General features: G+C 41.2%; 5 protein-coding genes and 1 long non-coding RNA gene across 6 annotated transcripts; all 6 read right to left on the bottom strand.

The window, feature by feature from the left end:
• Positions 1-591: 591 nt before the first annotated feature.
• LOC116219920 (NACHT, LRR and PYD domains-containing protein 1 homolog) lies at positions 592-4,676 on the bottom strand. The gene is made up of 4 exons (XM_031564090.2): positions 4,595-4,676; positions 3,771-3,920; positions 3,189-3,230; positions 592-2,314 (listed from the first exon to the last, which is right to left on the bottom strand). Exons 1-4 carry the CDS (start codon positions 4,614-4,616, stop codon positions 636-638), a joined length of 1,893 nt encoding a protein of 630 aa, XP_031419950.1. The 5' UTR covers positions 4,617-4,676; the 3' UTR covers positions 592-635.
• Positions 4,677-25,359: 20,683 nt separating this feature from the next.
• On the bottom strand, positions 25,360-59,035 carry LOC116219866 (NACHT, LRR and PYD domains-containing protein 3-like). Its single transcript, XM_042703928.1, has 10 exons — positions 59,016-59,035; positions 58,792-58,928; positions 53,488-55,330; positions 47,683-47,853; positions 41,685-41,855; positions 39,448-39,618; positions 31,423-31,593; positions 28,842-29,015; positions 28,154-28,200; positions 25,360-26,126 (listed from the first exon to the last, which is right to left on the bottom strand). The coding sequence occupies exons 1-10, from the start codon at positions 59,033-59,035 to the stop codon at positions 25,594-25,596; spliced, it is 3,438 nt and encodes a 1,145-aa protein (XP_042559862.1). The 3' UTR covers positions 25,360-25,593.
• A 1,169-nt stretch (positions 59,036-60,204) lies between these two features.
• LOC116219867 lies at positions 60,205-61,512 on the bottom strand. The gene is made up of 2 exons (XR_004163332.1): positions 61,362-61,512; positions 60,205-60,389 (listed from the first exon to the last, which is right to left on the bottom strand). It is a non-coding gene; the product is annotated as an uncharacterized LOC116219867 (long non-coding RNA).
• A 9,237-nt stretch (positions 61,513-70,749) lies between these two features.
• On the bottom strand, positions 70,750-91,859 carry LOC105889542 (NACHT, LRR and PYD domains-containing protein 3-like; the record flags this gene model as incomplete). The annotated part of the gene is made up of 9 exons (XM_042703927.1): positions 91,714-91,859; positions 89,431-89,544; positions 88,893-89,006; positions 87,461-87,717; positions 81,520-83,290; positions 75,800-75,970; positions 74,803-74,976; positions 73,457-73,503; positions 70,750-71,279 (listed from the first exon to the last, which is right to left on the bottom strand). Coding segments are annotated over exons 1-9 (3,324 nt in total), but the record flags the coding sequence as incomplete, so codon positions are not given.
• Positions 91,860-100,674: 8,815 nt separating this feature from the next.
• LOC105908730 (ribonuclease inhibitor-like) lies at positions 100,675-124,491 on the bottom strand. The gene is made up of 6 exons (XM_031563938.2): positions 124,238-124,491; positions 123,337-123,510; positions 122,238-122,408; positions 107,767-107,940; positions 107,109-107,155; positions 100,675-102,103 (listed from the first exon to the last, which is right to left on the bottom strand). The coding sequence occupies exons 1-6, from the start codon at positions 124,417-124,419 to the stop codon at positions 101,574-101,576; spliced, it is 1,278 nt and encodes a 425-aa protein (XP_031419798.1). The 5' UTR covers positions 124,420-124,491; the 3' UTR covers positions 100,675-101,573.
• A 1,193-nt stretch (positions 124,492-125,684) lies between these two features.
• Positions 125,685-139,562, bottom strand: LOC105895281 (NLR family CARD domain-containing protein 3-like). The gene is made up of 4 exons (XM_031563936.2): positions 139,386-139,562; positions 137,191-137,304; positions 135,778-135,878; positions 125,685-127,531 (listed from the first exon to the last, which is right to left on the bottom strand). Exons 1-4 carry the CDS (start codon positions 139,451-139,453, stop codon positions 125,685-125,687), a joined length of 2,130 nt encoding a protein of 709 aa, XP_031419796.1. The 5' UTR covers positions 139,454-139,562.
• Between the last annotated feature and the right edge of the window lie 4,617 nt (positions 139,563-144,179).

Here is a 144,179-nt window from a genome sequence, read left to right as displayed (position 1 = left end):
AAGGCTCAGGAAAAGAGCAGAACGGTTTTGATACAGAGCATGAAAGGAAAATGTTGAGACTGTGAATTCTTCAATGTTTGATAAAACAGTATACTTGTGCCTGATACTTGTGCCTGAGTGTAAAATCTCAAGACTCTAATACTTCCTTTCAGAATTACTTATAGGTAGCAGACTCACTAAAATGATGCTACTGCATGCTGTCAAAAACTGACAGGATCAAGGGTGGCGTTCCTACTAACACTCGCCCACAACCTGACAAAACCACAGAGGACCTTTGGTGTTTTGTGTTTGAATGTGTTACGTTGAAGTTTGAATGAAATAAGTTTGGTTTACTTAGGAGACATACAGTATGTATATGCATTCTTTGGTGAAAGTTAAAACAATACTCAAAGTTTTATAAAAGGTCTATCTGGCACTTGATTCTGATGACAGAATTAGGTTTTTGTTCACTTCAATCCCCTCTTGTATTGTTGCAAGTCACAATAAAAGCTTTACTTGTGGTGAAATGATTGCAAGGTGTTTTAGTGCTATTTAAAAATATCCAGCTATTTCTAGAGTATTGTGTTAATCTTGGTCGCCCAATATCACCATATATTATGCAATCTGAAGACACATTTCTCTCTTCAGAGACACACTCACCCCAGTTCCTCACACCTGCTCAGTGCAGGCTGCAGCATCCTCAGCTTCTCTGCTGTTATGTTGCACCACATGAGCTTCAGGCTTCTGATGGTCGGGCAACACTGCAGGCAGTACAGCAGCACCCAGCAGTCTGTCCTCGTCAGGGGAATGAAGTCAAACTTCATCTCTCCCCAGACTCCCATGGCCTCCCTTACAAACTCCTCCTCATGGAGCTCATAGAGACAATGAAGTATATGCAGCATACCCTCTTGATGCATGCTGTGCTTTTCCAAAACGCTTAGAAGCCACTCCTGCAGATAAACTTGAATGGATGCCCAGGACTGCTTTTTCAGGTGTGGGTAAATGTCTCTGTTTGAAAGACCAAAAAGGAATTGAACGACAGGTTTAAAACATTTAACGTTTCTAAACAACTCCCGTAGTTTTTTAAGTGCCTCTTCCTCATTCTCCAACATCAGGTACTGGAGAGCAGTGAAGAACTCCTGGAAGCTCAGATGCATGAAACTGTACATTCTTTCCTGTTTGACTTTCCTCCTTAGCAAGAATTTGCAGAGGAAAGGATTGTATTTGGTTTCTTGGGATGTATCAGGGAAAGCATCAGACAAACTCTTCTCATCAAACAGGACCTGCTGTTCCTGTAACCCTTTCTCTGCCAGTTGGCCAAGGCTCCTCAGCAGTGTTTCAGGCTGACTCAAACCCTGGCAATGATGCTTCAGCAGAATGGACACAAAGTGCATAAATATAGAGGTGGTTGTTTCTAGATCCTTAATGATGTCCATGCCTCCTTTTTCTTGCTCCCTGAATACTGTGCAGGTGATCCAGCAGATGACGGGGATGAAGCAGGCAGTGTACAAAGTCTCGTTGGTCCTCACACAGTTGAATGCTTCTTCTTCTTTGAAAAACCTCTGGAAGTACTCCTTCACCCCCTCCTCAGTGAAGCCTAGGATGTCAGTGAAACGCTGAGAATCACTGAGCAGATCGCTCAGTTTGTCTGAAGCAGTGGACCTGGTGGTGACCAGCAGGAAGCACTTAGGCAGGACCAGCCCCTTCAGCAGAGCATTCAGAGTGGCCTCAACAGGAGCTTTTGTGAAAGGGTCTTTAGGTGGTACTGTGCTAGTTTTCTCAAATGAGAACTTGAGCTCATCAAAGCCATCAATGAGGAAGAGCACTTTCATGTTTGAGTCTTTCAGCACCTCTGCTGTCTCACTGGTGAAGCTTGGAGAGTAACTCAGGAGATCCACCAGACTGTGTGCCTCAGAGATTTCATTAAGCTCTTTGCATTTAAGGTGAAAAACAAGATGATGGTTTTTGAATACTTTTCCTGAGGACCAGTCGTACATGATCTTCTGAGCAGTGAAGGATTTGCCATGTCCAGAGTGGCCCTGGAGAATGACTGCCTTTGGAACATCTCCACCGTCATCGGGTTTGAACAACTGGTCAACAGTGATTCTGCTGTACGCTTCACTGTCTCTGGTTTTTAAGACCTGCTGGTGATGTTCTCCTCTAGAACGGATCTCCTCCTCTCTTTCTCTCTGCTTTCTGTGTGTCTCAACGATCAGCAGCTCAGTGTAGCGGTCAGCCAGCAGCACATTCTCACCAGGTCCAGAGTTATACTCCTTCACTTTTTTATATGTGGAGCAGACAGATGTTTTGTATTCATTTATTTTTGAGGTATGATCTACAAAAGAACAATTTTATTGACTTTTATTGACATTGACTATTATTTTTCGGTTTTAATTTAATATAATGATGAAATACCAATTTACCGTAAATCCTCAAATAGTAGCCGGGGCTTTTATTTACTTAGGCTGCACAGCGCTTGTATTTGGGGCAGGCTTGTATTAGGGGCAGGCCTTTATTTCTTACGGCTCTTCAGAATGTTCAAAAAAGTTCCGTTGATTTGAATGGGGCACCCCAACGTTAGCAGGTCTGTCATTTCTTGATATTCACCACCTCGAAAAGTTAATGACCACTGTCATTGGCAACGGGTTTCTAATTTACATCTTTCATATCATTCCGCAAGAAGTCCATCATTTAACGTAGCGGAAAGTCATTGTAACTTGAAGTCAGCAAGTAATGGGTTGATACGCAACACCTGGGACGTTAAAGTTCTATTAGCCTGAAGAACATTTTGTTCTTCGCGGAAATCACGAAACGGCAACAAAATAATTAAAAAGAGGTATTTTAGAGGAATGTCTTCTATCGTTTAGGCAAGTAACTGTATAATAACAAATTTGCCTTGTAGGCTGAAACATTTTTTTTTATTGCAAACAGCCATGAAATTAGCCAACAACATTAAACATGAGGAGAACATGTATTTATGAAATGCATTCAATTAAATTCTGCTTTGTGCTGGACTGATGCTGGTAGGCTACAGTAAAATAGGCTACTGGTACCTTTTTTTTTACCCCCGGCTTGTATACGGGGCCCGGCCTTTATTTGTCCGTATCGACCACGCCCCCGGCTACTATCTGAAGCCCGGCCTCTAATTGAATCCCGATCTTTATTTGAGGATTTACGGTAAGCCTACTCAGTATAAAATCTGAATTTACCAGGGTCCTGTGGTGGTGTTGCCGGAGCAGAAACCCCAAGACCTTCAGGGAATAAAGAGGATGAATTCGGATGAACAGTTTTCCCAAAAGGACATTTCTGGTCTTGACCAGAGACACTACTGGGTTGGAAAGGATGGTCTCTCCTACTCCTACTGCCTATTGTCTAGAACAATTTCTATGATTCTACACAACTGGGCTTCACTGAATGGAGTTATACTGTGTCCAGGGTTTATTTTGACCTCTACCCGACACACCAGTGTGCCCTGCTCAGCAGCACCCCAGGACTAGCATTACCTGGACCTAAATACACATCTGATGTTCACACTCCCCTGTGTGTGTGTGTGTGTGTGTGTGACTAGCATTACCTGGAGCTAACGCTATAATACACATCTGTTGTTCACACTCCCCTGTGTGTGTGTGTGTGTGTGTGTGTGTGTGTGTGTGTGTGTGTGTGTGTGTGTGTGTGTGTGAGAGTGTCTGTTTGTTTGTCAGCAGTGCAGATGAAACATGTGTTCTATACTTCACGGCCAAACCAGGGCATCAATAGATCATTTACTGTTGAATTAAATGTGTTCTTCTTACCATGGTAATGATTGTGTGAGTTGTTGATGTTTCCATGAACTGTATTGCCTGTCACAGTTGGCATTGAGACATGGCTTCCATCCGGAGCTTTCGCATACTTAGCTTCAGGAGAGAAGCCACTTGAAGCTTCTGTGTCCTCTCCTGTCAAGGCTTCAAACAGAAAGCAGACCTGATAAACAGCAGCACTAGACACAGTCACATCCCTTACTAAAAAACGTGTATGAGCTACTCTCTGTAAGATACAGTCTGGCAGTGAAACACGACCCCTTCGGTTTTCATCCAATCTTCTCATTTATAGTTACAGGAGCATTGTTTTAGTCTTTGGAATGCTGCATAAACCATTCAGGGTATCTTTAAGTATAGGGGAAGGGGTCGGAGTCGGAACTGAATCGAAATTAAAGTAGGCCTAATGGGTCAGCCTTACGGCAAACTGATTGAAACCGTTTAGAAATAGGTTCTTAATTACATGATTAATCATGGTTAAGTTCCACAAAGCTAGAGAAACAAAATCCAGCTATGTTAATGACTTACAAGACAACAAACACAAATTAATTTAAAGATGTAATGATACAACATTCATTGTACCACTGTCCAGTGCTGTGCCCGTGTGGCCTATCCACTACTTTTACAATCATAGTCGGATAACTTGATGGTGGTCTGTGTTGTGTGTCTAAGATCCCTGCTTGCTTGCCATTGCCATATGTCTCAGTTGTCCTTTTGTTTAAATAAAATAAACGAAAACGCCGACATTAGCCATGTCTCTGCTCCTCACTCAGTATTAGCCTATTGTCAAGCTGAAAATCAAGGTAAGGCTGGGTACCTACCCCTCTTTAAGGATGACTCCATGAGTGTAACTGCTGTTGAACTAGGTCGCCATTAAGTCAAACCCTCGGGAGCTAGAACATCTGCAATAAAAATAAACAAATGCCAACAAATATAAAGTAACACTATGGAGTTTCTGGAGCCACCAGGTAGGGGGCTTCTTTCTGCTGTCTTGTTTGTCTTGTGTAGCACTTGCTTGATGTTTGACTGTGTTAGGAAAATTGTTGGCAAGCTAGCCAACATAGCTATCACAATAACATTACAAAAAAGCCGACGTGAGAGCACTTATACTACTTGCATACGAGATGTCTTGCTAGCGGCTAAACTTAGCAAAACCTGTTGAAATTTGCTTACTTTGTTTATGACAAACTAGTGTTGAGAATCATGGTTATAAAACAGTGGTGGGCCGTGTGCAGGAGTGAGTGTTTTGTTGGTTCAAACAGAATGGCCCGTGTGCACAGACCAAGGTCAGGCCAGTCGGAGAGGCCTACGTGCAGGAGGGGGGCCTGTGTGCCAGGCACAGAGGCAGGTGTGTAGGTATGAAGGTCAGGCCAAACAGAGATGCCTATTTTCTCCAAATAAAATCACAGTTTCCACAGGTGCAGGCTTACAGAGACCGCTCTTATATTAATTAAAACGTTTATGCATAAGGGGATGCAGAATTCATCAAAGAGCAGGTAGAAGTTTCCCACAAAAAGAGCCTTGCCATCACAACCGGGAGGGGTAAAACTACTGATAAGAAAACAGCTGCTCGACATCTTGAAAGATGCAGAATATTCTGATTGGTTCAGTTTAGATAAGTTTTAGGTTTGTGATTTGCATAAGTGACGAAGTTTGACTTTAAAAGGTTAATGCACTGGGGTTTTGATTCAGAGCTGCTCCATGGACCACCACTCTCGATTGGAATGAAATGTCTGCAGGATTGAATAAAACTTCAGTTTATCGCACTCAATTCAATTCAATTAAATTCAATTCAATTTTATTTATATAGCGCCATAACAATACAATTGTCTCAAGGCGCTTTACAGAGCCCAGAGCCTGAACCCCCTTAGTGCAAGCACAATGGCAACAGGGGCAAGAAAAAACTCCCTGTTAGTCAGGAAGGAATCTTAAGCAGAACCACGGCACATAAGGGGGGACCCATCTGCTTGCATGCGTGCATGCGTAGATGAGGAGTAGTGGGGGTGAGGAGCAATGTTTCCACTTCCATCAACAATTGGAACATGCTATAAGGGAGCGAGACCATTTTTGTTAGTAGACATTCATTTCAGAAACAGATAAGGAGATACCTTTGGGTAGTAGATTTAACAGTAGGCAATATGACCATTTTATCAGTATTATTATAAGCATTAGCAATGTGATATGAAAGGAGAGGGAGAGAGAGAGGGGGAGAGAGAGAGAGGCTGCCTGGCTAGGTGTATGGGAATATTATTTAGTATATTATTTAGATTTTAGTCATAAGCTTTGTAAGGGTGCACGACAGTGCCCAATTTTCTGGTGACAGTAGCAAGACTGTACCCGGGATCTGTCGCACTCCTTCACGGTACAACATACACTGTCTGTAGCCCAGTTTGGTTGATTAGGGGGGTATTGCATGTGTTTAGATTTGTTTAGTTTATGTAATAGGGTAAAATATTTAGTTGCATATGTTTTTTGAGTCTGCTAGCGGTTGCTATTTCGGGCGAAATTCGGTTTTCGGTTCGATTTGTCTTTCCTAACAGTTTGGTGAACTGTTTTACCTTGTAATTTACCTTGTATTTACCTTCCCGTTGACTTGGTGGCCCATGGAAAAGCATCACAGGAGTGAGAGACGAGAGGCGCGCCACCAGAATGGGCAGGGCAACCTCAATGCCGGGATTGGCCTTGTTGTCTCTCCCCCCCCCCCCCCCGGTCAGCCCCTAGGACTCGGAGTTCTGACTCTGGTTGAGTATTTACTCTAAGATTTGAAGAGGTTGTTTTTCGCTACAACACTAGCTAGTCAACAACTTTCATAACACAGTCAAACATCAAGCAAGTGCAACACAAGACAAAAGCAAGACAGCAAATAAGTTACTGAATAGTCCAGCAGAAAGAAGCAGCTCCAGAAACTCCAGTGTTATTAATATATTTCGATTCGAACAATCTGTTGCTGACAGACACAGGGGCGGCGCCAGGGGGGGGGGGGGGGGGGCTAGGGGGTGCTCTAGCTCCCCCTGGATTAGCCATAGCACCCCCAAGAAAAGAATGGTTTATTTATTATTGTTATTTAATTTAATTCTGCGTTCTTAATTTAATGTATTGTGTGATAATAATATTTCAATCACAAAAGCAAATGACAACAGATTGAAATGAACAGATTGTTCACGTAGCACGACACAGACCCGTCACATGCGTGAACGTTGGCGTTTCCTGACGATTGAAGGAGAAAGAGAGCTAGTGCACTGTCAAAGTCAAGCGGTAGTATCAACAAATTCACAATAATGGATCGGTTTTTGATACCCCAAATTCCACGAGTAGAAGAATCATGTGACGTTGAAGAAGAAGAAGAAATGCAAGGGGTATCTGAATCTGATTTAGAAGAAGAGGAACGTCGTGGTCAAAGAGATCAACCCTACACCTCTACTGAGGGTGCTAGCCATGCTGGTCTGCTGGCTTGCCCGGATTTTGGTTTTGCTTATGGCTTTTCCAGCATAGTTTTGTTTGCATTTTTTCCTGTTCTTTAAGAGTTTTATTGTACAATGATACAATGATCTAGCTCTGATTATTGTGGTTTTGAGTGCCTACTGTTTTGTTTCATTCACTTTTAAAAGGGGCCTGCATCTTTACACCGTTTAAGATTTAAGGTGGAACGGTCTTGTTAGATGTGTAACATTAATGAATGCGGTCTCTTTTGGGGATTTTCTGGATCCGCCTTAAAAAATCAGAGATTCTAGCCTAGGACGAGCAGTCTGTTTGTGATAGACAGGTATACATAAGCTTCTATGTTTTTATTGATTGTGACCTGAAATAATATATACTTTTTGAAAGCATTTCTGACCCTTTGACTGTTCATTCTATCTGCTATTTTAATTTGCCCTCTTTAGTTTAGAATGTATTGAACTATTTATGTTTAGTTTAATTTGTCAGACATGGTAGTGGTGACCTGGTGGTCATCTGGCGCCAACTTTAACCCCCACTGAAGTAAGTGAAGTATTTGGGATTGCGGAATCTATAACATGCTGCATGCATTTTGTAAGTGATCGTCGCAGAGGAACACAGCTATGTACGCGTCCGTCGGAAGCAGCCTAAGGGCCGAAACACACCAAACGCGTTTTTAAAACGGCAGACGCTTCAAAAACGCCTTGGAAAAGTGCGGCGGGCAAAACATTCGCAGGATCACCAGGCTGTTTTGCCCGGCGCCTAGGAAGCGGAGCTGCGTGCGCAACCTGCCTGGGCCGAGTGTGACATTGATGAGCGGTGCGCCTCCGCGCCTTGCGCTGGAAAGTTGAGAATAGTTCAACTTTTAAGCGCATCTAAAAAACGCCAGAAAGACGAAACGCGTGGCGGAGAAAAGGCGCACACGCAAGGCGCGCCGTACCATAGGAAACAATGCATTTGCTAGCGTCCCGTTTTAAAAAATGCGTTTGGTGTGTTTCGGCCCTAATGATAATAATAATATGATCGATTAGTATGGCGCTTTTCATGGACCACAAAGACGCTTCAGAGAGCAACCATGTAAACAGATATGACGATATGGTGGGGAGGTGTTGTAGTAGAGAACCATGTGACACATATGCTATCACCCTAATTTCATAGCACCCTCGGTAAAACGCCGACCACCCCCATAGCACCTGCAGAAAAAAATCTCTGGCGCCGCCACTGGCATAAGTCTCTAATTTAGCTGCCGTAGAGACGCACCTGTAGTAAGACGTTTGTAGGCTATTCCGCGTTCTTCTCAGGCATGACATTAACCCGCCACTAGACCGAATACATGTCTTGACAAACTGCCTATTCAACACGACTGAATAGGCTTACGAAGGCTTGTCGTAACATATTGTCAGCTGTTCGAACATTTATGCATCGCAAGTTTTAAAAACTCTCCATTGCGATAACTCTCACCTGAGAACATCGGATAGCCTAGACCTCCATTCAAAACATGTCCCGTTCTGTTCCTCTTCAGTATTCAAACCAGGAAGTTGCACTCCCGCCAAAGAATGTGCATGCTTCTATACTGTATGCTAGCGTCTGGACTAATAATATTTGGGCAGCAAAAAGCGTCAACTTTCACCCATGGTCAGTGGCAGTGCAAGTCGATTTTTTTTTTAAATAAAATGTCATCTTGTTACAATGTTAGCAAAGTGTAAGCAAAGTGATGCCACTTGGCGAGTGTGTGTTATTTGATTGAGTAACTTAACGTTAAATAAACTCTGCACCAAACCACTAGTCATCTTGCCCAGATCAGACTAGACTATTTGCATTTTCCATAACGTCCCAACTTTTTCTGATTTGGGGTTGTATACACCAGCTGATTTGAAGAAGGTTCTTGCCAGTTTTCCATCAGTGGTTGTGTCTTTGATTTCTTTAATCATATCAACTTTGCCTTCTCAAACACTTTAACTTGGCTAGCTGCTAACTTTAGTACATATCTGGGCAACACAATATATGGGCACCTCTTAACTGTACATCAAAACAGTTATTTCTTCACATTCTGTTGCTATTTTACAAGTAGCACTTTTCATTTAAAGTAATCTTCTATTATGTGTATGTTATGAACTTGAACAACCAGCCCACCCACAAACACACACACACCTTTTGCAGTATTTAAATTCTTTAGGAAAAAACAAGCAGATGTTTATGTATATGAAGAATTTTTTTTTCGTAAAATTAGTTTTCATGCAGAAGTCAACTAATACAATTTGAGACCTGTGAGAAATAAGTTAATCTCATTCTCTTGGAACAACCTGGGGGAAGAGAAAGAAGCAAACAAAGTGTGTTAAGTTCTGGTATAATTGCAGATGAATATGATATATATCAACACAAAAGGCACAAATTCTTTACCAGCCTAAAGGTTGTTGGAAGCAGACCTACTCCCTCTTCCTTTTCCCAAAACAGCTGAAGCAGCTGAACCAGGATTTCTGTAACCAAATACATGTTAGTTCAGAGAGATCACACAAACACTTGAGATACAAGCATAAAATCCCCTATCAGAGATATTGTCACAAATACAAACCTTCTTGGATTTCTGTTTTGTCTCCTTAGATCTATTGTTGTTATTCCCTTCAAGCTCTGACTGGCCTTCGGGTATCAATGCTTTAGACACATTGGTGGAGGGTATCTGGCCAAACTCCCCTGCATCAACTGGAAGGACACAGAGTTTTTCTTCAGCAGTCTCCATCTCTGAATCAGATGGGAGTACCACAGGGTCCTGTGCTGAGGCCCGTGCTGTATCAGCTGCCTCAGGGTAAAGCCCCCAATACAGCTTGCCCAGATTCGCAAACCACTCTCTTGCAAAACGGTTTAGAGAAATTGTGTTCAGGTGCTCAGGCTCCAACTGCTGCACCATTCCACAAAAGTGGGCCGCTTGGACCAGTCCTTTTGATGCTGCGAGATGGGGGAAGGCAGTGGAATATCATATAGGTTATTGAAATTATATACTTGCTTATATATTTTCTAGACCAGGGGTTTTCAACCAGGTGGTCCGCGACGGCATTGCAGGGGGTCCGCGACATGAGCTTATGTTGATCAGTTCACTATTGACTTTTTTTTTTTTTATAAATATACCTGGGCCCGTCGACATATTTATGTCTGAATAGCCAAGTCGCATTGCCCAAAATACTGATGTAGAGCCATATTCACCAAAGAAATTACACTGACAAGTATTATAGGCAGAATATGTGTGCGGGGGGAGGGGGCGTGGCGGCGGCGGTTACAAACATGAAAAAGAAGGGTAGGGGACTGTAAAATGTTTTGGGAATCACTGGCACATCAGTGGGCCGCGGATTACTTTCTGGTCAGAATGGTGGTCCCTGGGACAAAACCAGTTGAAAACCCCTGTTCTAGACTAATGCTGAAGACATAATTTGCAAAGTATGTTCTTACCCAAGGTTTCTTTCATCTTCAAAACAGTCTCTTGGCAATGAGAGAAGCAGGACGAGTTCACTAGAACAGCAGCAAGATGGAGATGCCACTCTCCCCAGCTCTCATTGTCATTTGCCTACATGTATCCATACACAAAAACCTCGTTAAAGTGAGCACTTCACCAAAGTATGAATCACATTACATGCATGAAAAGCGTGAAAATAGACACTCACAGAGGCAACTGAAGGGATTTCACCCATCCGGACCTGATAGTAAGTCTTCAGCGGATCGTTGTTGAGACTACTAACGAATCTTAAGGAAGAATCATAAATGACACATTACCTCGCTTGTCATATCAACAAAATAACAGAATGACAGTCAACAGTGTGGCCACAAATAAGGTAGGCCTACAGTAACTTTGTGGATAGCTTTTTTATTGTTTTTATCCGGTTGTGGAAGTGTCTTACTTTTTCATTACCCAGGTAGGTGCTACTTTCCTACTGAAGGTCTCCAAGAGGAGGGCATGGTGCCATAGACCCTGGCTCACAGCCAGATCTAGAGCCTCCTGCAAAACAGGTGAAGATTTACTGTAACTAGGAATGGGTTCAATAACATAGGCAATATGTATGCTGCTGTTGTATGGTCAGGCATAATACAGTGTTTCTTTTAATACTCATTAATATGCCTGAGCTTGATTTGCGTAAGGTCTGTACAATATAACATGTGTACCTTAGTCTTGCCAACTTAGAGCAGCGTAACGAGGCTGGTGTTTCCTGCCCCTGTACTGGAAGTGTCTGCCTTCTCACAAGTTTGCAGCAGCAACAACCTGGTGACCAACTAGAAGAACAGTCTGACGTCTGTGCTTGCCAACAAGGGTTACTCCACCAAGTACTAAGTCATGTTTTGCTAGGGGTTCAAATACTTATTTGCCGCAATCAAATGCAAATAAATTCAAAACTGTTATAACATGCAGTTTTCTGGATGTTTTTGTTGATATTCTGTCTCTCACTGTTAAAATAGACCAACCATCGCAATTATAGATCACGCATTTCTTTGCAAGTGGCCAAACTTGCGAAATCGGCAGGGGGTCAAATACTTATTTTCCCCACTGTAGCTAAGTAAGGCATTACAGGTACCTGCATTTTGTGTATGATTCATTGGTGAAAAGATGCTGGTTATTCCAACACTACATGTTATATATATATTTCAGGAGACTAACAGGGAAAGAGAGACAGAGCCAAGCAGAGGAGGCAGTGGTTTAGATCAGCGTAAGGAGGAGCTTGGTACCTGCCCACACCCGCCCAATACCCGCTTCATTGAAACTCAGTCCCTGAAAAAAAACTCTCAAATTTCAGGACAGTTGGTTTAGGCAGTTCAAATGGATTCATTACAGTCCCTCACTTAAGGTGTGCTTTGTTTTCACTGTGCCAAATGTTTTGGAGATCAGAAATCCTCTTTAGCTATGCCCCCAGCCTTTGGAACACTCTGCCGGAATACCTAAGAATGGCTGAAACGGTTGAAACCTTTAAACATGCACTTAAGACATACCTCTTTGATCTCGCTTATCACTCACTGTAAAATGTATTTATTTAACATTTATGGAACATTTATTTATTTACTTATCTCTGTCTTATTTCAAGTGTTTGTACCCCCCCCACAGCAGCTGTGTTTTAGTTTGACGATAACTGTGCTGAGCAGTTATTTACGGTGCCAGTGCGGTTAGTACGTCATTTCCTGTTTATTTATCTCTGGCAAAATCTGTGTCTCTTTATAAGTGTTTTGTAACCCCACCCCACCCCATCCCCCCCTGAACCCAGCAGCTGTCTCTTAGTTTGACGATAACCGTGCTGAGCAGTCCTTTATGGTGCCAGTATGGTTAGTACGTCATTGCCTATTTATTTATCTCTGGAAAATCTGTGTGTTTTTTACAAGTGTTTGTAACCCCCCCCCCCTTTCTTTCCTACTGTGAGGCGCATTGTGTTACCTCCTTGTATGAAATGCGCCGTACAAATAAAGTTTGATTTGATTTGATTTGATTTGTGTTTGTCTGACTCGCCTTTACAGTGACATCATACTGAGCTCTGAGAAAATAACCAGTAGGACAGGTACATGTCTGATGACAACTGCATTATGATTCTCTTCAGTGACAGATAGTCATTGATATAGGCAGCTACATCAATTCGATTTATATCCATGACCATCAAATTATTATGAATGACATGAAACCAAATGAAAGCGTGTTTATTCCACGTGATTTACTGTGTAGTGATCCTGTGTAGTCTCTGATGTTCAACGGTGACTGCAACAAATAACAGAAATTCAGACCAAGGTTCAGACCTGACCTTTCACCTCGCATCATCAGACATCACAACATGTGTGAAAGAAATAACGATGTGTATGATTTAACATTACAGCCACAGGAATCTCTCTCTCACACTTTCTGTGTGTGTGTGTGTGTGTTTGCTTTACAGCCACAGGAATCTTTCTCTCTCCCTCTCTCTCTCTATATATATTGTATATATATATATATATATATATATATATATATATATATATATATATAAATATGACTGTCTGTCTATCTGTGAATCATGGCCATAAGTATATGAATAAGATGAAATACCAAATATGAGAAAAGACGATGGCATTGTAATGGTTTAATAGTGACGTTTATTTGTTCTGTTCCCAAAAAGCTCAAGGATAGATCCTTAAACATATCCACCTGATTTATATTGTAATGTGCTTGTGGCAACAGTGCAGAAATACCAACAGGGAAAACATAGAAAAGCAGTTATGAATCATTCAGCACTTATTTCAGTTGATACTCAACATAGAATAGTCAGGAAATTAAACATGAATTAAATCTAAATGCGTGACATGCTGGCGCACATATGTCATGAGATTCAGTGTAGTCATTAGTGATTTATGATTGGCACCCCCTCCGTCTCCATCTCTTTCTGACTGTCAGTCCTGGTCCAGACAGAGACATCATCAGCTCTATCAGTGCTGCTCTACTGTTACTGAAACCTTCACTGGTAAGATCCTCAGGGATTTTACAACAAACATTGGAAACATTTTCTCAGTGAAAGTGTGTGTGAGAGTGTGTAGGTGTGTGTTATTATCAGGGTCAGAGAACGACACCTCTCCTCTGTCCCAGTCCAGCTGCACTCTGATCCTTTGGAGTTTCTGCTTCACTGTGAGGAGAGTGAGGGCCTCTGGATCAGACCCTGCTGTATAATCACCATCTTCTAACCCCAAAACCCACATTCCACTCATGGTGTCATCGTCTCCTTCCCTTTTGTAAGACTCTGCCACCACACCCACAATCCAGAATGTGTTCTCTCCAATCTCCACATCCCAGCAGTGTTGCCCTGAGTTAAAGCCCTCAGAGCCCAGGACACCGGTATCACTTCCCTCTGGATTATCAGGAAGCTGCTGCCTCTCATCACTGAGTCTCACACTGGTCAGATCCTCAGACAGGATGAGACGTGGGTGTGCAGTGTTGGGATCCAGAGTCACGGGAGCTGCAGAGAGAAAGAACACACACATGAGCTGAACACTGAGTGATGTGTTATAAGGATGTGAATGATGGTCATTATTAATAGTGGTGTTGCCAAGTGTAAAGGCAGGAGAAGTAGTAACAGTGAAATGCTCTTCAGTCATCAGTATGAAGGAATCACAGCTGTGCAGGAGTTTACTCACGGGGGGATGTTAGTGGAAGGGAGTATTATCACTGACCACTCATGCATTTTATGTCTCTCTTTCTCTTTTCATCAATTTGTCATCCCCTCCATCCATCCATCTGGCTTTTCTTGAAGCTTATCAATGCTTCTACAGGGGGGTGTCTTTGTATTCTGAATGCATTCACACATACTTATATGTATTATGTTGATGTGTATATTCAAATGTACGATTGCTTGTGTGTGTGCGCGCATGCATGTATGTGTGTGTGTGTGTGTGTATTTCCTCATCGTACTACATAATAATAATTCTCCTAGACTGTTGTTTTCGGTTTGATCGTTTAGATAGGTTAGGTCACATAGTTAGTTAGCGATAGCACTAACTGACAGGTGGGTCTACTGTGATGTCACTACCTGTGGCTTATTGTAGTTTCCAGCTGTGATGGAGTGCTGTCACTACGGATGAGTATGTGCTCTGACAGCCATGCCATCTACCTGGGCTCTTTGGCGTTGCGATAAAGGTGCAGGTTTGGTACCTTGTAGACCTAGTTCAAGTCCGGGTGGGGTGACTGCACCTACACTACACCTACACTACACTACTATTTGTGTTTGCCAGTTGTGAGTTAGGATTTGGATGATTGGATTCTCTTTTTGTGGATAACCACCAGCAAAGGAGCAAACTAACACAAATGAACAAACTCAGTGAAGACAAAGCTCTCTGAGGCTCTGTCAAGCTCACACACACACACACCCACACACACACAGACACACACAGACACACAAAGACACACTCACACACACACAAAGACACACACACACAGACACGCACACACCACACACACACATCCCCATACAGTAAGTCCCATTTCGAAGTGTGGGTATGTATTTAAAACAGCAGGCTACTCACTGTGTGTGTGTGTGTGTGTGTGTGTGTGTGTGTGTGTGTGTGTGTGTGTGTGTGTGTCTGTGTCTGTGTGTCTGTGTGTGTGTGTGTGTGTGTGCGTGTGTGTGTGTGTGTGTGTGAACTCACTGTATTGAACAATCTCTTGCATCTTCTCCCAGACTTTGAATTTCAGGTTGCCCAGGTGTTTTGCCACACTGATTTCTTGATCAGAAATCATCTCTGGATCCTGCAGTGTGCACTGGGCTCTGGAATAACATTCAGGAGTCAGTGATACTGTGGGTTTGGGTTCAGAACCACAGAGAAGAGAGAGACAGGAGGCAGATCACTCACCTTTCCACTGTGCTCTTGTAGTTCTGTGAAATGACAAAGGAGGAAATATAATCAAAGTTATTTCTCTTTTGATAAATGAATATTAAGTAATGAAAGAATTAAATTAATTAATAAATAAATGTATTGACAGTTCTTCACACACACATCTCTCTGTGCTCCTGTCCTAGCTGAAAGACTCTTCAGGTATCACCCTTCCCACCTCACCCTGCCCATAATCAACATTTCTCTGCTGGAAGCTCCTCAATATATCCTCAATATAGAACACTCATTATTAGCCCAGTATTCTGCTGAATGGAGGCTAAGAACTCAAGATGGTGGATGAGGAAGAGGAGAGTGCAGCTCTTTCACTCCCCACACCCAGATTTCCCATGCCTCACAAATACAAATTGATGGAGATAATTTCCAAACACTGTTAATGACTTAAGCAATATAGTACGAGTGCGAGTGGGGTAGGTAAGGGATATTCCCACGGGCGGTGTTCGGCCGTAGCCACGAGGCCGGAGGCCGAGTGGCGCAGGCAACAACACCCGCGGGAATATCCCTTACCTACCCCACTCGCACGAGTACTATATTGCTTTTATAAAACAATTTTATAGTCAACCAATTAACATTTAAACACGAAGTTATTGATTCAAAAATGTTTATTTCGCCATTGTTTCTCCGCAACAAAAAAATAGTTCCATTGTCAACGTCTTTTGGAATTATAAGAACTTTGAATTAACGGTTATCGCTTAATTGTATCAACGTGCTATAGAATGTTTCATCGCGGAGTGATTTATTATTATCTGTGAAAAGTCCGAGTTGGGATGTCCTGGGATATTCCAACTCATGGAACGTCTCTCGTCCAATCAGAAACAGCTAAATAATTCAATAGAACCCAATTGTTTTATAATTAAGAATATAATAATCAAGTGCCTTGTATTATTAATTACCTTATATGAATCATGTACTTATGTAAGCAGGAACATGGCTTTTCTGTGTTTCTGCGTGTGTGTAACTAAGATTATTAGGTGCCACTTAGTCTGCATATGTACAAGAGCATGTTTAGACCAGAAGTGATAAGAAGGGACGAACTGTGCTTATTCCAATCTTGTGCAAAACTTCCATCCTTGCCTCGAACGTCAGAAATCCACCACGTGGTTATCTCTGCTGAACGCTAAACTTCTGTCTATATAAACCTTGTGCGATGTGTTTATCATTGCTTCACTTTCAGCCTTGTGCTGGGAGTGAGCCCGATTGCAATTGTTATATGCAGCTCCGGAGTCCTGAGGTAAGATACATTGGTTAGAACAACAGGAAATGCGTGGGGACCTGCTTACCCCACTTCTATTCACTCTTACAAAAATAGGGTGAATTTTTACCTATCACAAATGAGATTATTTTGTTGTATGTGAGTGTGTGTGTGTGTGTGTGTGTATGTGTGTGTGTGAGTATGTTTGGCATTTCTCTACAGAGGGTGGTGAATATTTGTAGTGCATCACAGGGATGAGTGAGTGGCTGTTCTCACAAATTCTAATTTCTCAAGAAAGAAAATGGTGAGTTCCAACTCAGCTTTTACCTCCTTGGTCCAAGACTCTTCAGGTGAAACTAACCCAGCTCTCCCCTACCTCAATCCCACTGACACCTGCACCCTGAACTCTTCCATCAGATGTCAGTGTGCACATCAGTGTGCTCATTCTATATGTAATTCATTTCATTATTTTTGTAAGAGTGAATAGAAGTAGGGTAAGCAGGTCCCCACACACTTCCTGTTGTTCTAACCAATGTATCTTAACAGCCAGATATTTTATCATAAAAACTATGAATAGGATCTTAAGAGTCATTATACAGACCTGCAGGAATGTGATGTCATCAGCTCCCATCTCCTCTTCTATGGCTTTAACTGTGTCTGAAAGAGATGAGATCTCTCTGCTCATCTTCTCAATCTTCTCCTTCATCATCTGACTCTTCTGCTTTTCTTCCTCCCTCAGTGCAGCTAACCTGACTGCCTCTTCATCTCGTAGAAACAGGTGAAGCTTCTCAAACTCCTCCTTGATCTGCTTCTCTGTGTGTTGGACCTGAGTCTAAATAAAACACGACAAAAGTTTAGTTATGAGCAGATGTGCCAGTTACATTTGAAATGATCCATAACACATGATTTGCTGTCTCATGATGACATATTAAAAAATATTACTTATATGATCCATGATTCACCTTAATATGAGCTGCTGTTTCATCACAGGTGAGTTTATCCTCCTCAAAGGTCTTCAGTTTCTCCTGTAAGGGCTGCAGTTTGACCTTGAGCTCCTCCTGGAATGAATGAACACTTTACTGTAGACTGGAGTCTACACTACTCTATAATACTGGCATGAGGAAACCAAGTAGCTTCATTTTTAGGGAGTCTGTGAGGGATATATGAGTGAATATCTTGATATTTTGTGCATGGAGTCAGGGGTGATAAGGGGATAACATAGGGGTTACCCCAAAGTGTAGACATGAGCGTTTCCAAATGAACCCAATAATACACATCAAGAGACATTAGACATGTCTAGAGATAAGGTTTCAGAATAAATCATAATGAATATGGAAACATATATATTAACGATTTAAAGGCAATTTGGGTGCATAATTACACCACATCTCATCGTCAGTAATGACTATGACCGCAAGAGTTTTGGAAACGATAGTGATGTGAAGTTTGACTCTTTATTGAGAGTCGAGGGCTTCCTTAAGTTTGCTCCTGTACACTCTGGGAGTCCTTGGTATGGCAGAGTGGGAGTGAGGAAGAAAAGGCTCAGAGTATTTCAGGTCAGAGGTTTGCATGATGTGCAACAGTCATCAGTTATAACAACAGGGTGTAGACACCGCCATCTACTGTTACATTTAAGATACTACAGTACCTTTACAGTTTTTCTTGATTGCTTACACACATTTAGCGAATCATGGGTCAACTTAATCTAATGCTCACACCTTCTTTGCACAGCAAGAGTCTTCTCTGGCAAATGGGTTAACTATTTCTCATTGCTTTCACACAATTTGATTTGAGTTACCACACTTTTCAAAACAGTTAACACACTTCTCAAAGAGAGACACAAAACGAATTGAATAACCATGTCAACACATTGCAGACACTTAGAAGCAGCCTACTGAAACTGCTCTCTATTTTCTTAATATCGTCAGCACCTGCGTGAACTCTCTGTGCACAACTAATCAATTCGTTCTCAACCTCTAAAAGAGGTCAATAGATTGAAGTTGATACCAATTAATTCCATTAATTTCCAAAGATGACCCAACTGTGTTTTGATCACAGTATATTCCCTAAATTAGAGTGCTCAGTACAAAACCCAAATTGTAGTATGTTGTCAGTGGTAAAACAGTCAATACTGTGAGGGTGCTGCACGAAGTGATGGTTGCAAAGGTTGATATTGATAGCTGTAGTTTCAATTTTGTTATCCATTGTTAAATAAATGAGAAAACATACATTTTCAATTGAGCACAAACTGCAGGTTTTGATGGAAATGTTTGGTTTTGATGGGTGTGTGACAAGTTTTGAGAAGGTAGTGTCATTCTGTGTCATCATAAAGTGTTTTGGTCATTTCATCTTCTGCTAAGGGCTGTGTGTGAGCTGTTTTGAAAAAGTAAACTGTGAATGGAAAAATGTGCCAAAGGAATCGAGAAAAACTGTCATTTTGCCTCTTAAACAGAAACTTTCCGCCCAACAATCCCTTAGCTCTCTCCATCTTCAACTACCGTCTCAGTCTCTCCTATCTAACTGACTGCAGGCACGCGGCGGTTTCGTGTCAGGGGTCAACTCACGCCAGAAGTAAACAAAGTTGCGTTAACTGTGCTAAAATATTTTATCGCATTAATCTCGGCCACAATAATCTCATAGATTAACACGTTCACTTTGACAGCCCTATTTTTTTTAGAGCCCATCGCCAGTATTACCAGAGTAGATTCTTACCTTACAGTCCAGTGCTGCTTCATCTATGGGACAGAAGCTGTGATTTTTATGTTTTTTTGAGGTCTGACACACAAAACACACAGGCTGTTTATCCTCCAGACAGAAGAGCTTGAGTTTCTCATTGTGCAGACTGCAGAGCACCTCAGACCCTGCTGAAGCTCTCTGATTTCTCTCCTGTAAGAAGGTCTCACACAGGTTCCTTAACGCGATGTTAGTAGGGTAGACGTCTTTTGAGCACTTTCTCCTGCAGTATGGACACTCTCTGGATCCTTTGGTGTCCCAGAACTGCTGCACACAGGCTTTACACACACTGTGAGCACAGGTCAAAATGACAGGATCCTTGAAGAAGTCACAGCACACAGGACAGCAGAGATCCTCTTCAAGTTTAGAAGCCATTTTGTCTTTACACTACACTGCCCTTTCGGAAGGCTGTTTGGTCAGCTTTGCTTTCACTTTCAGCAGTCTGAGATATCGACTCGTTCGCTAACTCTGAGTTTTCTCTGTTTCAAAATTGAATCCACAAGAACTTCACCCTCACCAGCTTCACTTTAAGCCCAAACTGTCTTCCTCTTTAGTCTAAACAGTTTTAAAAAAAGCTTGTAATAAAAGTGTCTCACATGAACATGACAGCGTCTAGTGGAAGACGGAGAATCAACCTGCAGTCATCTTCATTTCCCCCTCTGGTGTCAGTCAGAGGGCGGGACTATGGTTGAAGGAATTTAAGGATCAGCTGTAGTTGCCAGACCAGTTCCCCTATCACTGCTGCCACTGAGTTCAGTTCAGTTCAAAGTTCCAGGTGTGGGTGTGGACTGTACCTGCCAGAGACACAGAGACTGACCCCAGATCAGTGGGTTACACATGGACTTTGATCCTGAAATTCAGTTCAAAGTCCCAGTTGTGGGTGTGGTCTGTACCTGCCAGAGACACAGAGACTGACCCTGGATCAGTGGATTACACATGGACTTTGATCCTGAAGTTCAGGTTACAAGTAGACAGGCCAGACGTTCCATGCGTGGTCTGCGTAATAATTTGCCTTCATAATGAAAGAAATAAGCTATTTTGGAATATATGTACACATATTACAATTTAATATTAATGTGGAGAAAAACTAATTTGAGTGAGGTGTCTATAATTCACACTGATATCATGTGTTGTATTGTGTTCATTATTAAACTGCAGTTAAAAAAATACATGCACTAGACACACTAGACTAGACTGTGCTGTTGTATCTTTTTTGTTTTTAATTCACGAACATGTCATTTGAATGGATTATTGATCTGGTCTAATCTTAACTGTAACAGTATACACAGTATACACAGAGTGACATGTCTGCGTTGTCATCCGCTCCAGCCACGCCTCCTTCAGCATACTCACTCTCACAGCTGCACATTTCATCAGTCTCGTTCACAGTCCCAGCTGCACTGCATTCACGTCTCCTAATCACACAATCACACACACCTGTCACACCCTACATATACTCTTCACTCCCCTCACTCCGTGTCTGGTCTCGTCTATACATGGACTAAAGCCTAAAGTAACTTTAAAAAAAAAAAAAAATAATAATAAAAAAAAATGTTATTGGTTTAAATTGGAATTACGATATTTGATACATTCTTATTAAAGTGGCATTATGTAGTAATTGTACTTCAAGGTTAGGGTTAGGATAAGCAGTTTTACCTTAAAATAACAGCTTAAAAAAATTGGGGCGCTACAATGACTTTTAATATGGAGAATCGCCTCCGTGCCATTGCCATACCAGGGTCCGTTTGCCTGAAGCCGCCCGGTTTCTACTGTCTGCCAAACTAGTAAGTAGCTTATTTGCCGTCTTGCTTTGTCTTGTGTTGTACTTGCTTGATATTTGACTGTGTTAGGACAGTTGTTGACTAACTAGTTTGTCATAGTGTCAAAGTAAGCACATTTCAAGAGGTTTCGCTAGTTTTAGCCACTAGCATCTCGTTAGCAATTAGCAATTACTCCATTACGCTGCTTTAAGCATATATGCCATAACATATCCCAAACATGCCATAACCCCCCCAACCCCCAACTCACATGAGATATATTCATATAACAAATCATATCAACAAAGCACACTGATGTCAACAGGTCTAACATTCAAATTAGTTCCTTTTCATTATAATGTCCTTCACTTTCGAGATGCCATTGTTCCAGGTTCTAAGTGTTCGTGGGGTTGCACAATTTACTTTGGCAGAGGAAAGTTCAAGAAAAAGAATGTCCAATGAACCAATGTTCGAATGATGGATTGTGGGGTGGCACCCAGACTTGTACAATAACCTTCTTGGCTGCTGTTTAACCGGCAAGCCAGATTTTCCTAGATCTTTCATTCATACAAACTAGAGAGTCATCAATGAGAAGGTGTAGCGCAGGGTCTATGGGAAGTTGTATACCAATCAGATCAGACAAACAATCTAGTACTCTAATCCAGAAATCATATATTTTAGGACAGTCACACATTACATGCATGGATGTCTCTAACGTATTCTGTGAACAAAAAGTACAAAATGGATGTGGTGCTACTCCTATTAAGTGTCTGACTCTAGGGGTAAAATATGCTCTAGGGCCAATCTTGATGTGAATTAATTGATTATTAGGATTATGGGAGCTTCTACATATATTATGCCAGCTTGTTTCCCAATGTATAGTTCTTCCTCTAAGCCCCATTGATCGATCCCATTCCCCGGTATTAGGTTTAGGAGACAAAAGTGAAAGAAGTTTTGTGTACAGGAAGGAGAGGAGGCAACTACAGGGTGTTCTTTCAGCCCTGAGCCCCATGTAACATTGTGTGTTTTCAGGGTTGAAATAAAAGAATAAAGAATGTTTAGGAATGTTGTAAAGTGTAAAGTACTTTACAACTTTACACTTTACTCCTAAAGTAACTTTAAAAAGAAATCTAAGCAAAAAAAATAAAAAGTCAAACAAAGAGTTGCTGCACCAGTTCCAGCTTTACCAGGATTCCGTCTCCTGGACTACGTCAGTTATCGCCTTGTCCCCTGTATTCTGACTACCGCCAGTTCTTGGTCTACGGCAGGGGTCTCAAACTCAAATTACCGGGGGCGATGAGCGTCCAGTCTGGTCAGTGGGGGGCCAGATTTTTTTTATCTGATGGCTTGCCTATCACAATACTATAGATACCACTTTTGAGTGTGGCAAATACATCCTTAGCTGTGGTACAGTCTTGCATTGTTTTTACACAAAGTAATTTCTCTGCTACTTCATACTGGTTGTTAACACCGCGGACAAAAATCGCTAGCTGAGCATTATCATTTATGTCAGGTTTTACCTGCAAAACTGCTCCAGGGGTGCTAATATAGAGGGTTCATCTTTAGAGAAACGACCAAACCTGGAAGACATGGTGAGTGTCAGTGTCACGTATCCACTCACTCACACTGGCAAAGCACAGAACTGACCATTATAATCACACTCACGCTCGTCCATTGTCTAAATGTATGAGGAAGGTGTCATTCCCAAACTTCTCAAATTTTCTGTAGCAATGCCTGTCCAGGTTACCTGGCAAGAGACCAGTTAAGATGAAATGTTCAATCTTGAAAAGCTTGACATGACATTTCCTTACAGCTCTTGTAAATAAACAGCATTTACATCAGTCATGTTTGCCATGCATCTAAAAAGCTGTTGGTAAACCTTGACTAACTCATGAGGATGTCCAGTATGGCCATGTCGACGACATCTACTAGCCGCGTGCTCTTCGTCGTATGGTCTTTTTCACAGTATCACAGTGTGGCACCGCCACAGATTAATTAGGATTTAGACACTCTCACACATACACCCCAGTAAGTAACAAAGTTTACATTAAACTGTTGAGGTAGTGGTGAGGGAGTCTACAGGAACTCCTAAAAGGGAATCCACTGTTTTACATTTATACAAAGCTCAAAAGTGTCAACATTTAGAAAATGCAAAATAAAGTCATATATCATAACTTCAATTCAATATCAAAACCTTAAGTTAACTCAAGCTCTTTGTTTAAATTCCTGTTTGTTTCTTATTTAATTCTATTTTAGAATCTATTTGCTTCTTATTTAGTTGTTTTATTTCTTTACAAACTAAATGTAGTTATCTTTAATTTCCTATTTTAGAAAATGATCTAAATGATTAAGTCTTACTAAATTCTCTGATAAAGTTGTATTCTTATTTAAAGTATCTTGGAATTATTTTAATCTAAATTCCCAAGTACTTGAAATCATTCACTCAGAAACTATATTTTTCTAAATCACTCGCTTTAACATGCATCCAGTCTCTTTCTCCCCCCTCTACTCATATCAAAACAAAACCAAATCATTTAATTGGCTGTCAGCGCCACCTCCCTGACTGGCAGAAACCCACACACAAAAATGAACATATTCACAGGCATTTTCACAATGAAAACACTATTTTCACAGTAATATGTTCTCTAAACTTACTATAAAGGTATTTTAAGCAATACAGGCCTATGCAGTTGGAGACAACAGTAAGGCATTGCAGCAAAGCCTAATGATTCTATGGCAACATTAGACAAACATTAAAACTGAAACCGTTACTTGCAAGGGTCTTTGAAAGATATTTGAGTGTTTGCTACATGACATGAACTGATTTGAAGATTTGAAGATCAGTGCTCATTCATTCCACTGCCTGCTCACTCAGCATAATACTGGGGGGAAGGGAGAGGGTTCTGTTGTAGGTGGAGGGGAGATGGGTTCTGTTGTGTTGTAGGTGGAGGGGAGATGGGTTCTGTTGGAGGTGGAGGGGAGATGGGTTCTGTTGTGATGAGGTGGAGGGGAGATGGGTTCTGTTGTAGGTGGAGGGGAGATGGGTTCTGTTGTAGGTGGAGGGGAGATGGGTTGTGTTGTAGGTGGAGGGGAGATGGGTTCTGTGACATGTGACGTCAGGACTGGTAGATGAGGGCGGCAGAGCCATATATACTCCAGAGAACGAAGCATTTCAGAAAGTTAATTGTCATTCAGGAGACTGATCAAAAGAGTTTATTTTGCTTACATTCTCTGGGAAGATAAACAAAAAACTTGTTTTTTCTTTGTAAAGTTTGGAGAGAGAATTGGTGAAGTATAACAATGATGATTATGATAATGACTGCGTTTAAGATTGTAAAACGAACACTGTTTTCTTTGTTGTTTGTGTAAAACTTTATTTGTAAATGTACCCAAACACAGTCATACTGCTGGATAATCACCTGCAGCATCTCTATAATCATCATGTTTTTCTTTTTCTCTATTTGAAAATGAATGTCATGCCCTCATGTAGTTTGTGTCTGAAGACATTTGTGTTGTTTATTTAGATTGTTGTGTCATTCATTTTAATTGCTCCTCACACTACACTTTATCTAATAGAGAGAGTAAAGAGAATGTTGATTTCACAAAGAGCTAATCAAAATGACTGCCAACACATTCTTTGCTGCATACAAGGACAAAATACATACAATCAGTCTTTCATAATAAAACAGAAATGATAACAGCTTGTATGAGAGATGTATTTTCTCCAAGGTCATGTCTGAAGAGAAACATGTCTGACATCACTCTGAAGAGATGAAGATGATATGTGAGAAGCCACAGAGCACAGGCGCAGCTTTCCATCTAAACGTGAAATGAACACATTTCATTCCAACACCTGCCTGAAGAGTCACTCTGGAGACAAACTCACATCTGCCCTCACTCATCTACCTGCATGCTACAGTGATTCATTGTGTGGAAATGTAACCTTTTTTATTATACTACTGCAATGCATGTGATGGCCAAGTCAGTTATGTGTTTCAAATTGACACATGGAAAAATCATTCACTTTTGTTTTGGCTTAAATGACAGAATAACTATGCCTATCACTCATACACAGAGACCCCAGACCATCTTGTCCAAAAATGCAGCAAATAACTAAAGCTTAAGGAGACAAGAATACATCATATTGTTGCTGAACAATTCTTATAACCCACATCTTCAATTCAGAAAATGCACAAAATATACAACATATATACATAGTATCATCAAAGCAGTGGTGTATAAACAGAATACACATATCACTATTCCCATAGCATCACAGCATCACACATGTGTGTGAATAGGAGTGGGTGACTCCTGTAGCATTGGGAGGTCATGTGATCTGGCACAGGGACACTGAGGATTTAGAATAAACCCCAAACCCTGGATAGAGGGGCTCAGTGAATGTGTAGTGGAACGTGTGCAGGTGGGTGAGTGTGTCAGAGGAGACGCTGTAGAAGGACAGAGTGCCGGCCGGCCAGTCCAGGTACACTCCTACTGTGCTGGAGCGGGAGGAGGGAGCAGGTATGTCAGTGCTTACATTATTGTGCCAGGCACAGTAAGTGTGAGGAGAGTACTCCAGACTCCAGGACTTGTCATTGAGTCCCAGTGAACTGTCATCACCCCCTTCCCTCTTGATGCTTTTATACGCCACAGCTATACAAGCCCCACTCCCACTCCACTCAACCTCCCAGTAGCAGCGTCCAGACAGACCCTCTCTACACAACACCTGAGGCCTCTTATCAAATCTCTCTGAGTGGTGAGGATACTGCTGTTTCCTACATGTACTTGTCACCTTTCTGTTTCTCTCAGAGAGAGAGATATATCTGCTTGCTGTGTTTGAGTCCAGTGTGAGCTCACAGGCATCTGCAGACAAGAGAAGAGGAGAGAGGAGAGAACATCATCATCAGAATATGGGGAGGGACAGCTGCTGCTGACTAACACACACACACACACACACACAGTACACTCCAAACACAGCACACCAATACACGCACCCACACAAACACACACACACACCCACACAAACACACACACACAATACTACATATTATAAAGCAGTACAACAATACACACAGACACACTACATTCCAAACACACCACACATATACACACACAAGGGGTAGCCAGTGAGAAGGGTGTTAAAACATCAGCAAGGGCAGGGGTTGGAGACTTAGTTTAAGGCCACGTCCACACAGAACCTGGAGTGCCAGAATCCGGAAACATTTTTGGATCCGGTACTGTTTTTTATCGCGTCCACACAGAGCCGTGTCAAGAAAAATCTGCGTCCACATGGAAAGTGGTTGAATCCGCTGTAAAGATGTCATGGAGCATGCGCATAAAGTGACAGTAGACAGAAGTTGTGTCTTCCGATTGCTGAACGACTTCTCTACCACCTGAAATCAATGTTACCACAGCACTCAAACAGGACTAGTTAGAATCGCACACTTTGCCATAACCCTCATTTAAGTTAAGTTACCGTTTTTAAACTTCCGTCTATAATAAAAAATCTTTTCACGTCAGATTTGCTCATATAGGCTATTGCTGACACTTTTAAAAACCGGTTTTGAACAATGGTCAGATGAAAATAGAATTAACAGTGATAGATTAAAGTGTGGCTTGTATGTCATCCCTTTCCTAACCAGCTTCTTAACAACATCGATTTAGTTAATGTTGTTGCTGTTATGAAGTGAAGGGCTGAACACTGAGGTTGCGAGGCGGGGCGTTCACATGGGGCAATCACGTCATCGGGTTAGAAAATGTGCAGATCGGGGCGTCCACACGAACACGGATCCGCTGGCGGGTTGGAATCTTTCCACTCTGGAGACCGGATTCAAAAGGTTGTGGATTCCGCCGGGTTCATGTGGACGGAAGGCAGATCCAACAACATTTCTTTCCGGATTCAGGCAATCCCGGTTCCGTGTGGACGGGCCCTTAGCCATGAGCTCTTGCACTGGATGTCTTGTCAAACACAAAATATATGTATTCACTATATGGGAAAAGTATAAACTTCAAAACAAGCAATCTTTCTCTCCCCTGTTCTAATGGGAAGGCATGCCATGGCCATGCCATGTATGTATAGAGGTGTCAGCAGATGATTTGTGAGAAGTGACCAAGGGGAGTTGTAGAAATAAGAAGGAACGATCTGAAAAATGTCTTAACTAATTATCTTCATTAAAGTTTAAATCATTCTTTATTCAGAGAAGAGAGGTATTAACTGTGTAACTGTTAGTTTGACAAATACTGTATAAAAGTCCATTGGGCCTCATTCTCGAACGCAGTTAAGAAGAATTTAAGAAGGAATTTCTTCTGAACTCCACCTCCGGTGTTTTAGGAACAAATTTGGCATTCATGAAAGTTTTCTCATCTGGGATTTGTTCTGAACTTTTTTCTTAAATGCAATTCCTCAAAAAAACACAAGATGCCCCACGGGCCGCTCTGTGTTAGAAGGGTTAAGGGCTGAATTTGTGAGAAATCGTTGGTGATTGCGTTGACTTGCAACTTGCTTTCGCTTTCGACTTGCTTTCTCGTGGATTCGGTCGATTCTGACTGCACACGTTATTACGGCTTTTTTCCTGGATTCCCTGGACTAACAACAGAACCTTCTAGCAATCTAACCATCTACCAACCTAACTTAAATAAAAAAACACTAAGGAATGTGCTATCTGAGTTGTGCCATACACCCCGTGGTTGGCCAAGACCTTTTTCAAGTTTGGGCAGAAGCTGACACAAATGTCACCAGATAACTTGACAGTAGAGATGGCATTGTGGCAAATGAAGCGAAGTAAAAGCAAAAAGTAAAAGTAGAGTTCTGAAAAGTGTCCAAATGTGCAAGGTGCAATTTACCAGCTGAGCTGTCTAATACAGTTACTGAATTAACCATTAAGACTTACATCTCAGCAGACGGGGTCGTGCTCTGCTGACAGAAGCTGGGTCAGTTCTGGAACAGAAACACACAGTCACACATATAATATTCTAAAACAGAAAAGATCTGCAAATGTTTTCATTTGAATAGTTTATAGTGACTAGATGCAGGATCCATTTTTGAGTTCTTGAACTAAATGATAATTTAAGGACAGATGAATATGTATTACTGTAAGAGGAATGTTATATCTGATAAATCAGTAATTAAAATGGGTGGCTATAGGAGCACTGGTGAATATTTTGTTGCATTTTTTGCTGTTGTATTTTGCACTGGTGCTCTTAGTTTAATTATGTATTTCTTGCCTAATTTGGACTAGTTTTTATCCTTACCAACTGCCTATTAATTGACTAATCACTTTGCTACCATATAATTGCTTTGGACTTCTGGATTCCTGCCTGCCACCTTCCCTGTCTGCCATCTTCCCTGCCTGACTTCTAATCCTCACATCATTCCTCTGGACCACTTTGCAAAGGAACAATTTAAATTCATATTTGCAATATTGGACGCGGTATCAAAGAAGTGACCTACATCTAAGTTGATAAAGTAACTATTTAAAGACATCACTACACTAGGTATGAAGAAACTCACACGATGTGATTTGATCTCACACGAATAATGCAGACAAGTACAACATTGGGATTTCTTTCTACGCTTACCTAAGCTTCTCCAGCTTACAGACAGGATCCTCCAGTCTAACAGATAACAACTTCAGTCCTGATTCTCCGGGATGATTGTAGCTCAGATCCAGCTCTTTTAAGTGGGAGGGGTTTGAAGACAGAGCTGAAGCCAGACAAATACAACCTTTCTCTGAGATGAGACAATCAGAGAGCCTGAAAGAGAGAGAGAGAGATTTTTGTAAAAATATGATCTAAAAACTATTCAGGGACAGGTGTAAAATGGACACAGAGATGGAGATATCCAGTAAAATAGTACACACTACTTCATTCTCTGAAACCTTAAACTGAAAAAAGCTCCCTATCAGTATAATATTTTTTTCAGTATGTGAAGGTCATGAAATTGCACAGTGCATGGAAAATTCAACCCAGGAAAATTGGATATTGCTTTACCAAGATCTCCGACTCTTCACCTGATGAAATATTAACCTTCAACTAACAGCAGGGGCGGACTCGCCATCGGGTATACCGATGGGCCTACGGGGTTGGGATGGTCCAAAATACCACCAACCAGCCCTCCCTCTGATATCGCCTGCACCACCTACTATATTCTATACTTCACAGAACACGTAATTAGTATTCATAAATCACTGACTGAGATGTATACTACTCCTCGCGATCTGTATGCACACTCATGGTGCTTATTTTTCGAACATTTTCTGAAGTGTCTTCTGAAATGTGTTCTTACGGACTTCAGAAGACCAACGTAAGAAAAGATCTCCACCTCATTCATGAACGCCTGAAAATGGGTTCTTCTTACACAGCCGAAGTGTAATAATGAATAGCCTACTAATAGGCCTACTATTACTAATAATAATAATAACAATATTAATAATAATAATAATAATAATAATAATAATAATAATAATAATAATAATAATAAATAGTTATAATAATTGTCTGTATGGGCCTAACAATAACAATAGCCTAACCTTGACATGTCAGGCCTATCAATAACAATACGCTATCTATCTATCTATATATGGTGGTGTAGTTGAGGGCGGTGGCGGCGGGCCGCAGGCGGATGGGGGGGCCCCAACTACCCCTAACCAGCTTTGGGGGGGCCCAGCTTGCAAAAGTTTGAGAACCCCTGTTATATGCTAATATTCATTGTCAATGCAAATGTTGTGCTTTCAAAACATCAACTTCAATTCATATTGGCATATAACTAATTATGAATCATATATCTCATACTGCTTTTCATCTTTCTCTCTGATCCCCCCACCGCCTTCTAACTGGTGAACATAGAATCATAAGAAACAACAAAAAAAGTTTGTCGTTCAACCATGAACAACTTAAGTCAGAATCCCATTCCATTCCATTCTATTCCAGAACTCCATTATGGCTAATGGCTACATACAGCAAATAATAGTTGTTTCAAACGCATTATTTTTCATTTCCTCAATAACGTATTCAGATATATCCCTTCTTCTCACACACACACACACACACACACGCACACAAATATATATATATCAATGCAAGAAGCCCTATGTTTTCTTCGCTGATAGTTACCATGGCATAACACTATTCACCACATAGATACACTTCACCAGATATTTACACCTACATACTTTTTTACTATAGGCCTCACCGAGAGACAGTTCTCTTTGTAGTTCAGGTGAGATAAAATCAATAGAAACCAAACACCTATCAAGAGTTAGTGCTATTTTTACATTAACTTCTGATTAATAACAACATTCTTATTGGCTGACGGCCCTAATGAACCCATTCATTCCCTTTCTGCAGTGGAAATAAAAATAAGGGTCCAACATTCTGCTTAAATCTTGTTGATAATTTAGATAAACTTCCGATCATATTACACACCTCCCTTCCATGCTCCTGAAGCAATGTGTTGATTGGCTGTAAAAGTGCCTGGTTCGGTCAGATCCACTACGTTTGTTTCACATTTACTGAGTCGGGACTGCTCACAAACACAGGTGCATATTTTAAGCGCACACAAGAAACAGGCCGCTAAAGGACATTGAGGAACAATTCACTGAATTTGAAAAAAAAATGTCTGGCGTCAGTTAGAAGGATTAGTTATTCATGTGGCATGGATTTGACCACTCTATAGAACATTTTATTTCACACCCCAGTACAGTGATGTAGGCAGTGTAAGATGTTCACTGGTACATTTACAAGAAAATGTGATGTTAAACAGTTACTCCACTGTTATGTTGTCATGCTTAACTGTAGTACTTAATAATGAGTTCATTTTTTATACATTTTTCCTAACATTTTTGTAATGTTTTTGAAATATAATTTTATCTGAATTTAAAATCCATGATTTCCCATATATCCATCACCCTCTATTTGAGGTGTTGGAGGAATGGAAAAAAAACTGTGGAAACTCTAAGAGGGATGAGAGACACAAAATGAACATGTGGAAATTGAATTAGAATCCTATGTGAAGGGAATCAGACAAAAACATATACTGTTATAGTCTGCAACATTAGCGAAGTCTGGTTATCACTACGCTTATAGAACAATATAAATCATAGTTAAGGGCTACATGAATAATCAGAAAATGCATGACAATAAGGACATGTATAACACCAACCTTAATGCCTGCAGTTTGCAGTGGGGACTAGACAGTCCGTTGGAGAGAAGCTGAACTCCAGAATCGCCCAGGTCATTGTTCCACAGGTCTAGCTCTGTCAGGGAGTTTGGTGACTGTAGAAGAGTAGCCACAATTCCACAGGACTTATCTGTGAGTGTGCATTCAGCAAGTCTGCAAAACAGCATAACAAAAGACAAAATATTACTCTTAAATGATAAATAAGCGATGCCTTTCTGAAGGTGTCTTGAGAAATCAATGTAATGAAAGGTTAGAGGAAAAATATTCCAGTTGAAGTGGGGATTGGGAATTTTCCCTTAGATTTCTAAATTCACTGCTACATTTTACATGACAGTAATGGCATACTAAAACACAAACAGGGTCTACCCCTATATTGCCACAGTCCTCACAGTTGCCCCATATTAATGTCCACAGCAGCCAGTCAAAGGAAATAACACACACAACCCACATTGTCTACAGTTCTTAGTTAATTCATTAATGTGTACACTACTTTAGTTTTTCTCCACTAAATTCCTTAGGTTTTAAAATGAACTTCAAAATTTAACATGACATTCATTACATATACTGTTCCATGAAGAGCTTCAACGCCTATCATACATAGTTCATTCATGTGCACACTATACCTACACACTAGGGGTGTACAGAGACATCATTATCTGTATCTGTTTAACCAGCAACATTATCTATCATTCAGATAGAAGGGCATGGTTGATAACTGAAGTTATGTAGAATCGAGCAAATATTGTATGTTCTATGCTAATATTCATTGTCAATGCAAATGTTGTGCTTTCAAAACATCAACTTCAATTCATATTGGCATATAACTAATTATGAATCATATATCTCATACTGCTTTTCATCTTTCTCTCTGATCCCCCCACCGCCTTCTAACTGGTGAACATAGAATCATAAGAAACAACAAAAAAAGTTTGTCGTTCAACCATGAACAACTTAAGTCAGAATCCCATTCCATTCCATTCTATTCCAGAACTCCATTATGGCTAATGGCTACATACAGCAAATAATAGTTGTTTCAAACGCATTATTTTTCATTTCCTCAATAACGTATTCAGATATATCCCTTCTTCTCACACACACACACACACACACACACACACACACACACACACGCACACAAATATATATATATAAATGCAAGAAGCCCTATGTTTTCTTCGCTGATAGTTACCATGGCATAACACTATTCACCACATAGATACACTTCACCAGATATTTACACCTACATACTTTTTTACAATCGGCCTCACCGAGAGACAGTTCTCTTTGTAGTTCAGGTGAGATAAAATCAATAGAAACCAAACACCTATCAAGAGTTAGTGCTATTTTTACATTAACTTCTGATTAATAACAACATTCTTATTGGCTGACGGCCCTAATAAACCCATTCATTCCCTTTCTGCAGTGGGAATTAAAATAAGGGTCCAACATTCTGCTTAAATCTTGTTGATAATTTAGATAAACTTCCGATCATATTACACTTCTCCCTTCCATGCTCCTGAAGCAATGTGTTGATTGACTGGAAAAGTGCCTGGTTCGGTCAGATCCACTATGTTTGTTTCACATTTACTGAGTCGGGACTGCTCACAAACACAGGTGCATATTTTAAGCGCTCACAAGAAACAGGCCGCTAAAGGACATTGAGGAACAATTTACTGAATTTGAAAAAAAAATGTCTGGCGTCAGTTAGAAGGATTAGTTATTCATGTGGCATGGATTTGACTACTCTATAGAACATTTTATTTCACACCCCAGTACAGTGATGTAGGCAGTGTAAGATGTTCACTGGTACATTTACAAGAAAATGTGATGTTAAACAGTTCCTTATCGCAGTTCACTGCGATATAACAGTATGGTACATGACACTAGTCATGGGCCTAAATTGAAGCATTCATCCATTCACACCTGAAAGGCCGCGAGATCTGTCAGTGCGCACTCCTGAGCCCGCCCCCTCAGGAGTCTATATCTTAGATTGCGCACCAGGTCTCTGTCCCTTTGAAAACTTTGCAAGAAACAAAGTGCCAGCTCCGAGTATATCCTCTACGCTACCATAAGTCAAAGAGTTTTGTGTGCTTTTGCTCTCCACGGGTTGGTGAGTTATCCGGGTTCTTTAACCCTCACTAGCTCAGGGCGCTGCAAAATTTGTTGGCTACTGGAAGTAGTAGCTGCTATCCTAGCTGCCTAGCTGGCAAAGTTTCTGACTAGCCTGCTAGCTTGCTAACAACGTGTTCGTTGCTGATAGTGTGCTTGTGTATTAATACTTTTTTCTACTTTCAGATTAAAAAGATGTCCAGACACTACCCCGACTGCGGGCACACCCGTGTTAGGGTGACCGCCACCGTCGGTGCGTGACCTGCCTCGGCAGGAACCACGCAGAGGTCGCGCTCTCGGGCGCTGACCCTGTCTGTGCCATCTGTGCTAGCCTCACGCTAGCTAAGGCTACCAGGCGCCTTGCGCTATGGAAGTGCAAGGACGCCGAGGGGGCTGCACCGGCTCCATCCGGGGCTAACGCCCCTGTAGGACAGAGTGCGCCTCCAGCCGTGGGCTCTGTGAGTGTGAGCAGCCGCTTTGCAGCCGCAGCTCCACTCTTTGGCCTCTCCCTGTCACCGCCACCTGCTAGCCCAAGGGCCGCGGGCAGCGAGGCGGAGGAGCTACCACTGGGCGGTGTCCTGCCCGAACTGGAGCTGGACATCGGCCTGGATGATGATAGTCTGCTGGACTACTCCGATGAGTACAGCTCAATAGCCAGGACGTTAGGCCGCGGGTGGATACACCCCCTACTTCGTCACGGCTTCTGGGCCAGCAACTCCACGAGGTTGCGCCGAGAGCAGCCAGCTGCCTCGGGCTCCCTCTCCCTCCCCTTCCCAGTGTGCGGTCCTCGCTGCTGGACGGGGAGTTTTATGCTGGCTCCGCCGCGCCAGTTCCCAGCTGCATCCCCTATTTCGAGGAGGTGCACGAGGAACTCTAGGCTGTCTCTGTCCAGGGCGTCTTCGGCGAAGCCGTGGTCAAGATGGCTGCCAGGTTCGAGGAGCAGCAGAAGAGCAGGGAGGTATTCCAGGCTTGGATGCCTCGCTCTAGCGGCCCGGGTGAGACGTCCTCCTCAGGACACACCACACCCACACAGGGCCAGAAACGAAGCGGGTTCCGCTCGCCAGCTCCTCCAGCGAAGGTGCCCTCCAGCTCAGCCTGCAGCACAGCAGCAGCCAGCTGCGCGCCCTGCCCAGGGTGCAGCCCAGGTCCCGCGACAGCACTCCGCTCGCCGCGGGCGGGGCAGAGGTAAGCCTCAGGCTTCCTGATGGTGACAGTCAGCCAGTGGCCACACAGGGGGGAGCGGTGGAGCCCACACCGCCTCCACAGAAATCAGCCCGTCGCTCACATGTGAAAATCATGTCCAGGCACGGTAAGCAGGTTCTCACAAGCACCACACTCATATGTCCTAACTCCTGTCCCCGATGGCGCAGTGCCCGGACATGCTTGTGTGACTCCCCCCGCGATGCACACAGTGCAATTGCATCCCCCCAATTTTTTCAAAACCATGAGGGGGCAACCCCAGATCTCGTCCCCCTCCCTAGGCGGAGTGGGTGTAGATCTAGGTTTAGACTCATTGACCATGAGCGGGTTTGTTCCCGACAAATTCAACTCAAAGCACAACCTGGCTGGTTGTGCGGCGAGTTGGCGCACATGCGCAGTCTTACCATGGGTGCTAAGAACGATCACAAAGGGTTATGTGCTGCAATTCGCCCGTCCCCCTCCGCCATTCAGCGGAGTGATCCAATCTGTGGTGCAGCGAGAGCAGTCTCACTTCCTACGGGAAGAGATAGTCTCCCTGCTCAGAAAAGAAGCGATAAGCATAGTTCCTCCCGAGGAGGAGGCTTCAGGCTTCTACAGCCGTTACTTCCTGGTCCCAAAAAAAGACGGGAATTATCGGCCAATATTAGATCTACGTGTGTTAACCAGAGCACTCATGCCGCTACGGTTCAGAATGCTGACCCCACGCCGGCTTGTGCAGTTTATAAGGCCAAACGATTGGTTTATCACGATAGACTTAAAGGATGCATATTTCCACGTTCCGATCCACCACAGACATCGGAGATATCTGAGGTTTGCATTCGGAGGAATAGCGTACCAATTCAACGCACTTCCATTCGGCCTAGCTCTAGCGCCGTGGGTATTCACAAAGTGCGTAGAAGCAGCCATCGCCCCATTGCGTCTACGCGGCTTACGCGTATACAATTATTTGGACGACTGGTTAATAGCTGCTCATTCAGAGGCTGCAGCGGTGCAGGACGGCCATCTAGTGGTGGCGCACCTGTATCAACTGGGCTTTGTGATAAACAGGGAAAAAAGCGTTCTGTGCCCAAAGCAAATTACGCATTTTCTAGGCATGGTTCTAGACTCCACCTCCATGGAGGTCAGGCTGTCTCAAGAACGAATAAATGCCATCAAAACATGCGTGCGCCAGTTCCGACTGGGAGAGTCAATCTCGTCGCTGTGCTGCCAACGCCTGTTAGGAATGATGGCTTCAGCCGCCATCGCACTTCCGCTTGGGATGTTGCGTATGCGGCCATTCCAAATATGGTACCTGTCTATGAGGCTCAACGCAGTCACAGACAGGCACCGCAGAGTAGTGGTGTCCTCCAGATGCAGGAAAGCCCTGGCGATCTGGAGAACCCCCTGGTTTCTCGCCGCGTCGGGCACTATGGGCATAGTGTCGCATCGCGTAGTGGTGACCACAGACGCCTCCACCATGGGGTGGGGGGCAGTCTGCGAAGGAAGAGGCGTGAACGGTCTCTGGTCTGTGACAGAGGCCGCGTCTCATATAAATGTGTTAGAGCTGCGGACAGTAGTCCTGGCTCTACGACACTTTCTGCCCAGACTGAGTGGTCAGCATGTGTTAGTGAGGACGGACAACACTGCGGCCTTGGCGTATATAAACCGTCAAGGCGGAGTGCACTCCCAGTCACTACACCATTGGGCGACTCGCCTGCTCCTGAGGGCAGCGAGGCACGTCCTGTCCCTCAGGGCAGTTCATATACCAGGTCACCTCAACTACGGTGCGGACCTGTTATCGAGGGGCGATCCTCGAGCAGCAGACTGGTGCCTTCACCCACAAGTGATGGGTCAGATCTGGGTGCGTTTTTTCAAGGCGCAGGTGGACCTGTTCGCGAACAGGCAGAACACCTGCTGCCCGCTCTGGTTCTCGCTAGGGGGCAACGATCCCCCACTAGGCATAGACGCGCTGGGCCACCAGTGGCCAGCTCTACCCCTATATGCGTTTCCCCCGATCCCGCTCCTCCAGCAGGTGCTGTGCAGGATTGCGGACGATGGCAGGGAATTGATATTGATAGCCCCCCACTGGCCCAATCAGCCGTGGGCGGCAGATCTGGTCAATATGTCAGTGCAGCAGCCTTGGGAGCTGCCTCTGCGGAGAGACCTCCTGACGCAGGCGCACAGGACAGTGTGGCACCCCCATCCGGAGTGGTGGCGTCTCAGAGCCTGGCACCTGAGAGGTGCAGGCTCATAGCGTCAGGCTTGTCGGATGCAGTGGTGGCTACAATACAGAGTGCCCGAGCTGTGTCGACACGGGCTCTGTATACGCAGAAGTCGCGCAGTTTTGAGCGGTGGTGTGCTGCGCGTCAGCATGACCCCATTAACTGCCCGCTGGGCGTTATTCTAGAATTCCTACAGCAGTTATTTGATGAGGGGAAGGCAGCTTCCACTCTCAAAGTGTACATGGCTGCCATTTCAGCCTGCCACGCAGGCATTAATGGCAGTTCTCCTGGCAGTCACCCGCTAGCGTCACGCTTTATGGCGGGGGTGAGACGGCTCAGGGTGCCAGAGAAGCACCTCATACCCTCTTGGGATCTGCTAGTGGTGTTACGTTCTCTCACAGGGCCTCCGTTCGAGCCCCTGGAGACAGTGGACATAAAGTTTGTCTCTTTAAAGACTGCGCTGCTACTGGCGTTAACGTCAGCAAAGCGCGTTGGTGACATGCAAGCCCTGTCAGTCAGCCCATCGTGCCTTCAGTTCTCGATCGCTGGTGACAGAGTGGTTATGCGACCTAATGCTGCTTACACACCTAAAGTGGTGGTAACCCCATTCCGCAATCAGGTGATTGAATTAGCAGTTTTCTCGCCTCCTTCTTTTGCTTCAGCAGAGGAGGAACGTTTGAATAAGCTCTGTCCAGTGCACGCTCTCCGCTGTTACGAAGAGCGCACTAGAGCTTTCAGACAGTCAGATCAGCTATTTGTGTTTTTTGGTGCACGTGCAAAAGGCAGACCTCTATCAAAACCGAGCCTCTCCCGTTGGATAGTAGAGGCTATTAGAGGCGCTAAGAGTGTTGTCTTATAAGAGCTTGTCTTTAGATCTCCTGGAGAAGTTGCATGCGCACTCTACGCGGGTGGTCTCGTCTTCCTGGGCCTTACTAAAGGGCGTTTCAGTGGACGATATTTGCAAAGCTGCAAGCTGGAGTTCTCGCCACACTTTCATTAGATTCTATATGTTAGATGTGGCTGAACCTAGTTTTCTACATGGCGTTCTGCAGGCGAGCGATCTCTGAATCCCCTGGCCTGAGAACGATATATATGATAAGTGTGTTCATTGGTGTCTACATGTTATGTTGCACATGAAACATTCCAGGGTGTTTTCCTACAGGCGCAGGATCACGATCCTTGCCGCATATGATAAAGGTTGCCCTGTTAATATGTTCACCGCCAGCAGCTGTATGAACCTCTATGAGGCAAAGGCTTCAATAAAGCTGGTGTGTGTGATTGGCTGCCACTGTATTATCACACGGGAATATATAGGGTCCCATACTGTTATATCGCAGTAAACTGCGAAAAGGAACGTCTCGGTTACTTACGTAACCTCGGTTCCTTAAGCAGGAACCAGATATAACAAAGTTGGCGTGTACAGTGTTACCTTGGTTTGATATTCTTGCTCAGTTTTCTTTCCAAGACTGAGATCTGGTGCGCGATTCAAGATATAGACTCCTGAGGGGGCGGGCTCAGGAGTGCGCACTGACAGATCTCGCGGCCTTTCAGGCGTGAATGGATAAATGCTTCGATTTAGGCCCATGACTAGTGTCATGTACCATACTGTTATATCTGGTTCCTGCTTAAGGAACCGAGGTTACGTAAGTAACCGAGACGTTTTTTAATACAATATACAGACCATACATAGGAAGGTCTGTGTATAATATCAAGTCTCTAGCTTTAACATTGAGCTTTCCACAGTCCTTCAAATATGCTGCGACAGAGCATAGTGTAAAATCTTCGAGCAAATTCAAGCACCCCGAATACTATGATATACCCAAGCCACACCCTTGGAAGTCCATATTTTTCAAGTAAGGGTATCATATTTTAAGCCTAGGAAGTTTGAAGGAGCTAGCTTAAACACTTTTCTAGTAATAGCTCTTCAGAAAGCTCAAAAAGCGTCTTAAGTATTGGCACCCCCTCCTCCCTAAAACATCCTATGTGACAAAACTATTGGGAGTAGAGAGCTAATATTTGGGACTATTCATATTAAGAAGTGTATGAACAACCTTGAATTTTTTCAGCCAAATCTGAGATGGTCGAGTGGGAAATTTTCGTTAAATTGTGACGTTTGGCGTGGAATGACCCAGTACTTAATAATGAGTTCATTTTTTATACATTTTTCCTAACATTTTTGTAATGTTTTTGAAATATAATTTCATCTGAATTTAAAATCCATGATTTCCCATATATCCATCATCCTCTATTTGAGGTGTTGGAGGAATGGAAAAAAGAACTGTGGAGACTCTAAGAGGGATGAGAGACACAAAATGAACATGTGGAAATTGAATTAGAATCCTATGTGAAGGGAAGCAGACAAAAACATATACTGTTATAGTCTGCAACATTAGCGAAGTCTGGTTATCACTACGCTTATAGAACAATATAAATCATAGTTAAGGGCTACATGAATAATCAGGAAATGCATGACAATAAGGACATGTATAACACCAACCTTAATGTCTGCAGTTTGCAGTGGGGACTAGACAGTCCGTTGGAGAGAAGCTGAACTCCAGAATCGCCCAGGTCATTGTTCCACAGGTCTAGCTCTGTCAGGGAGTTTGGTGACTGTAGAAGAGTAGCCACAATTCCACAGGACTTATCTGTGAGTGTACATTTAGCAAGTCTGCAAAACAGCATAACAAAAGACAAAATATAACTCTTAAATAATAAAAAAGCGATGCCTTTCTGAAGGTGTCTTGAGAAATCAATATAATGAAAGGTTAGAGGAAATATGTTCCAGTTGAAGTGGGGATTGGGAGTTTTCCCTTAGATTTCTAAATTCACTGCTACAATTTACATGACAGTAATGTCATACTAAAACACAAACAGGGTCTACCCTATATTGCCAGAGTCCTCACAGTTGCCTCATATTAATGTCCACAGCAGCCAGTCAAAAGAAATAACACACACAACCCACATTGTCTACAGTTCTTAGTTAATTCATTAATGTGTACACTACTTTAGTTTTTCTCCACTAAATTCCTTAGGTTTTAAAAATGAACTTAAAAATTTAACATGACATTCATTACATATACTGTTCCATGAAGAGCTTCAACGCCTAGCATACATAGTTCATTCATGTGCACACTATACCTACACACTAGTGGTGTACAGAGACATCATTATCTGTATCTGTTTAACCAACAACATTATCTATCATTCAGATAGAAGGGCGTGGTTGATAACTGAAGTTATGTAGAATCGAGCAAATATTGTATGTTCTATGCTAATATTCATTGTCAATGCAAATGTTTTGCTTTCAAAACATCTACTTCAATTCATATTGGCATATAACTAATTATGAATCATATATCTCATACTACTCTTTTCATCTCTCTCTCTCTGATCCCCCCACCGCCTTCTAACTGGTGAACATAGAATAATAAGAAACAACAAAAAAAGTTTGTCGTTCAACCATGAACAACTTAAGTCAGAATCCCATTCCATTCCATTCTATTCCAGAACTCCATTATGGCTAATGGCTACATACAGCAAATAATAGTTGTTTCAAGCGCATTATTTTTCATTTCCTCAATAACGTATTCAGATATATCCCTTCTTCTCACACACACACACACACACACACACACACACACACGCACACAAATATATATATCAATGCAAGAAGCCCTATGTTTCTTTCGCTGATAGTTACCATGGCATAACACTATTCACCACATAGATACACTTCACCAGATATTTACACCTACATACTTTTTTACAATAGGCTTCACCGAAAGACAGTTCTCTTTGTAGATCAGGTGAGATAAAATCAATAGAAGCCAAACACCTATCAAGAGTTAGTGCTATTTTTACATTAACTTCTGATTAATAACAACATTCTTATTGGCTGACGGCCTTAATAAACCCATTAAACCCTTAAAATAAGGGTCCAAAATTCTGCTTAAATCTTGTTGATAATTTAGATAAACTTCCGATCATATTACACACCTCCCTTCCATGCTCCTGAAGCAATGTGTTGATTGGCTGTAAAAGTGCCTGGTTCGGTCAGATCCACTATGCTTGTTTCACATTTACTGAGTCGGGACTGCTCACAAACACAGGTGCATATTTTAAGCGCTCACAAGAAACAGGACGCTAAAGGACATTGAGGAACAATTTACTGAATTTGAAAAAAAAATGTCTGGCGTCAGTTAGAAGGATTAGTTATTCATGTGGCATGGATTTGACCACTCTATAGAACATTTTATTTCACACCCCAGTACAGTGATGTAGGCAGTGTAAGATGTTCACTGGTACATTTACAAGAAAATGTGATGTTAAACAGTTAGTCCACTGTTATGTTGTCAAGCTTAACTGTAGTACTTAATAATGAGTTCATTTTTTATACATTTTTCCTAACATTTTTGTAATGTTTTTGAAATATAATTTTATCTGAATTTAAAATCCATGATTTCCCATATATCCATCATCCTCTATTTGAGGTGTTGGAGGAATGGAAAAAAAAAACTGTGGAAACTCTAAGAGGGATGAGAGACACAAAATCAACAGGTGGAAATTGAATTAGAATCCTATGTGAAGGGAAGCAGACAAAAACATATACTGTTATAGTCTGCAACATTAGCGAAGTCTGGTTATCACTACGCTTATAGAACAATATAAATCATAGTTAAGGGCTACATGAATAATCAGGAAATGCATGAAAATAAGGACATGTATAACACCAACTTTAATGTCTGCAGTTTGCAGTGGGGACTAGACAGTCCGTTGGAGAGAAGCTGAACTCCAGAATCGCCCAGGTCATTGTTCCACAGGTCTAGCTCTGTCAGGGAGTTTGGTGACTGTAGAAGAGTAGCCACATTTCCACAGGACTTATCTGTGAGTGTGCATTCAGCAAGTCTGCAAAACAGCATAACAAAAGACAAAATATTACTCTTAAATGATAAATAAGCGATGCCTTTCTGAAGGTGTCTTGAGAAATCAATATAATGAAAGGTTAGAGGAAAAATATTCCAGTTGAAGTGGGGATTGGGAGTTTTCCCTTAGATTTCTAAATTCACTGCTACATTTTACATGACAGTAATGTCATACTAAAACACAAACAGGGTCTACCCCTATATTGCCACAGTCCTCACAGTTGCCTCATATTAATGTCCACAGCAGCCAGTCAAAAGAAATAACACACACAACCCACATTGTCTACAGTTCTTAGTTAATTCATTAATGTGTACACTACTTTAGTTTTTCTCCACTAAATTCCTTAGGTTTTAAAAATGAACTTCAAAATTTAACATGACATTCATTACATATACTGTTCCATGAAGAGCTTCAACGCCTATCATACATAGTTCATTCATGTGCACACTATACCTACACACTAGGGGTGTACAGAGACATCATTATCTGTATCTGTTTAACCAGCAACATTATCTATCATTCAGATAGAAGGGCGTGGTTGATAACTGAAGTTATGTAGAATCGAGCAAATATTGTATGTTCTATGCTAATATTCATTGTCAATGCAAATGTTGTGCTTTCAAAACATCAACTTCAATTCATATTGGCATATAACTAATTATGAATCATATATCTCATACTGCTTTTCATCTTTCTCTCTGATCCCCCCACCGCCTTCTAACTGGTGAACATAGAATCATAAGAAACAACAAAAAAAAGTTTGTCGTTCAACCATGAACAACTTAAGTCAGAATCCCATTCCATTCCATTCTATTCCAGAACTCCATTATGGCTAATGGCTACATACAGCAAATAATAGTTGTTTCAAACGCATTATTTTTTCATTTCCTCAATAACGTATTCAGATATATCCCTTCTTCTCACACACACACACACACACACACACACACACACACACACACGCACACAAATATATATATATCAATGCAAGAAGCCCTATGTTTTCTTCGCTGATAGTTACCATGGCATAACACTTTTCACCACATAGATACACTTCACCAGATATTTACACCTACATACTTTTTTACTATAGGCCTCACCGAGAGACAGTTCTCTTTGTAGTTCAGGTGAGATAAAATCAATAGAAACCAAACACCTATCAAGAGTTAGTGCTATTTTTACATTAACTTCTGATTAATAACAACATTCTTATTGGCTGACGGCCCTAATAAACCCATTCATGCCCTTTCTGCAGTGGGAATTAAAATAAGGGTCCAACATTCTGCTTAAATCTTGTTGATAATTTAGATAAACTTCAGATCATATTACACACCTCCCTTCCATGCTCCTGAAGCAATGTGTTGATTGGCTGTAAAAGTGCCTGGTTCGGCCAGATCCACTATGTTTGTTTCACATTTACTGAGTCGGGACTGCTCACAAACACAGGTGCATATTTTAAGCGCTCACAAGAAACAGGCCGCTAAAGGACATTGAGGAACAATTCACTGAATTTGAAAAAAAAATGTCTGGCGTCAGTTAGAAGGATTAGTTATTCATGTGGCATGGATTCGACCACTCTATAGAACATTTTATTTCACACCCCAGTACAGTGATGTAGGCAGTGTAAGATGTTCACTGGTACATTTACAAGAAAATGTGATGTTAAACAGTTACTCCACTGTTATGTTGTCATGCTTAACTGTAGTACTTAATAATGAGTTCATTTTTTATACATTTTTCCCACATTTTTGTAATATTTTTGAAATATAATTTTATCTGAATTTAAAATCCATGATTTCCCATATATCCATCATCCTCTATTTGAGGTGTTGGAGGAATGGAAAAAAAACTGTGGAAACTCTAAGCGGGATGAGAGACACAAAATCAACAGGTGGAAATTGAATTAGAATCCTATGTGAAGGGAAGCAGACAAAAACATATACTGTTATAGTCTGCAACATTAGCGAAGTCTGGTTATCACTACGCTTATAGAACAATATAAATCATAGTTAACACTTCCAGCACCAAGGCTGTTTTTTTACTCTGTTAGGTAATCTGCCATGCCTGATACTTTTGTATATTTCACCTAACTAAAAACCATGAGGCAAAAGTGTCATTTAATATTATATTCTAGAACACCCCAGCAATAGTCAAATGAGAGTAAAAGGAATGTAGTAAAAAAAGTTTTTTATTAAAATTGAATCTAAAGACACTAAAATTAAATCTAGTTTTAGAGGTGGTTCAGACTCAGTACAAAAACACATTGTAAATATTTTGGAAGTTTTCTTTTTTACTCTGAACCTTGTAAACGTAGGTGTTTTCTCCACAAAGGTGAGTTTAGCATTCAGAAAATGTGTGTGGTTTGAATAGTAATTATAAGTAAATTAAGAAGTGACACTTTTCTTCACCTTGACTACAATGCATATTGATGAGAGAGGTGTGAACCGCCCTGTTAGTGCCCCTCCCCATTATGGCCCACCTGTCAATGGTCCAGCTGTCAATGGCCCTGGAATGTCATTGTAGCTCTCTCCCCCACAACCATCAGTTTTGAAAGTGCATACAAGAAAGTGCAAACAAGCCAGGTGCATAGAAGTAGGTGCATTTAATTAGGTGCATAAAAGTAGGTGCATATTAAATAATGAGTAGAAAAAAGTATAAAAAATAGTATAAAAAAGTATAGTATGAAAAAGGCCACTATAAGTACTACACATAACATAAAAACACACATGAGAGAAGTACTTCAGATAAAACACAGTATATAGGATACAATATATATAAAAAAATGTATATAAGAAGTATGTCAGAGGTAAAATGCAAAAAGCAGGGCAGGAGTGCAAAAGTGAATGTGCAATGTGCATTGTGCAATGTTATGAAATGGGTGCAGGGTACAAAAATATGGCCTATGGATGCCAAGCATCATAACAATTTCTCTCAGGGAGAACGCAAAGGTAGACATCGCATACTTTGCACATCCACGGGGTTTTGACCTTCTTTCCCTGAGTCTTGCAATATACACATACCTTGCGGTAAGCACGAGGCCCACAAAATGGCTTGTGAATGGGAACATTGCTAACATTTTTACAGGAGTCTTTTCTGTTTTCACTGTCACAGAACACAGCTGAGCAGTGAGCTCCTCAAGGAAAGTCTTGTGGGTCATGCTGTCCTTCTGCATGTTCTGCATGAGTTCTCTGTGCAGAAGGTAGGCATTTGTGGCAGCAATGTCCAGGAAGTGAAGAAAGAGTTTCCTGTACCACTTCACAGTTCTGTGCTGTGTGGTGTAGTACTGGATTAACTGGTCTGATAAATCCACACCTCCCATGAACTTGTTGTACTCTACAACAGGTGTGGGGCATGGAAAGGATTGTGAGGACCAGACACCCTGTTTGGATTTCACCCTTCTCTTGGCTGTATCCCCAGTGTGGGCTGGATGGATGGTGGAACAGACAGACACCTCTCGTGAATCCATCCATTTCACAAACACAAGATAGCCATCCCTGATCCAGCGGAACGTTCCCCTAGGGGACTTCTTGCTCAGTGCATTGACTGCGGTGCGTGGGCACTCCTTTCGGAAGTCTCTGTATGTCCCACAAGCACCAAACTTATCAGCATACAAGTCATTGAAAAGCTTTGGGCTTGTGTAAAAATTGTCCATGTACACGTGGTATCCAGACCCCAAATAAGCTCTGTCAATCAGTGACATGACAGAGTTATAAGAGAGGCCTTGTCCTGTGGAGAAGTGGTTCTTTCCAGTGTATATAGAAAAGCCCAAAGTGTACCCATTGCTGGAGTCTGCAAGCACAAACAACTTGAACCCCCACTTGGTTGGTTTGTCCTTCATGTACTGCCTCATAGTATGTCCTTTAGAAGCCACCATACGCTCATCCACCGCAATGGCCCTGCGGGGATGATAGAATGCCTTGCAGGCATTCTGTATGGTGTACATGAGGGGTTTGAGTCTGAACAGTTTGTCATGTGCTGAGGTTCCCCTCTTGGCATCATTCACCCTGTCCTCGCTTGGGTCACTCATGTGCACATTCCATGATATTGTTTGGTATCTGTTTCTTGCCATCACCTCTGCCACGAAAGGGATGGAGAAGATGGTGTTTCTCCTCCAGTAGTCAGATATATGATCCAGCTTGATCATGCACATGTAGAATACCAGTCCAATGTATCGGTAGAATTCATCCACTCCAACATCCACCCATCTGTACTTTGCACCTCTGGCTATGTTCCTAGCAGCTTGCTTGTTAGTGTTCTGGCAGAGGGTTTTCACAGCATCCTCTGAAAAGAAGAGTTTGAAGAGGTCCAGAGGAGTGTGGTTGTCTGCTGCATTCAGCTGCACACCAGGCTCCCTTGCAGGAAAAAACCTCAGTGTTGACGGCGTGGCATCATTGTCACCCTCTGACTTCCATGACAACAGATCTGGTTTAGGCTGACACCGTGCTCTTTTCCTTGGCGGTGTAGGTGCAATGTTCTCCAAGTTTCTGTAATAGAGTAAATTAAAATTAACAGTTGCTCTTTCATTTTATGTTCAGGCATTGTAACACATATGATTTTAGCTCTGTAATTACACCAGTTTCGATCACTAACACCTGCCTAGTTTCGATTCACACCTACCATAAGCGTCATAATAACACTAACGACTAACGACAACAATCGTTGATATGTGTAGCCTAATATCATTAACGCAACTCTGAGAATTAAATATGTATTCTACTATACAATAGTTTTAGCGGCATAAAGTTATTGAATCGCTATGCAAACAGTATAGCACTAATAACACATAATAACACTAACGACTAACGACAACAATCGTTGATATGTGTAGCCTAATATCAGTAACGCAACTCTGAGAATTAAATATGTATTCTACTACACAATAGTTTTAGCGGCATAAAGTTATTGAATCGCTATGCAAACAGTATAGCACTAATAACACATAATAACACTAACGACTAACGACAACAATCGTTGATATGTGTAGCCTAATATCAGTAACGCAACTCTGAGAATTAAATATGTATTCTACTATACAATAGTTTTAGCGGCATAAAGTTATTGAATCGCTATGCAAACAGTAGCACACTAAAATATTCCATTCAACTCAGAGCATAATGACATGCGTTTTACTCCTATAAGTTAATCAACAGCATTCTTTACAAGAGCTAGTCAAACGAATACAACTTACTCAACACGAATATCCTCAGCGGGGTCAAGACGAAGCTCAAAGTGCATGTGTTCATCTTCCATATCGTCACCACTTTCATCCGAGGACGTGGTTTCCTCCTCACTGACCAGGTCCTCCTGGATTTGGCGCAGAGCTTCGGTAGCAGAGATCCGTTTCGCCATGGTGTATCTCCTCAGTCCGTATGTAAACAATCTTACATGCTGCCTTGTTTATACGGAAAAACGGGGCGTTTTCTCACGTTTTCCTGCTTCGTCATTACCCTATAGCGATCGGCGATTTACCATGATCTTATCATATGAATAGCCCTAATTTGCTAATGGGAGGGCCATCACCGGTTGCTTTCACACTCAGAGAGAGAAATATGCAAGGCTTTAGCTCCATTCTCTTTACAAAGTGCTCATTTATTTATTTGTTCCAAACTGCATATATTTGAAAACTAGAAGATTCAGGGTTTCTCAGGGTGTTGGTTTTATGTTTGTAGGACAAAAACTCGCGGAGATTTTTAATTATATTTATAAAAAAACCAAAAAGTTCCCCACGGGGCACCTTGGGGCTTGAAGAGTTAAGGGCTACATGAATAATCAGGAAATGCATGACAATAAGGACATGTATAACACCAACCTTAATGTCTGCAGTTTGCAGTGGGGACTAGACAGTCCGTTGGAGAGAAGCTGAACTCCAGAATCTCCCAGGTCATTGTTCCACAGGTCCAGCTCTGTCAGGGAGTTTGGTGACTGTAGAACAGTAGCCACAATTCCACAGGACTTATCTGTGAGTGTGCATTCAGCAAGTCTGCAAAACAGCATAACAAAAGACAAAATATTACTCTTAAATGATAAATAAGCGATGCCTTTCTGAATGTGTCTTGAGAAATCAATATAATGAAAGGTTAGAGGAAAAATATTCCAGTTGAAGTGGGGATTGGGAGTTTTCCTTAGATATCTAAATTCACTGCTACATTTTACATGACAGTAATGTCATACTAAAACACAAACAGGGTCTACCCCTATATTGCCACAGTCCTTACAGTTGCCTCATATTAATGTCCACAGCAGCCAGTCAAAAGAAATAACACACACAACCGTCATTGTCTACAGTTCTTAGTTAATTCATTAATGTGTACACTACTTTAGTTTTTCTCCACTAAATTCCTTAGGTTTTAAAAATGAACTTCAAAATGTAACATGACATTCATTACATATACTTTTCCATGAAGAGCTTCAACGCCTAGCATACATAGTTCATTCATGTGCACACTATACCTACACACTAGTGGTAAACAGAGACATCATTATCTGTATCTGTTTAACCAACAACATTATCTATCATTCCGATAAAAGGGCGTGGTTGATAACTGAAGTTATGTAGAATCGAGCAAATATTGTATGTTCTATGCTAATATTCATTGTCAATGCAAATGTTGTGCTTTCAAAACATCAACTTCAATTCATATTGGCATATAACTAATTATGAATCATATATCTCATACTGCTCTTTTCATCTCTCTCTTTGATCCCCCCCACCGCCTTCTAACTGGTGAACATAGAATCATAAAGAAACAACAAAAAAAGTTTGGCATTCAACCATGAACAACTTAAGTCAGAATCCCATTCCATTCTATTCCAGAATTCCATTATGGCTAATGGCTACATACAGCAAATAATAGTTGTTTCAAACGCATTATTTTTCATTTCCTCAATAACGTATTCAGATATATCCCTTCTTCTCACACACACACACACACACACACACAAACGCATACAAATATATATATAAATGCAAGAAGCCCTATGTTTTCTTCGCTGATAGTTACCATGGCATAACACTATTCACCACATAGATACACTTCACCAGATATTTACACCTACATACTTTTTTACAATAGGCCTCACTGAGAGACAGTTCTCTTTGTAGATCAGGTGAGATAAAATCAATAGAAACTAGTGCTGTCAGTTTAACGCGTTATTAACGGCGTTAACGCAAACCCATTTTAACGGCGTTAATTTTTTTATCGCGAGATTAAGGCTTTTTCTTTTTTTTTTTTAGATTTACATTATTTTTGGCCTCGCAAACTGTGTAGTAGGCTAACGTTACGGTTTGAGTGAATGGTCAGCGCGATACGGCGAAATGGATGATAAAAAGCTTCTGAATGGAAAGTTTACTTTTAAAAGTTGTGTTGTGCAAAAGAAGCGAGCTTCACTGTTGTCTGAAAATGTCAACAGGCAGCTGGCTGAAAGCAAAGAAGTAGTAGGCTTACCTTTTATTGGTAACCTTACTGTTACGGTTCATTGTTTCTGAAATAAGAGGCCTGACTGCTATGTTCCCAGCAAACTTGAAACAAATTAAATATTAAGCCATGGTTTAACTGCACTACAGGCTGAGCCCTTGTTTACCTGAAATGTGCACTTTATAATTTTATTTTGTACCGCCCTGTTTGGCAATGTTGGTTTTCAATCAAATAAAACATTTGCATAACGCAAGCCAATCCACTGTTCCATGTTGATAAGGGCATTAAAATAAAAATAAAAAGATGGAAAAAATAAATAAACGAAGGGACATTTAGAATAAATACAAATTTGCGATTAATCGCGATTAAATTTGAGTAAACTATGACATAAATTTGATTAATCGCGATTAAATATTTGAATCGTTTGACAGCACTAATAGAAACCAAACACCTATCAAGAGCTAGTGCTATTTTTACATTAACTTCTGATTAATAACAACATTCTTATTGGCTGACGGCCCTAATAAACCCATTCATACCCTTTCTGCAGTGGGAATTAAAATAAGGGTCCAACATTCTGCTTAAATCCTGTTGATAATTTAGATAAACTTCCGATCATATTACACACCTCCCTTCCATGCTCCTGAAGCAATGTGTTGATTGGCTGTAAAAGTGCCTGGTTCGGCCAGATCCACTATGTTTGTTTCACATTTACTGAGTCGGGACTGCTCACAAACACAGGTGCATATTTTAAGCGCTCACAAGAAACAGGCCGCTAACGGACATTGAGGAACAATTTACTGAATTTGAAAAAAAAATGTCTGGCGTCAGTTAGAAGGATTAGTTATTCATGTGGCATGGATTTGACCACTCTATAGAACATTTTATTTCACACCCCAGTACAGTGATGTAGGCAGTGTAAGATGTTCACTGGTACATTTACAAGAAACTGTGATGTTAAACAGTTACTCCACTGTTGTCATGTTGTCATGCTTAACTGTAGTACTTAATAATGAGTTCATTTTTTATATATTTTTCCTAACATTTTTGTAATGTTTTTGAAATATAATTTCATCTGAATTTAAAATCCATGATTTCCCATATATCCATCATCCTCTATTTGAGGTGTTGGAGGAATGGAAAAAAAAACTGTGGAAACTCTAAGAGGGATGAGAGACACAAAATCAACAGGTGGAAATTGAATTAGAATCCTATGTGAAGGGAAGCAGACAAAATTATATACTGTTATAGTCTGCAACATTAGCGAAGTCTGGTTATCACTACGCTTATAGAACAATATAAATCATAGTTAAGGGCTACATGAATAATCAGGAAATGCATGACAATAAGGACATGTATAACACCAACCTTAATGCCTGCAGTTTGCAGTGGGGACTAGACAGTCCGTTGGAGAGAAGCTGAACTCCAGAATTGCCCAGGTCATTGTTCCACAGGTCTAGTTCTGTCAGGGAGTTTGGTGACTGTAGAACAGTAGCCACAATTCCACAGGACTTATCTGTGAGTGTGCATTCAGCAAGTCTGCAAAACAGCATAACAAAATTCAAAATATTACTCTGAAATGATAAATAAGCAATGCCTTTTAGAAGGTGTCCTGAGAAATCAATATAATTAAAGGTTAGAGGAAATAGAGTTTCCCCTTAGATTTCTGAATGCACTGCTACATTTTCATGACAGTAATGGCATACTAATACACAAACAGGGTCTACCCCTATATTTCCACAGTTTCCTCATATTAATGTCCACGGCAGCCTGTAAAAAGGAGTAACACACAAAAGTCACATTCCTCTAGAGGTGTCATGAGACATCAGAACTCAGATTAAGGTTTTGGGTTGAGCACATTTTATTAATGAGTACAGCCGGGGCAATAGGGGAATCAACACAAACAGGGCGGACTAACAGACAAATGGGAAACACTCAGAAGTCTGACGACAGATTTGAAGACAAGACCAGTGGCGGTTCTACACAGAGGCCTGGGGTGGCCGTGCCCCTGTAGCCACCCCGTGCTGACCAAATAAAAAAATGCTGAATTTATTATGATTTTTACACCCGAGTGCCAAAAGCGGAACTAATGCGACGCGACGTTCTACACGGGTAAATTAAAGCGGCGCACCCAAACACTGTAGTCTGCCAGGTGTGGTGCTCGTCGGTGAATGTGAATGAGAGCTCAGCAACTACTATTCATGGATACCATGTGACGTGTGTCTAAGCGACGCCATATTTGTGTCCAAGATGGACACAGTAGTCTAGCTGTGCGTCGGTCACAACCCACAGAAAGTTCAAATACCCGGAATATGTTGTGCTGTTGGATGTCACCAAAGAAACCCAAATATACAATTTCGTTCTATTCCAAAAGATTTAGGGAATGACTGACCTGTTAAGTGAACTATAGCACGTTGATGCAATCGTGAATAATTACTGTGTCTTATTAAAGCTAAACTCTCCTGAGCAAGCTAGAGTGCTAATAGCTAGCAAGCTGTTTTGCCCGTTACTAAAGGCTTTAGCTACAACTCGTCAGCCCATATTGACACTCTTAACCACCACTAAAATAACACGCTTGATAATCGCTGTTTGAATTACTTACATGACCTGTGATCACATACATATTTTTTGTCTCCAGATGCCATATCTTGGTGTCGTTCACCCATCCTGCAACTGCATATTGATATGCATTTGTACTCTTGAAATCTCCGGTGTATGGGGATGGATTATGTTATGTACAAGATAAATGTAAATGTCGGGAAAAGAAAGTTGGGGCAGACGCTTTGCAGACTTTAAGGGACAAAATAAAGTTGAAGTTTAATAAATTATGGATCGCAGCCAATAATCAATGCCTTCCAAATATCGCTGCCCTTCCGTCTCATTTAGATGTGCTATCAGCTACAGCTCGCTAGCTTGCTCAGGAGAGTTTAGATTTGATAAGACACAGTAATTGTTCACGATTGTATCAAGGCCAAAAACAAATCCTAAAGGAGACATCACATAAAAAAGCACATACTTAGATTTTAGTATGAATAGCAGTGGCGGTTTTAGCCTGAAATTTCTGGTGGGGCAATTTTGTATGACTATGTCATGACTGTGTTGTCATGACTGTGTTCGCCAGCTAACCAACCACTAGAATTAGAAAATACTACATTTAAAAAGTCTAAATTTGAAGAAACTATAAACAGAAAACAATACTATTATAATATTATTATTATAATTATTATATTATTACTATATATTATTATATATGACTACCTTGCTACTATTGGTTACAAAAATCTTTAATTTTTATGTGCCCCTCTGGTTAAACCTTGGCCCCCCTAGTAAAATTTTTCTAGAACCGCCACTGACAGAGACTGAATCAAACTCTACAGTGTCACACTCTGGAGCACGAAAACAAGATACTACAAAGAACTAGGATAACAAGACCGAACTCAGGAATGTCACTACAGTAACTGATAACTTAACAGGCAAAATTAAACGAAACCAAGATACACAGTGTTTAACACCGGAAAAGACTAATTGAGGGTTACGAACAAAACTGAGATCTCAAACAGGGACTATAAACTATAAAAATAACAGGGGATACTAAACAAACTAACAGACTATAACTAAGGACACAAACTTAAGATCAAACAAACAAACAACAGTCTAACTCTGGCTAATAAGCTTGAGGGTGCGGAACTTAAACACATGGCACGAAGCCAGACAAGAAAGTCAAGGAAGACCTGGGGTCGTGAGCACGGAGCCTAAAGTAAGCCTCACTGAATCAATTGGACATCAATAGATTAGTAGATCAATCCAAGAAAACCACATATCAGTCCAGACCAGTAACCACTCTATGTGTGAAATCTTTGACTGTACTGTTATCAAAGGGCAGACTTAATTGCTAAAGGTCACACTTAAATGTAAGTGATGTGATAATGTCAAGTGTAATTTTATGCCAAGTTATCAACCAAAATGCTGCAGTGAAAATGGACTATTATCATCTCATGACCCTGACACATTTATGCATCTGCTGGTATCTTTAGATGTTTCATATTGTACGTCAGCAGTAGGTATCAGTGACATCAAAACTATTAATCAGTCATGCACAATCACATAGTGGAATGGACATAATCTTATCAACAAAAGATCACATATTGTCAATAATAACAATGAAAAAATATGTTTATCCATCTCCATCAGAAACTCACCGTGCCTTTCTGTAGCATCTCACAGCAGGGAGCAGTCTCCTGCGTCCCTCAACTGATGTGTTGTATTTCTTCAGTTCAAACTCATCCAGCACCTCCCCAGACATCAGAAGCATGTGGGCCAGTGCTGAACAGTGAGCAGGAGACAATTTCTGTTTGATGTTCTTTGGTGACTCCAGATATTTTTGTATTTCTTTGTGCATGGAATGATCATTCATTTCAAATAAGCAATGGAAAAGATTGATGCATCGTTCAGGAGAGAGATCTTCCCTGTTAAGCTTCTTAATGTATTGACATGTTTCCTTGACACTTTTTGAGCTGCTATGTTTGTGGTTCAGTAGACCTTTCAAAAGTCTCTGATTTCTCTCCAGAGAGATGCCCATAAGGAATCGAAGGAAAAGATCCAGGTGTCCATTCCTGCTCTTCAAAGCCTCATCCACTGCACTCTTAAGTAGCACATGTAGATGATCTTGAGATTGTAAGCCCACCGCCGATTGAAGAGATGATATAAAAGATTGACTGGGATCAACTCTACGTTCTTCACTGACGAGGGATTTCAGTGCCTCAAGGTTCTTAGTCACATAAGAGTGAAACACAAACACAGCTGCCAGAAACTCCTGGATGCTTAGATGCACAAAGCAGTAGACCTTCCTCTGGTGAAACACAGATTCTTCCTTGAAGATTTCAGTGCACATGCCAGAGTACACTGAGGCTTCACTGACATCAATGCCACAATCTTTCAGGTCTTCCTCATTAAACATCAGATTGCCATTCTCTAGATTCTTGAAAGCCAGTTCTCCAAGCTTCAGTAAAATCTCTTTCTGAGATTTTAGAAGTTTCTCTTGATCTTTCTCAGTTCCACTCTGATACTTCTGATCCTTCCTTCTGGTGTGGACGAGCAAGAAGTGTATGAACATCTCAGTCAGAGTTTTGGGAATGTCTTGATTGTTGTCCAGCATCTGCTGAAGTACAGTGGCTGCAATCCAACAGAAGACTGGAATGTAGCACATGATGTGGAGACTCCTGGATGCCTTAATGTGTGAGATGATTCTGTTGGCCTGACTGTCATCACTGATTCTCTTCCTGAAGTACTCTTCCTTCTGTGGGTCATTGAACCCTCGTACTTCTGTCACCTGATCGATGCACTGAGCAGGAATTTGACTGACTGCTGCTGGTCGTGAGGTTATCCAGATGTGTGCAGAGTGAAGCAGACTTCCCTGAATGAGGCTTGTCATCAGAACATCCACTGATGATGTTTGTTTTAAATCAGATATCATGTTCTGTTGGAAATTCAGAGGTAATCGACTCTCATCCAAACCATCAAAGATGAACACAACCTGACAGTCTTTGTATTCTTCACCATCCTTCAGCTCCTTCAGCTCAGGATGAAAGTCAAGCAGGAGCTTGTGAAGACTATACTGATCACCCCTGACTAAATTCAGCTCACGAAAAGGATGGGGAAATATAAAGTCTACATTCTGATTGGCTACCCCATCTATCCAATCAAGAATGAACTTCTGCACTGAGACTGTTTTTCCAATGCCAGCAATACCGTTGGTCATCACGGTTCTGATGTGCTTCTCCTGTCCAGGTAAAGGCTTGAAGATGTCATTGCAGTTGATTGGTGTGTCTTCTGTGGTTTGTGCTCTGGATGCTGACTCTACCTGCAACACCTCATGTTCCTTATTCACCCCTTCACTCTCTCCCTCTGTGATGTAGAGCTCTGTGTAGATCTTACTGAGGGGTGTCTCAGCTCCTGGTTTGATGATGCCTTCAGATATGTTCTCAAACTTCCTCTTCAGACTGGCTTTATGCTTCTCTATAACTCTCCTCAGGACATCACCAGCTGTTTATCATGAACAAAAATAAACAAAAAACCTATTAGTATCATGTGTATGATAAATCACAATATTGGTTTTCATTTGTGCTTGCTTTATCAAAATGTATCATTGACATTCCAGACACAAATATCCCGTTGATTTTCACTACTGTTGCTCCTTACACATTAAAATGGTAATTTTATTCTGATAATCTAGAGCAGGGATGGGGAATCTTTCTCCTACCAACAGCCATATGAGTATTTACAACGTTATTTGTGGTCCTACATGACTAACAGTACCCTAATTTAAAACCTAAGTTTTAGTAAAACGTTGTAGTGACTCAAAATATTTCGTTGGCTAAATTATAATATTTTTTTACGAATTCTCCCACTGAATGACAAACAGAATAAAGTCAACGTTTAAATCTATGTACATTGCAGTGAAAAAGTATTTGTCCCCTTCCCAATTTCGTCTATTTTTGCATATTTGTCACACTTAAATGTTTCAGATCATATAACTAATTTTAATATTAGACAAAGATTACCCAAGTAAACACAAAATACAGTTTTTTAAAGTAATTTATTGAAGGAAAAAATCCAACCCCACCTGGCCCTATGTAAAATAGTAATTGCCCCCTTAGTTACTAAATCAACCAATTAACCATTGATACTTTGGTGAACTTGTATTGCCCCTTTATTAAACTTGGTTTAGTTGGCATCTCTCCTTTTAGTCTTCAGTCTGAAGTTGCTGATCTGAAGACAGGTATGCTTGTCAAAGAAACTAAACATATATTTACAAATGATAAACCCTCAAAGATATGGTATAATGATGACATAACAGTGTATATACTAAAAGATTGTGAACTGCAACATGTGATACATATGATGTGATATTTAATGCATTTATCTTGTTTTGTCTTATGCCATAAGGTTTCTAGCACACGTTTTCCCTCTGCTAACAGGCTAATATCCAGTGTGTTTGACGACTGCATGTTGCAGACTGTCTCGTTGTATGTTAATGTGAACAGTGTACGGAGCTCCACTTCGCTGGAACAAAGCATCAGAACTTCAGGGCGTGGCCATTTCTTGCCCAGCAAACAGACCCACACAGAACACCGTGATCCAGATAAATTGATTGACTTTTTGGCTCTGGTCACCCTGATGGGCCATTTGGACGGTTGTTCAAGGATATACGAAAAGCCTTTCCAGTCTGAATCTCATTATTTCTTTCCAAGTGTTTTATTGATGTCTGCGTAAAGCTTTTATGTCTAAATATAAGTATCACTTGTATTCAACAGTTTCATTATTTTGAGTGTTGATTTTCAACACGTGTGAATGAATTATTTTTGCTTGTATCTGTTGCATTTAACTTTCCATTCCATGTGAAAAACTTATATTAGGTAAATGTGAATGTTAGTTACTCATTTATGAATGGTGATGTGTTACACACTTTACAATAAGGCTCCCTTTTGCCAGTTATAAATGTTAGTAACTCATTAATATATGATGATGTGTTTCACACTTTACAATAAGGCTCCCTTTTGCCAGTTATAAATGTTAGTAACTCATTAATATATGGTGATATGTTTCACACTTTACAATAAGGCTCCCTTTTGCCAGTTATAAACGTTAGTAACTCATTAGTAAGATTAATGAGTAGTAAACAGTAACTTGATCTTGGATGGATGGATGGATGGATGGATGGATACTTTATTAATCCCGGGGGAAATTTTAGGACATCCAGACACAACATACACAAATCACATACACATAGGGAGAACACGTTCAAAAGGAGTGGGGTAGTAACCAGTACCGTAACGGAAACACATGAGCCCCCCCCCCCCGCAGAATAAAAGATCCCCCCCCCCACCATATAGGCAAGATATCAAAACTCAAGCTCCCTATTTGCGCACCGGTCTGTGACCTTCTGACCTAGGCCGTCATGTCACTAACCTAGCTAACAAAGAAAGCACAAATAAATATATTTTTCTTTATTTCTATATCAACTCTGGAAACACAGACAAGACAATAAGACCATAGTGTGTATCCCATGTAATTCAAATTGAAAAAAGGGGGGTGGGGGGTGGGGGCCACGCGGGGGCTGCGGGGGTAATCTCGACGGGTCTGGTACAGAATGGGCTAGTATAGCCAGTTAAGGGATAGACAGTGGGTTGCCAAGATGGGGATCTTGCCAAATAGTGAGCCCTCATCGATGTAAAACTGTGTTATAATTAGTTTATAATGGCTTATTAATGACCTATAAAGTGTTTACAACCTAATCAATAACCTAATTATAAACCATTTATAAACCTTTATAAGGGGAGCCTTATTGTAATGTGGTACCCACATTTTCCATAAAACAGCTTAATCACCCCCAATACCTTTTGGATGAGATTCTATGGACTAGTGAGTCAAAAGTGGAACGTTTTGGAAGACATGGATCCTGTTACATCTGACGTAAGGCTAACACAGCATTCCACAATAAGAACATCATACCAACAGTCAAACACTGTGGTGGTAGTGTGATAGTCTGGGGCTGCTTTGCTGCTTCAGGACCTGGACGACTTGCCATAATTGATGGAACCACAAGTCTTGAACATTCATTTTAAAGGCCTGGTCATTTTTGACAAATGTATCGAAGCTACATAAAATATATTAATTTTACTATAATTTAGTTTATTTAATTGAAGTGACTTGTCATGAGTAATAAGTGACCTACATACTTCAATCTCCATTCTTATCAGGGGTGTAGTGAGCACTCATGCAATTTGTGTGCACACACTGAAGTGTGTTTGAGACCATTTAGATTGAACTATTTCTCCCAGTCTAAAAACAATCTCACCTCAGCACAAATCTTAGTATAGGCCGATCTACATCTCTTTTAACCAAACATTATTCAAACACTCATGTTCACATGGAATGTAATTTCTGTGTATAAAAGCACATTAATGTGTTCTTCATTATCAGTGAAAGTCTTTTGGTAACCTATAGCGACGACTGTCCTCTGTCAGTGTGACTGATGTATCTTCACACACTTTGCTCATACTGGAGGTGGGGAGTGCTACGCTCTCACCACACCACTGATTCTAAATAAATGTGTGTGTGTGTGTGTGTGTATGTGTGTGTGTGGGTGTGTGTGTGAAAAGGTTCCCGACCCCTGTCTTATCAGCTACTGAGACGGGGCATGTGTGGATAATCGTCTTGAGGTTTACACTCATAATGGAGGCCACAACTATAATAACAATTATATATACATATATCACTATTTCTGTATGGCTCTGCCAGCTGAAAAGGTTCCCGTCCCCTGTCTTTTAAGCTACTCCTTTACCAGATCTCATAAAAGTATAAACATCTGGAAACCCTCACCTAGTTTGCTCCTTCTGTCTGGTGTGTGTTCAGTGTGCAGGTGTCTGCTGCATTCTACCATGTCTGTGTGTTCATCCAGAAGAGGCTGTAGAGGAGGTTGAGTTCTGCATGTCTTTCCACACTGGGGACAGGTTTGGTGTCCTGGCGGTCCAGGCTGCTCCCAGTAGCTGCTGATGCACTGCCTGCAGAAACTGTGTCCACAGGTGGTGATGACTGGGTCCCTCGGTACCCTCTCACACACTCCACACCTGGACTGATCCTGGGTCAGATCAGCACTCAATTCACTGCAGAGACATAACATGAAGCAGACTTAATATATGACTGATTTAGAAATTTAGATTTTTACCCATTGTGGAGGAAATTCATTATTACCCTCACAAGGATGCCAACATAAGAGCTGACTGGGATACATTTCACTACTTTGATAAATACATAGACAGTGAATTGTTTCATAATATGTCAGTTTACACCAATTAGTGTGACCTCCAGGCACCAGGACAGTCACGGAACCCCACCCCTGAAGAACTGAAGACTTTCTTTGGAATGTCTATCTCCATGGCTTGCCTTAGGTACATACAAATTCAGATGAGCTGGGACAACAAGACAAGAGTAGTGATCAGCTGACTCAATGTGAATATAGTTACACTTCAAGTCTATCAAAATCATCACCGATGTGGATGTGACATCAGAGGAAAAGAGGAATCTCCTGTAGTGAATCAGACCACTTCTAGAAAGAGTCAGAAATGGTTGCGTTCATCAAGGGAGACCAGTAACGGTGTGTATTGATGATCAAATGATGACCAAATTCCCCCGTCTTTTTTGTTAGTTCTTTACAGAAAAATAGTATTAGCCAAAAGGTATTTGGTCTTGCCACAACAAATAGCATTGATGTGTGTGTGTGTGTGTGTGAGAGAGAGAGAGTGAAAGAGATAAATAACCATGCAGTCTTCTCAAACCTAAAGTAGTAGGATATATATATGTATCTATCTATATAATCTATACAATGTATCTGTATATATATATATTCTTACATGAAGGAGAGGTTTGAATCTTGAATTGCATGTGAAAACACTGACATTTCTGAATAACTTATATGAAATCTACTAACTTTAGACTTGATGGAACTGGTTGACTGTTGAAGTTAAGAGGCTGATGCCTGGACCGGTCACTTTTCATAGACACACTGCTGGGCGCTGGAGATGGAGGTCTGTGTGTGTGTCAAACACAAGGAGACACAAGAAACCAGTCAACATAGACTAGTTTATCTGTGGAATTAATTAATGTGTTCAGGCTTAATGTTATATAACAATATCTGCAATATCAGAATGAATCTCTCTCTCTCACACACTCACACTCAAACACACACACTCACACACACACGTGCGCACGCACACACACACACACCATCTCTATAACAGATACACCTCTACATGTTTTCCATTATGGAATTGAGGTTATACCTTTGCCTTGTTACGTATGGGAAGCTTTTTTTATCTTATCTTACCAATCGTCTTTCATAACAGTGTGTGTGTATGTGTGTGTTTGTCTGTAGAATTGCATGTGTCAACACTGACATTTCTGAATAACTTATATGAAATCTACTCACTTTAGACTTGATGGAACTGGTTGACTGCTGAAGTTAAGAGGCTGATGCCTGGACCGGTCACTCTTCATAGACACACAGCTGGGCGCTGGAGATGGAGGTCTGTGTGTGTGTCGTCTACAAACACAAGGAGACACAAGAAACCAATCAACATAGACTCATTTCTCTGTGAGTTAAGAAGCGTCAGCCTTCTTCTTTTTTAACTCATCTTAAGAATCCTCTTTCATAACAGTGTGTGTTTTTGTGTGTGTGTGTGTGTGTGTATGGTAGGAATGGGAATACCAGGTAAGAACTCACAGTCCAATATTTTTCCTTTCCTACAACATATTATAACATAAGTAAATAAGAAGAAATAGATTGAATGGATTTTTTTTTTGTGCAATAAAATGTCAGCGGAAGTCATGTCAGCGGATCGCTTGCTATAGGCATCTCAGACCCACGGCCAGCTACCAAGCCAAATATGCTTACTATCAGCTTTTTATACTTTATTGAGTTAAAGATGCCCTTTGAATATGCGATTCAGGAAGTATTTGAAAGGATGAGGTTAATGTATGCATAACTGCAGATGTGAAGGAGCGAGGTTGGCAAGCACACACAACACCAGTGGAGATAGGTGTTAGAGGCTTTGTAGCTAAATCAACCACAACACTTCTGCTCGATTTTAGTTTCCAAGGACAGTCACTGAAAAAGTGAGCCAGTGGTTGTGGCTGAGGCGCTCGCAGACTACTTCTGGGTACAGAATCTATGTTTGGGCAGTTGTTATATTGTTTAAGTAAGATTGTTGGGTATGGGTACTTGCATGTGACAGAGAGAGTATTGGATGCTGAAGTGCACTCTAATCCCAGCCAGTAATTGTAAAAGGTTTATTTGATGGAAATTCTTCTTCACTGCTAGTTATAACTGCATTTTATCTCAAAATAGTTTTGTTTTTTTGGTGTTTTTCTGGTTGTGTGTGTGTGTGTGTGTGTGTGTGTGTGTCTGTGTGTGTGTGTGTGTGTGTGTGTGTGTGTGTTTCCATGGTTGAGTAGGTGAGTGTGTCTTTGAGCAGGTTTGTGTTTGAGTGAGTGAATTCATGCTTTCTGTACTCACCCTGCATTGGTCTGTGTTGATGTGCTGCTCATGTTTACAGGATCATCCATGTCCTGGTCATTCTTCATGGTCACACAGCTGTGTAGTGCAGACTCTGGTCTGAGTGTCTTACTGTGACCTGCAGCCTCCTCTACGTCTTGATTCATTTCAGTTGTCTTACTAAGCCAGAACAGCAGAATAAAATGAATACAAAATTATTTCAATAACTGAAATGATATTACAACCCTGTATAATCCACAAATATATTTTGTTAATTTATGAGAGGGCTCGATTAAAACATATAGATCAAAAGACTGAAAAAGTCTAAATATGACTTCATACTCGGAGCAACAGATAAGTATCCCCATACTTGGATTGGTTTATCTCTTGATAATAGACACATAAAGTTACACTGGCATAAAATAAGCTTGGCATGACAGACTATGATGACCTTATTCTGCACAGCCCAGCTTGGGCATGGCAACAGAGAGATAGACTGCTTTTTGACTTGGGCAGATCTGTTGGTGAATTCATATTCAGTTTCCATATCTGAATTAGACTTAAACAGTTCACAAAGCACAAATACCTAAACAGTGGATGCACTTGTATATATAGAGAAATAGCCCATGCATTAAACCCTTCGCATTATGGAAGGGAAAAAAGGGAAAATCACAGGGAATACCGGTAATTTATTAATCTATTAGCATTTGCATAATCTAGGGTTAACCCGGCCTAGACCCTAACCCTGCATGGTAAAATTTTCATTTTTTCAGTTTTATAAGCTTATTCAGACATGCAGCAATGTATAACAATATCTTAGGTATCAACATTTCTTCAGTAGGCTATACTGACAAGATGTTGTTTCATAGTCTGCTTCTTGTGACATTGAACATTAATGCAAAACGGCCAGGAGGTGTCGCTGTTGTATTGGTTTCCAACGCAATTACTTTAAATGTTTCAGTGTTCAGAGTTCAGCCTCGCTTTGCATGTTATGCCCAGCTCAGGGAAAGATTATTAACTTCTATTTAATAAAATAACATACAGTTTGTTTTTAGTTTTACTTGCTCGTTTTTTCTTAAATCCATTTTCTTGAAGTTCAGACACTCCCTTTAGAGAACTGGCTGGACTTGTTTGCAGTTTGTAAAACAACTGATCTCGTGAATATGTAATTCTTTCCTCCCCACTTATCTCTCTCCACGGTACAGACAAATTAAATAGAATCAAGGAAGATAAAACTGATTTGGTATTTATTCCCCTCTTTATTTTCTTCTATGCAGTTGTGTTTATTTTGCATGTGTGTGCACATTTATTTGTGTGTGTTTTTATTGAAAGATGTTAAGATGTTAGTACAAATATATACGTATATGTGCAAGTTTCAGTCTTTAATCAATCTACTAGACCCTGAGTGTGTTAGTGTGACCTCCAGCCTCCTCTCTCTCCTGAGACACACTCATCCTAGCAGCAGTGGGAGAGTCACTTTAGGACAAAGGAAAAGGACAAATGTGCAGCTGAAGAAAACTCCTGCATTCCATTGCCCATAACTCTGGGCACCCCCTTGCCTAACTGCCTGGACAAGTTTGACTTGAGAAGAAGCTAATCTGAATATGTCATAGAAAATATTCTTCCTGTTATGAAAGATTAACTCATGCTACCGATCCAAGTACAATCACTGTATGTCCCTTACACAGGTGTAATAAGACCATTAATACATTGATGTATGTATTGGACAGCAGTATAAACAAAATTGTGTGTGCATGTTTATATAGATATGTGTGTTTTTGTGTGTTTGTGTGTGTGTGTGTGTGTGTGTGTGTGTGTGTGTGTGTGTGTGTGTGTGTGCCATATTTATGATCATAATGTGGGACAAGTCATCTAGTTGGCTATTCTATGCTGTATACAAATTACACATTACCTATTAATCAGATCTGTCCATAATTTTTTCATCTTATGGAAGGACACAACAAAAATGCTGAATTTAAATTAACATTTGAATAATATTGATATACAGGGTGGCCCCTAACAACCCCCCTCTCCAGTCCCCTCTCTGTCTTTCTCTTCTGTTCACAACACAAATAAACACACCATAGGAGGAGATAAACACAACAGACTCACACACAGGATGAGATAAACACAACAGACACACACACACTATAGGAGGAGATAAACACAACAAACCCACACACACCATAGGAGGAGGTAAACAAAGTTCATCAGCACAAAGTGGCAGAATGACCAAATGTGTCACAGAAAGAGACCAATTAATCACCTACATCATACCAATGTCAAGTAAAGGTTTGAGTGAACAAGATATCAAAATATCAGTGTGTCCTTTTAAATGAAGCACTTAAAGATGGATATTAGCCTTGGTAAGGCTGTTGATACCATGCCAGTGCTTTCCTTGTTGTTTTTGGTGGACAATTAAATACAAATATAGCATTACCATAGATATATATATTACTCTCCTCAAAATAAAATGTATGTTGCACATTTGTAAATCATATTCATATTTAGTAAAATGACTTACAGTGTGTTTTGAGATTTTAGTTTGTCCTGGAATGCATTTCCTTGAAGCTTAGGCGCTCTGTGAAGAGAACTTGCCTGACTTGTTCAGTCACACCTGTTAAATATGTGTTCATTTAGCTGAGGGCAAAAACAACTCATGAATATTTAACTCTTTCTTCACATCTTTACTATAGCCAGTTTCAAATCTAGATTGAAGCCCCAACCATTCTCAGATACTTTTTGTTAACTGATCAAATGTGCACTACTTTATAATGTACTTTGTCTGTTTGTGTAATTGTGCTCTTTTAAATATATTTGTATCCCTCCACTTATCTTTATATCTACATTGGATGTTCCTTTGGCGTTTATTCATGACAAGCACACTGATTTGCCTCTGTGTATGAAATGTGCTATAGAAATAAACTCGCCTTGCCAGACAGATATGCATTCTGTACACACTCTGGAGGCAGGCATTGAGCTCTCAGGATTTGAGTTAAATCCTGAATATGCGAATATGTAATTCATTTCCCAAACAGGAATTTCAGTATAATAAGATGAGGTGTGATGCCAGCCTTAATGCCTGTGATTTGCAGTGGGGACTAGACTTGAGAGAAGCTGAATCTCCAGTATCATTGTGACCCGGGTCCAGGTCTGTTAGAGAGTTTACTGACTGCCGAACACAGGCCACAATCTCACAGCGTTCATTAGTGAATTTACACTGTGACACAATTTAAACTAATACACATAATGATATGATATTAAAAAGATACATCTACAAAAAGAGTGAAGTAAACTGAGTGTCTCTGTCTTTCACTTTTCAGACTTCTAGAATGTTCTGAACATAAGACACACTCACACACACCACAGGAAGAGATGAACAAAACAGACACACACACCATAGGAGGGGTTAAAAACAACAGACATACACACGCTAGCAATCTAGCTTCTTTGCTATTTCAAGAAGAAAACTCAAGGTGAATCATTGAGTGAGGGTATGTAGCCTTCATGGGGTATGAACCGAAATATCAAATGTTGGTGGATGCCAGAAAAAACATTAACTGACGTGACTATATAGCAACCCAAGCTAGATAGCCCTTACACCCATAATTAACCTACAGTGAATTGATATCCAAGTTTGTCATGTTTCTCTCTCTCACTCTGTCTCAGTTCAATTAAGTTCAAATAGACTCGCTTTATTGACATGACCATGAAAACAGTATTGGCAGGAACAAAACACAAACAAGGCAATATAGGTATAAAAAAAAGTAAATACAAATGTTTTCTCTTTTGTCACAAATGTAATCTTAATCTCTAGGTAGATATACCTCCCCAACCTACCAATGCCAATCTCCCTTCAAAAACTTGACTTAGCCCCTGATCTGGCCACAAGCTCCCCTGATTCAAGATATCAAAATGTGTTTTCCTCAAGCTCTATAATCTGATTTCACCCCAAATAAAAGAGAGGTGAAGGTGTAGCCCCATCAAACCATTACTTTCTTTGTTTTCAGTTCAAGTAAACACGAAAACCAAGGATAAAAATACACACACTCAATATATACACATGGGCAGTAATACACAAATTTGATAAAAGTACTTACAGTGTGTTTTAAATTTCACCCGTCTGTTCTAGTCTAGTGGACTCCATTTCCTCAAATCTCAGACACTTCCAGTTGTATTTCGTGAAGTAAGAGTATGTTTGAGGTGTCATTCGTTTGTTTTACTGGAATCTATTTCCTTGAATCTCAGACGCTGCTTGAAGAGAACTGGCTGGACTTGTTCAGTCATAGCAGTTTAAGGTGTGTTGATACTATCGAGGGCAAAACTATGATCTTGTCACGAATGTTTAACTCTTTCTTTCCCACTCATCTCTATACAGTAACACGAAAAATCAAATACTAAATAAGTATTTCCTCCCTTCTTTCTTTTTCTTCCATATGCATTCGTGTTTAATATACATTTATTTGTATGTGATTTTATTGAGAAACAGTTGTGAAAACTACTCCAATGTACTTCTGTGTTGCAGGCTCCTGGTCCAATCTTTGTAGAGTCTGGCCTACTGACCAGTCTGCTAGCTTCCCCGTGTCTTGTCCAGGCCGTTAGGCACGACTTACGGTCCTGTAGGTAATGTAGGGGCTATTTGGCCCATCGTCGGGGTAAAAGTGTGAGGTATATTGTAGCTGCAGGAACTGATTTTGCACTGTAGCTGTGCTTGTTAGCTCTTTCTCACCCCACCTATTCTCTGAGTGGATACCTGGCACCCCATTAGGTTGTCAAGTCTATGAATGGGAGATGCCATCTGGGCATCTTGGCGTTGACTCTCTGTGTGTGTCTGTGAGGGGCTCCCTGCGTACCTGTCAGCCGCCACTCCAGCTCCACCTGCTCGCTTGTCTGTGCCTTTGGAGCAAGGTTATTATAGTTTTGCGTTTTTCACTAGTTTTTATTTTTATTTCGTTTTGACTTTTTGTTTTCAATTTCAGTTTAGTTTTAATTAGTTTTTAAAGCGGGTTTGCTAGTTTAGTTTAGTTTCTATTTTTTGAAAATGCTTAGTTTGAGTTTAGTTTTTATTAGTTTCAGTATTAGTTTTAGTCTTTACTGCGGAATGCAAGAAACCAAGGGGGGGGGGGGGGGGGGGGGGGGGGGGGGGGGGGCAGTCAAAACAAAATGCTCAAAATGAATAGAAGATACAAGCTATAATAAATAATATGTAATAAAAACAGAATTTGCGCATGTCCTGTTCAAACAGACAGGAGACAGCGAGACGGTGAGGCAGCGACGAGCTGTGCCTCATCTCAGATTGCGCAATCCCTCACAAACTAGGTTGAGCGCATGCGTAGAACCTATTTAGTTTCGCTGATCTGACGTAAAGCCGCAGTGAAAAAGCACGGAGAGGAGGCAAATAGTACCTCTGCTTCAATAAAGGGAGCATGCGAGAGCCTACCGGTCGGGTTTATTCTTGTTCTGCCGTTACTCTTCTTATATTTGACATTGACTACGAAAATGGAAGATTCTATAGCTAAGCTAAAACATTTCTCATAACTGGACTTTCAATCAAAACGTGAATTGATCAATAATGGGAGACCAATGCCGTAGCTAAAATGAATGCTTGAAACGACGGGACAGAAGATAACTCGATCGACTTCTCACATCCAAAGCCAAAATGTTTTGAAAATATTTTGAACCTCAAGAATAGATTTGGTTTTGGACGTACAGCGGAGACTAAATATTAGCAGGGGGTATCTCACCCCTCATTCGCTAACATTACATTGATATCAGAGAAAGCCCTTGCTCCGTTAATTTCCCGTTCTCTTAGGATTGTTTAATGTCTATGTAAAGCCATTTAACATCAAACAAGTGGTTGTGATCACTTTGGTGAGCTGATTTTGAGAAATTAAACTTAAATTGCAGCTAAAGTTGTACATAATCACACATATTAACACGAGTTCATCACAAGCTAGCAGCTGCCAACTGTATGTAGCCACCTTACCTATGTTAGAATGCTGATATGAAAAACAACCAGTAGTCAATGTGCAAGCTGCCAATTGAATGGTGATTTAAGCTACTGTATTGGGTTTATATATTTGTAAATCTGACTCTGAAAGAGTCAGTGCCTCACCAGCCACGAACCTCACCGCACGTTACTGTTCCAGGTAATCCCAAATAGGACTCTGTCGCTTTCTCCCGACTTTTGCCGCCATAATACCAGGTGAGGGGCGTGTAGTAAAAGTGGTACGGCGGAAGATAGACGCTATGTATGAAATCAATTGACATCTATGAAATACATTGACAAAGACGAAAACTAAGGACATTTTCTCTATAATTCTATTTTATTTTAGTTAGTTTTGTAAAGACACAATACAGTTTCAGTTAGTTATCGTTTTTTTATAAAGCCTCGTTTTTATTTTTATTTCAGTTAACGAAAAGAAAAATCACACCTCGTTTTCGTTTTTTCGTTAGTTTTCGTTAACTATAATAACCTTGCTTTGGAGACGACTCGTCATTGGTCTCAGCTGTCTAAGACTGCTGTACCATTTCCACATTTAACCTCCCTGTGTGTCGCGGATCGTCGTGTATCCATCAAGGACTGCTCACGGGGTTTTTTTCAGCCCCTCTCCTCCCCATGCATGATCACCTGTTGCTCGTTAACGCAGGCTGGTCACACTATTCTTGTGTTGCTTCTAGCGACTCGATGGCCTACGTAGTGGCTGCTCCTTACGTCGCTCTGCATTCCATGTCAGCTGAAGCTCGGTAGGTGCCCTTTAACTCACTTCTTTGATGCTCAGTAGGTTCCCCTTTAACTCACTTCTTTGATGCTCAGTAGGTTCCCCTTTAACTCACTTCTTTGATGCTCAGTAGGTTCCCCTTTAACTCACTTCTTTGATGCTCAGTAGGTTCCCCTTTAACTGGCTTATTTCATAGGGACTTGAGTGTGATGTTGAGGTGACTGTGCTCTGCACTCTCTGGCGTCCCACAGCGCTGCTGCTGTTGTGCTTCTTGTTTCTCTTCTCTCTCCTCTGTTGCAGCACCTTCTCTGCTTGCCACGCTGCTGTACAGCGACTGGGTTTGGCAGCAAACTCTCACCCTTCGCTACTGTCCTGTCCCGTGCTTCTGCTTGTGTGTGTTTTGGGTGCATGTGTGCCTTTAGGCTAGTGTGACACTAACGGCCTACTTTGGTGGTGGATTTGACATGTAATGTAATGTTTCATTTGTTGTCATTTTTCTTTGCTGGTTTTTCGTTGGTATGTTTTGTTTGTCATTTGCTGTCACCATATTGTTAGTAGATTTGTGTTTGTTCCCTAGTGTAATTATTATTTATTTGCTTTTGTTGAGTCACCACTGACCCTCTCTGTCTTTTGCTAGTGTGTGCTTCCAGGCTGAACTAAGCCCCCTGTGCTCATGGGAGTTGATGGCAGTTGTGTGGTGGTGTTTCACTACTTTGAGTTGTGTTCTTTTTCTGTGCCCATGGTCAGGTAGTAAACTCATTCAGTTCCAGATTGTTTTCCCCTCCTGTGTCTCCTGTGTTATTTACACAGAAATGTAACCTTAGTTATTATATTACTGCAGTGCACTCATCTGGTGTACAGTACACTGAATGGAAATATGACCTTAGTGACTGGTCAATGCATGTCATGGCCAACTCATTTATATGTTTCAAGTTGGCAGGTGAATCAATGAACAAATTCATTCATTCATTCATACAGCATGTTTTTATTGCCCAGTGTGCAGATCATCATCTGATTTACTCGACCCTTCAGTGTGTTCAAAACAACACTCTTCACTAGTGCTGTCAGTTTAACGCGTTATAAACGGCGTTAACGCAAACCCACTTTAACGCCGTTCATTTTTTTATCGTGAGATTAACGCAATTTTTTTTTTTTTAGATTTACATTCTTTTTGGCCTCGCAAACTGTGTAGTAGGCTAACGTTACGGTTTCAGTGAATGGTGAGCGCGATACGGCGAAATGGATGATAAAAAGCTTCTGAATGGAAAGTTTACTTTTAAAAGTTGTGTTGTGCAAAAGAAGCGAGCTTCACTGTTGTCTGAAAATGTCAACAGGCAGCTGGCTGAAAGCAAAGAAGTAGTAGGCTTACCTTTTATTGGTAACCTAACTGTTACGGTTCAATGTTTCTGAAATAAGAGGCCTGACTGCTATGTTCCTAGCAAACTTGAAAAAAAGATAATATTAAGCCATGGTTTAACTGCACTATAGGCTGAGTCCTTGTTTACCTGAAATATGCACTTTATAATTTTATTTTGTACCGCCCTGTTTGGCAATATTGGTTTTCAATAAAATAAAACATTTGCATTAAGCAAGCCAATCAACTTTTCCATGTTGATAAGGGCATTCAAATAAAACTAAAATGATGGAAAAAATAAATAAACGAAGGGACATTTAGAATAGATACAAATTTGCGATTAATCGCGATTCATTTTGAGTTAACTATGACATAAATGTGATTAATCGCGATTAAATATTTTAATCGTTTGACAGCACTACTCTTCACTGCTGTGAGGTTCTGTCTTATTTTTCTTCATTTTCACCACACACACACACACACACACACACACACACACACACTGTAGGAAAAGTTAAATTAAATGGCTTGCAATTTATTGACCCACAAGGAAGTTCAGAGTATCCATGAGAAAAAACAAAGAGATAGAAAAGAAACAAAGAGACTGATAATATAACTTGGGGAAAAAAATATATTTACAAAACAGATGAATATACACAGTCACTGCAATAGCTTGGGACAGATGTCCCTAAATACAGGCAGCACAAATATAACAGGCCTCACACATCTGAGGATGCTTGAGAAGAGCACAGACAAAGTCTCCTTCTCACCAAAGAAGCCTCTCAATAACTACCACACTAACACTTTTAGCAGGTAGCTGAGGCAACCCCTAATTGGCACATCCCATTACAGGCCCACAACACAGGGGTTGCACAACACAACGGCAAATGAATGAGCATGAGTGAAATGTTTGAGGCGGTTTCCGCAATATATGTTCACCCATCTGCTTCTACACACGCCGGCCAAGTTAAACCAGTTCAGAATGTTATTTGGTGATGTACAATAATGAATGTAGTCACTGGTGGTGGTTAAAAGTAAAAAAAACTCTGTTGTTTCCATCATTAGGACCCGGTGAAGACCCAACAAAGGCAACAAATAATAACTAAACCTTAAGGAGAGCAAAATATATTGTTGCTGAACAATACTTTTAACCCACATATTCAATTCAGAAAATGGACAAACTAATACAAAAATTCAACACCACCATTTTCATAATATCATCAAAGCAGTGGTATATAAACAGAATACACATATCACTATTTCCATAGCATCACAGCATCACACATGTCGGTGTCGGTGATTCCTGTGTTCCTGCAGCATGGGGAGGTCGTGTGATCTGGCACAGGGACACTGAGGAGTCATCATGAACCCCAAACCCTGGATAGAGGGGCTCAGTGAATGTGGAGTGGAACGCGTGCAGGTGGGTGAGTGTGTCAGCGGAGACGCTGTAGAAGGACAGAGTGCCGGCCGGCCAGTCCAGGTACACTCCTACTGTGCTGGAGCGGGAGGAGGGGTCAGGTATGTCAGTGCGTACATTATTGTGCCAGACATAGTAACTGTCAGGAGAGCAGTACAGACTCCAGGACTTGTCATTATATCCAAGACAGCAGTCATCACTCTTTCCTTTCCTCTTAATGCTTTTATACGCCACAGCTATATGAGCCGCACCCCCACTCCACTCAGCTTCCCAGTAGCAGCGTCCAGTCAGACCCTCTTTACACAACACCTGAGGCCAGCTGTCAAATCTCTCTGGGTGGTCAGGATGCCGCTGGTCTTCATTCCCACATGTCACCTTTCTGTTCCCCTCAGAGAGAGAGAGTCGTATGTATGCTGTGTTCGGGTCCAGTGTGAGCTCACAAGGATCTGCAGACCAGAGGAGAGGAAAGAAGAGAGAACATCCTCATCAGAATATGGGGAACGGCAGCTGCTGACTGACCTTTCTACACATACACACACACACTACACTACAGAAGTGAGACACTCAGATACACGACAAACCTGAAACACACACAGTCCTGAAAAAAATCTCAGGGGGGCGGATTTTTTTGATAATGATTAAGGCGACCCATTCAGTAGGTACATTAAGTTAGCTGATTAACTCATACAGCAATACCTTTTTGTCCACTATTGGCAGCACACAACAGTAATATGTCCCCTCTTGCTACATAGCTAGAGTAGCAAGTTACAGGTGGAAAGCTATGGAAGAAAGGTGCATCCAGGAGCCTTCATAAGCAAACATGATGTGGCTCCACATTAAATTATCCCACTTTTTCATTATCCACGTGTCTCAAATGTTGTATGATGTAACATAGAATCAGAATAGAATAGTATTTATTGCCAAGTAGGTTTACACCTACCTGGAATTTGTTCTGATGTATAGGTGCATACAGTAAACATAAAAACATACAAACACAGTAAGTACTACACATAACATAAAACATAAAAACACAGTAAGTACTACACAAACACAATAAGTGCTACAATACAAAAAGCAGGGCAGGAGTGCAAAAGTGGATGTGCAATGTGCAGTGTGCAATGTAGTGAGTGTTAACATAACACAGGCTTGAGGTGTGGGGGCGGGATGAGAGTCCACATCAGGTGGCCTTGTTACTAAGGCCAACGGCAGCCGGGAAGAAGCTGGTTTTGTGGCGTGAGGTTTTGGTCCTGATGGACCGCAGCCTCCTGCCGGAGGGAAGGACCTCGAAAAGTTTGTGACCCGGGTGTGAGGGATCGGCCACAATCTTACCTGCCCGCCTCAGGGTCCTAGAGGCAAACAGGTCCTGTAGAGAGGGCAGATTGCAGCCAATCACCTTCTCGGCGGAACGGATGATACGCTGCAGTCTGCCTTTGTCATTGGCAGTGGCAGCAGCGTATCAGACGGTGATGGAGGAGGTGAGGATGGACTCGATGATGCAGGTGTAGAAGTGCACCATCATTGTCTAGCTTAACAGGACACATGATATGTCCAGTAACACATAATGAAGGGGTAACATAAGTCAAAACCAACAATATTTATTGACTGATCTTGAAAGTATTGGCTTACAAAAGCAAAATAAGTCATCACATAAAAAATAATTCAGTGTTAGTGCAAGAAGCGAAGTGTGAAACACACTGTGAAACCTATGAAAAGTGACAGTGGTATATAGAAATACAGACCACGTTAGCCACTTCACAACCGCAATTTTCTTTCCTTCCAATTCTTGGATGTAGGATTTCCTTTGTAGAAAGCTGTTGAATGGATACATTTGGTCTAGGAAGTCCTAATTGTTTTGTTGTCAATTTATCTTCATTAGTACGCCAACTAAAAAGGAGTTTCTGTCAAAGAGCGAATCGAGTTGTTGCAGTGAACAGGAACACTCTTGACAGAATATGCCTCTGTCGAAGCTGTATGACGTTCGTATAGGCTTTTAAGTCCATTACTTATGGCACGACATGGAGGGGCGAGCCCTCCCGGAAGCCATAGAGAATGCATTGAGAGCTCTGTTTTGTGAAAAAAATGGATTTAACATGGGAGTCAATGGGAGAGGTCTGGGGCGATTTTCATTTCGCCCCAAATCGCCCCAGAAGGGGCGGGGCCATTTGAAGCACGACTTTAGGCTGACTGAATGACTGTTACCTGATTCGACAATGACATACAGAGGAAGATCAGATGATCTAGTGGTAGAATCCGACAGAAAAAAAATATTTCTATTAAATGTACATGTCGTCATTTACGCGACTTACGAGGATATTGCGTTGCGATATTGCGATTTTTTTTTTCCCTAGGCAGTGCGTCGCTCCAATCGCCCTTATGGACAAACCGCCCCTGGTATGTAGCATATATGTGTATAGAGTATACATTCTCTCTACATTTTCTGTAAGTTTTGTAAAAGACGAGAACCAACATCATAACATGGCTTCATACCTTTCTCTACTTCTTCATACAGTTGCTTGTCCGTGTCTTAACTTTGATATACTGTATTCATTTGGTAAATAACTACTTCAAGTGCAGGTTGAAGGCATCTTATTAACTACATTTGGAGAAACACCTGAGGACTTACATTTCTGCACACCTGGTCTGAGTCTGATTTCTGCGCAGTGGTCCACACTGTGAAAACACACACACACACACACACACACACACACACACACACACACACACACACACACACACACACACACACACACACAGAGAGAGAGAGATACATTTGAAATTCTAAGGACTAGAGTAGATTGTGTTAGGCCTCTTCACCAGGTTGGCTCTGACAGGGCTTTACTTTCTAAATCTTCAAATTAAAGTAGACTATGAAACAGAGATACAAATCTAGATTATTCTGATGGAAAGGGTAATAATTAGGGGTGTAAATCTCTCATGACAAAGACGATCCGATTCGTATCTCGATACATGGGCACGATACGATGAAAAGATGCATGCTGATAAAAACGATTCAGTACGATTCGATTCGATGCAGTTCAATAATTGAAAACACTGAGTTGTGAGGAAACAATGGACCTCATTCTCGAACATTTTCCAAAGTGTCTTATTAAATATCTTCGTACCAACCTCAGAAAAGATCTCCGCTGGATTCATGAACGCCTGGAAATGTGTTCTTAATTGAAAAGCGCTTTCTCATGCACCTGAACTTGCATACAGAAACCCCCGCCAGCTCCTTATAAGGGCATGCTATTGCAATGTGTGTGTGTAACTTCAGAGACTGGTCAAAATCATTTCAAAGCAAGCACCGTTAAACCCAGACCTAATTTTGACCAGGGAAGAGGTGGAGGTACTGTTGCAGAATGTAGATGTGTCCATTCTATTCCACTATGTCTATATCCAAGCGATTGAGTTTAGTGCTTATTTATTTATTCACTGCCATTTGCAGTGTTCATATAGTGCTTTTATTTATGTTAGGACATCACGATGGCTCGGTCTAGGAATCATGACTATAAATGTTAAACATAATTATTAATGATACAAATATTCTCCTATTTATTATTATTATTATTATAATTGTTTAAATCCGAGGATGTCTGTAGAAACATATAGCTAGCATAGCATAGGCCATTGAAATGAATAGGGTAGCTAGCATAGCATTGGCCATTGAATGTTTATGCTATGCGGGCTTTGGCCAATGACAGGCTGTCATTGTTCTGACTGAAATCAAATGCAACAGGTCAAGTGTTTCGTGTTTTGCGTAGCAAAAAAACGGAGAGACAAACGCTTGTGAGCCGATTCATAAATTTTGGACAAAGACCGGTTCATGTCATTTTAATACCGATACGGGACTTCACGCATCGATGTAATCGTATCTTACATGCTAAAAATGGATACGTATCGGTTATTTTTTACACCCCTAGTAATAATGCAACTACATGCATCCTGTATGTGCAGTTTCTCTGTACATACTTAAGTATCTCCAGTTTACAGTGAGGATCCTCCAGTCTAGCAGAAAACAGCTTAAATCCAGATTCTCCAGGATGGTTATAGCTCAGATCCAGCTCTTTTAGATGAGAGGGGTTTGAAGTCAGAGCTGAAGCCAGAAATCCACAGCCTCCCTCTGAGATTAGAGAACAAGACAGCCTGAGAACGAGAGAGAGAGAGAGAGAGAAAAAGAGAGAGATAAAGAGAAAGATATAAAGAGTAAGAGAGAGACAGAAAGAGTTATTCCCAGAGTGACAGTCATCTTCAAACACGGTAGAGATACAGGGAGGAAGTGATTAAAAACAGCTAAAGGGACAGTCTAGTGTGGAATACAATGACATCAGGATCGTAGGCAATATTCATAACATGATTTTTTGGATTGTTTGTTTTTGTACATTTCTGGATTTATCAACTTTACGAGAGTCCTCCAGGGCTCGGCTGTTGAGCTCAAAAGGAAGAAAATGAAATGATGAATAACTGCCTTTGTCAGACATTGTGCATGGAAGAAACTGTCACTCTATCACTGCCATTACAAAACCACTCTCGAGAAAACTGTCGTCCATTTTACAAGACTACCTCCACGCAAACTAAATGTCCATTTGAAAGATATTTTGGAATGTATTTTTGAATTGCTTGGAATGTTAAGCTGAAGATTATATGAAGCCTTGTGAATAAAAACCCATGCTAAAATGACATTACCGATCATAGACAACGATGAGAGATTTAAATTTAAATAAAATTCAATATTATTGAAAACAAAAACAATGTAAAGCAAACAAATACAACTGACTACACCATTTGCACTAAAATCACAAAGGACATTGGTTTCTGTCCATACAGATGAGTACCAATGAGTGCAATAAGTCTGATTTATACTTATGTTAATAATGTGATACAATGCCAATGCCCTTCAAAAAGGCCTGAATTTATGAAGATTATCAAACAAGACTTTTCTTAATGTAAGATGAAGTTTAACACCAACCTTAATATCTGCAGATGACAGTGAGGACTGGCCAGTCCCTCACACAGAAGCTGGACTCCAGAATCTCCAAGATCATTGTGACTCAGGTCCAGCTCTATTAGGGAGTTTACTGAATGCAGAACACAGGCCACAATCTTGCAGGATTCACCACTGAGTTTACAGTCACCAAGTCTGTAACACAATATATCAGAAATGAGACCATTGTGTTCTACAACTTACATCATACACGGTATTAACAGAATGCAGGCAATAGGTGTATAATAGGCAAAGTGTGAAAGAGCCACTCAAGAATAATTAAGAACAATTACAATTATACTTGTTTCCCATTTACAGAGCCAGGACTGTGGATGTACACTTGGGTTTTTTGGACAGACAACTAATGGACCTACATTCAGCAATTTACTGAGTTTGAAAACAACTGTAAGGGATTAGAATCGTGGACTCTACCTCAGGAGTACAAATATATTCCAAAAATGAATGATCAGACACTTAAGAAAAATAGTGGGGGTAGTGTAGAGCAGTGGTTCTCAACCCTTGGGTCACGACCCAAATTTGGGTCGCGGGAGTTTCTGAAAGGGTCGCGAGACGAATTCTAAATGTAAAACTTTTTTTTCAAGCCATGCTCCCTCTGTCCGATAGGGAATCCCTGCCCCTAGTTCTGACATTAAACTACATGAGCCGGCACTGGTTCTGCATGTAGGCCTATCTAACAGTAACATGTTCGAACATTCAGCCAATCAAATTTGCATATCAGATATTTCAAATGTATCAACATGTATGAATATGAATGAATGTTGGTGGTGGTCGGAGGGGCCGTTGGCGCTGATTGGCAGCCACGCTTCTGTCAGTCTGCCCCAGGGCAGCTGTGGCTACTGAGGTAGCTTACCACCACCGCTATGACTTCGGGTATATAGAGAAGCGCTATATAAGATTGAATTGATTGATTGATTGGATTCTTCTTAAGAAGTTAATAATTTCCTATTAAAAAGTTGAAAATGTATGGCTTAAGTCCATGATTTCTCAAAGAAGTTGAACATATAGGCCTAAGTCCATGATTGCATAACTGATCCTGCCTGTTAAACAGTTGCATGTGTTTTCAATGGTAAAACAGTGGTATAGTATTAAGCCTAGTAGTAGTAATGATGATAATAATAATACAATTATGATTCATGCTGATTATGAATTGTTGGGTTGCGACTGCACTGGTATCTTAAAATTTGGGTCATGGAGCAAAAAAGGTTGAGAACCACTGGTGTAGAGGGTAGCATGCTTGCATTGATTCTGAGCTTTACCAGCATGTGAAATGTGATGAACTGTTGATGTAACTCAGGATTGCCCACAATGATCTGATGCTCAGATAATACATGATGTTAATATAATGAAGTCTACAAACCTCAAGGTTTGCAGTTTACAGTGGGGACTAGTTAGTCCTGCAGAAAGAATCTGAACTCCAGAATCTCCTAGGGCATTGCAACTCAGATCCAGATGTGTCAAGGAGATAGCAGACTGCAGAGATCTCTTCACTGTTATACAGGTCATCTCATTAAGTTTACACCCATCAAGTCTGGAAGACAGCATGGCAAAACACACTTTTTACAATACACTACCTTAAAGACATTTTAATATTTTAAAGTTTCTGTCGAGGAACAATCTCCTCGATCCAAACCAGTCTGGATTCAAAAGCGGTCACTCCACCGAAACTGCCCTGTTGTCTGTGACGGAGGCCTTAAAAACAGCTAGAGCAGCAGCTCAATCCTAGGCTCTCGTCCTGCTTGACTTATCAGCTGCGTTTGATACAGTCAACCACCGCATCCTTCTGTCCATACTGTCAAGTATGGGCATTTCTGGCAAGGCGCACTCCTGGTTTGAATCGTACCTCACTGGGCGCTCGTTCAACGTGTCATGGCAAGGTCAGCTGTCTGTACCTCACCGCCTCACCACCGGGGTGCCCCAAGGGTCGGTGATGGGACCACTTCTCTTTGCCATTTACACCACCTCGTTGGGCCCTATCATCCGCATGGTTTCTCCTATCACTGTTATGCCGATGATACTCAACTGTTTCTGTCTTTCCCTCCTGAGGACACCACTATCTCAGCACGGATCTCGGACTGTCTTGCTGATATATCCACATGGATGAAAAATCACCACCTTCAGCTGAACCTGGCCAAAACGGAACTGATGGTCTTCCCAGCCAAACAGGTCATCCACCACAACATCAATATCAATATTGACTCTTTATCTCTTGTTCAATCCAAAACAGCAAGAAACCTCAGGGTCATTATTGATGACCAACTGACGTTCATGGCCCACATCGCCTGTCTCCAGGTCGTGCCGCTTTGCGCTATACAACATCCGCAAAATCAGGCCGTACCTAACCCAGTATGCCACCCAGCTGCTGGTGCAAACCTTGGTGAGTTCCCGCCTTGACTACTGAAACGCCCTCCTAACCTGCCTGCCTGCTTGCGTGGTGAAACCACTACAGATGATCCAGAATGCGGCAGCGCGTCTGGTGTTCAACCAACCGAAGAGGGCACACGTCACCCCGCTACTCATTGAGCTCCACTGGCTGCCGGTAGCTGCTCGCATTTAGTTTAAGTCACTTATGCTTGCCTACAGAGTGCTTGCTGGTTCTGCTCCCACCTACCTAAATGCTCTTGTAGGGGCAAATGTTACACCCAGGACGCTGCGCTCGTCTAGTGAGCGTCGTTTGGCACTGCCGTCTGTGCAAGCACGCCAATCCAGACTATTCTCATTTGTAGTTCCACGTTGGTGGAACAAACTGCCTAGTACTACCAGAGCAGGGGCGTCCCTCTCTACCTTCAAGAAGCTTTTGAAGACCCAACTCTTCAGAGCACCTCCCTTCCTAAACTGGCACCTTGACTAGTGCTTAACGAAATGCACAGAGATAACACACTTTCAAGGATATCTAGTAACAAAACAAAACATTCAGAGGTTACGTAATGGGTAGCCTTTGTGAACTTAACAGTGTGCAGTAATCACGTGTGGTGTGGATGTAAACAGTGTTGTAGTGGCATGATATAAGAGTGCTGTGATTGTGTGTACAAACGTAACCAATGAGCTGTAGTGTTACCGTAGTTCACAGGTGTTTGAAGTGACGTGTACTAGGACTGCCCCATTGCCTTGTTTTCTTTCTCTCTCGGTCTGCTGTCCACTGATTGCTGTCCTCTCCCTCCATTTTATCTCCACCAATCCGTGAACCTCGGACGCGATTGAACGCAGTATTTAATGCATACGGGAACTTATCCATGGAGAGGGGTTTTGTGAAGGCAGCACCGGAATCCACGAGCGGCCTGGTTGCATTTGAGTGGCTACGTCTTTTGATGTTGGTATAAAGGAGTTTTTCTCCGTGGCGATTGCGCCTCCCAAGCCAGCTCTGCTACAGGCTTGTTTTCCGCCTGGAGAGTTTCTCCATCAGGCACGGAAAGTTCCTGTGCTTCCTCGCCTGTTTCAGGCTTCGACCTCCGGAGGTACTTTGTATGTGTAACTGAGCATCGGAACCGGCCTAGCTATTGTTATTCGGGCGTCATTGACGCTGCCGGTTTCCGTGAGTAGCTTGTGTGGTTGCCAGTTTTGTGACCGATCCTCGTTAGTCACATTGGCAGTTTACCAATGGTTGCCAGACATTGGGCCTCATTCTCGAACGCAGTTAAGAAGAATTTAAGAGGAATTTAAGAGGAATTTAAGAGGAATTGGATTTAGGACAACATTCGGCATTCATGAAAGTTCTCTCATCTGGGATTTGCTCTGAACTTCAGAAGACTTTCCGAACTCGAAATAGCAGTCGTAACTCGGCCAGATTTTTCTCAAATGCGATTCCTTAAAAAACCACAAGATGGCCCCGTGGGCCATCTTGTGGTTTTTTGAGGAATCGCATTTAAGAAAACTCTCCGTGTTAATTAATTTGTGAGAAATCGTTGGTGATTGCATTCACATCAACTCTACAGATCCTCGGATTAAAGTATCATTAACAATTACGTTTCACATGTAGGCCTATAGTCATGATTCTACGAGGCACCGTGATGTCATAAAATAAATAAAATGACTACACCGGAATGCTGCGCTCGTCTAGTGAGCGTCGTTTGGCACTGCCGTCTGTGCAAGTACGGCAATCCAGAATTTTCAAGTAGTTCCACGTTGGTGGAACGAACTGCCTAGCACTACCAGAGCAGGCGCGTCCCTCTCTACCTTTAAGAAGCTTTTGAAGACCCAACTCTTCAGAGAGCACCTCCCTTCCTAACTGGCACTTCGACTAGTGCTTAACTTGCACTTATAGCAGTTACATTCCTGCACTTCGTTTTTATTTCCTATTTCGTTTTTCTATTTCTTATGTAAAGTAGTATTTATTGTTACACTAGGTCTCTATTGCTCGTAGCTTGACTGTTCTATCCCTTGTATGTCATTTTGGACAAAAGTGTCTGCTAAATGACTAAATGTAATGTACACGAAACCGCTTTGACATGACTCGTTTACGAGTTGCTTTCGTGTAGATTCGGTCGATTCCGACTGCACAGGTCACTACGGTTGCGTGCCCTTATAAGGAGCTGGCAGGGCGTGTATATATGCAAATTCAGGAGCACGAGAACGCGCTTTCAATTTAAGAAAACTCTTCCGGGGGAGCACAGCCCAGAAAACTTCTGCTGCGTAGGACCGCATTTTCAAGCGTGCATGAATTTGGCGGATGTCTTTTGCTTACGTTGTTTTTCCGAAGCCCGTAAGAAACATTTCAGAAGAAACTTCAGAAAATGTTCGAGAATGAGGGCCATTGTGTTTTAGCTGCTATTTAGAACACCTGTTGTTATTTATACTATTTATTGCCTGTATCTATTTATTGGGGATTAGTGGACTGCCTTAGTATTTCTGTATCTGTTTTTACTATTGTGAAATTAAATTTCAATGTATTGTACTCTTGCCTATTGTGGGTGTGTTTTAACCAGCCACAAGCTTGAACGAACCTGTGCTAACTTCATTCAGTTTAATAACTGCCCTTCTGGGCTGGCGTAGTCGGCTACTTCACTATTCCCTAGTGGTAATTCTTAGTATTTCCCTTTCCGGCCCCTTACAGTTAAACTCTGGAAAAACGTTAACTAAGGATATAGACTAAGCACAGGGAAACTGGAGCGCAGGGGCTCAGAGATACACAGAAGACCTGGTAGTCCAAGCAAAGAACTTGGAGGGAATTGCTGGAGTAGTCATCGGGAACGGGTTGCAAGGACTGGAAAAATGGAGCACAGGGGCTCGGAGATAAACTGGAGATACGCAGAAGACCTTGAGTCGAAATCAAGGGATATAGGGAGATTGCTGGAGTAGTCGACGGGGACAGGTTGCTAACATGGGCGGTTGGTCCTAGTTTTGATGAGGCCAGACAGGGAGTGAGGAGTTTATATGGAGATTGTGACAGGAGCAGGCAATCAGGGGGATTGAGGCAGGTGTGTTAAATTAGGAGGGGGCGTGGCAGGAGCAGGGCTCAGCGCTGACGTGACACAGATATCTTTTGTGAACACAGACATTAAATATTGCTGCTAAATACAGAAAAACTGTTTTTTTCATTTCTCTTTGGACAACTGTAGGTGTATTTCATTGTACAAACTCACATTACCTGGAATAAACATCCAAACCTATCTGATTTGAATTGTTGCCTTATTTGTGACATTAAAATAGAATTTAAGAGCATGAAATTTTAAATGGAGTAACAAACTCACTTTGCTGTTCTGAAGCACCTCAGGGCTGGGATCATTCTCCTGCGTCCTTCATCTGATGTGTTGTATGTCTTCAGGTCAAACTCTTCCCGCACCTCTTCAGACATCAGAAGCATGTGGGCCAGTGTTGAACAGTGAGCAGGAGACAATTTCTGTCTGAAGCCCTTTGGTAATTTCAGGTACTCTTGAATTTCTTCATGCATGGCATGATCATTCATTTCAGATAAGCACTGCAAAAGACTGATGCATCTTTCAGGGGAAAGATCCTCTTTGTTGAGCTCTTTAATGTACTGACACATTTTCCTAATGCTCTCTGAGCTGTTGTGTGTGTGGTTCAGTAGACCTTCCAAAAGTCTCTGATTTCTCTCCAGAGAGATGCCCATAAGGAATCGAAGGAAAAGATCCAGGTGTCCATTCCTGCTTTCCAAAACTTTGGTTACTGCCAACTTTAGCGACTCTTCCAAGCAGAAAAAATTCCCTATGGTCTGCATCTGCTGGACGTAAGAGACAAAAACATGAAGTGCAGCCAGAAACTCCTGGATGCTTAGATGCACAAAGCAGTAGACCTTCCTCTGGTGAAACACAGATTCTTCCTTGAAGATTTCAGTGCACATGCCAGAATACACTGAGGCTTCACTGACATCAATGCCACACTCTCTCAGGTCTTCTTCGTAAAACATGACATTGCCATTCACTAGATTCTCGAAAGCCAGTTTTGCCAGCTTCAGTATAATTTCTTCCTGTGATTCCAGGAGCTGCTCTTTATTTGTCTGTTTTCCAGTTTGATACTTCTGATTCTTTCTGGTGATTTGGATGAGCAGAAATTGTATGAACATTTCAGTCAGACTTTGGGGGACTTCCTGGGTGTTGTCCTGTTCCAGCATCTGCTGAAGTACTGTGGCTGCAATCCAACAGAAGACTGGAATGTGGCACATGATGTGGAGACTCCTGGAAGCCTTAATGTGTGAGATGATTCTGGTGGCCTGACTCTCATCACTGATTCTCTTCCTGAAGTACTCTTCCTTCTGAGGGTCATTGAACCCTCGTACTTCTGTCACCTGATCAATGCACTGAGCAGGAATTTGACTGGTTGCTGCTGGTCGTGAGGTTATCCAGATGAGTGCAGCGGGAAGCAGACTCCCCTGAATGAGGCTTGTCATCAGAACATCCACTGATGATATTTGTTCAACATCAGACACCAACATCTTCGGCTGGAAATGTAGTAAACTTCGACTCTCATCCAAACCATCAAAGATGAACACAATCTGACAGTCTCTGTATTCTTTACCATTCTTCAGCTCCTTCAGCTCAGGGTGGAAGTCAAGCAGGAGCTTGTGAAGACTATACTGATCATCCCTCACTAAATTCAGCTCACGAAAAGGAAGAGGAAACATAAAGTCTACATTCTGATTGGCTACCCCATTTATCCAATCAAGGATGAACTTCTGCACTGAGACGGTTTTTCCAATGCCAGCAACACCTTTGGTCATCACAGTTCTGATGTGCTTCTCTTGTCCAGGTAAGGGCTGGAAGATGTCATTGCAGTTGATTGGTGTGTCTTCTGTGGTTTGTGCTCTGGATGCTGACTCTACCTGCCACACCTCATGTTCCTTATTCACCCCTTCACTCTCTCCCTCTGTGATGTAGAGATCTGTGTAGATCTTATTGAGGGGTGTCTCAGCTCCTGGTTTGATGATGCCTTCAGATATGTTTTCAAACCTCCTCTTCAGACTGGCTTTATGCTTCTCTATAACTCTCCACGGGACTTCATCAGCTGTTTATCATGAACAAAAATGAACAAAGAAACCTATTAGTATCATGTGTATGATGAATACAAATATTGGTTTTCATTTGGGCTTGCTTTAGGCAAATTATCATTGACATTCCAGACACAAATATCCCTTTGATTTTCACTACTTGTTGCTCCTTACACATTAAAATGGTAATTTTACGATCTGCTGTAGAGCTACACTATAAGACTCTGTCTGATAATCTAGAGCAGGGATGGGGAATCTTTCTCCTTCCAAGAGCCATGTTAGTATTTACAACGTTATTTGTGGTCCTACATGACTAAAACTACCCTAATTTAAAACATTAGTTTTAGTAAAATGTTGTAGTGATTCATAATATTGCGTCAGCTAAATTATAATATTGCATTTACGAATTCTCCCACTGAATGACAAACAGAATAAAGTCAACGTATAAATCTGTGTACAGTGCTGTGAAAAAGTATTTGCCCCCTTCCGAATTTCTTCTATTTTTGCATATTTGTCACCCTTAAATGTTTCAGATCTAATTTTAATATTAGACAAAGATTACCCGACTAAACACAAAATACAGTTTTTAAATGATGATGTCATTTATTGAAGGAAAAAAGCTATCCAATCCCACCTGGCCCTATGTGAAATAGTAATTGCCCTTAGTTACTAAATCAACCAATTAACCAAATTAAATTGATACTTTGGTTCAATTTCACTAAACACACCCAGACATGAGTACTGCCAGCCCTGTTGAATCTAAACATCACTTAAATAGAACCTGTCTGGCAATGTGAAGTAGGCTAAAAAGCAGTACATGATGCCGTGATCTAAAGAAATTCCATCACAGATGAGACAACACAATCATTGACATCTATCAGTCTTGAAAGGGTTACATTTCTAAGGCTTTTGGGACTCCAGTGAACCATGGTGAGAGCCATTATCTACAAATTAATACAATTTGGAACAGTAGTGAACCTTCCCAGGAGTGTCCGGCCAACCAAAATTGCTCCAAGAGTGCATCAACGACTCATCCAGGAGGTCACAAAAGAGCCCAGACTAACATCTAAAGAACTGCAGGCCTCACTTGCCCCAGTTAAGGTCAGTGTTCCCGATTCCACAATAAGAAAGACTGGTCAGAAATTGCATCCATGGGAGAGTTGCAAGGCAAAAACCACTGCTGACCAGAAGAACACAAAGGCTCGTCTCACATTTGCCAAAAAACAGCTTGATCACCCCCAAGACCGTTGGGATGAGATTCTACGGACTAGTGAGTCAAAAGTGGAACGTTTTGGAAGACATGGATCCTGTTACATCTGGCGTAAAGCCAACACAGCATTCCACAATAAGAACATCATACCAACAGTCAAACACGGTGGTGGTAGTGTGATAGTCTGGGGCTGCTTTGCTGCTTCAGGGCCTGGGCGACTTGCCATATGTGATGGAACCATGAGACTTGAACATTCATTTTAAAGGCCCGGTCATTTTTTACAAATGTATCGATGCTACATTAAACATTTGAAAAAGTCTTTATTAATTTTACTATAATTAAGTTTATCCATTCAAGAAGGTAGGGTGAAGGATGTCATGAACCCTCATGAGTTTTAAGATAAGATTTTGATTATAGATTGAAGCAAATAGTAATTTTTGACCAGAACACAGCATTGATGGATAAATAAATATTCAATTCCATCTAATAGCCATCAAATTGTTATATAAAGGCCAACGGTGTTTACTATGTTATGTCTTATATCAGGGCTTTTTCCAAAATCTTATATTGCTTGGGGACAGATGCGAAAAATAAAATAGTTTGTTATCCGCCAAAAATGCTTCTATTTCATTTTAGTGGCGTGTCATGATAAATAAGTAACCTACATACTTCAATCTCCATTCTTATCAGGGGTGTAGTGGCTGTAGGATGTAGGAATGGCGTTTCCCTCTTCATTAGCTTACCACAGTGTTAATTTCGTTGACGAAAACTATGACGAAAAATATTCGTTAACGACCTTTTTCCTGTGACTAAGACGAGACTAAGACGTGACGAAAATGGATCTTTATAAATAAAAACTATGACTAAATCTATTTTAACTTTCGTTGACGAGACGAGACGAGACGAAAATGTTGGTGGTTGACTAAGTCACAATTGTTTTTTTTTTTCTAAACTTGTATGCACATCATTGGTTGAATGTTGCCCGGTCCTGTATCTATCCCTCCTCCACTCCCTGAGATGGCCAGACATGCAAGTGACGCCCTATGGCTTAACGTTATGATGGCTGAAGTTCAAGCACTCGGTACTGGAAGACAAATAAGAATAAATATCCGGACAGTCTTAAATTATAACTTGACAGAAAATAAAACACAATGCACCGCAATAACCGGAGAGAAACCGTGTGGCTTCAAAATAGATGGGAAGAACACAACAAGAGGCACCTGAAAGCGCACAAGACAACCCTGCCATTTATGCCAAGGTAAATTAGCTAGTAACTGTCAATGATAATTAGCTAATGTTAACTAGTTATTCGAATATATTAGCCAACGTTAAGTTAACTTCAAAGGGGCAGTCGAGTGTATAGGTTGTGTCAGCTTGGATAACTAGCTAGTCATTTTCGATTAAAACCTCCCGTTTGGCTTGGCAAATGAGTTCCAAAACTTTTAGCTAGCTAACGTTGGCTAACTATGAGGTAGCATAGCTAAATTATACTAGCTATCGATAACTAGCTAGTAAACACATTGCAGAATGGACTATAGGACAGGCCACGCATGACATTAATCAAGAAAAAATAAATGAATATGTGATTGGTTTACATATCCTTGTCTATTTATGCAATTATTATTAGCACTACTTTCAACTCTCAAACTATCCGTCTAGCTAAATACTGTATGTTGGTTATCAGATTGCACAGCAATTCATATGGAGGATATGTGGTTGATTTAACTAAGGCCATGTAGGCATAGTAGCTGTATTGTGTTATCAGATCATTTGAATCTTCAAAATCTAGACTTGATATTCTCTTATATTTTAATGATAATACTGTTAATTAAGTATTGCCTTAAAATTATTATTTACATTGAATTCATTGGAATTCAGCTGTAGGCATAGGAGATCTGTATCTTAGAGACTAATTGCATCCACAGTTTATGTACTGCAAGCTTGACTATTATGCAGTTGTAGACACAACACAAGGGGTCCCCGGGCCTGAGAAGGGATGGAAAGGAGTTTAATGTGACTATGAGATGGACTTAATTTTTAGTTTAATGTGACTAAAACTAGACTAAAATGTAATGAGACTTCGTCGACTAAAACTAGACTAAAATGTTCTGAGTTTTCGTCGACGAAAACTAGACTAAAACTAAGCAGGATAAAAATGACTAAAAGTGACTAAAACTAATATGCATTTTCGTCTAAAGACTAAGACTAAGACTAAATCTAAAATAGCTGCCAAAATTAACACTGGCTTACCATGAGCACTCATGCAATTTGTCTGCACACACTGAAGTGTGTTTGAGACCATTTAGATTCAACAATTTCTCCCAGTCTAAAAACAAATCTCAACTCAGCACAAATCTTAGTATAGGCCGTTCTACATCTCTTTTAATTAAACATTATTCAAACACTTTCATGTCAACATTGAATGTAATTTCTGTTTATAAAAGCACATTAATGTGTTCTTCATTATCAGTGCAAGTCTTTGGGTAACCTATAGCGACGACTTTTCCTGTGTCAGTGTGACTGATGTATCTTCACACACTTTGCTCATACTGGAGATGGGGAGTGCTACGCTCCCACCACACCACTGATTCTACATGAATTCCACCTTCTTTCATTCTGTTGTGGTAAAGGGATGATGTTTAGGTCATATCCAAGTCAAATTCACTAATCAAAGCTCAACTGAAAATGTTGTTAGCGTCCTCTTTTGACTGTTTGAGAAGTTAAAATGGCTGACAGACAAGAAGTACAGATCTTTCCAGCCCCAATGGCCTGATGAACATGCATATGAGGAGAGAGCTGCACACTCGTGAATAATCGTCTTAAGGTTTACACTTATAATGGAGGCCACAACAATAACAATAATTATATATACATATATCACTATTTTTGTATGGCTCTGAAAAGGTTCCCGTCCCCTGTCCTTTGAGCTACTCCTTTATTAGATCTCATAAAAGTATAAACATCAGGAAACCCTCACCTAGTTTACTTCTTTTGCCTGGTCTGTGTTCAGTGTGCAGGTGTCTGCTGCTTTCTACCATGTCTGCGTGTTCATCCAGAAGAGGCTGTAGAGGAGGATGAGTTCTGTATTTCTTTACACACTGGGGACAGGTTTGGTGTCCTGGCAGTGCAGGCTGCTCCCAGTAGTGTCCACAGGTGGTGATGACTGGGTCACTCGGTACCCTCTCACATTCTCCACACCTGGACTGATCCTGGGTCAGATCAGCACTCAATTCACTGCAGAGACATAACATGAAGCAGACTTAATATGTGACTGATGAGGAAATCAAGAATTTTACCCATGGTGGAGGAAATTCATAAGAGCCGACTGGAATACATTTCACTACTTTGATAAATACATAAACAGTGAATTGTTTCATAATATGTCAGTTTACACCAATTAGTGTGACCTCCAGGCACCAGGACAGTCACGGAACCCCACCCCTGAAGAACTGAAGACTTTCTTTGGAATCTATCTCCATGGCTTGCCTTAGGTACATACAAATTAAGATGAGCTGGGACAACAAGACAAGAGTAGTGATCAGCTGACTCAATGTGAATATAGTTACACTACAAGTTGCCAAACTCTATCAAAATCATCACCGATGTGGATGTGACAGCAGAGGAAAAGAGGAATCTCCTGTAGTGAATCCGACCACTTCTAGAAAGAGTCAGAAATGGTTGCGTTCATCAAGGAAGACCAGTAAAGGTGTGTATGATGCTCAAATGATGAGCAAATTCCCCCGTCTTTTTTTATAGTTCTTTACAGAAAAATAGTGTTAGCCAAAAGGTATTTGGCCAAAAGTACTGTATTGCTTTTATAAAACAATTTTATAGTCAACCAATTAACCATTTAAACACGAAGTTATTGATTAAAAAATGTTTATTTCGCCATTGTTTCTCCGCAACAAAAAAATAGTTCAATTGTCAACGTCTTTTGGAATTATAAGAATTTTGAATGAGCGGTTATCGCTTAATTGTATCAACGCGCTATAGAATGTTTCATCGCGGAGTGATTTATTATTCGCTGTGAAAAGTCCGAGTTGGGATGTCCTGGGGTAATGTCTCTCGTCCAATCAGAAAGCTAAATAATTCGATAGAACCCAATTGTTTTTATAATTAATGTTATGTAACAATATCAGCACCAATGCAGAATTAATCTCTCTCTCTCTCTCTCACTCACTCACTCACACACACACACTCTCTATAACAGATACACCACTACATGTTTTCCATTATGTAGTTGCGGTTGTACCTTTGCTTTGTTACGTATGGGAAGCTTCAGTCTTCAGCTTTTTTATCTTATCTTACCAATCGTCTTCATAACAGTGTGTGTGTATATGTGTGCTTGTGTGTAGAATTGCATGTGTCAACACTGTCATGTCTGAATAACTTATATGAAATCTACTCACTTCAGAATTGATGGAACTGGTTGACTGCTGAAGTTAAGAGGCTGAGGCATGGACTGGTCACTCTTCATAGACACACAGCTGGGCGCTGGAGATTTAGGCCTGGGTGTGTGTTGTCTACAAACACAAGAAGACACAAGAAACCAATCAATATACACTAATTTATCTGTGAAATGAATGAATGTGTTCAAGCTTAATGTTATATAACAATATCTGGAATATCAGAAAAAATCTGTCTCTCTTTACCTCTCTCTCTCTCTCTCTCTCTCTCTACCTCTCCCCTCCCTCTCACACACACACACACACACATTCACACACAACACCCTCTCTATAACAGACAAACCTCGACATGTTTTCCATTACGGTGTTTAGGTTTTACCTTTGCTTCGTTACGGATGGAAAGCTTCAGCCTATTGCTTTTTTATCTTCTTATCTTTCCTCTTTTATAACTGTGTGTGTGTTTGTGTGTGTGTGTGTGTGTCTGTAGAATTGCATGTGACAACACTGTCATGTCTGAATAACTTATATGAAATCTACTCACTTTAGACCAGATGGAACTGGTTGACTGCTGAAGTTAAGAGGCTGAGGCATGGACTGGTCACTCTTCATAGACACACAGCTGGGCGCTGGAGATTGAGGTCTGTGTGTGTGTCGTCTACAAACACAAGGAGACACAAGAAACCAATCAATATAGACTAATCTAGACTAACTTCTCTGTGGAGTGAGTGAATGTGTTCACACTTAATGTTATATAACAATATCAGCAATATCAGAATTAATCTCTCTCTCTCTCTCTCTCTCTCTCGCTCAAATACACACACACACACACACACACACACACACACACACATACACAGAGACACACAAAGCTGTAGGTGAAATTGGTATCAGCCTCACATGGGAGTACCAGACTATGTAGGTACCTTACCCTGTGAGCAGGCGCCGGGTAAATTAATGTTATATAACAATATCAGCGCCTAGAGACAATTGTATTGTTATGGCGCTATATAAATAAAATTGAATTGAATTGAATTGATACCGTCTTCGCGAGGGCCACCAAGACACACTGGTGCTGTCCTTGCAACAGCAACAATATGTTGGCAATCTCACCCGATTGGACAGGCATCAACCATTCAACACAAAGGCAGATAAATTAAGTTGAACACCTAGGGGGCGCCACACAAAGTGTAGTGTCCTCCACGGCGGTCAAACTAATGATAATCCACAAATCAGTCTCGATAAATATATGTCTCATAAAATATATTATACTATCAATTTGGAACTCTGATTAACAATTAAATGAATAACTACAACCAAAGTTACCTTATTAACAGTATGGTTGAAGGTCATTAGAAATCTGAATAGAAGAGGTTGGCAACGTCCATTCTTGTGTAACATTAAATAGACCAGCGTATATAATCAAAGTATTTATTTACACAATGATAAGAAATAACACACAGTATGTAATCTAGCTAAATATAACTAAATAATGAATTGAAGGAGTGTGGGGATGTGTAAGAGGGAGGGAGTGTGACTGTGTGTGAGCTTTTGTGCTCGGGATTGCGCTGTTAGAAGCGCGCCAGAAGGAATGTGTGTGTGTTCCTTTGTCCGATCACAGCAGTTCCGCTTGCATGTGTGTGCACGTTCGTGAACATACATGTGATGGGGACAATGACTAGCCTGTGTGCTGCGCGATCCTTTTAATAGTCAACCAATTAACATTTAAACACGAAGTTGTTGATTAAAATTTTTTTATTTCGCCATTGTTTCTCCGCAACAAAAAAATTGTTCCATTGTCAACGTCTTTTGGAATTATAAGAACTTTCAATTAACGGTTATCGCTTAATTGTATCATTGTGCTATAGAATGTTTCATCGCGGAGTGATTTATTATTAGCTGTGAAAAGTCCAAGTTGGGATGTTCTGGGATATTCCAACGCATGGAACGTCTCTCGTCCAATCAGAAACAGCGAAATAATTCGAGAACCCATTTGTTTTATAATGTAATATAACATTAAGTGTGAACCCATCCAATCATTCCACAGAGAAATTAGTCTATGTTGATTGATGTTTGGTGATGGTGTGTGTGTGTGTGTGTGTGTGTGTGTGTGTGTGTTTGTGCGTGGGTGTGTGTGTGTGTGTATGGTATGGGTGGGAATAACAGGTTACAATCCAATACTTTCACTCTAATGTGGCATAACATAAGTGAAGAAGAAGAGAAGGTTCACATTTTTTTTGCAAAAACTAATAAATGTCAGCGGTCATCACTCTCATGTCATCTCTGCTATAGGCATCTCAGACCCACAGCCAGCTACCAAGCCAAATATGCTTACTATCAGCTCTCTAAATCAAGCATTCTGATGGGTGGACTAGTGAAATAAGAGTAAGAGTAAGCGGAACAGAAAAGTGGACAACAGGCATGTCCAAACAGTACAGGCAAATTGGGCAGAGCATGAGACTGATGTTGGCTGATGTTGGAGGACAACTTCAAGTTCCAGTGTATTGTACTGAGACTAGTAGATTAGCAGTAGACTAGAATTTACATTTCAGTTAAGATTATGGCTTCCAATGATTATGAAAACAACATTTCGCATTTTCACAAAATTATCAAAAGGAGCTTTAAAGTAGTTGTCTGAGGCTGCTGAAAAAGCGAGCCAGTGGTTGTGGATTAGGCGCTTGCAGACCACTTCTGGGTTGTGAATTCACCTGAACTAAAGCTATAGAATCTATGGTTGTGTGTGTGTGTGTTTCCATGGGTGAGTAGGTGAGTGTGTCTTTGAGCAAGTTTGTGTTTGAGTGAGTGAATTCATGCTTTCTGTACTCACCCTGCATTGGGCTGTGTTGATGTGCTACTCATGTTTCCAGGATCATCCATGTCCTGGTCATTCTTCATGGTCACACAGCTGTGTAGTGCAGACTCTGGTCTGAGTGTCTTACTGTGACCTGCAGCCTCCTCTACGTCTTGATTCATTTCAGTTGTCTCACTAAGCCAGAACAGCAGAAAAAAATACATAATTATTTCAAAAACTGAAATGACAGTACAACCCTGTATAATTCACAAATATATTTTGTTAATTTAAGAGTGGGCTCGTTTAAAACATATAGATCAAAACACTGAAAAAGTCTAAATATTACTTCATATTCGGAGCAACAGATAAGTATCCCCATACTTGGATTGGCTTATCTCTTGATAATAGGCACATAAAGTTACACTGGCATAAAACAAGCTTCGCATGACAGACTATGTTGACCTTATTCTGCACAGCCCAGCTTGGGCATGGCAACACAGAGGTAGACTGCTTTGTGACTTGGGCAGATCTGTTGGTGAATTCATATTCAAGTTTCCATATCTGAATAAAGGTGACTTCACCAACAGACTTAAACAGTTCACAAAGCACAAATACCTGAACAGTGGATGCATTCGTTAAACTACTGTTACTAAGGGGGAGCTGTGGCGCCAGCACTTGACCATGAATGGGTCTGAACGCCCACGCTCAGGCGACCCGGGTTCGAATCCAACTCGCGGTCATATCCCAATCCCACTCCCAATCTCTCCTTTCTTGTCTATCTTCACCGTCCTATCTGATTAAAGGCAAAAAAGCCCAAAAATAAATAAAATAATAATTTAAAAAAAACTACTGATACTAAATAGACTAGATGGAGAAAACAAAGTTGACCTGTATAATTTGGATAGCTGATATTTTGTCATTGCATTGCTACTGCAATGATGGACAGATTACAAACAATTCAATAAAATATGATTAAATTAAACCACTGTGTGTAGGCTATAGTTGAGTATCGTTGTCCATGTTGTGTAAGGGTAACCCAGGATTCAAACGCGGGTCTCCCGTGTAGCAGGCAGGAAGCCTACCGCTATATGAAGTGGAGATGTTAGACTGAGATGCAGAGACAAGGAGAGGTCTCCTTTATATTTGTTCAAACAAAAAGTCTTTACTTAAGTCAGGCAGAAGTATCCAAAACTTCAGGGCAAAGAACTCAATATACATCCAGAAAAGGAAAACACAGTCCAGGCAGTTAAATAGTAAAAAAAAAAAAAGGTACCCAGAACAGGTAATCCTGACATGTTGTCTGTAAACACCCAGAGCTGTTCATATTATTCAAAATGCTGAATTGAAAAGTTTCTGAGAAGTTGTAAATAGACAACTAAATAGTAATATCTATAGGGAAATAGCCCATGCATTAAACCCTTTGCATTATGGAATCAAAAGGGAAAATCACAGGGAATACCAGTAATTTATTAATCTATTACCATTTGCATGGTCTGCCTGGACACATTTTCATTTTCATTTTTTTTATTTTTATAAGCTAATTCAGACATGCAGCAATGTCTTAGGTATCAACATTTCTTCAGTAGGCTATACTGACAAGTTGTTGTTTCATAGTCTGCTTCTTGTTTATTAATGCAAAACGGCCAGAAGGTGGCGCTGTTGCATTGGTTTCCAACGCAATTACTTAAAATGTTTCAGTGTTAAGTGTTCAGCCTCGCCTTGCATGTAATGCCCAGCTCAGGGAAAGATTATTAACTTCTATTTAATAAAATAACTTAAAGTTTGTTTTTAGTTTTACTTGCTTGTTTTTTTCTGAAATCCATTTTCTTGAAGTTCAGACGCTCCCTTTAGAGAACTGTCTGGACTTTGTAGTTTGTAAAACAACTGATCTCGTGAATATGTAACTCTTTTTTTACTCCCCACTTATCTCTCTCCACTGTACAGACACATTCTACAGAATCGAGGAAGATAAAACTGATTTGGTATTTATTCCCCTCTTTATTTTCTTCTATGCAGTTGTGTTTATTTTGCATATGTGTGCACATTTATTTGTATATGTGTTTTTATTGAAAGATGTTAGTGAAAATATATATACGTGCACATTTCAGTCTTTTATCAAACTACTAGACCCTGAGTGTGTTAGTGTGACCTCCAGCCTCCTCTCTCTCCTGAGACACACTCATCCTAGCAGCAGTGGGAGAGTCACTTTAGGACAAAGGAAAAGGACAAATGTGCAGCTTTAATGCTTAAGAAATGTCCTGAATTCCATTGCCCATAACATTGGGCACTCCCTTGCAAGTTTCACTTGAAGCTATTCTGAATGTGTCATAGAAAAAATATTCTTCCTGTTATGAAAAATTTGCTGATTCTCTCCCTCTCTACCAATTCAAGTAAAATCGCTTTAGGTTCCCGACGTTTCATCCAATAAAAATACCATGGACTGGGACAATTTATGAACATGTATATGTTCATCTTTCAATAAAAACACATATATAAAATAAATGTGAACACACATGCAAAATAAACACAACTGCATTGGAGAAAATAAAGAAGGGAATAAATACCAAATCAGTTATATCTTCTTTGATTATGTAGAGTTTGTCTGTACAATGGAGAGAAAATAGTGGGGAGGAAAGAGTTACATTTTCACAACAAGATCAGTTATTTTGCCTTGAAACTACGCAGTTCTCTACTTGCCTTAGCCCCTGATCTTTTCAACAGCTAGAAACTCTCCTGATTCAACATATCAAAATGTGTTTTCCTAAAGCTCTAGAATCTGATCCCCCCCCCCCCCAAATGAAAGAGTGGTAAAGGTGTAGCCCCATCAGACCATAATTTTCTTTGTTTTCAGTTCAAGTAAACACGAAAAACCAAGGATGGAAATACACATACTGAATATATACATGGGCAATTATACACATATTTAATCAAAGTACTTACAGTGTGTTTTAAATTTCACCCGTCTGTTTTAATGTAGTGGACTCCTTTTCCTTGCAGCTCAAACTGGCTGGACTAGTTCAACGTTTGTTTAACGTTTGTTGATACTAGCGAGGGCAAAACAGTGATCTTGTCATGAATGTTTAACTCTTTCTTTCCCACTCATCTCTCTAGTCTACAGTAACAAAAAATGTCAAATACTAAATAAGTATTTCCCCTCCTCTTTCTATTTCTTCCATATGCATTTGTGTTTAATATACGTACATGTATGTGTACATTTATTTGGCTGTGTGATTTTATTGAAGGACGTTTGAGAAATGTGTTTGATATCTACCTCTGCCTTTCCTAGAATAGCCATCTTACACAAATACAGCCTTGTTAAAGGTGTGTCCACGATCTACTCCAATATACTTTCTGTCAAGGATGAAAACCGTTTAGACTCAACATGAATGTCTCCCAATTTTAAAATTGCAAGCTGTTGCATTGGTTTGGTGATGAGGGATAATGTTTCCACAGCCATCAGCATTTGCGAGCAAAGTTCATAAGAGAGAGAAAATGTGGTTAGTAGACATCAATTTCATAAACAGATGAGGAGGTAACTTTAGGTAAACAATTAACATTAAGTAATATGACCACTTTATCAGCATCAGTATTGGCATTAGCAATAGGATATAGAAGGAGAGAGGAGAGAGGAGAGAGGAGAGGGAGAGGGAGAGGGAGAGGGAGAGGCTACCCGACAAGGTGTATGAAAATGTTGTCTATGTTTATGGTGAGTTATGTTTAGTTATAGTTGGCTGACATGGTACATGTGGCAGGATACACAACAGTGCCCAACTGGTGTCACTGCCCTGACTATTTCAAGCAGAAAAAACAAGGTAAATCATTGAGCGTGGGTATGTAGCCTTCATAGATAGCCCATAGACTAATGATTATCCTACGGTGCCTAATGTGTTTTCCTCAAACTCTATAATCTGATTTCCCCCCAATGAAAGAGAGGTGAAGATGTAGCCCCATCAAACCATTATTTTCTTTATTTTTAGTTCATGTAAACACAAAAAGCAAGGCACACAATAAACATACTGAATGTATATATGGGCAATTATACCAAATGTAAGTACTTACAGTATGTTTTAAATTTCACCTGTCTTCACCAGCTTCCAGTTGTATTTTGGGAAATAACGTACAGTATGTTTGGGGTGTCAATTGTTTGTTTTACTGGAATCCATTTCCTGGGATCTCAGACGGTGCTTGTAGAGAACTGGCTGGACTTCAGTCAAATGAGTTAAACGTGTGTTGATAATAGCAAGGGCAAAACAGTGATCTTGTCATGAATGTTTAACTCTTTTGTTACGATCTGTTCTCTATCCATGTTGATACTTCAGTATGTTTCCGTCAGTCATGTAAAAACATCACTCAAACTATAAATGTACATTAACAGTTGTTTATTATCTTACTACACTTAATCTCACAGTACTGTCTGGACATCAGTGTCTGTGGCATGGCTCAGTAACCGAATGAGGTACACAGGAAACGAACAGGGGTTCTTATAGATTTTTCAGGTGTCAAATTAATAGTCCCATTAGTTAATTTCCCCTTAACTTACATAACACATACTATCAGTACAATTGACAAAAATAGGAATACAAATAACAACAGATGAGAACACATAACTCAACATCTTTCTTTCCCACTCATCACTCTAGTCTACAGTAACAAGAAATGTCAAATACTAAATAGGTATTTCCTCCCCTCTTTCTTTTTCTTCCATATGGATATGTGTTTAATATACTGTACGTACATGTATGTGTACATTTATTTGGCTGTGTGATTTTATTGAAGGACGTTTGTGAAAGTATATACATGTGCATGTTTCAGTCTTTTATCAATCTACTACACCCTGTCTCTCTCACAATAGTAATCCATTCACAGATACAGCCATGATCTCTTTGTTTACCTGTTGGTAGCTTTGGTCTCTCCCAAGTAAAGTTAGTTATTTTCTCTCAGACTTCATGTTGAGATTAGACTTGGACACATCAGTGGTTGCTGCTAATAATGCTGGCCTGTTTTTTAAACCCAAACACTGTGTTGAGGCTGTTGGGTCATTTAGTTGAGTTATTTTTACTAGAATCACATACCACTCCTTCAGCTATTTGTTTAGCTGTTGGTAGCTGCTGTCATTCCGAAAGTGAAGCAGATTATTTTCTATCAGACTTCAGGGTGAGATTTGATTGGGACAAATCAGTGGTTGCTGTGATCTGCAGTGATCTGTTCACATCAGTGGTTGCTGACCCCCTTACTTAAGACGAAGCAGGGTACGTTTATTTATATATTTCCCTTTTCCACAGATACGCCTAATTAACTCTTAACCTGCTTGTGGCTGCTGTCAGAAGCCACTATCAGTAGGCACTACATCCAAGCTGAATGTGATTGTTGTCATTCCATGTTGCATGTTTTGGAAACAGCACAGAATAAGAAGATACTGCCTCAATCAAGTGTGTATAGTAGGTGTTGTGGAGATGGTAACATTTACAGATACAATAACATCACCAGTCAACTGACCAACACACTCAATGATGAAAATAAGCAGCTGTAAAATTGTCAGATTAAATTAGCTCCTGTCTACACAAGCAGGGCCGGAGTGGGGCCACTTTTCAGGCCGGGAATTTCAGGCCCAAGACCGGCCCACTTTTTCCATGGTAGTGGAAATTGGATAAATGAAGCAACAGTTCAGCTCTTACTATCCTGTAGTTTTGTCTTTATTAATACCATGGTTCAACAAATAATGTAAAGGTTAAATAATAATCCACTTAAGCTGAGAAGTTAACAAAAAATATTCCACTATTCCACAAGGATAGGTTGATAAATTAACAAAAGCAGAAATAAATAAATAAAGCATTTGAAACGTATCCCACTCTTCAACAAAGAGGCATATTGAACTAATGTTTACAGTTCAACTCACAGTACAGTACACAGTTACATTGCGAATAGCACCAACAGCATCAGTAACCGCCTAAGCAGTGCACTGGTTTCAGCCACTTTATCTAGACTATAACTGTGTCGTTGCTTATAGACATGAGGATTTCCTTCTCTGTGCACATTAACATGAAAGCCTCCAAGTTGTCCTGACTCAATGAGCTTCGTAGCCTATTCTTCACAAATGTTAAGGTTGAGAAGCTTCTCTCACATGCAACCTGTGTGATGGACAAAGTCAACCAAAACTTATATGACATGATAAGCATCTGTGAGGAGGTTGTACTGTGAGAGTATTAAATGGACACAAATGGCACAGTTTTTGCAGGAGGAACAGGTCCCGCTTTCAAGCTCCATCTCTGGTAATATTTTGCTTGCGAATAGGTTGACAACGCTACAACGATATTAACCAACGCTACAACGTTAGCCTAATAGTTACGTTGCTAATCATTAGGCCTATGTCTCTCTTTACCAGTTGCCACTTGTGTTTGTCCTCTTGAAAATAAATCGGTAAGCTTGGCACATTTGGCAGCATCCTCCTCCAATGCCTTTCTTTTTTTCAACCTGGCTTTTTCAGCCCCTCTTCCTCCCATCCATCCTCTCTGACGCTTATCGTTGAGGTAGGGCCGGCCCAGCTATCAGTAGTCTGAGAAAACTTTTTGGAAAAGACGGGCTATGGACCCAACCAACTCTATTTGGGAGGGGAGAACTCCCTCGCACGGTACAACCCATGCAGAGGCTTCGGTGTCAGAATGCGGAACGTGTGTAGCCTACTTTAAGAGAAAATGGACTAACGTGACAAATGTCAAAAAATAAAATTCTTGACCGGCCCAGAAGTGAAGCAGCCCACCGGGAACTCTCCCGATTACCCACCCCGGGCCTGTACACAAGTGTGTCAATATACAGATGCATTTAGACTAACAGGCTGGCAATCCCTTACATCCGCTTTCTGGAGCTGGATGTGGCGCTGTGGGGTAGGGGGATACCCCGTTTTGGGATCCTTGTAGTGAAAGGTTCTCCTGACTTGCCTTCTGTGTTGCAGGCTCCTGGTCTAGTCTCTGTAGAGTCTGGCCTACTGACCAGTGTGCTAGCTTCCCCGTGTCTTGTCCAGGCCATCAGGCACGGCTTACGTTCCTGTAGGTAATGTAGGGACTATTTATCCCATTGTTGGGGTATACTGTAGCTGGTGGAACTGATTTTGCACTGTAGCTGTGCTTGTTAGCTCTTTCTCACCCCACCTATTCTCTGAGTGGATACCTGGCACCCCATTAGGTTGTCAAGTCTATGAATGGGAGATGCCATCTGGGCATCTTGGCGTTGACTCTGTGTGTGTCTGTGAGGGGCTCCCTGCGTACCTGTCAGCCGCCACTCCAGCTCCACAAGCTCGCTTGTCTGTGCCTTTGGAGACGACTCATCATTGGTCTCAGCTGTCTAAGACTGCTGTACCGTTTCCACATTTACCCTCCTGTGTGTCGTCGATCGTCGTGTATCCATCAAGGACTGCTCACGGGGTGCTTTTAGCCCCTCTCCTCCCCATGCATGATCACCTGTCGGCTCGTTACGCAAGCTGGTCACACTATTCTTGTGTTGTTTCTAGCGACGTGTCACTCAGAAACTATATTTTTCTAAATCACTCGATTTAACATGAATCCAGTCTTAACGCTGCCCCGCCATCTTCTTCTTCTCCCCCTCTACTCATATCAAAACAAAATCAAATCATTGAATTGGCTGTCAGCGCCACCTCTCTGGCAGAAACCCACACACAAAAATAAACATATTCATAGGCATTTTCACAATTAAAACATTATTTTCACAGTAATATGTTCTTTAAACTTACTATAAAGGTGTTTAAAGCAATACAAACCTATGCAGTTGGAGACAACAGTAAGACATTGCAGCAAAGCCTAATGATTCTATGGCAACATTAGACAAACATTCAACCTGAAACCTTTACTTGCAAGGGTCTTTGAAAGATATTGTAATGTTTGCTACATGACATGAACTGATTTGAAGATTTGAAGATCAGTGCTCATTCATTCCACTGCCTGCTCACCGCTCATAATACTGGGGGGAAGGGAAAGGGTTCTGTTGTGATGAGGTGGAGGGGAGATGGGTTCTGTTGTGATGAGGTGGAGGGGAGATGGGTTCTGTTGTAGGTGGAGGGGAGATGGGTTCTGTTGTGTTGTAGGTGAAGGGGAGATGGGTTCTGTTGTGTTGTAGGTGGAGGGGAGATGGGTTCTGTTGTGATGAGGTGGAGGGGAGATAGGTTCTGTGGTCGGTGGAGGGGAGATGGGTTCTGTTGTGTTGTAGGTGAAGGGGAGATGGGTTCTGTTGTGTTGTAGGTGGAGGGGAGATGGGTTCTGTTGTGATGAGGTGGAGGGGAGATGGGTTCTGTTGTAGGTGGAGGAGAGATGGGTTCTGTTGTAGGTGGAGGGGAGATGGGTTCTGTTGTGTTGTAGGTGGAGGGGAGATGGGTTCTGTTGTAGGTGGGTGGGAGATGGGTTCTGTTGTGATGAGGTGGAGGGGAGATGGGTTCTGTTGTGTTGTAGGTGGAGGGGAGATGGGTTCTGTTGTAGGTGGAGGGGAGATGGGTTCTGTTGTAGGTGGAGGGGAGATGGGTTCTGTTGTAGGTGGAGGGGAGATGGGTTCTGTTGTAGGTGGAGGGGAGATGGGTTCTATTGTAGGTGGAGGGGAGATGGGTTCTGTTGTGATGAGGTGGAGGGGAGATGGGTTCTGTTGTGATGAGGTGGAGGGGAGATGGGTTCTGTTGTGATGAGGTGGAGGGGAGATGGGTTCGGTGACATGTGACGGCAGGACTGGTAGATGAGGGCGGCAGAGCCAACTATACTCCAGAGAACGAAGCATTTCAGAAAGTTAAATGTCATTCAGGAGACTGATCAAAATAATTTATTTTGCTTACATTCTTTAGGAAGATAAAAAAACAAATTAGTTTTTTCTTTGTAAAGTTTGGAGAGAGAATTGGTGAAGTATAACAATTATGATAATGACTGCGTTTAAGATTGTAAAATGAACACTGTTTTCTTTGTTGTTTGTGTAAAACTTTATTTGTAAATGTACCCACACACAGTCATACTGCTGGATAATCACCTGCAGCATCTCTATGATCATCATGTTGTTCTTTTTCTCTATTTGAAAATGAAAGTCATGCCCTCATGTAGTTTGTGTCTGAAGACATTTGTGTTGTTTATTTAGGTTTTTGTGTCATTCATTTTAATTTCTCCTCACATTACACTTGATCTAATAGAGAGAGTAGAGAGAATGTTGATTTCACAAAGAGCTGATCAAAATGACTGCCAACACATTATTTGCTGCATACAAGGGCAAAAAACACTCAATCAGTCTTTCATAATAAAACAGAAATGATAACAGCTTGTATGAGAGACGTATTTTCTCCAAGTTCATGTCTGAAGAGAAAACATGTCTGACATCACTCTGAAGAGATGAAGATGATCTGTGAGAAGCCACAGAGCACAGGAGCAGCTTTCCATCTAAACGTGAAATGAACACATTTCATTCCAACACCTGCCTGAAGAGTCACTCTGGAGACAAACTCACATCTGCCCTCACTCATTTACCTGCATGCTACAGTGATTCATTGTGTGGAAATGTAAAATTACTTATTATACTACTGCAATTAATGTAATGGCCAAGTCAGTTATGTGTTTCAAATTGACACATAAATTACACAATAACTATGTGTTATTCACATACACAGACCATCTTGCAAATAACTAAAGATAAAAATGCAGCATATAACTAAAGCTTAGGGAGACAGAAATACATCATATTGTTGCTTAACAATTCTTATAACCCACATCTTCAATTCAGAAAATGCACAAAATATACAACAGATATACATAGTATCATCAAAGCAGTGGTGTATAAACAGAATACACATATCACTATTTCCATAGCAGCATCACACATGTGTGTGAATACGAGTGGGTGACTCCTGCAGCATTGGGAGGTCATGTGATCTGGCACAGGGACACTGAGGAGTCGGGATAAAGCCCAAACCCAGGATAGAGGGGCTCAGTGAATGTGGAGTGGAACGTGTGCAGGTGGGTGAGTGTGTCAGAGGAGACGCTGTAGAAGGACAGATTGCCGGCCGGCCAGTCCAGGTACACTCCTACTGTGCTGGAGAGGGGGGTACGTATTCTAGTGCGTACTTTATTGTGCCAGACATAGTAACTGTCAGGAGAGCAGTACAGACTCCAGGACTTGTCATTATGTCCCAGTGCACTGTCATAACTCTCCCCTTTCCTCTTGATGCTTTTATACGCCACAGCTATATGAACCCCACCCCCATTCCTCTCAACTTCGCAGTAGCAGCGTCCAGACAGACCCTCTCTACACAACACCTGAAGCCTGTTATCAAATCTCTCTGTGTGGTGAGGATACAGCTGCTCCTCACTCACCCATGTCACCTTTCTGTTCCCCTCAGAGAGAGAGAGATGTCTGCCTGCTGTGTTTGAGTCCAGTGTGAGCTCACAGGCATCTGCAGACAAGAGGAGAGGAGAGAGGAGAGAACAACATCATCAGAATATTGGGGGTGACAGCTGCTGCTGACTATCACACACACACACACACACACACACACACACACACATCACACAACTACATATTCCAAATACAGCGCACCAACACACACACACACACACACACACACACACACACACACACACACACACACACACACACATCACACAACTACATACTCCAAATACAGCGCACCAACACACACACACACAGTGCATTCCAAACACAGCACACCAATACACACACCCACACAAACACACACACAATACTACACGTTCTAAACACAAAATACATTATTTTACATTTCAAACACAGCGAACTAATACAAACAAACACACACACACACACACACACACACACACAGTGATACACATTCTAAACACAAAATACACCAAAACACAATCACACACACACACACACACACTACTACACATTTTAAACACAATACACCAATACACACATTCACACACACACACACACACACACACACACACACACACACACACACACACACACACACACACACACACACACACACACACACACATTATTTAACATTCCAAACACACACAAACACAATACTACAAACAAACACATACGGTACAAGCACACACACTACTACACGTTCCAAACACAATACACACCAATACACACACACACACACACACACACACACACAATGTCATATTCCTTACACAAAACACTAAATAACACACACACACACACACACACAATGCCATATTCCTTACACAATACACTAAATCACACACACACACACACACAAACACTAAACTACACATTCCTAACCCAGCACAACAATACACACAGACACACTACATTCCAAACACAGTACACCAATACACACACACACTACTTCACATTCCATACACAGCACAACATTACACACACACACACTACCTCACATTCAAAACACTGCACACACCACACATATACACACACGAGGGGTAGCCAGTGAGAAGGGTGTTAAAACATCAGCAAGGGCAGGGGTTGGAGACTTAGTTTAAGGCCACGTCCACACAGAACCTGGATTGCCTGAATCCGGAAACATTTTTGGATCTTGTACTTTTTTTTATCGCGTCCACACTGAGCCGTGTCAAGAAAAATCTGTGCCACACGGAATGGCTGGAGCTCAGCGAAGTGGTTGAATCCGTTGTAAAGACATCATGGAGCATGCGCATAGTGACTGAAGACAGAAGTCAAGTCTTCCGATTGCTGAACGACTTCTCTACCACCTGAAATCACTGTTACCACAGCACTCAAACAGGACAAGTTAGAATCGCGCACTTCGCCATAACCCTCGTTTCAGTTAAGTTACCGTTTTGAAACTTCCGTCTATAATAAAAATCTTTTCACGTCAGATTTGCTCACATAGGCTTTTGCTGACACTTTTAAAAACCGGTTTTGAACAACGGTCCGATGCAAATAGATTTAACAGTGATAGATAAAAGTGTGGCTTGTTAATGTCATCCCTTTCCTAACCAGCTTCTTAACAACATCGATTTATGTTGTTGCTGTTATGAAGTGACGCAGCAGGGTAAATAAGGGTTCAGGCTAAGGTTGCGAGGCGGGGCGTGGGGCGTTCACGTGGGGCAATTATGTCATCGGGTTAGAAAATATGCGTCCACACGAACACGGATCCGCTTGCGGGTTGGAATCTTTTAACTCTGGAGACCGGATTCAAATGGTTGCCGATTCAGAGACCCAATCCGCCAGGTTCGTGTGGACGGAAGGCAGATCCGACAACATTTCTTTCTGGATTCAGGAAATCCAGGTTTCGTGTGGACGGGCCCTTACACATGAGCTCTTGCACTGGATGTCTTGTCAAACACAAAACATATGTATTCACTATATGGGAAAAGTATAAACTTCATAACAAGCAATCTTTCTCTCCCTGTTCTGATGGGAAGGCATGCTTGAAAGTGGTGATGTCTCATGATATTTGATATCAGTCTTGCATTTCCCCCAGTCCATGTATATATAGGAGGTGTCAGCAGATGATTTGTGAGAAGTGACCAAGGGGAGTTGTAGAAATGAGAGGAATTATCTGAAAAATGTCTTAACCAATTATCATCATTAGAGTTTAAATCATTCTTTATTCAGAGAAGAGAGGTATTAACTGTGTAACTGTTAGTGTGACAAATACTGTATAAAAGTTCATTGTTTTCTGTGATCGGGTCCTTCAGTTAACATCTCATCTGATCTGTCATACGTCAACTAGTTTAACATGAAATGTTGCCCTGACAAACTCGTTAACAGCTCAATTAAGGTTTGATGCAAAACCAGCAGATTCACTTTTTAAAGTGGCTGTTCATCATTAATCAGTGTCAGGCTATGTCATCATACAGTATTTATCTTTTCAACTGAGTATTAAAAAAACTCTCAGGAAATTGTACTCAGTACACAAATTAACTACAGATGATTTTAAATGACGCTTGCCTGTACATATTAGTGTACTTACTATTTGTTATAAGTAAAAAAGAAAAAATATAGGTAAATATATCATTATAATATTTAAACATAATATGCATTGATGATAATACTACATATTGATGGAACCGCATATTGATGTTTTCCTGGCCTGATTTGTTGTTGCATGGTGGTTCTTGTGTGAGCATATAAATGCTCATATAGGGGACTGATGGAACTGCAAAATAGCTATTCTACTGTTGTTCTGTATCATTTGTATCTTTAACATATATTGATGTTTCCTGCTCTGATTGGCTGTTACATGGTGGTTATTGTGTGAGCATATAAATGCTCATATAGGGGACTGATGGAACTGGAAATATTGCTATTCTGTTGTTGTAATCTGCAACTCATTTTGGATGTGTACTCTGTCTGTTTCACTGAGACCTGAACAAGTGGCTTGTGAACCCTTCCCCCCCCCAGATAGGCTCCTTCCTGCTAAAACCCTTTGTGCCATGGTATCACCCCCCTCCCCCCCATAGGTGAACCCCTCACCCCACTGTCTCCCCCTTCCTCTCACTTATAGGTGTGGTCATCCCCTCCCCTATTGTATTCTACCTGACTGAAATGTATAAATGCCTACATATTCTGCTATCAGGTAGGCCTTTCTCTGAGCACCAAGCTGAGAGGGGGTCTCCACGCCGAAATAAACTCCAGAAACCTGACTTCAACTCTCCGGTTCCTTCTTCAACTTAAGCGTGCTTATGGATTCCGTCAATATAAAGTAAAGACGACAAAATATTGGTTAAACGTGCAGTGTGGAGTATTTAGGGGATCTATTAGTAGAAATGTATATAGCATTCATAGTTAGGATTTCATTAGTGTATAATGAATTAGCTTAGAATGAGGACTACTTTTCTATATAGGAAGCAGGTCCTCTCCCACGGAGTCCGCCATGTTACGCCACCATGTTGCTACAGTAGCCCAGAATGGACAAACCAAAACACTGGTTTGAGATTGCTTTTCATTAGTGCTGTCAAACGATTAAAATATTTAATTGCGATTAATCGCATTTATGTCATAGTTAACTCAAAATGAATCGCGATTAATCGCAAATTTTTATCTATTCTAAATGTCCCTTCGTTTATTTATTTTTTCCATCATTTTATTTTTATTTTAATGCCCTTATCAACATGGAAAAGTGGATTGGCTTGCTTTATGCAAATGTTTTATTTTATTGAAAACCAACATTGCCATTCAAATAAAATTATAAAGTGCACATTTCAGGTAAACAAGGACTCAGCCTATAGTGCAGTTAAACCATGGCTTAATATTTTATTTTTTTCAAGTTTGCTGGGAACATAGCAGTCAGGCCTCTTATTTCAGAAACAATGAACTGTAACAGTTAGGTTACCAATAAAAGGTAAGCCTACTACTTCTTTGCTTTTAGCCAGCTGCCTGTTGCCATTTTCAGACAACAGTGAAGCTCGCTTCTTTTGCACAACACAACTTTTAAAAGTAAACTTTCCATTCAGAAGCTTTTTATCATCCATTTCGCCGTATCGCGCTCACCATTCACTCAAAATGTAACGTTAGCCTACTACACAGTTTGCGAGGCCAAAAAGAATGTTAATCTAAAAAAAACAAAAAAACTTGCGTTAATCTCGCGATAAAAAAATGAATTATTAAAGTTAATAACGCGTTAAACTGACAGCACTACTTTTCATGCTTTTATGGCATTTCACGGCCACCGTAGGTACTTGCACACGCTTGTAAAGGGAAGGGTATTCAGCTGGTTGCAATTTAGGAACCTCGCCACTAGATGGCAATCAAAACTACACAATGTACCTTTAACTAAACTAAGTTTCATGAACTGTGTTCTAGCCCTTACTGGGGGGCCTGGGCAGACACTGTCTGTTTGCGATGCATATGGTTATGCATTACGCCATTATACACTCATATTCATTTCCAAATTTGTAGGGCGACTAGAATATAGTAAACTCAATAATGTGTAGTAAATGAAATGACTAGTTAGTGAAAACAGTTCCATACGTTGCAAACAGAATGGGCATTTTATCTTGTGGTATATGATGATTTGAAATGATCTGAAGAAACATAGTAGCTGATGCAATGAGGTGAAGTCATAGAGCTGACTAACTACTTCGGGTGGAAGAAATATCTATTTACATCAAATGATCTATGCTTTCCCAAATAACACATTCTGATGCATACTGTCCTCCGAGGATTTTTTACTGGTTTTACCTTGGTCTAATTTTAAAGCCAAGGGTGGTTGAAAACTATGGAATACTGAAAACGTAGTTTCATCTGCTGTGGTTCGCCAAGACCTTTTTCAAGTTTGGGCAGAAGCTGACACAAATGTCACCAGATAACTTGACAGTAGAGATGGCATTATGGCAAATGCAGTGAAGTAAAAGCAAAAAGTAAAAGTACAGTTCTGAAAAGTGTCCAAATGTGCAAAGTTCCATTTATCATCTGAGCTGTCTAATACAGTTACTGAATTAACCATTAAGACTTACATCTCAGCAAACGTGGTCGTGCTCTGCTGACAGAAGCATGGTCAGTTCTGGAACAGAAACACAAAGTCACACGTATAATATCTTAAAACAGATAAGATCTGCAATGTTTTTCATTTGTATAGTTACTAGATGCAGGATCCATGTTTGAGTTCTTGAACTAAATGATAATTTAAGGACAAATAAATATGTATAACTGTAAGAGGAATGTTGTATCTGATAAATCAGTAATTGAAATGAGTGGCTTTAGGAGCACTGGTGAATATTTTGTTGCATTTTATGCTGTTGTATTTTGCACTGGTGCTCTTAGTTTAATTATGTATTTCTTGCCTAATTTGGACTAGTTTTTACCCTTACCAACTGCCTATTAATTGACTAATCACTTTGCTACCATATAATTGCTTTGGACTTCTGGATTCCTTTGGAGTCCACTTCCCTGCCTGCCACCTTCCCTGCCTGACCTCTAATCCTCACGTCCCTCGTCTGGACCACTTTACAAAAGGGACACTGCATCAAAGAAGTGTTCTACATCTAATTTGGTAAAGTGGCTATTTAAATACAACTTTGAAAATACACCACTACACTAGGAATGAAGAAACTGATTTGATCTCACACAAATAATGCAGAAAAGTACAACATTGGGATTTCTTTCTACACTTACTTAAGAATCTCCAGTTTACAGACAGGATCCTTCAGTCTAGCAGATAACAGCTTTAGTCCTGATTCCCCGGGATGATTGTAGCTCAGATCCAGCTCTTTTAGGTGGAAGGGGTTTGAAGACAGAGCTGAAGCCAGACAAATACAACCTTTCTCTGAGATGAGACAATCAGAGAGCCTAAGAGAGAGAGAGAGAGAGAGAGAGAGAGAGAGATTGTTGTAAAATTGGATTTAATCTAAAAAATATTCAGGGATGGGTGTAAAATGGAGACAGAGATGAAAATATCCACTGAAAAGGTAAATAAACAGGCTTTCCAACGATATATAAAATACAGTGCCAATTAGAAATGCAACAACAGAGAAATAATCGACCAAACACAAATTTCCAAACTTTTTTTGACAACTTTATAAAACCTTGTGTGATGTGTTTAATTGTGCTTCTCTCTTGTATGCTGCAGTCTGAGAGTGGGCCAATGCCTCTCTTGTCTGCCAAGACACTTCAGAGTGAGCCCGACAAGCTTGTTGTTGTTGAATAAATATACTTATATGCAACTCCGGAGTTCTGAGGTAACTTGAGTGAATTTTCACATTATTTTGTATTATCTTAATCTATAACCCATGTTTCTGTTTGTGTTCTCTGCCCTCTGTCTCAAACATGGACACCATGTTCATTAGCATTCAAATGGCTTTTCATGAGGATTCAGGTTGTCCTGTATGCATTTTAACTCCTTCCCCAAGATGTTGTGTCACCCTCCCCTGTATTCTCCCATATGACTGACTGGTATAAATGCCAGCACCTTCTTACTGTCAAATAGGCCATTCTCTGAGCAACAAACTTAGATGGTGTCTACACGTTCACCTGTGCAAGAAAATAGTTGGTGTTCTACTGATATGCTGTCTGTCACGGGACTTTCGGACACAGAGATGAAGTCGGTAAAACAGGGTTTATTGTAGACGAACAGCGAGTTGACAAACAGGATGGAACAACCATAGGCGGAGATCCCGGGGGGAGCAGAGGGGACGTGTCCCCCCCTACCATAAAGTTGTCCCCCCCCCGAACAATCATTGTTAACACAAATAAATAATTTTATATAATTTTATTACGTTTCACATTTGAAGTCATGATTCTACGAGGCATCATGATGTCCTAACATAAATAAAAGCACTACACGAACACTGCAAATGGCATTGAATAAATAAATAAGCACTAAACTCGAATAGAATAGAATGGAGAAGACATTAATTTACATGCAGCTGAATTCCTCCTTGAAGAGCGTTAATTTGCGTTTGAACTTTTGACATTATTTGTCTGTGAGTAGATATTTTGTATGAGTACACTTAATGCAGTTTAGAGAATAAAAAAATGACGTAAAATTTCTGTTTGTAAATGTTATAAGAGAATTCGGTATTTAGCTGCTAAGTTAAGATAGCTCTACTTTTAGAGCTATCTATAGTGCTACTTTTATGCCACATTTTTTCACGTGAAATTGATGTGTCTCTTTATTTCTGTCTGTTCCAGACAGTTTTACAAAATCAAACGTCCTGCATGAATAATTGCATGCTGATAACGTCAGTAAACTCAAGCAAAACAAGACTTGTGGATTCATTTGAAATTCATCATCTTTATTCTGCAAAGAAAAGTGTTATCTAGCTGTCTAGTCCTGTAAGGTAGCAAACGCAGTACGAGGACAGCATAGAGAGAGAGAGGGCGAAAGGGCCAGACAGCAATTTTTGTGTCTCCCCCCTCAGGAATTACTCTCTGAAATTTGACCATGTATTGTCCCCCCCTACAACGAAATGGGATCAACAGGTTGAGGATGCCACACAGGATTAGGAACAGATCCACTCACACGTAGGTACACGTGGACAAACCCACGGTGGGGCACAGGCTCTAAGTATTGGCGATAAACAAAAGGAACTGGCACTAAAGGCGCAGAAAACAAATGGCAGAGTCACACTCTCAATTCTAAACTATACTAAACGCCGTAGCGGCCAGGTACGTGCACAGGGAGGGGCTAAGGTTGCCCGGGCCACTGCCCGTCTGCCCTCCTCGACTCAAGCTGCCTGTCCGAGGGGAAAAAAAAGTTTTAAAATAGTATAACGGCTGCAGAATTTCATGTACGCCTAGATAAAAAAGAATCGCCATTCGAAACATTTCATAAATTAGCCTATAGGCAACGAAAGTAGAAGTGAGTAGAGGGAGGGTTAAGTAGCTAGTTTGGGAAAACTCCCTACTCTGTTTACTGTACCTGCACGGTGCTGCACGCTAGAGAGCCTGCATATTTGCCTCGAGAGACGTCACGGTTGTCTTGTGTGACTTAATCGATGCGCAACTGCTTTGACGTAGTAAGAAAAGGTGAGTTTTAAGTTGAAGAAATGAATAACAAACAAACAATCATCATCAAGTTATATGAAATTACTTAAAATCTACTTAAATCCAGGCTCAGTTTGCCATGTCTAGCCTAAGAATCAGGCAGCTAGCTTGCCTACCAGACAACCAGCCGTTATCACATGCTAATTTTTTGGTAGGAATACTAAGCTACATATTTGCTGATGGTTAGTTTCTAATAGTGGTGGGATAATACATTGTTTCAAATAAGACACTCAGCACGGTTGACAGGGGAACCTCAGATAGTGGACACAAGTGATGAGGAGGAGTACACAGTAGCCTCTCCCTTTGGAAACCCAAATAGTTTTTATGGTCAGTACAGGGGAAAGGGATACAGGTGTTAGCATGTTGATTCACACAGGCCTTTGACAAAAGAAGAGAGACCACTTTGTGGTCTTAAAGACAAATCAATAGTGGGGATGAGGAAATGAAAGATAGACATATTGAAACGGAGAGAGATACAGAGAAAATAGAGAGATAGAGAAAAAGACGAGTAGAGTGTGGAAAGTTTCTCGTATCAGCATTCCTAGTTATACAGTTGGGTGGAGAGTGACAGAGAGAAGGGGATCCTCTGCGCAGGCGTAAGTGAGACTCAGAAGCAGGCCAGTCTTGGTATGGAGTTAAATGGTTTATATTTAAAGGTTTGCGTGAGGAATTGTGTTGGTTTTGTGTTAACACCAGTATATATTTAAATATGTGGTTTTAAGTGTCTCTTACAGGCTTGGCTGTAATATCTACGCTAAGTGGTTTTGGTTGAGGAACAGAAGTGCCATAAAGGAAGGTATACTACAGGTAATTGTACCTTCATTGGGTGATGGGCATGAGGATGGAATGCCATGCCCTGTGAGGTTTTAGTTTACTAGTGATATATCTTGGTGTGAGTAGGATTGATGTAGTATACAGGTTGTGAACACCAATGTAAGCCCTTTCGTTATTATTATGTGATTAAGGGGGGTCAGCCTTTATACATTTGATAAGCCATGTGGGCCATGGTTGTCTACCACACAGGATTCAGCAATTACTTTGCAGCCAAACTTTGTACTAATAAATATACTGTGAATATGTGATGAAACTAGTTTTTTGGATAAGACCATTGGATAAAAAAAAGGGGATGAACTGCGGGCATGACAAAATATGAATGTGCTATGATGGCCACATAGTAAATTCATACATGTTATTAGCCCTGTTGATTTGTGCGCACTTTGATTTTAAGTGCGCAAGGGGGGTAAATGAGAAAAATTTGGTTATGGTCACCCTATTTATGGGAGGTTTGGGATAAAACTTGCATAATGCTATGTTTGTAGCATCTAGAATCCGAGAAAAGGAGTAGGGATAAAACTTTTGGGGAATATTTTACAATGGAAGGTGTAATTGTATAGGTAGTCATGTACTGCATAGGTATTGGAGAAATGGATGGGTTCATATGATGGATTGAGGAATGTCTGAGGACAGGACCAAGACTGAGAGAGGGTAAGTATATTTTTTAATATGTGACATTTTTTAGTTTTTAGCATTGCAGCAATGATTTTAGTATAACAATAAGAAATGTATGGGAAGAATGGAGTGAAGTTGTTAAAAAGGCCATAGGAACTATTTGTTAAGTTGCCCAGTAGATAGGTTTATGACCATATATGGTAATTGCGTCGGTCATGTGACTTCACTCCACACGGTATAGTTTTAGTTTGTTGCTTCACGGCATAAATAGAGTGGCAGTTTGCTTCAAGCAATAATATCATAGTTGAACGTTGCACTTGAACATTGAAACTCGTGTGCGTCCATGTAGAAGTAAGTTGACTTTGTACCTTGTTATTATGTGTTGTTATAGTTTAGTTATGGCTTGCTCATAATTGTTACGAGGGATGTCATTTAATTAAGCTTGCAGGATGGCACAGTTAACGAACTAGCTTAGCATAAGCTGCTAATATACAAGTACTATTATTGAAGTTTACCTATGCTAACTTTTGAGCGATCTTTATTTTATTATACATGCCCTTATTGATTTAGATTAAGCTATTAGCATGTCATTACTTAAGAAGTTGAATTCCTATTTAATTAGTTAGTTAGTTCCCTGTATAATTATTATTTAAATGTTACTACAGGGTTGTGGATTAATGTATATTTCTGTTTGTACTCTACTTTCAGAACCACACTTGCACAATCACACACTTGCAAATCACACTTGCATAATCACACACTTGCACAATCACACTTGCACACACACATACATACATACACCCACCTACAATTCATTCCATTTATTTGTGTAAAAATACACACTCAACTTCCCAAGCTGTGGGTGCCCTTTCCTATCTCAGTGGCCTGACGAACTTTGACAGTAGGCTAGGTCAACTTTTCGAAAATGGCCTCAAAAAGACAACAGGACTCAGGGGCAGACAAAAGAAAGAGAAAGAAACTGCGAGATGATGCCCGTGCATCACTTCCAGGTAAGTCCATGTGTAATTATTGTTAAATACGGGAAATGTGCTGCTAATTTAATGGTTAGCCTATGCATACACCTCGAACTAGCTGACGTTATTGCTAATGTTAGCACACTCAAATATGGTATAACTTAGGTGCAAGTAGGGTTGCCAACCGTCCCGAATTGTCCGGGACATCCCGAAATATTATGGGTGATTTTGATTTGTCCCGTCAGGGACAGCTCCAGTCCCGTATTCCAATCACAGCCTTTTTTATTTGTATCTGTGAAAAGAGAAAAATATAACAGTTAAGTGTAATCTGTGCCCTGGAGACAAGCGCCTCTCAACTGCACTTGACTCCACAAGCATTTGTTACGCCAACACGAACAGGTGAAACTTGTAGCAAGAGATCATCATGCCTCGACTGAAGGACAGACTTCCCCAACTCAAATAGAGTATCTTAAATCACGATTAAATTGGAAGCTTGCACATTGACTACTGGTTGTTTTCATATTTCATATCCGCATTCTTTCCACATAATAACACTGGTGTTAATATGTGTGAATATGAACTCATGAATATGAACTCGTTCATACAAAGTGTCACAGGCACCAATTATAATTGTAGAAGTTAAATCGAGGAGACTATAACATTAGCTAGATAACTAGCTATCATTTCATGCAAACGGAAATCTTCCATTTAAATCGTTTGTTATTAAAAGTTTCCTTAGTTAGCTAACCATAGCCTTAGCTAGATAACCATAGCAACCAGGAATCACAACTTTAGCTGCAAAGTTATGGATCTGACAAGAGGTAAATAACGCCCCCCCTTGACCCATCTAAAACAATGTTAAAACTGTGGCCAGGCAGTGAACTGCAACCAGTCTGAGTTACATAGGACGTTGAGGCCCTGTTCGAAATGGGTTAAAATGCTACGAATGATGTTCTGACTCGGAGCGCGGGCCAAAAAAAATCGAGCGCGGGCCCCAAATTGGGCAGCCTTGGTCTAATGCTATTTCAAGAAAACAACATGAAATTTGAGAGAAACTTGTAATAATTGTCATGACTAATACTATGAACAATACATCCAAGTACAGTAGTGGTTTGCCAAAATTACACTGAAATGAATAGGTTTATGGTATGGCTAATGAAACCTTGCGATTTCCATTATTGTTGGTCAGCTGTTGGCGCGCACGCACACCTGGAAGAAAGTTTTTTTCTCGGGGGGGGGGGGGGCATCATAAAGGAGTTATGCCACAACACCTCTGTAACCCAGTGCGCCAGCCTCTGTTTTGAGAGTCCTGCCCTTTCCGACAGGCCCCAAAACGGACGAATAGTTGGTCTGTTGTGCGCCACTGAGCAGTCGCTGAGACGTACAGTCTTAAAACATGCACTGGGCACAATGGTAAGCGTGACCCCTCCTCAGATTGAAAAGCAGCCAAGGCTGATTAGCAAATTGCGGGGACTGCACTTTAGGCAGAAAACAAGGGTTAGGCCACATAGTAACCTCATTTGGCCCCCACCGCATACGTGGAGCACTCACTGAGAGGGCGTGGAGTTCACCAACTCTTTTGGGAGACGTGATTGTCAGCAAGAACACGGTCTTAAATGAAAGCCGCTTGATGTCAGCATTTTCCAGTGGTTCAAACGGTGGTAAACATAAGCCGTCAATAACAATGGGCAGAAACAACCCTCGGCCATGGGTGTAACCGCTGTGCGCCTTTCAAGAAAGCCACCACTAATTTGTGAGCACCTAAGGAAACACCCTCCACAGGTGCCCTATGGGCTGACAATGCCGCAACATATACTTTCAATGTGGCTGGAGAGCGTCCCTCATCGAGGAGATGTTGCAGGAACTCAAGTACTGCTGTCACAGGACACCCAGAAGGATCTAGGCTGTGAGTACTAAACCAAGCAGTGAAAAGTTTCCATCTGTTAGCATACATTGCTCTTGTGGACTGAGCACGGGCATTCAGTGTTTAACCCCCTCCGAACAGCCCATGACACTTTGGTTCCCCCCAGTGGCCAAACCCAAAGTTTCAGCCTGTCCGGGCAAGGGTGTCACAGGGAGCCCTCCATCTGCGACAGTAAGTCCTTCCTTGAGGGTAGTGGACTGGGTGGCCCTGCTGTTAGAGTTAGCAACAAGTGAAACCATGGCATGCTCGGCCACTTGGGAGCGATCAAAAGCACTCTGAGGCCCATTTCCCGAACCCGACTGAGCACTGGCCAGATAAGTGGTATCGGTGGGAAGGCATTGGATTGGATTGGATTGGATTCAATTTATTGTCATTGCACAGAGTACAAGTACAGAGGCAACGAAATGTAAATTCGGCATAAAGCAAGAGGTCTGGCCACTCGTGGGACAGAGCATCCCTGCCAAGAGAATCCACCTGTCCTGCAAACCACAGGGGACAGTGTGTGGTTTCCTTCGAGGCAAACAAGTCCACTGCTGCTGCACCGTACGTGTTCCAGATTAGCTGCACGATTTCTTTGTCCAGCCGCCAATTTGCCGGTCTTGGTCCCCCTCAGGACAGCGAGTCCGCTGCGATGTTGAGGTGACCGGAAATGTGTCTCGCACGTAGGGACAGGAGGCATGTCTCCGCCCAAGTCAGAAGTGCCAGTGCCAGCTTGTTACGACACCCTTCTGGTAAAGGTGACTGCGCTAGCCACACCTGTCGTCTCGCATGGGCGAGGAGACCCAGTGCCCTCCCACAGTCACTAGCTATTGCACCGAGTGCTTGGAGAGAGGCATCAAGCACACCAGACATAGCAACATCTTGAGGGGCTGAGTCCGAGGTGGAATGTAATGCCAACAGCAAATGACCCATCGTGTTGCCAACGCGTCCCAATCTAGCAACAGTGTTGTAGGTCTTGACCAGCGCGTCATCAGTACGCCTACACTCCTTATTGGGGCAGCGCACATCTTGACGTAGAGCTTCATCAGGAGAAACAATGAGAGAAGCTACACAGGGCTCCACCGCAGGCATTGAGCCAAGACCGGTGGCATCTGGTGAGCTTGTGTCCGCCAAAATGCGAGCAGCACGATCTGGCCGGAACGTCAGGGCTGACTGGAAGGCTGTTGACACCACCTCCGTGAAGTCCTTACAGTGAGGCACTTGTGCACGCTTTGCTCCTGGCACAGAGCGGCACAGTAGGTTGGCAGGGCCCAATGGAGCTTGGGGCAAGTCCAACTTCAGCCTTGCGAGTGCCATGCTGATGTTGCCACGTAGTGAAAAAGCCACATAAGACACTTCGCTCCCAGTGCCTGCCTCACTGCCACTAATTGAGTGCAATGAGGACCGCTGCGATGGTGCTAGCATTGCATCCATGAGAGGCTGACCATGGGGTTCAGCAAAGAGAGAATCTGTGGCTGCCACTGACATAGCATCAGTGTCTTGTGGCTGCATGTCAGGGAAATTATCAGGCAAGGGGAGAGTGTGAGCATGAATTTGTGCTACACCTCCTGCCTGGTCTGTGTGGTCCTCAACAGCTGTTATGGCAGGATCTGCCAGAAGCGCTTGCAGTTTTTGAACATTTGAAGTAAGTTCATCCATTCGCTTTGCCTGTTTAGTGGATGAAGCTCTGCACTTTGACTTAGAATGCTCCCTGTCCTCAGAGTGCCCACGTTTTGTACCACGCTGCTTACCTGTCACTGTTGCCAAAACCCCCAATGTATTTGGAAAGGCACTGGACAAGCGGAGTTGACGTCGCTCAAGCGGAATAATGCTGCATTCAGGGCAGGGGTTAGATGGCGCTGCTTCGAGATGCTCCATGCCCAAACACGAAGGACAGCGGTCATGCCCATCAAACATATCCATCCCAGTAAAGCATTGCATGCAAAAAGCAGATTGCTCCATGTTGCGTTGTTGCGGTGTTCCGAAACGCCCTCAACAATGACAAAGAGCCAACACGTCGGGTATGTCTTTATTGAGTCAGTAACTGCGACGTTAGGCTACTATTTTTACAAATGAAGGAACCCTGGAAACCGAGGGTGTTCGTTGGAAATAGAGCAATGATTCCGAGCGAGGGGACCCTGGAAACCAATAGGTATTCGCTGGAATAAAAGTTTACTTACCGGACCTAAATCCAGGTGCTGAATAATTCTGTTGATTTTGACTACAGCTAGAAGGGGAAGCTAAACGCTTTGCCCAAAGTTTAAGCTGCACTAGTCTATCAGACAAACAAAGTCCTTCGCCCGGCGAGAATGAAAAAGAGAAAGATCATGACGCAGGTGTAGGAGCAGAATGGGCGTCTGACGGTGTTGACGTTCAAGCTGACGGAGTTGATAAATGCTCCAAAAACCTCATTATTTGATGCATAATAAACACAGAATGTGTTTAAAATCTAATATTGGCATAATACTTATACAAACTGACTGACTGGCATAAAAGAAATGATCAACACAAATGTTAATTTATATTTATTGCTTTTATCTGTACTGTAGGCTAGACGCAATCTGTCAGTGGAGGAGCGAAGGAAAAGAAATAGGTAGTATCAAATAAAAAGAAGACAGAGAATAGACAGTTATCCAGACAGCAGAAGGGACTAGAGAAGGAGAAACAAAGGTGGAAGAACAGGGTTCAAAACTAAAAAAGTCAGAAAAATAGGAGAATTTGGACCAAGGGAACAGAGGCATCGCAGGAAGTATTGGAGGAAGGCTCAGAAAAGGTCAAGAAGGTCCAGAGCAGTGCAGAATGCAATGCAGGAAGTAGACACCCCTCCAGATAGTCCACTATAGCAGAGTATGGAGGAGCCAACTACCAGTAGACGTGCTCTAGCAAATAAGAGACGGAGAAGAAGAGCTAGGAAGAAACATTCAAGGGAAATAAAAACTATGAAGGAAAGAATTGAGAAATTACGAAAAGAGCGAAACAGGCTAAGAAAGCAGAAATGGCGACAAAACAAGGCTCAAATGACTTCCAAATCAAGTGACAAACAAAAATGAGTGAAAGACAGACAATAGAGAAAAAGAAAACTTATCTTCAGTGCATCAGCCAGACTGTTCAAGAATTCTTTGTGAGCTCATCTCGCATGACAATCGATAAAACTGACACTATCACCAGAAAGAAGATAAAGCAACAAAGAATGGTCAGACTGATTCCATGCTGAACCTCAACATTGAGTTCCTCCACAAAAACCTAAATCTGAAGCTTAGCTATTGTTCCTTCTGTACTCTGCGGCCTTTCTATGTTACAGCACCAAAGGCATCGGACAGAAGTACATGTCTGTGTCATTATCATGCAAATGCAAACTTAATGCTTCAAGCACTTAAGTCATCAGGTGTTGACGTTGTACAGTCAACCAAACTGGAGGATAGTTTTCAATTAGTTTGTTGCTCTCCAGCAAGTGAGGCCTGCCTTCTTCGCACCTGCTTACACTGCAAAACCAAACAGACAGTTCTGGCTCCAGAGCTAGCTGGACTCAATGTCAAATGGATGCTAATACATTTTAATTTAGTCCTCAAACAGTTAAATGCGGTTATAATCCAAGCATAGAGGGACTGAAAACACATGATTTTCTCATGTGTGCTTTATAGGCCTTGTTAACAGACCTTATTTGCACTAATTCTACATCAGTCCGTCAACACCGTCAGTTTTGTCCCACCTTAAGGTGTGGGTTTTTGTCTTTAAAAAAAGAAAAGCCTTTTACTTCTGTTCATTTTATTGAGTTAATTCACTAAAACATTGCATGAAGTACATGCAGTGGTGTCTTAATTGCATATAACCACAGATTAAATATGTTAACAACAATACAACAATAACAAAATTAAGTTTTTTTCCAATGGCGTTTTTCCTTAACTGTGTAAAATAATGAAAAAAGGGAATACAATGTTTTTTATCACTTAACTATGAGAAGGCACAATATTACTAGATATTTCTTTCTTAAAAGTGTCGCTGAATCATTTAAATTAAAATAAAATTATTTTGTATGCGTCCGACGAAGTTGACAATCTCAACACACAAATTGGATAAATGTCATTTTTTTTCAAAAGTGATTTTATAAAAAACTTGTTCCTTTACATGGTTTGTTAGGTCAGACCTGTGTTTATAAGAAAATCAATTGAAAATGAATGTGCTGACCATTTTAGTTTTTTAGGTTTCAAAAGTAGTTTTGTCCCTTATCTCAAGAATCAGTATATATCTTTAGGGCGTCACGTGTCACGAGATGACAATCAATCAATAGGTTCTCGTAGCCAATGCATGAGCGCATGATGTCTTCCACTATGTTTAATCACCTCTGGCGGTCTGGAACTATGAAATAGAACATACCGTAAATCCTCAAATAAAGACCGGGATTCAATTAGAGGCCGGGCTAATTTCATGGCTGTTTGCAATAAAAAAAGAAATGTTTCAGCCTACAGCCTTCAGCCTTGTTATTATACAGTTACTTGCCTAAACGATAGAAGACATCCCTCCAAAATACCTCTTTTTAATGATTTTGTTGCCGTTTCTGATTTCCGCTAAGAAAAATATGTTCTTCAGGCTAATAGAACTTTAACGTTCCAGGTGTTGCGTAGCAACCCATTACTTGCTGACTTCAAGTTACAATGACTTTCCGCTACGTTAAATGACCGGACTTCTTGCGGAATGATATGAAAGATGTGAATTAGAATTGCCAATGACAGCGGTCATTAACTTTTCGCAGTGGTGAATATCAAGAAATGACAGACCTGCTAACGTTGGGGTGCCCCATTCAAATCAACGGAACTAAAGAGAGATAAGAGATAAAGGCCTGCCCCTAATACAAGCCTGCCCCAAATACAGGCCGGTGCGCTGTGCAGCCTAATTAAATAAAAGCCCCAGCCACTATTTGAGGATTTACGTATATTCATCCCCAGACGGGAGTGCACTTCCTAAGAAGAGAAGAAAGACGAAATGGCAGCAAAGTACTCATTCAACATTGTTTGTTGAGCAAACATGTTATGGACACAAAATCATTCTTTTACCTATGCTGTATGCAAAGACAACTTAAGAACAGTGATTTGTCAGAACAATTGCACAATAAAACGAAGACTTCCAACAATGGCAAATTAATGAGTATGATTGAAATGCTTGGCGTGGTTTCAGCGAGATATGCACCCATATGCTTCCACACACGCCAGCCGAGTTAAGCCTGTTTAGGTTTACATGTAGTGGTGTACAATAAGAACTGTAGAAGTCACCGTTAGCGGTTAAAAGTATAACAAAAGTGTCCGAACATTAGGATGTGGTGAAGACGTGCCTATGAAACGCGTCATCACACAGTCTGCAACATTAGCAAAGTGAGGTTATCACTGTAGGAGATGAATTTAAATTCATTTTTATTTTCATAATCTATAATTTGTTTTGTATATTTGTGTTTGGCAAGTGTGCAACCTCTGCAGGTGGTGAGGGTGCTGGACTGATTGCCGTGATTTGCGCACGGTGGAGAGAAGGAGGGTGATTGAGCCATACCGTCATTGACCTCAGCCAGTTCAGGCTACTCAGCCATGGTCTACGTAGCTGCGGCCTACTCAATTGGGAGCCTTGGCCTAACCATAGTCCAAACTGAATGGATCCGCAAACGACAAAGAGAAAAATCCACTGGAATCTCTACATTTATGTTTCATGTAAATTTACGTTGCAATAAATAAGTTCAGAAACACAACGGGAACGCGTTTTTTTGATTAATTCAAGGGAGCTGGCTGCAAGTCAGACACATCTACACCCGCACTCTGGGCACTAGGTCAATAATGAAAATAGCAATCTCCCTAATCAATGAACTGCATAAAAACAGCACCTCACATTTAAAACTAAATGATCAATACGGGAGCTAATAATAAGCCGCACAAAATAGTAACTGTCAAAAAACTCTCCCTAGTATAACATAACTCTAGGCCATGTGTTCACATGAAATTACAGTCACCTCTTACAAACAGGCAGTGGTGGCTGGTGGGTGCGCAGTTGGGCAGTGCGGTTTAAATAGAACTCCACAATGAGAAAATAATACACGAGAGAGGTTTTGAGTAGAATATATTTTTTAAAAACAAATATTTATATCATGAAAACACCGTGCTCAACACTGTCCATTAACAACTCTCAACAAACTGTAACATTGGGCATGAGAGGTTTAGAGCAGAATGGTTTAAGAAACATTGGGTTGGGTTCCAGAGGTTTAAACATTGGGTATGTGGGATATTTTCATATGAATAAGGGATGGATTTACCAGATACCTGTTGAATGAGTGTAGCCTGGTGACCTAAGGATAAAATGGGTGTGGTATTGTATACCATGGAAGCTTTCTGATTGGATGGAGTCAGGTTAGAGGTAAAGGATTAACTGTGTTCTTTTGCTCCCAATACGGGCTACTCACGACCACCGCGTTTGTGCGGCGTGCACCGTTGATTTTGCATTCAGTCCGTCTGTTTGCAACCCCACGCAGCTGGTCGGCAATCGTTCCTGGCAAACTGGTCGTCCCACGTAGCTGAATGGAACTGCTAACGTTCCTGGTAGCTAGCAGCGCTATTCAGTGGCGTGGCTCCCGCGTAGGCTGCCTCAAAGGAACCACGAGTGTCCGGGTTACTCAGGTGCTAGTTCAGCAGCAAATGATGGCGGTACACCTCTACTAGATTAGCTAGCACTAGCTATAAGTTCACAATGCTGAGCAAGCTAGCTAGCATCCAAAACAGAACATAAAATACTGTGCCCTTTCGTTGGTTGAATGAAAACAAGAAAGCCTTAAGTACACTAAAACTAAAAGTGGCTCAACCTTCTAACTACTGCTGGAGTAGTCTTCTTAATTTCACTTTTTATCTTAACTGTTACCTCAACGCAGTCGGTATCATCTTAACTCGTGTCTCTCTGTTTCTAAGGCTCTCTCCTCTCTCATCTTTTTTCCAGATCCCGCCTCTCAGCCAATAGGGAGTCACTATTCGTGAGTGATGGTTACCACCAACTGTTGACCATTTCACCTATCTAGCATGTTAGATTGACTACACGCTACACTATTTTTACTTATTACGGAAACTTTGGATCTTACGGATCCTACACCCGAGGATTTTCCAAGAATTGGTTTGAAAGAAAATCATGGCTAGCAGGCTGTGAAGTGGCTAACACAGTCTGTATTTCTATATACCACTGCCACTTTTCATAGGTTCCAGTGTGAATGTTTAAACCATGCATGCTACTTGCACTTACACTGAGTTAGTTCTATGTGATAACTTATTTTGCTTTCGTAAGCCAATACTTTCAAGTTTAGTCAATAAATATTGTTGGTTTTGACTTATACTGTATGTTGCCCCCTTCTTTATGTTGTTACTAGACATATCAAGTGTTCTGTTAAACTATTTTACATCATACAACATTTGAGTAATGTGAATAATGAATAAGTGGGATCATGTATTGTGGAGCCACATCATTTTTGCTTTTGAAGGCTCCTGGATGCAATTTTCTTCCATAGCTTTCCACCTGTAACTGTGCTAGATGTAAATGTAGCTAGAGGGGAAATATTTCTATTGTGTACTGCTATCTAGTGGGGAAAAGGGTATTGCTGTATGAGTTAATCAGCTAACAACAAGTTGATACAGTTGTCTTGCTTAATGCACCTACTGAATGGGTCGCCTTAATCATTATCAGAAAAATTGCCCCCCCCCTGAAAAAAATTTCAGGAGCCACCACTGATAAAAACATACATAAAGCTGTATAAGACCAACCTTAATGTCTGTAGTTTGCAGTGGGGACTAGACAGTCCATTAGAGAGAAGCTGAACTCCAAAATCTCCCAGGTCATTGTTACTCAGGTCAAGCTCTGTCAAGGAGTTTGGTGACTGTAGAACAATAGCCACAATCCCACATGATTTATCTGTGAGTGTGCATTCAGCAAGTCTGTAAAATAACATAATAAAAGACAAAATATTACTCTGAAATGATAATTAAGCGATGCCTTTCTGAAGGTATCCTAAGAAATGAATATTAATGATAAGGGTGGAGGCAACTAAAAATAGTTGGGTGTTGAGTTTTCCCTTAGATTTCTTAATGCACTGCTACATTTTACATGACAGTAATGGCAGACTAATACACAAACAGGGTCTACCCCTGTATTTCCACAATCCTCACAGTTCGCTCATTTTAATGTCCACAGCAGCCTGTAAAAATGTGGCGACACACAACTTGCATTCCTCTACAGGTCTCAGCTCATTCATGTGCACACTACTTTAGTTTTTCTCCACCAAATCCCTTAGGTCTTGAAAATGTTCTTCTAAATTTAACATGACATTAATGACATATACCGTTACATGAAGAGCTTCAACCCCTATCATGCCACTATGCAGTTCATTCATGTGCACACTATACCTACACAATAAAGGTGTACAGACACCTCATTATTTGTACATGTATCTGTTCAACCAACAAAGTTATATGTCTCTGTATCATTAGTCAGATAGGAGACTGTGAAAGGGCGTGGTTTATACCGGAAGTTACATAAAAAGCAAATGTTGTATCTTCTCTGCTAATATTCATTAGCCATGCAGTAGTTGACATATAATTATTCATTAAGTATATTTACATCGCTCTCTTTATTTTTCATTTTGAACTAAATTAAGTTTCATGAACTGTTCATGAACCAAGGAAGCATTCCCTTTCTCCTTTTCTCTAAATTAGTAACTTATGATAACAGACTATTCAGAGTCTAAAGGGAACCTTAATACCTGTCGTGTGGACTACATAGTCAAGCAGAGAGAAGTAACAGGTCACATAATTGTTAAACAACACTACAGTTACAAATGTACATTTATTCTTAAAGAGTACATACTGAATTGCTTCAACTTTACTGCGAGAATCCTCGAGTCTAGAAGATAACAGCTTCTGTGCTGATTCTCCTGGATGATTGTTGCTCACATCCAGTTCTTTCACACAGGAGGGGTTTAACATCAGTGTGAGAGCCAGACAAACATACCCCTCATTTGAGATCTGACAATTACAGAGACTGAGAGAGACAGACAGAGACAGAGAGAGAGATTAGGCATCTCAAAAATCAATCACAGTAAACCTTTAGGATTCAGTCTGTAATTTCAAGTGCAGTGTATTTAAGCTAGACTGTCTTCAGGATTCCAAGGATTCACTCAGCATTACAACAAACTCTAGAAGAGATTTTATCAATATGTAGTGTAATGTAGGCTACAGGCCTCTTTTCAGAAGGATCAGTTATTGAAGTGGCACAGATTTGACCCGTCTACAGAAAATAGAGGTTCACACCTCAGTACAGTGATGTAGGTGTTCACTGGTACTTTTACAATAAAATGAGATGTGAACAGTTATTCCACTGTTATCATGGTTATTTTAATCTTAACTTTAGTACTTAAACATGAGTTTATTTCCGATATCTTTAAAATCTATTGATTTTATAATGTCTTTTAAACATAATTTCAGCTCTATTTAATTTCACAAATATCTATCATTCTCCATTTGAGGGGAGGGGGAAAACCACAGAAGCTCTAAGAGGGATGAGAGATATGGAATTAACAGGTAGAACTTGAGGTAGAATCTTATGTGAAGGAGAAAAGAAAAGGGGAAAAAGAAAAAAGTGATACTGTTGAAGTCTGCCAAATTAGCGAAGTCAAGTTACTACTATGCTTGTATGACAATATAAATCATAATTAAGTGATACATAACTAATCAGGAAATTCATGACAACAAACATGCATAACACCAACCTTAATGCCTGCAGTTTGCAGTGGGGACTAGACAGTCCATTAGAGAGAAGCTTAACTCCAGAATCTCCCAGGTCATTGTTACTCAGGTCCAGCTCAGTCAGGGAGTTTGGTGACTGTAGAACAGTAGCCACAATTCCACAGGAGTTATATGTAAGTGTACATTCAGCAAGTCTGCAAAACATTGTGACAAAAGACAAAATATTACTCAAATCAATATAATGAAAGGGTGGAGGAAACTCAAATTCCAGTTGAAGTGGTGCTTGAAGAGTTTTCCATAAGATGAATCAATTTTAATAAATATACTGGCTGACGCACAGACGTCAATCAGCTGAATTGATCGAATAATAATGAGCAACTTCAGGTATTTGCTTCCATCGCATTATTTTTACTTTCCTCATTAGCGTATTTGGATACATAGCTGAGACACACACACACACACACACTGAAACACACACGCAGACATACAAACATACATATCAATGCAAGAAGCACTCTGTTTCCTCCACTGATAGTTACCACTTTTTTACAGTAGGCCTCACTGAGAGACAATGGCTCACTTGGACATAACTAGATTAGTAGATCAATTCCAAGTAATCCACATTTCAGTCCAGACCAGTAACCACTCTATGTGTGAAACCTTTGACTGTAATGTTATCAAAGGGCAGACGTAAATACTAAAAGTCAAACTTGATGTGATGTAATAATGTAAAGTGTCATTTAATGCCAAGTTAGCAACCAATGCTGCAGTGAAAATGGAATATTACTCTTGATGGTCATTTTTGTACAATCAAAAGAGTTGCTGGAGACTTGTGCATCAAGGGAGAGAGACAGAGGTTTCAAAGAGCTTCACCTAATAATCTTCTAATCAGCCATGGTAACATTTCAGTTCTTATGTCCTCTGAATATAAGGGGTGTCACCCAATAGTCCCATCCCTTCATGAATATATATCAGATTATTATCTTGGAGACGGGAAGGCTCCGAACCATTTGCTACACAGGGACAATGGGTTAAGGGATCCAGCTGTGAGCAACTGAGACCACTTTCACACCTCCCTCAGGTAATTTCCTCTAACAGAATATACAACCAGAGGTCTTACATTTTAGCCTAATTTCAAATAAAAGCAACAGTTACAAATGAATATAAAATGCATTGGATTATTGAATATTGTACGTCATTATTAACCCTGACCCTTAAATTCTGAATCTTCCAACTCCTTCACTCTCCTGTCATGACTCTTACACATGTATGTATCCGCTGGTATCTTTAGATGTTTAATACAGTACGTCAGCAGTATGTATCACTGACATCAACACTATTAATCAGTCATGCACAGTCCTGCAGTGGAATGGACATAATCCACAAGTTCCCTTTACTTTTCACTTTTCACTCAAGAATATCAATGAAAAAATAAGTTGTTTACTCATAAGACGTATATCCATCAGAAACTCACCGTGCCTTTCGGTAGCATCTCACAGCAGGCAGCAGTCTCCTGCGTCCCTCATCTGATGTGTTATATTTCTTCAGGTCAAACTCATCCAGCACCTCCGCAGACATCATAAGCATGTGGGCCAGTGCTGAACAATGAGCAGGGGACAATTTCTCTTTGAAGTTCTTTGGTGACTCCAGATATTTTTTTATTTCTTTGTGCATAGAATGATCATTCATTTCTAATAAGCAATGGAAAAGATTGATGCATCGTTCCGGAGAGAGATCTTCCCTGTTGAGCTCCTTAATGTATTGACATGTTTCATCGATGCTCTTTGAGGTGCTGTGTTTGCGGTTCAGTAGACCTTTCAAAAGTCTTTGATTGCTCTCCAGAGAGATGCCCATAAGGAATCGAAGGAAAAGATCCAGGTGTCCATTCCTGCTCTTCAAAGCCTCATCTATTACACTCTTAAGTAGCATATGTAGATCATTTTGATATTTTAATCCAAGTGTTGATTGAAGATATGCAACAGCTGATTGATTATGTTCATCTCTATGTTCTTCATTGAGGAGGGATTTCAGTACCTTGAAGTTCTTGGTCACATAAGAGTGAAACACAAACACAGCTGCCAGAAACTCCTGGATGCTTAGATGCACAAAGCAGTAGACCTTCCTCTGGTGAAACACAGATTCTTCCTTGAAGATTTCAGTGCACATGCCAGAGTACACTGAGGCTTCACTGACATCAATGCCACACTTTCTCAGATCTTCCTCATAAAACATCAGATTGCCATTCTCTAGATTCTTGAAAGCCAGTTCTCCAAGCTTCAGTAAAATCTCTTTCTGAGATTTTAGAAGTTTCTCTTGATCTTTCTCAGTTCCACTCTGATACTTCTGATCCTTCCTTCTGGTCTGGACGAGCAAGAAGCGTATGAACATCTCAGTCAGAGTTTTGGGAATGTCTTGAGTGTTGTCCAGCATCTGCTGAAGTACTGTGGCTGCAATCCAACAGAAGACTGGAATGTGGCACATGATGTGGAGACTCCTGGAAGCCTTAATGTGTGAGATGATTCTGTTGGCCTGACTCTTATCACTGATTCTCTTCCTGAAGTACTCTTCCTTCTGTGGTTCATTGAACCCTCGTACTTCTGTTATCTGATGGATGCACTGAGCAGGAATGTGACTGGTTGCTGCTGGTCGTGAGGTTATCCAGATGAGTGCAGTGGGAAGCAGACTCCCCTGAATGAGGCTCGTCATCAGAACATCCACTGATGATGTTTGTTTGAAATCAGATATCATGTTCTGTTGGAAATTCAGAGGTAATCGACTCTCATCCAAACCATCAAAGATGAACACAACCTGACAGTCTCTGTATGCTTCACCATTCTTCAGCTCCTCCAGCTCAGGGTGGAAGTCAAGCAGGAGCTTGTGAAGACTATACTGATCATCCCTCACTAAATTCAGCTCACGAAAAGGAAGAGGAAACATAAAGTCTACATTCTGATTGGCTACCCCATTTATCCAATCAAGAATGAACTTCTGCACTGAGACCGTTTTTCCAATGCCAGCAACCCCTTTGGTCATCACAGTTCTGATGTGCTTCTCCTGTCCAGGTAAGGGCTTGAAGATGTCATTGCAGTTGATTGGTGTGTCTTCTGTGGTTTGTGCTCTGGATGCTGACTCTACCTGCCACACCTCATGTTCCTTATTCACCCCTTCACTCTCTCCCTCTGTGATGTAGAGCTCTGTGTAGATCTTATTGAGGGGTGTCTCAGCTCCTGGTTTGATGATACCTTCAGATATGTTCTCAAACCTCTTCTTCAGACTCGCTTTATGCTTCTCTATAACTCTCCTCAGGACATCATCAGCTGTTTATCATGAACAGAAATAAACAAAAAACCTATTAGTATCATGTGTATGATAAATCACAATATTGGTTTTAATTTGTGCTTGCTTTAGCCAAATTATCATTGACATTCCAGACACAAATATCCCTTTGCTTTTCACTACTGTTGCTCCTTACACATTAAAATGGTAATTTTACGATCTTCTGTAAAGTTACACTATAAAACCATGTCTGATAATCTAGAACAGGGATGGGGAATTTTTGTGACTATTTACAACGTTATTTGTGGTCCTACATGACTAAAACTACTCTAATTTAAATAATTAGTTTTAGTAAAATGTTGTAGTGATTCATAATATTTCGTCAGCTAAATTATAATATTGCATTTACGAATTATCCCACTGAATGACAAACAGAATAAAGTCAACGTTCAAATCTCTGTACAGTACTGTGAAAGAATTAGCCCCCTTGCCAATTTCTTCTATTTTTGCATATTTGTCATACTTAAATGCTTCAGATCATCTAACTAATTTTAATATTAGACAAAGATTACCCGAGTAAACACAAAATACAGTTTTTAAATGATGATGTCATTTTTTAAAGGAAAAAAGCTATCCAACCCCACCTGGCCCTATGTGAAATAGTAATTGCCCCCTAAGTTACTAAATCAACCAATTAACCAAATTGAATTGATACTTTGGTTCAATTTCAGTAGACACACCCAGACATGCAATGTGAAGTAGGCTAAAAGGGTCTCAAAAAGCAGTACATGATGCCATGATCTAAATAAATTCCATCACAGATGAGACAACACAATCATTGACATCTATCAGTCTTGAAAGGGTTCCAAAGCCATTTCTAAGGCTTTGGGACTCTAGTGAACAATGGTGAGAGCCATTATCTACAAATTTGTTATTTGAACACACTGAGTACGTGAACTTGCATTGCCCCTTTAAGAAACTTGGTTTAGTTGGCATCTATCCTTTTAGTCTTCAGTCTGAAGTTGCTGATCTGAAGAGAGGTATGCTTGTTCCCATGTCAAAGAAACTAAACGTATATTTATAAGTGATAAACCCTCAAAGATATGGTATAATGATGACATAACGGTGTATATACTAAAAGATTGTGAACTGCAACATGTGATACATATGATGTGATATTTAATGCATTTATCTTGTTTTGTCTTATGCCATGAGGTTCCTAGCATACGTTTTCCCTCTGCTAACAGGCTAATATCCAGTGTGTTTGATGACTGCGTGTTATAGACTGTCTTGTTGTATGTTAATGTGTATAGTGTACGGAGCTCCACTTCGCTGGAACAAAGCATCAGAACTTCAGTGCGGGGCCATTTCTTGCCCAGCAAACAGACTCACACAGAACACAACGCAGGACTTGTTACAATGGTGCCTTGATCCGGATAAATTGATTGACTTTTTGGCTCTGGTCACTCTGATGGGCCATTTGGACGGTTGTTCAAGGATATACAAAAAGCCTTTCCAGTCTGAATCTCATTAACCTGAAACAACCTGTCTTCCGAGCTGCTTAAGTCTTTTTACCACTGTTGCATTGAAAGTGTCCTCACATACTGTATCACTGCATGGTATGTCAACTGCACAGACAAGGACAGGAAATCCCTCAGTCAGGTCATAAGGTCTGCGGAGAGAATAATTGGACTTTCACTGCCTCCCCTGGACGACATCTTTAGGACACGCTGCCTCCGCCGAGCATGTGGCATTTTGAAGGATGAGTCTCACCCCGCAAACCTTCTCTTCACCCTGCTTCCCTCTGGCAGGTGCTACCGGGCCACTACAGCCCGCACCTCCAGACTGCAGAACAGCTTCATCCCCAGGGCCATCACAGAACTAAACAATCACAGAACCCTCATACCCTCCACCCAGCACAACTGCACTTTTTTTAGTGGTTGCACAAACAAATTTCGTTGTGTATCCAATGCACAATGACAAATAAAGTCTATTCTATTCTATTCTATTATTTCTTTCCAAGTGTTTTATTGATGTCTGCGTAAAACTTTTATGTCTAAATATAAGCATCACTTGTACTCAACAGTTTCATTATTATGAGTGTTGATTTTCAACATTTTCAAATTATTTTTGCTTGTATCTGTTGCATTTTACTTTCCATTCCATGTGAAAAACTTCTATTAGGTAAATGTGAATGTTAGTTACTCATTTATGAATGGTGATGTGTTACACACTTTACAATAAGGCTCCCTTTTGCCAGTTATACATGTTAGTAGCTGATTAATAGATGATGATTTGTTTCACACTTTACAACAAGGCTCCCTTTTGCCAGTTATAAATGTTAGTAACTGATTTAATAAATGGTGATGTGTTTCACACTTTACAATAAGGCTCCCTTTTGCCAGTTATAAATGACCGTGGTGACATGCATTCGAATAACTGGCTTAGTCGGACTGAAATCAAATTATCCGTTTCATGTAAACACCTTTGTTCGACTATGTGCAGTCCGACTACGATCCAACTAACACCCCTGGATAACTCGATCCGATCCGGTTGATAATTCGACTATTGCGGCATGTAACGGTGAATTGGATTAGGAACTGGACTTTGCGTCTTTGCGCATGCTTGAGATCCCGCCGCCCTCCTCCCTCCCTCCCTCCCATGTCGTGACCCGGAAGTCGAAAGAGACGATAAGTTGTCTCGACTGTTCATACTAATGACTGCAGACTGTCTCACAAGCTTATTCTTGTTGATTATGAACAAACATAACAGAAGAGGTCCGAAGATATGAGCACCTTTACAACCCCTCCTTAAAAACGTATAAGGACGTTCAAATGACGATGGTGGTGCCAACTGTGTTGACAAAAACGTTGACTGCGACTGTTTGGACAGAACGCGCTAATTCACCGAACAAATACTTTCATATTAATTTCCCACCACTTGTTAGTCATGTCATCCATTCATATCGATGTGAATCAATCAATACTAATACAACTTTAACTGTGATGTGTTTTTATTTCATTTCACAACGTATTTACTGTAATTTCAATGATAGCAGGTGCCCGCTTGTAAACAGTCCACATTTTATTTGCTTAAAACACACAGCAGTACTGTCAAATCGGCTAATCGACTTCTACCTGACCAATACCTTTCAAACTCGGTGATAGTATTCACAACTAATTGGTTCCTCATTCTATCAAATATGATGAAGTGTGGTCCACCAGTGGCCCGTAATGGTCCGTGACGGCCAAAAGTAAATTATTGCGACATTTCTAACATACAACTCAGAACGAAGAGAACACAGCCAGTAGTAGCCTAATCTAATAAAGAGTTGCCTAATCTATTAACAAGGTCATGGATTGGTGGCTTAAGACAGGAACAATGAAAAGAAAATTAAACGAGAAAGCCTCTGACAGACAAGGAGAAAGTGCAACGGCGAGATGGTTCAGCCTCATTGGGCATTATCTCGCCGCGGAGTTGCATTTAAAACAGCGTGTTTTTCTCCCGCTGAGACAGCAAGATGATAACTATATTCTGTGTTGTGTAACGTTGGATAATGACAGCTCTTAATTATGAAAAGTTGACTACTAGGATGGCTGTATTAATGCCAGTGGGCTAGCCTACTGTTGGTAGTGAAATACTGCGGTCGGTATGCGCATCGTTGTGTTTTGTGATACATTGGCCTGTCTGATGGTGTGATGGGAGTATGAGGCTGTGAGCGAACTATAGTTTGTAACATAACCAAGTCACGCATGGAGCAGGGTTCCAGATGCTTTGTCTTGCGCATTGTCATATCTATAACTAGCCTACTGGTACGTAAAAAAGGAGAGCCCACCCGCGAAAATCATGTGTGCGCTAAAAATTGTCTGGGGCATTATAGGAGTAAGACCATTATATTAACATTAGATGGGGGACCGGGATGAAAGTGTGACCTGGAATCATAGTGCGAAAATAGACCTGTCAGAGAAGGAACACCTGGCGATTCTCTCGCCTTTTATCTTTCACATTTAAATAATGTAACTTATAAACACGTCGGCCGGCAGAAACAAACAAACAACGCGATGGACAACCCAAGAGGCAACACTCATTTCTGGACCGATGAACAGACGCGATTCATGCTCAATCAACTGTTGTTGCTGTTGGTAGCATAGACATATAAATGTCTATGGTTGGTAGTGGTGAAGAGGTCAAGCGGAAACGGCTGTATCACCACTAGTTGTAATGAAAACAGCGCCACCTCTCGTATCGGATATGACATGCTTTCGGCCAATGATTCGATTTATTCACTGCCATGTATATTGGGATAATAGCAGTTGCCCCAAAAGATAGTATAGTCCGACTAAAGCAAGATTCGAATTATACCATCATGTAAACACACTGAATGTTAGTAACTCATTAATATATGGTGATGTGTTTCACACTTTACTTTACAATTTACATTCTAATTTACATTTAGCAGACGCTTTTGTCCAAAGCGACGTACAAGGAAGAGAACAGTCAAGCTAAGAGCAATAAAAACCTGGTGTAACAATAAATACTACTTTACATAAGAAAATAGAAAAATGACATAGAAAGAAAAATAAGTGCAGGAATGTAACTGCTGAAGTGCAAGTTAAGCACTAGTCAAGGTGCCAGTTAAGGAAGGCGGTGCTCTCTGAAGAGTTGGGTCTTCAAAAGCTTCTTGAAGGTAGAGAGGGACGCCCCTGCTCTGGTAGTACTAGGCAGTTCGTTCCACCAACGTGGAACTACAAATGAAAAGTCTGGATTGCCGTGCTCGCACAGATGGCAGTGCCAAACGACGCTCACTAGACGAGCGCAGCGTCCTGGGTGTAACATTTGCCCTTACAAGAGCATTTAGGTAGGTGGGGGCAGAACCAGCAAGCACTCTGTAGGCAAGCATGAGTGACTTGAACTTAATGCGAGCAGCTACCGGCAGCCAGTGGAGCTCAATGAGTAGCGGGGTGACGTGTGCCCTCTTCGGTTGGTTGAACACCAGACGCGCCGCCACGTTCTGGATCATCTGTAGTGGTTTCACCACGCAAGCCGGCAGGCTTGTTAGGAGGGCGTTGCAGTAGTCAAGGCGGGAACTCACCAAGGTTTGCACCAGCAGCTGGGTGGCATACTGGGTTAGGTACGGCCTGATTTTGCGGATGTTGTATAGCGCAAAGCGGCATGACCTGGAGACAGAGGCGATGTGGGCCATGAAGGTCAGTTGGTCATCAATAATGACCCCGAGGTTTCTTGCTGTTTTGGATGGAACAAGAGATAAATAGTCAATACTGATATTGATGTTGTGGTGGATGACCTGTTTGGCTGGGAAGACCTTACAATAGACAAAAGACTTTACAATAAGGCTCCCTTTTGCCAGTTATAAATGTTAGTAACTGATTAATAAATGGTGATGTGTTTCACACTTTACAATAAGGCTCCCTTTTGCCAGTTATAAACGTTAGTAACTCATTAGTAGATTAATGGGTAGTAAGCAGTAAATTGATCTTGGATGGATAGATGGATGGATACTTTATTAATCCAGAGGGAAATTTTAGGACATCCAGACACAACATACACAAATCATATACACATAGGGAGAACACGTTCAAAAGGAGTGGGGTAGTAACCAGTACCGTAACGGAAACACGTGAGGCCCCCCCGCAGAATAACCCTGAGAGCTCCCCCCCCCCCCCCCATATAGGCAAGATATCAAAACTAAAGCTCCCTATTTGCTGCGGGCACACTGGTCTGTGTCTGTGACATCACTAACCTAGCTAACAAAGAAAGCACAATTAAATATATTTTTCTTTATTTATATATCAACTTTGGAAACACAGACAAGACACTAAGACCATCCCATGTAATTCAAAATTCAGCGGGGGCTGCAGGGGTAATCTCAATGGGTCTGGTAGTAACAGATACAAGAATGGTAGGGAGTGTGCAATGGGCTAGTATAGCCAGTTAAGGGATAGACAGTGGGTTGCCAAGATGGGGATCTTGCCAAATAGTGAGCCCGCATCCATGTATGAAAACTGTGTTTTAACTCATTTATAATGGCTTATTAATGACCTATAAAGTCTTTACAACCTAATTATAAACCATTTATAAACCTTTATAAGGAGAGCCTTATTGTAAAGTGGTACCCACATTTGCCATAAAACAGCTTGATCGACCCCAAGACCTTTGGGATGAGATTCTATGGACTAGTGAGTCAAAAGTGGAACGTTTTGGAAGACATGGATCCTGTTACATCTGACGTAAGGCTAACACAGCATCCCACAATAAGAACATCATACCAACAGTCAAACACGGTGGTGGTAGTGTGATGGTCTGGGGCTTCATTGCTGCTTCAGGACCTGGGCGACTTGCCATAATTGATCAAACCATGAGTCTTGAACATTCATTTTAAAGGCCTGGTCATTTTTGACAAATGTATCGATGCTACATAAAATATTTGAAAAAGTCTTTATTAATTTTACTATCATTTAGTTTATCCGTTCAAGAAGGTAGGGTGAAGGATGTCATTAACCCTCATGAGTTTTAAGATAAGATTTTGATTATAGATTTAAACAAATCACAGCATTGAGGGATAAAGAAATATTCAAATCCATCTAATAGCCATCAAATTGTTATATAAAGGCCAACGGTGTTTACTATGTTATGTCTTATTTCAGGGCTTTTTCCAAAATCTTATATGGCAAACGTTGTTTGTGTCCTCTTTTGACTGTTTGATAAGTTAAAATGGCTGACACACAAGAAGTCCAGATCTTTCCAGCCCCAATGGCCTGATGAATATGCGTATGAGGAGAGAGCTGCACACAGGGCATGTGTGCATAATCTTCTTGTAATTTACACTCATAATGGAGGCCACAACAATAATAACAACAATGATGATAATAACAAACAGATCTTTCCAGCCCCAATTAACTGATTAGTTTAATATATATAAATGTGTGTGTGTGTGTGTGTGTGTGTGTGTGTGTGTTCCCGACCCCTGTCTTATCAGCTACTGAGGGGCATGTGTGGATAATCGTCTTGAGGTTTACACTCATAATGGAGGCCACAACAATGTGAAATTATTAAAAATTTTAATCAGATTAATCACCGGTTTCTGTGGATTAATCATGATTAATCACATATTACCAATTTTCTCGGTATATTTTTGTGAGAACAAAAAGATTTATGACAAAAGACGGATATATACATTTAACATTTTTTCATTAAAAAAAAACAATGGTGCTGCATCTCAGCAGTTCTTTAGCAGTCATCTTTGCTATTCCATATGGAACATTAATATAATCTTCATCCTAAACAGAATTCGGCTTCTTAGCCATTGTATGGTTGAATAAAACATTTTTCTTTTCTTTTTAAATCAAACAGAAATGATTTGGGCTTCTTGGGTTGAAAATGTTTCTCTTTTTAGTCAAACAACCACACCATGACACAATCTAATGCCTCTTAAGGCCCTAGTGGTCGTTTTGTCTTCAATTGCCCAATTGCTTGCAACAGTTTGGAACTATTCTGCACAGTATGCCTCTGCAAATTGGCGTTCTTCTGTTTTCATGCACGTTGGTGTAAACGACTTTAACTTCCATTCGTTGATGATTAGATGTGCAGTTACACCCAGGTACTTATCGTTACTCACAGAGGTCCAGTGACCCCCTGTCAGCGCCACATGTTTCGTGGCAGCCAAGTCATTTTCCTTTTTTTTCTTTTCAGCTTATTACAGCTTGTGGATTTTTGTCATTATTGTGCGTCTTTGCGTTGCTTTGATGCTCGCAAAACTTCGGTGAACCCCTCGTCCTCAACAATATTAATCGGTCTACAGCTTTTTGCAATCCATTTGGCAACAGTGCTAGTCAACTTGTCACAGGCAGATTTACTCGATAACGTCTTCCCGCAGAGTGTATATATCACTTTGGTTTTATTGAATGTTCCATTGAATGTTCCAGAAAGTCCTCAGGTTCATCATAATTATCCATGTTGTTTGTTTGGATAGCAGCTGCCGTCTGACTGCATTAGAAACAGCGACTAGTGCAGATTGAGTGGAATTGTGGGTATATTGGAAGCTCATTCTGCGCATGAGTTAAATGCGTTAAAAGAAATGAATGCATTAATCCTGAAATTTAATCATAGCGCGTTAACGCGTTATTTTTCACAGCTCTAATAATTATATATACATACAGTATATCCCTATTTTTGTATGGCTCTGCCAGTTGAAAAGGTTCCCGTTCCCGTCTTTTAAGCTACTCCTTTATCAGATCTCATAAAAGTATAAACATCAGGAAACCCTTACCTGGTTTGCGCCTTCTGTCTGGTGTGTGTTCAGTGTGCAGGTGTCTGCTGCTTTCTACCATGTCTGTGTGTTCATCCAGGGTCAGATCAGACCTCAATTCACTGCAGAGACATAACATGAAGCAGACTTAATATGTGACTGACGAAGAGATCTAGATTTTTACCCATGGTGGAGGAAATTCATTATTACACTCACGAGGATGCCAACATAAGAGCCGACTGGGATACATTTCACTACTTTGATAAATACATAGACAGTGAATTGTTTCATAATATGTCAGTTTACACCAATTAGTGTGACCTCCAGGCACCAGGACAGTCACGGAACCCCACCCCTGAAGAACAGAAGACTTTGGAATGTCTATCTCCATGGCTTGCCTTAGGTACATACAAATTAAGATGAGCTGAGACAACAAGACAAGAGTAGTGATCAGCTGACTCAATGTGAATATAGTTACACTTCAAGTTGCCAAACTCTATCAAAATCATCACCGATGTGGATGTGACAGAAGAGGAAAAGAGGAATCTCCTGTAGTGAATCCGACCACTTCTAGAAAGAGTCAGAAGTGGTTGCGTTCATCAAGGAAGACCAGTAAATGTGTGAATGATGATCAAATGATGAGCAAATTCGCCCGTCTTTTTTGATAGTTCTACAGAAAAATAGAATTAGCCAAAAGGTATTTGGTCTTGCCACGACAAATAGCATTGATGTGTGTGTGTGTGTGTGTGTGTGTGTGTGTTGTGTGTGTGCATGAGAGAGAGAGTAGTAGGAGCCATTTTTCACTTTAACATCAGAGTTGCTAGCTCCTGCACACATTAATTATTAATTACCATCCAAAAGTCTAGGGAATCACAAACACACACACACACACACATAAATATATTTATATAATCTATATAATTTCTCTGTATATATACTGTATATTCTTACATGATGGAGAGGTTTGAAATCTCTTCCAAAACCTAAAGGCTGATAACTCACTTTAGACCTGATGGGGCCCGCTACCCAAAGTGGGTGGATTAAATTATACACAATAAACCAATGAACATAGAGTCATTTCTCTGTGAATGAATGAATGTGTTCACACTTAATGTTATATAACAATATCCGCACTAATGCAGCATGAATCTCTCTCTCTCACTCACACACACTCATATACACACTCACACACACAAGAGCGCACACACACACACACCCTCTCTATAATAGATACACCTCTACATGTTTTCCATTATGGAATTGAGGTTATACCTTTGCTTTGTTACGTATGGGAAGCTTTTTTTATTTTATCTTACCAATCGTCTGTCATAACAGTGTGTGTGTATGTGTGTGTTTGTGTGTGCGTGTGTTTGTCTGTAGAATTGCATGTGACAACACTGACATTTCTGAATAACTTATATGAAATCTACTCACTTTAGACCTGCTGGAACTGGTTCACTGCTGAAGTTAAGAGGTTCAGGCATGGAATGGTCACTCTTCATAGACACACAGCTGGGCGCTGGAGATGGAGGTCTGTGTGTGTGTCGTCTACAAACACAAGGAGACACAAGAAACCAATCAATATAGACAAATTTATCTGTGGAATTAATTCATGTGTTCACACTTAAGGTTACAATATCTGCAATATCAGAATTAATCTCAATCTCTCTCTCTCTCTCTCTCATCTTATCTTACCAATCGTCTTTCATAACAGTGTGTGTGTATGTTGATACATGATCAGCGTGCCGCCTCTCTACCTGACGACCTCAACACCTTTTACGCAAGGTTTGAGGCAACCAACCCCCTTCCTTCCGCAAAACTGGCCGAGGACCGAGACGACTACACTCTGTCCTGAATGTGGCTGACGTGAGGCGAGAGCTCCAAAGGGTGAACCCTCGGAAGTCATCCGGGCCCGATGGAGTTCCTGGCCGCGTCCTTAGGGGGTGCGCCGACCAGCTAGCGGAGGTATTCACCTCCATATTCAACCTCTCACTACATCTGTCTGACGTCCCCACCTGCTTCAAGCAGGCAACCATCATCCCCATACCAAAGAAATCATCCATCACCTGCCTAAATGACTACCGCCCCGTAGCACTGACCTCCACCATTATGAAGTGCTTTGAGCGGCTGGTCAGAACCCACATCTGCTCCACCCTTCCAAACACCCTGGACCCCTTTCAGTTTGCGTACCGCACAAACAGATCAACAGATGATGCCATCGCCCTTGCAACACACACCACTCTCTCCCACCTGGAAAAGGGCAACACATATGTGAGAATGCTGTTTGTGGATTACAGCTCAGCATTCAACACCATTGTGCCTGCCAAGCTCGTCCGAAGCTCAGGAGCCTGGGTCTTAAACACCCCTGTGCAACTGGATCTGGACTTCCTGACGAGCAGACCCCAGGTGGTGAGAATGGGCAAGCACACCTCCTCCTCACTGACCCTGAGTACCGGGGCCCCCCAGGGCTGCGTACTCAGTCCCCTCCTGTACTCCCTGTACACACAGGACTGTGTGGCAACACACAGTTCCAACATCATCCTGAAGTTTGCAGACGACACTACCATCCTGGGTCTCATCTCTAACAACGATGAGACCGCCTATAGAGATGAGGTAAGGGGCTTGGCAGCATGGTGCCAAGACAACAACCTGTCTCTAAACATCTGCAAAACCAAGGAGATGATTGTGGATTTCAGGAAGCTACAGAGGGGGGTCACAACACCATACACATCGAGGGAGCTGCAGTGGAGAGAGTCTCCAACTTCAAATTTCCTCTGTGTGTACATCAAGGATGACCTCACCTGGTCCATGCAAGCGGACTCGGCGGTCAAAACTGCACAGAAGCGGCTTTACTTCTTGAGGAGACTCAAGAAGTTTGGCATGTCTTCTAAAACACTGAAAAACTTTTATAGATGCACCATTGAGAGCATCCTCTCAGGCTGCATCACTGCCTGGTATGGTAGCTGCTCGCTGCCGATCGCAAGGCCCTGCAGAGGGTGGTGAAGACAGCAGAGCCGTATCATCGGCGGCCATCTCCCTTCCGTGCAGGGCATCTACAACAGTAGATGCCTGAGAAAAGCACGGACATTGTCAAGGACCAACAGCCACCCAGGCTATGGTCTTTCACACTGCTGCCGTCTGGTAGAACCGCTACCGGAGCATCCGAGCACGGACTACCAGACTCACAAACAGTTTTTAACCCCCAGGCTGTTAGGCTGCTGAATCAGCAACACTGAACAGTCGCCATCACCTTGTACTTCACACCCATACAAATACACTTGCTAAATATATATATAAACCCACATTTTTTATCTTATTAATTTAATATTCCCCACCTGGAAACTGCCTTCTTGTATTTTAAACTGTTGTTACTTGTTATATGTTATATGTTATATGTTATATGTTATTTCTGGTATATGTTATTTTGGTATATGTTATTTGTGTTACCTGTTGTATGCCGTCTACTGCGTAGATGTTGGCTGCCAAGTCATAAGAATTTCGCTGCGCTGAAGAAATTTGGTGTATGCGACAATAAACACTTTGACTTTGACTTGTATGTGTGTGCTTGTCTGTAGAATTGCATGTGACAACACTGACATTTCTGAAACACTTATATGAAATCTACTCACTTTAGACCTGATGGAACTGGTTCACTGCTGAAGTTAAGAGGTTCAGGCATGGAATGATCACTCTTCATAGACACACAGCTGGGCGCTGGAGATGAAGGTCTGTGTGTGTGTCGTCTACAAACACAAGGAGACACAAGAAACCGATCAATATAGACTAATTTATCTGTGGAATGAATGAATGTGTTCACACTTAAGGTTATATAACAATATCTGCACCAATGCAGTATGTGACTCTGTGACTCACTCACACACACACACACACACACACACACACTCTATAACAGACAAATCTCTACATGTTTTCCATTACAGTGTTTAGGACCTGCAACGCCCTCCTAACCGGCCTGCCGGCTTACGTGGTGAAACCACTACAGATGATCCAGAACGTGGCGGCGCATCTGGTGTTCAACCAACCGAAGAGGGCACACGTCACCCCGCTACTCATTGAGCTCCACTGGCTGCCTGTAGCTGCTCGCATTAAGTTCAAGTCACTTATGCTTGCCTACAGAGTGCTTGATGGTTCTGCTCCCACCTACCTAAATGCTCTTGTAAGGGCAAATGTTACACCCAGGAAGCTGCGCTCGTCTAGTGAGCGTCGTTTGGCTCTGCCGTCTGTGCAAGCACGGCAGTCCAGACTATTCTCATTTGTAGTTCCACGTTGGTGGAATTAACTTCCTAACACTACCAGAGCAGGAGCATCCCTCTCTACATTCAAGAAGCTTTTGAAGACCCAACTCTTCAGAGAGCACCTCCCGTTCTAAACTGGCACTTCGACTAGTGCTTAACTTGCACTTACAGCGGTCACATTCCTGCACTTCTTTTTCTTTTCTATTTAGTTATTTTAATTTTTTTATTTGTATTTCTTAGGTAAAGTAGTATTTATTGTTACACCAGGGTTCCAATGCTCGTAGCTTGACTGTTCTCTCCCTTGTACGTCGCTTTGCGTCTGCTAAAGACTAAATGTAAATGTAAGATTATACCTTTGCTTCGCTACGGATGGAAAGCTTCAGCCTTTTGCTTCTATATCAATAATATCTATATAACAATATCTGCAATATTAGAATGAATCTCTCTCACACACACACACACACACACACTCACACAGAGACACACACAGCTTTTTATCTTATCTTACCAATCCAAATAGTGTGTGTGTGTCTGTCTGTCAATGTTCATGTGTGTCTGTGTGTGTGTGTGTTTCAGTGTGTGTTGTTGTGTGTGTGTTTGTGTGTGTGTGTTTGTGAGTGAGAAAGAGAGAGAGAAAGAGAGAGAGAGAGAGAGGGATTCTTTCTGTATTGGTGCAGATATTGTTATATAACATTAAGTGTGAACCCATCCAGTCATTCCACAGAGAAATTAGTCTATGTTGATTGATGTTTGGTGATGATGATTGGTGTGTTTGTGTGTGTATTAATGGTATGGGTGGGAATAACAGGTTACAAGTCACAATCTAATACTTTCACTCTAACGTATCATAACATAAGTGAAGAAGAAGAGAAGGTTCACATTTCTTTTGCAAAAACTAATATATGTCAGCGGTCATCGCTCATGTCATCTCTGCTATAGGCATCCCAGACTCACAGCCAGCTACCAAGCCAAATATGCTTACTATCAGCTTTCTAAATCAAGCATTCTGATGGGTGGACTAGTGAAGTAAGAGTAAGAGGGGCAGAAAAGTGGACAACAGGCATGTCCAACAGTACTGGCAAAAGGGGCAAAGCATGGGACTGGACATTGCTGGCTGGTGTTGGAGGACAACTTCAAATTCCAGTGTATTGTACTGAGACTAGTAGATTAGTAGATTAGTAGTAGACTAGAATTTCAATTTGAGTTATTATGGCTTCCAACAATTATGAAAACAACATTTCACATTTTCAAAAAATTATAAAAATGACCTTTAAATTAGTTGTCTGAGGCTGCTGAAAAAGCAAGCCAGTGGTCGTGGATGAGGCGCTCGCAGACTACTTCTGGGTTGTGAATTCACCTGAACTAAAACTATAGAATCTATGATTGGGTTAGGTTGTTGGGTATGAGTACTGGCATGTGACAGAGAGTGTATTGGCTGCTGAAGTGCATTATAATCCCAGCCAGTAATTGTAAAAGGTTTATTTGACAGAAATTCTCCTTCACTGCCAGTTATAACTGCATTTTATCTCAATATTGTTTTGGTCCCAGTGTTTTTCTGTGTGTGTGTGTGTGTGTGTGTGTGTGTGTGTGTGTGTGTGTGTGTGTGTACATGGGTGAGTGTGACTTTCAGCAAGTTTCAGTTTGAGTGAGTCTTCTCCTTTTCGTTTCACTGAAGCATGATATTTATATGGCAGTTTCCCATTTCTTTACACAGTCCTTTGCGTTTTTGTTGAACACTGCAAGGTCTTTTGGGCTGCAAGGGTTGGGTAGTAGAGGGCAGACAAGGCAGTGCTCCATTGTATGGTCTGCTTCTCCACATTCACAGGTGGTCGGGCCAGTCTAGTAGAGTGTTTTCCATTAAGCCCATGATGCCTCTGGGCCAGGGGGTAGGTTTTCAGTGGGGGTATTCCCATGCCAGTTGGAGGTGGGTCATTCTCAAGTTTTTTCATCCAGAGTTGGATTCTGGTTTCTTCCCGAGATTTGGGGGCTGGACATGGCTGAGAAAGCTTCTTCTTGACTTAAGCCGTTGGGCCGGAAGGTGACATCCATGGAGGAGATGGCGTTCATCGATAGTAGCTTTTGTTTTCTTGACTCGGCTGGCAACTTTCCGTCTAATATCAGCAGGGGCAATGCCAGCGAGGAGGTGCAGGTTGCTTGTGTTGGTGGGTTTCAAGCAGCCAGTGATCAGACGGCAGGTGTTGTTCAATGCTGCCTCAAGTTTCTTGGCATGGGTTGACCTCTCCCAAACAGGACATGCATATTCCGCAGAGGAATAGCACAGGGCCAGAGCAGTATATTTTAATGTGTTGTTTCGGGAACCGACTTTGGATTTTGTGTTTTTGATGTGTTCCTTAAAGGTAAGAGTATGATCCAGGGTTACTCCAAGGTAGACATAGTGGGTACAGTCCTCAAGTGGTGTTCCAGACCATTTGATGAGTGGTCGGTTGGCTTCACGGTTCCTGAGATGGAAGGAGTAGACTTGGGTCTTTGCAGGGTTGGCATGTAGGTGGTTGCGCTCATAATAGAGGAGTAGCTCATCTAGGGCTGTGGTGAGGTTTGCTTCTTCTGCTTCAAACGAGTTCTCTTGAGATGTTACACAGAGATCGTCGGCTTTGATGAAACGCTCAGTGTCCTGGTCCATTGGCTGGTCGTTGGTGTAGATGTTATATAGTAGTGGAGCCAGCACGCTACCTTGAGGTAGGCCATTTCGTTGTTGTCGCCAGCGACTCTGCTTGTTATTCAAGACAACAAAGAAGCGCCTGTCTTTCAGGTGGGCTCCAATGAGGTCTGTCAGTGCCAGGTCTTTTGTCAGCTCCAAGATCTTTTTTAGGAGGAGGCGATGGTTCACAGTGTCATATGCGGCAGACAGATCAACAAAGACGGCTCCTGTTACCAGTCCTTTCTAGAATCCATCCTCAATGTGTTGAGTGAGCTTCAGGCGTTGGCTTGTTGTAGATTTGCCAGGTCGGAATCCGGCTTGTTGAGGGATGATGGCTGGTTCAGCAACAGGGGCAAGCCTGTTGAGAATCAAGCGTTCAAACAGCTTGTAGAGGTGGCATAGCAGAGAGATTGGGCGGAAGCTCTTTGCATGTGCTGGATCTTTGCCTGGTTTGAGAAGGGCAATAATCCTGGTTTTCATCCAGGTCTTTGGGATGGTTTTTGTCAGCATGCACTTATTCATCAGCTGGAGAATCCATTTCCTCATCCGAGGTCAAAAATGCTTGATCTCTTCAGTGAAAATGTTATCCAGTCTGATGGCTTTACCGGTTTTAAGGGTGTTGATGCTGATATTGAGCTCTTCAGGGAAGAACGGCTGAGTCAGTCCCATGGTTTGGGAGTGCTTTACTCAATCTACCTTTGGTCTTGGCTGTTTAGTGGCGGATTTCCCATTGAGCAGCAGCTGGTGCGCAACTTGGTTGGCAGTGGTCGTATACTGTTGCTGAGTTGGGGTTGATGGGTCGTTGCTGATTTTTCGGGATGAGGCTCCATGCCTTTTGCTGTTCTTTGCCATATCAGTTGTCTCCAGCAGGTTTTTCCACCTCAACTGGCGGCATTCTGAAATAGAGGTCATGAGTCTCTCACCTACTTCGGTGGTAGTTTCAGCAAAGGGGTCAGATTCATAGAGCTGTTGGTATCGCTCATACAGTTTGGTACTTGTGGTGTCAAGGCCCGGGATGTATTGAGTGCTCTTGGGATGTTCTTGTGGGCTGCTTCGTAAACTTGTCACAGTTCCTGGGGTCTGCTGGGAAATGGGCAATCTTCCTTTCAAGATCTTCTTGGAAGCCAGGCCAGTTCGCTTTTCCAAAGTGGTATCTTTTCCTGAATGGAACTGTGGCTGGGGTTATTGCAGCATTGACTGTGATGCCGATGGGAAGGTGTTGAGTCCTTGGCAGTGGCTCCAAGACTAGCTTTTTGATTAATCCAGCGATCTTGTGGCTGAAAAACGCAATATCAGGGTTGTAGCCTGCTCTCCATCGTCCGCTGTTGAAGGATTTTGGTTGTTTTGCGTCGCGGATCAGATTAAGCTGGCAGTTTTCGGCCCACATTTCCACTGCATCTCCATCTGCGTTGTTGTTGGCGTATCCCCATTGCGTGCTGTGGCTGTTGAAATCTCCTATCACAATCTGCGGTTTTCCGGATGGTGGTATTCCAGGCATCTCCATGGGT

Source organism: Clupea harengus, chromosome 26, assembly GCF_900700415.2.
Source record: "Clupea harengus chromosome 26, Ch_v2.0.2, whole genome shotgun sequence".
Lineage (NCBI taxonomy): Eukaryota > Metazoa > Chordata > Actinopteri > Clupeiformes > Clupeidae > Clupea > Clupea harengus.
This window is presented reverse-complemented; position numbering and strand designations above follow the sequence as displayed.

What these genes read in the sequence shown, in the direction of transcription:
- LOC116219920 (XM_031564090.2), bottom strand. Translation starts at nt 4,616, where the DNA reads ATGGAGTCATCCTTAAAGAGGG. An exon ending in GGAGTCATCCTTAAAGAGGG is followed by an intron (nt 3,921 to 4,594) that starts GTAGGTACCCAG and finishes TTCTGTTTGAAG; the next exon opens with CCTTGACAGGAGAGGACACA. An exon ending in AACACCACCACAGGACCCTG is followed by an intron (nt 2,315 to 3,188) that starts GTAAATTCAGAT and finishes GTTCTTTTGTAG; the next exon opens with ATCATACCTCAAAAATAAAT.
- LOC116219866 (XM_042703928.1), bottom strand. Translation starts at nt 59,035, where the DNA reads ATGAATTTCCTCCACAATGG. An exon ending in AGATGCTACAGAAAGGCACG is followed by an intron (nt 47,854 to 53,487) that starts GTGAGTTTCTGA and finishes GCTGTTTTGCAG; the next exon opens with ACTTGCTGAATGCACACTCA. An exon ending in ACGACCCCGTCTGCTGAGAT is followed by an intron (nt 26,127 to 28,153) that starts GTAAGTCTTAAT and finishes TCTTGTCTGCAG; the next exon opens with ATGCCTGTGAGCTCACACTG.
- LOC105908730 (XM_031563938.2), bottom strand. Translation starts at nt 124,419, where the DNA reads ATGTTTTGCAGACTTGCTGAATGTACACTTACATATAACTCCTGTGGA. An exon ending in TGCAAACTACAGACATTAAG is followed by an intron (nt 107,941 to 122,237) that starts GTTGGTCTTATA and finishes TCTCTCTCTTAG; the next exon opens with GCTCTCTGATTGTCTCATCT. An exon ending in ACGACCACGTTTGCTGAGAT is followed by an intron (nt 102,104 to 107,108) that starts GTAAGTCTTAAT and finishes TCTTGTCTGCAG; the next exon opens with ATGCCTGTGAGCTCACACTG.
- LOC105895281 (XM_031563936.2), bottom strand. Translation starts at nt 139,453, where the DNA reads ATGAAGAGTGATCATTCCATGCCTGAACCTCTTAACTTCAGCAGTGAA. An exon ending in CCAGTTCCAGCAGGTCTAAA is followed by an intron (nt 135,879 to 137,190) that starts GTGAGTAGATTT and finishes ATGTCTCTGCAG; the next exon opens with TGAATTGAGGTCTGATCTGA. An exon ending in AGACAGAAGGCGCAAACCAG is followed by an intron (nt 127,532 to 135,777) that starts GTAAGGGTTTCC and finishes CATGATAAACAG; the next exon opens with CTGATGATGTCCTGAGGAGA.